Source organism: Fundulus heteroclitus, chromosome 9 (assembly GCF_011125445.2).
Source record: "Fundulus heteroclitus isolate FHET01 chromosome 9, MU-UCD_Fhet_4.1, whole genome shotgun sequence".
NCBI lineage: Eukaryota > Metazoa > Chordata > Actinopteri > Cyprinodontiformes > Fundulidae > Fundulus > Fundulus heteroclitus.
In genome coordinates, this window is record NC_046369.1 from 21320586 (window position 1) to 21464764 (window position 144179).

The 144179-nt window shown below is 39.9% G+C and overlaps 2 protein-coding genes across 2 annotated transcripts; both read left to right on the forward strand.

The window, feature by feature from the left end:
- Nucleotides 1-1821: 1821 nt before the first annotated feature.
- On the forward strand, nt 1822-81637 carry faf1 (Fas (TNFRSF6) associated factor 1). Its single transcript, XM_012877883.3, has 19 exons — nt 1822-2124; nt 4509-4577; nt 8903-8949; nt 12078-12343; nt 12685-12776; nt 13097-13188; nt 20801-20906; nt 30067-30153; nt 41605-41700; nt 41794-41917; nt 42018-42081; nt 42197-42278; nt 51868-52022; nt 58324-58460; nt 58556-58644; nt 63116-63196; nt 64833-64910; nt 69136-69351; nt 81053-81637. The coding sequence occupies exons 1-19, from the start codon at nt 2065-2067 to the stop codon at nt 81134-81136; spliced, it is 2025 nt and encodes a 674-aa protein (XP_012733337.2). The 5' UTR covers nt 1822-2064; the 3' UTR covers nt 81137-81637.
- A 20228-nt stretch (nt 81638-101865) lies between these two features.
- On the forward strand, nt 101866-104922 carry dmrta2 (DMRT-like family A2). The gene is made up of 2 exons (XM_012877790.3): nt 101866-102708; nt 103428-104922. Exons 1-2 carry the CDS (start codon nt 102249-102251, stop codon nt 104321-104323), a joined length of 1356 nt encoding a protein of 451 aa, XP_012733244.2. The 5' UTR covers nt 101866-102248; the 3' UTR covers nt 104324-104922.
- The last annotated feature ends 39257 nt before the right edge of the window (nt 104923-144179 follow it).

The window sequence follows — 144179 nt, forward strand, 5'->3', positions numbered from 1 at the left end:
TGATGATGTTACAAGCTCGGGAAACACATCGCTGTGATGAAAGGTCCTTAATGGAGGGAAGAGGAGCCCCAATGATCCCTTCTGCTGTCCTCACCACTCTTCTCACGTTCTTCCAGTCGGCGACACTGCAGCCTTCTCACCACACAGAGAGACTGCTGGTCAGAATGATTTCTATGAAAATAGAACTACTTGTTGTCTTATAGGATACAATTTTTAAAGCTCATACTGGAAAATAGAATAGAAATAGAACATCTTTTATTGTCCCACAGTGGAGAAATTCAACCCAGCCTGACAGAGGTATTTGGCTGATCATTGGAGAGATCTGCTTAAGTAAAAGTCCATTCAGCTGTACTGTCATTATTTCAGAGGTATTTCAAGATTGAACAAACAGAAGCGAATGAAGTTGCGCACTCTGATTTTACCTGTTCTTCACCTGGGGTGAAAAGGAAAAGAAGGGCACACTTTCCTTCCACGGAATCTAATAAAATGCTCAGTGTAAGAATAATATCAGACACAACCTTCTTGTTCTGCAGTAGTTCAGGCAGTGTGAACCAGTCCTACACACAGCAGCGAAGGAATAAGTTATACGCTGACACCTCTGCTCATGAGGGTGTACAGTCCTGTGTCTGCAATGGTGTATTAGGAAATCTACATGGGAATACTAAATGCATATTGTTTGGTCTCTGTGAATAAGTACTCAGCACTTTGCAGTGGGGGCATGATAATTTTATTTTTATTTTTTACCTTGGGGATCGTGTTCCAAAGGTAGCCCATGATTTTTGACATGTTTCTGTCAGGGACAGCATGAATATAGAGCATATTGATAAAAATGTTTTATTTTATATACATTTAAGAACCATGGATTTTTTTTGCACCTTTGGCTACATCACAAGTACAAACTTCAGTGTATTGCATTGGTGTTTTATATGATAGGCACAATGTAGCACATGCTAGTGGAAAGTACTATAGAAATTAGACAAAAAGGTTACAACACATTCATGAAGATATGGTTCACCACCTAGGACAACGTCATTAAACATTGATGCAATGCATTGGTTCATATAAAAGCAAGTTCATGACCTGAACCTAATTTAGAATAGGTGGCAAGACAAAATTGATGTTCACAGACGTTCCCCCACATTTCAATCGTGCACTACTTTGTGTTAGTGTCACACACGCAATCTCAATAAAATACATTGAAGTTTCTGGTTTATAAATCAACAAAAAGGTGAAAAAGTCCAAGGGGTATGAGCAGTTTCACACAGCACCGTTTGTCATCGCTAATGTCAATCTTGAAAGATAACGAACAACACTATTGATAACCCACCTTCACGATCATGTTTTTTTTGTGTGATGTGTCATCTGTGACTGAGCTGAAACATTGGGTTGACTCATCTAGATGAACGTTAAGAACCGGCCCTGATCTGAAAAGGGCTTCTTTGTCCTAGTAATGCCAGAGTTATAGATATTCAATTAAACTGTACCCACTTTGTTTTGTGATGGCTAAAAGCCAGCACATAGTATATGCTGAAGACCTGCAATTACGCCACAGTAGCAGGTAGTAGTGAATGAACAACCAGGATCATACCGTTGGTAACATTGGTACTTTGTATGCACACATACTTATTAAATATCAGAATCTACTACTTCTAAATCTACTGGTGTGTGAAAGCCGTTTAAGAAATGCTACAGAGTAAACAGCTGTTTGGGAAGCGAAAGAATCGTCTCTTTTATCTTCTGCCTCGAGCCAAATAATCCGAATCCCGGAAAAGAGCCGGAATTCCCTTCATGTCTTCTCTAGAACGTTTTACGACGCCGAGGACACTTTACGTTAGCGGTAAATGGCAATGGGCTAGCTGACAATAATGGTTTGAGGTAACCGGGCACTCTGAGCGTAACTTTACAAAACTTTGTCTGTTTTGAGGCTGTTAACTCCGCGTTCACTTTAATACCTAGAATTAGCTAACACTACCCACCCAGCCGCCCCTAAGCACCCGGTGGTATCCGCACTCAGCGTCCCTCTGTGAGCCAGTGCGGAGGTATTGCTTTTAGCCAGTCATTGCTATGGCCTCCGAGAGCGGCGACAGCAACATGGATCGAGAAATGATCCTGGCCGACTTTCAGGTGGGTCTCTTGTTCGTTTGTCTCTGACATTGTCTATAGTCGGCTGCCTTCCGTCGGCGGATGTCAAAGCGACTTATGCGGCTGGCAGCAGAAGCAGCAACTCTGCTCGTCATAAACAGCAAAGATCTCAGGAGGGTTAGCAACACAGAGCTAACTAACTGACAGCTCGGTAACGGACTCCGGACACTCTTAGTAACCGAAAGCTCGGTGTTTACATGGCTGTCCACCCAGAGCGCCGGTCCACGCGTGGGTTAGTACCAGGGTTCAGCACCAGTTTGACTGAGTGGTCATTAAAACCATCAAATTGTTTACATGTCGTCCCCCTGTTGTTGTTGTTGTTGTTGTTGTTGTTGTTATTTGATACTTGACGTTGAACTGTGACACATTCAGGGACTGCAGTTTGGATTTCGATCGTCGTGTTATTAATCGACTAGTTCTCTTCTCAGCAACCCTAATCTGTTATCTTCTGCCTACAGGTGCCAGACAAAGGACTGATCTCCTAATATCTTGTCTAACCTAACTATACTACTGTCATGTCTGTATATTTAATTTTTTTTGTATTTTTTTTGTGGGGTTCAACAATGAATTTTGCCACGTTTACAGCTATAGTGCTCACTTTTGGAGTCACGCTTCCTGATTGATTACCACCTCATACAAAAGTATGGAAAAACAAAAGTAAAACCACCGTTTATGTAGAGACGCTGACATAAATTGGCCCATAGACTGGAATCGGACAGTTTCCCCGCCATCAGCAGTTCAGATGCCTAAAAGTCCTACTTTCCTTTTTGATCCATTGATAAATGCACCTTAACTAAGATTTACACCAGGATTTTTTTTTTTTTGGCCTATAAACACCTCAGCCAGCACCAGGTAGTTTAATACACACAGAGTGAGTTTAATAAAAATAAGTCTGGGCTCAAAATCTGAATCAGCAGGTAAGAAATATAAATTAGTATCCATCAGAAAAAGCCTCATTATCTCTCAGTAATCCGTAGTTTTAAAGGGGAAGTCACACGCTTTTAGTTTGTGGGACATAAAATGCTTTCAAGCGCTGTCTACGCTGACTTTCTCTCAGCTTATAAATGCTGTTTATTAATGGGAACGATTAATCAATTCAGAATGCTTCAAATCACATTCAAAGCGAAGATGTTTATGATAAAACCTCATTATAAATAAATGACACAAAGATCTCAATAGTCACTCCACAGTACTGTTCATCTGAGTCTGCATTATTACAGGTTAATCTCAATGATTGTAAATATTATTGGAAAGTTCACTTATTTCAGTAGCTCAGTTCCCTAAGTGAAACGCATTATATTGATTAATTACACAAAGGGTGATGTTTTCAAGCGTTTCTGTTAATTATGATGATATCCGAAAAAGGTGACACTTAAGATCGGAATATTTACATCAGACCAGTAAAAAAATAATATTTTTTGTATAGTAGGCTTGTTCAAATTATGCAAGCATGTTAAAAATGACTACAATCTAACTTAAAGCTTAAAAAAAATGTGCTGAAGTGATTCCCTGTTGTCAGGAGCTGAAATTGGGAAGAGTTAAGTACACCCCAAAAACCTTAGATACCAGACAAATCTATAAACCCCAGAGTTTGAAAGCGGCATTTTAACATTTATTTCTTTTTTTTTTGTGCAATGTCTATAATGGGGAAAGGCTCACTTGGAGCAACTTGCTTCAAATCCAGTATACCCAGATGATCTGATGATATCAGGCTTTCAACAAGACTTTACGTTTTCATTATTTATTTTTTTGCTATTTCTTTTCTATGTTTCAAAGCGTCTCTAAAGGGTTTAAAGGGGACAGATGGTTATTTCCTGTGTTGAATATCGTAAAACCTAGTGTAATGTTTGTTATCACCACCTTTCTGATGATTTGCAAAACCAGTTCATAGAATAGAAACAGGTTTTATTACTGACAGCCTGATCGCTGTGTGTGACTGTGAATCAGAGAATGTCTTTGCTTCCTGAAAGGTCCTCGGAGAAAATGAAATCTGCTGTCGTAGGTAAAAACAGACGAACTTGTGAGGAATTTCTGCCGCAATCAATAAATCTAACCCCTCTCTGCATTTTTGCAAGTCTCTTAATATTATTTTATTAAATGTAAGCGTTTAGTCTGATCTGCAAGTCACAAGTATGAATGGGGGTCTGATTTAAAAAAAATACAAAAAAAAAAACTCCAACTGAAAACTGATTCAGCTGCTGGGAAGCTCAATGTGCTTTCCTGGAACTGAGAGATTTTTTACATCGCTGACAAGGTCATTAAAGGCTAGATCGGAGATATTTTCAGCTCTAGATTTGTCATGGTTCGTGCACCAGCAGTCGTGTCTAATACAACTTGTATTTTCTGTTTTTCTGTCCTCCTCACAGGCTTGCACAGGAATTGACAACATCGCGGAGGCAATCACTCTGTTAGAGCTCAATAACTGGGATCTGGTGGTAAGTTCATTATCTTCTGGCTCTGGTCTTTACTCCCTGACGTTTAGCCCTTGGGTTCGTCCAAAGCGTCAGAGCGCCGCTATCATCCAGCGGGCTCTAACCTTGCAGGAGTCGAGCCGCTTGTCTCCCACGCAACCTTCAGCCGACTTTGAAGGTTGCGGTGACTCAAAGTTGTAAGTCCTGAATTTTTCTGGAAGAGTTTTCTGGAAGATCGGGTCCAGTCGGGGTTTACATTAGAACTTGATGAGCCCCTTACTGTGCTGGAGTTTGGAAAGGGTCAGTCTATAATTAGATGCATGCTGGCAGGAGCTCAGCAGCAGCAGCAGCAGCAGCAGCCGCCACACAGACAGTGCTAATGGACTTTCTGCAGCCGTGGATCTGATGACTTGCAGTTCCTCTGCTGTGTTTTTTTTTTTGTAAAGCACCAAAACCAGCCTGTGGGCTAGGTGGGGGTCTGGAGTGTCAGAGGGAAACTAACCTGGACGGATGCATTCTTATTTTCCTTTAACAAACCAGAAAGCAGTAAATGAGGCCAGTTACATCATTTGTTTTTGTTTGTAGTCTTTTAGATCTGTGGTTGAACAAGTCCAAGGTTATCGAGGCACAATTTCCTCTTCACACGTACTTTTCTGCTACCCTCTAAGTTTGAGTCATTGTTAGGAAGAGTGAGAACTCCCTGGCATGCCTTGCTCTCTGTAACTCTGTCAGCTGCTGCAGCCTGATTAAGTCTCGTCTGCTTATCTCCTTTTGTCCCACGTCGCTGCAAACTTATATTCTCCAAAACCGACGCTGAGAAGTTACTCTCTACTCTTTCTTTTTTACAATACTGTTAAAAATCTGCAACAGCGGACATTGTGACATTTTAGCCCTCCTACATTTAAGTCTGAGTGATTCTTATTGTCGTGAACACGGTTAGTGCTGTCAGTATCAAATGCGCAGATGGCTGTAAAACGGATGCATGGGTATCTGCACGCTCTGTGGTATTAGAACCATGTGGAGTGAGGATGTGCTGACGTCCCGTGCCTGGCCTCCAGTCATGTGTCACGGAAACTGAGCTCAGTTAAGGCCCATTCATACCTCACGTAAACGACGGATACGGATAAGTGTGGAGTGTTTCATACGTTGTAACTGTCGATTTCGTCCGTATTTTGACACGAAAATCGGGAGCTCACGATTACGGACGAAACGGATCAATACGGAGCAATGATACCGGAAACGGTGGGGGCGCTATTGAGTTTGTAGTACAAAATGTCAACAAAAATCACGAAGAAGGTTATAATTCTTGGCTTTAAACAATGGCGGGATTCGAGGAACGACTTGCGGAGCTTATCCGCAACTACCCACACACATATGATGTGTCGTGTCCGGGGCACAGGGACAAACAAAAAGTTTACTTACGGAGCAAATACAACAAAATCACGTCTTGGACCGTCGCCATGTTTGACGAATTATTGCCACCCAGCACTGCCACCTAGAGGAAATATTGGTTATTGCGCACCTCAACGGGCGGAGGTATGAAGGAGTCAACGGACAGAACGTACGGACAGAAATACGGACGTGTAGGCCAAACATAGGGTATGAATGGGCCTTTACTCGTCCATGGTGCAAAATCATGTTTATCGTGGGTTATATTCAATTAATTTTCTGTCTTTATCAATTTACTTTGATGACAACAGGCCCTGGTTAAGCAAAACATAAGTTTAAAAGGCCTCTCATTTCTAAAATAGGATGGCTGTTTACTTGGACTGTATGATTAATAACCGCCGTTTGCGCCAAATAGTTTAAGGGCCTGCCACAAGATCTTGACCAGCGTTGTCGGGACAATTGAGCAGCCCGTGTTGTGAGTCTCTTCACATGCGTAGCTGTGGGTTTCCTGAATCAACGGGGTCTGTTTCAGAGTGATCGGTGACTGCATCAAGTTGTTTTTTCTGTTTAAAGACACACGACTACGGAGGTATGCCATCCTTTTGAACCCTGTTTATAAGATGGGAACCTAGCGATCCAAAGCAAAGGCTCTCCAAGCTCTGGGCTTTTGGACAGTAAGGCATTTTATTGGGAGATCTGGGAAATGGCAATTAAAATTAAAAAAAAAGCGTCTGCTGTAGAGCGCTCCGTAGTGATGGGTCTGCCACTGATCAGCTGTAGGGGCGTCCCAGAAAGTATGGGTCATGATTGGATCTGTGCAGCTCTGCGTAAAGTGGGGCTCAGTTTGATGCTCTACTGTGTGATATGTTTGTGTTTTACAGAGTTTGGATGACTATGAGTTTATAATATATACTTTAATTGTACTACTCAATCTCTGTGTAACACTAAATCTAACATTTAGTAATTAAAGGTATGTATTTGTCAAAGTCTCAGTGTTACATGTCCAAATTAAGTTTAATTATTTTGTTATCTGCACTTTGTAATTAACAATCTTTATAATAGGAAATTGTACTGTAAAGCAGTATTTATATTCTATGCCTCTTGTTAATAGTAATTATAGTTCACTGTCAGTAAACTCTTTTTTTTTTGTCTTTGGTCTTTTGCTCGCATTTTAAAACCTTACAAATGTCACAAATAGCGAGATATCCCAGTGTTTAAAGCCTGCACCAGTGAACACACGCGCATTTTCAAAATGGTGGGAAACGAGGGCCAAAACAAACAACACGGATCGATTTATGAGACCAGTATCTGCAACTGGCTGGGCGAGCTCAAAGTCTTCCTGTTGGGTCACCCTATAAACAATTGTTACAACAGACATTTGTTTGTCTAAATAGACTTAAAAAAAAGACACACAAAATGATTATTAAAAAGGCCCGTCACCTGAAAATAAAGACAGCAGACCAGGAGATTATCGATTCCCCCACTTCCCTCCAAATCTAGCCCCCCCCCCCCGCCCAGAGTGAGTGTTTGCTTCACCTTTGCTCACAGAGCAAGGCGGGTGCAACAAAGTGGAGGCATTCTACTTCCTTCCTACCTTGCATTCTACTTCCTTTCTTTGCTTGCATCCTAGCTCCTTTCTTTGCTTGCATCCTAGCTCTTTTCTTTGCTTGCATCCTAGCTCTTTTCTTGCTTGCATCCTAGCTCCTTTCTTTGCTTGCATCCTAGCTCCTTTCTTGCTTGCATCCTAGCTCCTTTCTTGCTTGCATCCTAGCTCCTTTCTTGCTTGCATCCTAGCTCCTTTCTTTGCTTGCATCCTAGCTCCCTTCTTTGCTTGCATCCTAGCTCCTTTCTTTGCTTGCATCCTAGCTCTTTTCTTGCTTGCATCCTAGCTCCTTTCTTGCTTGCATCCTACTTCCTTTCTTTGCTTGCATCCTAGCTCCTTTCTTGCTTGCATTCTACTTCCTTTCTTTGCTTGTCTCCTAGCTCCTTTCCTTACCTTCAGCTTTCTTTCTTTCTTTGTTTCTTTCTTTGTTTCTTTCTTTGTTTCTTCATTTTTTTCCTCATGTCTTTCTTTCTTTCTTTTTTCCTCCTTTCTTTCTTTCTTTCTTTCTTTCTTTCTTTCTTTCTTTCTTTCTTTCTTTCTTTCTTGATTCTCTTCTCCTTTGTCTCCTTTTTTCTTTCCACTTCTCCTCAGTCGAAGCTTCCTCATGTCCTACCTGTCTGCGTTCCTCATGTTCTTCCCTTTTTCCTTTCCTCTCCTCCTTGCCTGTGCCCTTTCTTTCATTCTTCTTTCCATTCTTCTTTTTTTACTACGTGTGGAAATACGCTCATTTTACACGGCAGACAGGAACCTTGTGTTGAACAATAAAGTGGAAGTGTTCATTTAAGCATTAAGTGATAACTCCATAGTTAATAAATGCAATACCATTTGTTGCCATGCCTGTTGCGTTCAAGCCACAGAGAGATTGCTGGATGTGATATATATTTATTTCTTTACCAGAAAATCCTAGCTAACATTGTTTTACCTGTTGTCTGGTGTAGAATAGTGACGGTTCGAGTCAATCAATTGTCTATTGAAACAAAAGTTCACCTGCAACGCTGGCAGAGGTTATATTTGTCTTTTCTGTGGCCCTCGTTCAGGTCAGCAGCCTCTTTCAATATTCCAGCTGCCACATTTTGACACAGTTGACATGTTTTAAATCATTCAGCTAGCAACTGTCACAGTCTCCTTTTTCATATGATTTCCCCCAGTGTCTGTAAAAACAAGCTGGTTTTAATAGTGGCTCCTGTTCCTCCTGTTTTAGTGATAAACTGCTCTGTTTTGAGATGACACAGACTGAAGTTTGTGTGTTACAGAGCAATAGTCTGTTTTACTTGCAGACACTTGTGATTTGTGCATTACATAAACACACTCATGTAGTTGTATCGTGTAGTAAAATGCACGTTTGCTTTTGTTACAGGCGGCCATCAATGGAGTGATACCACAGGAGAATGGGATCTTACAAGGGTAACGACTGCTTGCCTCTTATTTACTGTGAATCAGAGTCTATTCTTAAAGCTCATTGGTATAAATGATGGTAATGTTATTTGCTTCTTCGAGGTGATGAATGGAATCTATAAATTAGAACATTTTTAAGATTGTAATTTATATTAAAAAAGTTTTCATCTCAGATATTACATAGATTCATTCAATGCAGCATAATTCAAGAAATTAATGTCAATATTGATGAATATGGCTTACAGTGAAACCCGAAAATTCAGTTTTAGATTATTAGAAAAGTCCTAGGCTTGTCAAAGTAATCCAGAAATAATTAAAAGATGCTCATTTGCGTCAAAATCGATCCAAACCGATCCATTTATATTTTCCAAAATTGTTAATCCTGCCGGCAGTGCTGCAGTAACACAGAAATTTAGCCCCTCCCTGTAGCTTCACATGACCAAAACATTGAGCTGCTGTTGGACGTTGTAAACTCTGGCATGGCTAGAACATCCAGAAAAAAAAATTGCAACTCTACTTAGCGGAGAAGATGTCAGGCACGATCAGGTCACATGCTAGCTGCGCTAACGTGACGACATTGATGTTTGAAAGTAACTTAAAAATGTCAGTAAAGCTCCTTTCTCTACAACACTGTATTAAACTTCCCAGACGACATAAGCTATATGTTTAAACATTAGCTTCACGGAGACGGAGCGCAGGGTTCTCGCCAGCGCATTTCAGCGTAATGGACTGTTACACTGAAAGATGTCAAAGTTACACTGAAAGTAGACTGTTAATGAGCATAACAGTCAATATGACACGGATGTTTGAAACCATTAGAGAAAAAAACAGAAAAGCTCTTAAACGAGCATCGGAGCAGCTATAAACCTCTCGGACAACATCAAAGCTAGCGCTAGCTGTTATTAGCTTGACGAACATTCCCCTTTGAGATGTAATACGCAACGCCCCGTTCTGCTGCGGTACGAATCAACACAGGAAAACAATCAGCTGACGGCCCAGTCGGCTAATAAATAGCGAGGCAACGAAATAAACCAGTGCACACCCTCCATTACCTCTCTGTTTAATTGTTATGGCCTTGGAGGCTAATGTGGCCGATAATAACACATGAGTTATGGTGGAGCCAGACTGAAGCTAGAGCAGAAAAAAATCAGAAACCCGGAGCTTCGTACCCTGCTCCTGTTGTTGTTCGCTGAAGAAAATATTATTCAGAATTACCAGAAAGAACGACATGGTTGCTGCTGAATATGTTTGCATGGACCAGGTCCATGTTTATACTGTGATAAATCTGTTTTGTATGCGCCAAATCCATGTTTATTAGAAATGTACATATTTTAATTTAGAAAGATTCCTTATTTGTCCATCAGTAGTAACATTTATGTGTATCATCAGCTAATTGACAAATGGAAACACACAGTGACTCATCAAAGATAAGTAATTATAATGCAATAACATAATACACTGAATCAAAGGTAAACACATGATATTAACACTTATAAGCGTTATCGAAAAATGGTATCACATATATTATCAGTATCAAGTTTGAAAATTGAATAAAACCAATAAAAATGACTTTTAATCAAATAAATTGGAGCTGATCTGTGTTTTGTGATGGGCTGATGGCCGCAAAAGGATAAAAAGAAAAATAGCAAATCACAGCAGGTTCTTTTCTAAGCTTTCTCTGTTGCACTGAAATGATTTTCATGAGAATTAAAGGCAGACTGCCAACACCGAGACATTGAGGCAGTTGACCTAGATGGTAATTCCCCTGCTATGGTCTGTTATTATGATGATGGAGCAGAAAAACCACGAAAGACTGTAACTGCAAGGAAACCTTTCTGCCAAGAATGGAGGCGTAGACAGTTTCCCTGGCGAGTCTTTGTGCTCCTCCCTTTTTCCCCCCGCAGCCATCAGTGGCTACGTGTGAATGACTACCACTGATCTAAATCCTCCAAAGGTGGAGACGTTTCTATTCAACCGTTATTTTGTGTGGACACTTGTGTTCGTGCAGCACAGTGTGGTTTAGGTCCCCGGGCCATGAGAATATTGCAGCTCTCTCGGGGACGCAGGTTGCTTTGAATGGAGGCCGGTTGGCTGCGTGACCCGGGGCCAACGCATCTACTGAATGGATGCCGTTGTTAGGAGCAGGCTGGTGTCAGCCCAGTGAGTAACGATGACGTGAGCAGGGCCTGGTTGGGAGCTACGCCAGCACTAAAATCATTTCCAGTCCCATTCCTGGCCTCATTTCTAGGCAATAATATAATTAGAAAATAAATGTGCCTGTTAGTTGGAGCCCGGAAATAGTTTAAGATGTTTGACTACTCATAAATGTGGGTATAAGTAAATTTTTTGAGGGCATGGAAGCCTGCACCAGAAACGGACAAATTTCCTTGCACCGCTGCTAAAAATGCTTTTAAAAACTTATGAAATTAATCTTTCACTGTAGCTTTTTTAAAATCTAACATTTAGTTTGGAGAGAAAAAGACCCAAATCTCTTAAAAAAATGTTTTAATAAAGTTACCAGTGACAAAAATGTTGACATCGCCAACAATTCCTCTAGAATACATGTATGAAGCATTGTTTTAATTTAGTCTTAAGAAAGTTAATCAAAGTTATGTTTTTTTTATTTTATTTAGTAATCCATGACTGCCTGTTTGCCTTAGGTAAGAAATCTTAGGCGACAGATTCTTTTAGCCGCTGGCCACTAGGCTGGATGAGGAGCCATATTTATTTTGCCACCACACACAGTGAGCAGATGAGAGCGACATCTCTGAGTCAGCACATCCCCATTAAAAACCATTAGACGCTTTCTAAAGACTGTGATTTACGCAGGTATAAAGTGGAATTCTGCATTAATTGACCCGGAACATTGAGCCGATCTGCAGAATAATAGCACATAATGCGGATCGTGACTCTACTAATTGAAGGCAAAGTGTAGCTTGATAAATAGGTGTGTGAAAAGCAGAGCAGAGAGAAAACACAAGTTTTGCCTTTTAGTCAAAACTTGATTTGAAAATTATTTCCTTTTTTTTAAAAAAATTTTTTTCATCTATTAAAAGAACAAAAAACCCTGTTCCTTCAAATTATGATATCAAGTCTCTGATATCATAATTTCATTCAGCAACTGTTTCATCTCTCAGTGACTTCACCAGCGAGGCGAGCCAGGCCACCATGTACGGACCCCCCAGCCACGCAGAAGCAGCCGAGGCGGCAGCAAGAAGCGCCGGTCCACCCCCTTCCTCCTCATCTTCCTCCTCCTCTCCTCCGTCCTCCTCCACCTCGGCGTTCTGCCCCATCAGCCCTTCCACCCGACACATTGTAGAGCGCCAGCCGCGCATGATACATTTCAGAGTGGAGTACAGGCAAAGATCAGTGGAGCTCGTGCTCGAGGAGAGCAGCAAAGTTGGTGAGCGCCACGAACGTAACCGCTCCCTCATTATATGCTCACAGAAAAGATGGCGTCTGATTCAGAAGCACCAGTTAGGTGCTTCCTATTCCGGCCAATAGTGCTTTCTCTTTGTTTTTCTTTGAGGTCTGAGCTGGCATTAGATTATTTTAATGTATTTTTTACTCTAATCTTTTCGTCACTTTTGCTAAAAACTTCCAGACATAAGAAAAAAACATGTGCTTTGGGTGTTTTGGTAGAGGGTGTTAGCTTTCATTGCAACAAAATTAAAACTATGCAAGAACGTCCCAGTTTGCACGTCTCTGACCGTCCCTTTTAATGTGTAAAAAAATAATTCACAGGAGAAATTAAGGCAATCCTTCAGACAGAACTTGGCATTCCAGTATCCAAAATGCATCTGAAGGGATGGAAGAGTGGAGATGTGTCGGACAGTGTGAGTTCATGATCTCTCTTCTTTCTTCTTCTTTTTTTTTTTTTACTTATAATAAAAAAAAGACACAATGATGTGTAGAGTTTAAATAATAGGGCAAATGTAATCTAAATCTGCTCCTACTGTTGATCTTGTGCATACTTTGGATTTTAGTACCTGTTTTTTTGTTACACTTCTGTAACAAAAATCATAAATGTTGTTGAAAACTAACCTTAATAGTTCACTAATTTCCAGCGCTGTGTTCATAAACAGAAAGAAAGAGGGGTTGTAATGAGTCCGTCTCAGTTAACAGAAGCATTTTTGTCTAATTGTGTGCAATCAAGACGGTGCTGAGAAGTTTACACCTTCCAAAGAACAACAGCCTGTACGTCCTGACGCCAGACATCGCCCCTACTGCCAGCACCAGCAAAAACAGGTAACCGTTCTCCGCCACTCAAGATCAAGCGCTTTAAAAAGATAAATGCAGCCGCAGTACCCGCCTGCCAACACCAGGCGGAGACATCTGACAATTTATGAAACAGGATCCAGCCAACAAATATCAGTCATGGATTTATCAGGATACGTTTGACCCGGTGTTGCTCATTCATTTTCTCCCATCCGCCGTGACATTTTGAAAGGAGCGTCAGCTGCCACAGTCCTTGTTTGTTATGTAAATAATCATTTCATCCCCTCCTTGTGTATTGTTTTCCAGCGGAACATTGTTTCTTGTTGAATGTAGCCTTACATCTAGCGCTGCAGACGCTATATTGACACAAATCACTTGGTTTATGCTGCTTTCCAAAGCGCAGATGTGCGCAGTTTTGGGGAAAGGGCCCAGCGACAATGAGGGTTTGCAAAGAAAGCCCTGTCTGTGTTCGGCCGAGTCTTTTTCAGAGTCGCCCTTATGAAGTTTGGGAATGTGCCCCCAGTGTTTGCAGCTTTTCTGTCAAAGGGGTGAGTCCGATAGGGGTAAATACACAGCAATAATTTAATCCTAGTGTGGCAGCGAAAATACACTCTTTTTTTTAAATTAGAAATATAAATATATCTTTTTATTTCAGCGTTATATTATAGATTGATTGCGATATTTTTGAACTGACAATGGACAAGTAGAGATGGACTAAAAGTGACAGACCTGAATGGCTTGTTTTTAACAACAGTAAAATGATTACATAGTTTATGGCTATTTCTTGTCAGGCAAGTCCCTGTGCTGTGTCTCTGTCTGCAGTTCTGTACAAACCTCTTTGGGAAATTAGTTTTTCTTGTAAAAAAACAGAACAAAGCAAAAAAAAAAAAAAACTTCCCAAAGACCATTTTGCTGATGATAACAATAATTGTTATACTATGAAATAATGACAGCAATAACACAGTAATGATTAATAAAGAAAATAATTATCAATTCTGCAAATTAAAATAATATACTTTTGCAGTTTGTTAGATATTTTGAACCCAATATATTAGATTATCAAGATAAATGACTTATTTTGTTGTACCGTAAAATAATTTTCCTCAGTAACTACTTGGGTAAGCTGTCATCTGAAGCCGCCTTCTTTTTGGCACAGCGTGCAAAGCCTGAACGACAGTGTTCATAGTTTAACAGTGAATTAAACGAAATGTTCCTTAGTTCTCACCCAAACAAGCATCCACATGTCAGCAGAACCCTTGTGTAAGTCATTTGGCAGTTTGCCTCTCTGCTCGCTAGTTAGGCTAAGTGGTAGTTATATTGTGTTGGCAGCTAATGGCCCTCATCTCCCCGCTTTCCCTCCCCTGCGCTCTCCTCATCTTCTCACTCCCCCTTTAACTGCTGCGTCTTTTTAGCAGCGCCGTTGCCATTTCCCCCAAGTGTTAGCGATATCATTTTGGGTGACAGGAGCTCATTATTTTGCATCAGCTATTTTAGCTGCGGACAGTTGGAGCCGAAAGGCCCGGGTGGGCTCCCGTTGCGTATGTACATCTTATTGTGTGTGTGTGTGTGTGTGTCTATGTATGTGTCTGATGACCCTGCTGTCATACAGGGATAGGATAGGTGACAGATCACAGAAAATGAGGGGAGCAGCCCCCCTGGAGGGAGACCGAGCAAGCTGTTGGCTTGGAATAAAAATACGCTGTTCTCACACCATATATCCACAGTACGCTGACAATTGGTTAGCAGCGTCTGCAAATATGTTGCAGTAAATACAGGCCGTCGGCAAGCTTTCCAGGTAGACTGGGGCGCGTTATTTGCACAACATCGGCGCTCCTAATGTGTTAGAATAAACAACATTAGCTGGACTTTAGCGGTGCTTTATTCATTATACTATTACAGCCAAGGTTATTCGGCTCAGGTCAGTGCTAGGCATGGGTCAACTTATCTCAGAGTGATGACCTTGTGGAAAAATATTATATTTACACAAAAATGTGAAATGAAAATTTGTAACAGGAGTTTGTTTAAAACTGAGAAGCCACGATTGTACCTGCTGCTGCTAAAGTAACGTGACATACTGATTGTTGCAGTTATAACAATGCTATCTTTGAACATTTGGATTTGCATGCACAGATTTCATATGGAATAAACACAGCCTAAATAGTAATAGTTTAAGTCCTTATTGTACATTTTTGTTGCTCTACTCTTACGACAATGCTAGGAGTCTACCAGGCTTAGATGGCTGGTTATTTAGTCAGGCTGTCTGCTCAGGTAGCTAGCCTGCAGTGAGGAGCTCCTCAAATGTTTCCAACCCACAACCCAGAAATTGTTTTTGTGTGTGTGGAAGATTCTCTTAACAGCTGGATTTGTCTTTCTTGTAAGTGGCGGGAAAATAGCTACAGCAGCCTGCTGTCACCCAGCTGACTGGCAGGGCACAGCTCTGTTTTACCGCTTTTTAAATCTCTAACTATTTAAAACTCAGTATAAAACTAAAATACAGTGACTAAAATGTTCTCTAGTCTCTTGAAGTCCTGTAAAACAAGACAATTAAATGCATACCTTTCTGTTTTTTAATAAACAACTTTTTTGGAATTGAATCTGCTTCTTTAAAGCACCATCTTTAAAGCCCGAGCTGGTTTTGGACATAGATGCATTTAAACGCCATGGCAGCAGATTGTTTTCACTGAAATAACAATTAAAAACACTGACAACAACTCGTCCGGGTGCATAATTTGTCAAAGAGAAATATCTTTTTATCGCCCCAAAACATATTATTGTTAATGTTTATTAAAGCTATTTTTATATCTAGGATCATTTATATTTGATAATTTATGTAGGTGTTTTGCTACATTTAAACCATTTTAAAACACAAACAATAATAGAAATATTTAAAATAAGCACACACTCATCTAAATTATGGTTTTAGGGTTATTTGTAAAGTCTTGCCCAGTTCTCTGAAATGTCTCATTTTAGAAAGCTTTTTCAATATATGTGTCATTCTTTATGTTTTCACCCATGCATTTATTTGTAAATGTTCGTGTTGTGTTCAACTACAGTTCAACTGGTTACTGCGTGCATAGAAACTTGAAAACATCGCTTGTCCCTTTGAATATAAGCTGGAAACTTTACTGCAGAATGGCCTGTGGTAACGTTATAAAATATGTATCGAACAGGTCGACCTTATTGTATCTCAAACCAAAATGAAATCAGTTTCTTATTTTACCCCATGCACGAAACGAGTCTTATTTTACGCAACAAAACCGATCGTGTTGAAGCTCAGTTCTAGTATAAATTGTGCAATCAGATCGAGTGAGCGCGTTCACTTTTCCCTAGTAAAACGGTTTATTATCCAGAGTTTTACATCTGAAGTAGCAACGCAAGTAAAGTCGCTCAAATGTAGTTTTTGTGGATTAGATTCGCTTTAAAATTGTTGCTGAGTGACACCGAAAATGTCCATTGCGTGATATCTCTGGCGATCACTTTGCAGAGCCTGGCTCCCGCCGCACACACCGCAACCGAATCGAGCGATTATACAGAGCAGCACTGTCATTACGGTCGTCCTGAGCAAACTTTCCCTGCTCGTCTTGTTTGATTAGAAATAAATCTAGAGGGCTTTGGGAGATTTTCCTCTGAGCGCCAATCCTGCTCAGGTAGTTATTTAGTTAGCGATGTGATGTGCAGTTAGCAAGTGCGGTGTGAGCGCCGGGGGTCTGAGGACGGCCATGTCGATGACTCTCTGCGAATACAAGAGAGTGTTGAGGAGGAGCTAATCTCCTGCATTAATGATGAAGGCCCGATGAATATTTCAATGGAGCCTGTTTCCTTTCTTGTTTGTTCTTCGCTCCAGCTCCCAGCAGGCGTGTTTGCCAATGAAAGGTTATTTTAATTTGAACTCTAAGAGAAGTTTGAAATTGCGGAGGGACTCATTAGGTTTTATATGTTTGTGTGGGTTTTTGTTTTGTTTTTAAACTTGCCTCAGCGTCTTGTTCGTCCGGGGCTGTGTGTGAGCGATCTAGCTGCGAGAAACATAAAACTTTAGAGGGAGAGCTTTCCAAGCTTGATGGAGAGGAGCCAACAATTAGCACCTTATGTCGTTTTCGGACAAAATGACAGACGAACACAGAGCAGAGCCTGATCGGTCTCACATTTTTCTGCTTTGTTGTGGATGCAAAATGTGGCGGAGGTAAGAAGACGGCGTGTGTACTTCTTGATCCCCTCTTTGAAGGCGTGAGTGTGTTTTCAAGCCGTCTGAGAAGTAAAAGCACATGTTGCAATAATCGGCGAATTTCAGCAGAAATTGAGCGAGGCCACGTATAGTACAATCTCTGGGTGCACATTGTGTGCTAGTGTGTCTCAGGCACATGTCACATTGTGTGCATGGGTGTGCATCTCTGTGTCTGGCAGTAGCTCTTTAATAAGGGCTGGAGTCTGCTCTGTGCCAGAGGGACCCAGAGCTGAGACGACGGGCTTACCTCAGAATGAAACCAATCTGTTAGCCCGCTCTTCTCCCCCAGCACAACGCTGCGTTTTTGCTGTCCATAAAGTTAAATGACATTTTCCTCCCTCACCCTTATGCCCACGTCAAGTGCCTCCAGAGATGTTGCAGGCTGACCTAGATGTCACCGACTATGTGTGTTGAGTGAGAAAAAGACCTCTGTTGGCGGAGGCAAACACGGAGACATCAGCATTTCAACCCCAGACTGCTTCAGGGGGCTTGCTCGGAGCGTCGGTGGGGAAAAGGCGCCCCTTGAAAGGGATATTAGGCGTGAAATGACAGATGCGTCGAAAACATTCTTCTCGGCAGGTTTACGTTTTTGGTAAAAGTTTTAACCTGGGATAGAGATAATGGATGATTCTGATTCTCTGTAAAAACTAGTAGTAGAAGAGGATATAAGAAGACTATTCAAATATTTATTTCTGTTTCTGTCACGAGTCGGCGTCAGTTCCTTTTTGAGAGGAGATGTCACACTGGGTGTGTTACAGAGAACAGTTGTTCTAAAACAAGATTTTATTAATTTAAAACAAAGACGAAACACATTTAGCCTTTTATATTAGCGGTTAGCTCTACAAAAACTGATTCAAAGCTAACTTTGAATCTTCTCCCCTCTGGCGACTTCCACACTCTTACATGTGGGAGTCGTTACAGAGTGAAGTCAGTGCGACCTGGCAGCCCCTGCATATGGTTCGTTAGCTGATTGAAAAAAAGATTGTTGTTGGCTGGACACTGGTCAGGACCGATCAACATAACAATCGGTCGACTGTGGCAAACGGCCGACTTCTCAGTGCATCTCTGCTGGAAGCATGCTTGTTTGGTTCTGATATGATTTTATTTATTTATGCACCAGGCTTCTTTAAACAGATGGCCAATTACAAGGAAATGACTCATCCTGTATAAAAGTTTTTTTTTTTTTCATTTCCAGCAGAATGAATTTAATATTTGAAGTGACTATAATTTGTTGTATAGAACACTAAAATGGCAGATTTTTTTTAAAAGTAAATCTTGAACAGAACTCTACCCACAAACACAGCAAATGTTTTGTCAGCCTGCCACGAATGACTGATAAGATGTTCCTTCTTTGCTTGGAAGGACAGAGTAACACTTCCTCTCAGTTTACCCTCTATCTCTGCCTATTTAGGAGTTTAGCTGCCTGCCAGCAGCAGCTCGGGACCGTGTCCAAACATAATCATGATATTAGCTAGATCCTTATTTATGTGTCCCTACCCCTTCTATTTCTCCTCTTTCTCTCTCTCCGTCTCTCTTTTGCAAACACACATGCACACCCATCTTTCATCCTTCTGCTCAGCCCCATTACATATGCATCCATCCTTCCCACTTCCCACTTTTCCAATCTTCTCCAGTTAGCTACAACAAACATTACATTTACATATTGATTTCGTAGTTTTAGTCAATGTAAATATGCTGTCATTACAGTAAATTTGAGCTTCTGTTAACATAAGCTCGTCCAGATCTGCACAGATTAAGGGTGTGATTGCATAATTAATGTGTGCGCTACATATTAATTCCCTCATCCTCCTCTTTCTCTAAAGTCTTCCTCCTCTCCTTGGTTTCTGAGCCCTGATTAAGTGCCTGTTTCGGCCTTTAAGCCTCCCATTGCTATTCACCCTCACAGACCCAGCGTTTGCTCAAAACGCTACTTAACCTCGCAGCTTATTGTAAATGAAGCCTCCAAAAGTTGAATCCCCTCCATATTCCCTTTTTTTTGCTCGGTTTCTCACACATCGCTCTAAAATACTTTGGGTTTATGGTGTCAGTCCAGAAACAAAGCATCAGAACAGAGGTTACTTGAAAAACACTCTCTGCCGCTGGCATTCAGCAGTTCCTTCTTTTGGTGAATCAAGACCTTTTAATATGATCCTGTTGTGTTTTATTGATTGCTGACGGATCAACATTTGAAATGTTTGATGTGTTGCAGATTTTATTTAGAAGACTAGAAATAAAGTGGCTCTCTTTGAGTTTTGTGTTTGGGCTCCACGTTATGCTTCAGTGTGTCAGCCACAGATGTCAATGCGCTTTGTCAGGATTTTATGTGATAAACAGACACAAAGTAGAGCGTAAATGTCAGGTAGAAGCTGAAGGTTATGTGGTTTTCAAGATTTTCCAGAAAAACAGTTGACAAAAAGCTATAAAAAGTCCTGTTTGCAGTTTCCTCAAAAGCCATTTTGGTGACAAAAGCAACAAGGCACTCTTGCCAGATGAGACCAAAATCGAACTATTTGGGCTACAGAACTTGAACACATCATCCCGACTGCAGTATAAGGTGTTGACAGCATCATGCTGTTGTGATGCTTTGCTTCATTAGGGACAGGGTCGGCGTTGATTGGAAGATAAATGGGGCTAAATAAAGGACAATTCTGGATGTAAAGAAATGTGTTGGAGGCTGTAAAAGATTTGAGATTGTGCTGGAGGTTCAGTGGGGCTGAAAACAATAACTTGCCAAAGGAATCCAAATTAGAAATTGTAACTTTGTTGTGTTGACTACTTTGTGTTCGCCTATCACATGAAACCCCAGTGAAAAACGACGAGGTTTGAGGTCGCACAAGAAAATGCTCACGGGATCAAAACGCTCCTGCAAGGCTGTGTAAGCAGACCTGCTGGAGGTAATAATAAAAAATATTAATTGATCAATAATGCATATATTTCCACCGTTTGCATAAAGAACAATGAAGTAGAAGCCAGCACCCTGTAGTTGGTGCTCACCCTAACCGTGCCATTGAGAGGTGGTCAGTCTGTGCTGCTGCAGTTTGTTACATTCGATTCTGCCTCATCGTTGGGTTTATGGCTGTCCTGGGTTTGCTGGCAGTGATGCGGGTTGATGGGCTCCATGCTGCTACTGTGCAGGTGGTCATGTTGCGAGAGCCTGCTGTGCTGAACGGCGATCTGGCCAGGCTTGTTAAGACACAACCAGTAAAGTGGCCCACCGCCCCCTTGAGGAGGCACCCAGTCTGCTCGGGGGGGCCAGCAGGCCACTGTAACAAGTTTCAGCTTGCCCAATCTTTGTCTCAGAGATAATGTTTGTTTAACTTGTATCCGTCTTTCTCTCCCCTCACGTCATTATTCTGTGTTGCCTCCTTTTAGTTTTAATTTGCTTTACAGTTTTTTTTTTTCTTCTTCTTGTTTATTTAGTGCCCTTCAAGATTCGCTAAATCAGAACTTCCTGCTGGTCATTAGCCACCGCGAGGCTCAGAGGGACTACAGCCTCAATTTTCCCGGCTCCAAAACTATACAAGAGGTAAGACGCCGCCGACGTAGCATGCAGGCACCGGCCGTGAAACACACACGCAGACTCGCACAGAAGTTCTTTGTAACGCACCCGCAGGCTCAACCTGCATAATATTATTGCACCTGATTCTCATTTCCCCCATATCACGGCTTTCCTTCTATTTACCAAACATTGCTAGTCTATCTCTGCCATCGATTCATTATTCATCACAAATGATCACATTTCGGAGCACATAATTACTCTCCCAGCTGTGGTCTTGTACAACCCCCCCCCCCCCCTCTCTTCCTCCCCACTCCCTGTATGCACTGAGTCTTTTCCCCTTCTTCCTCCGTCTCTGCCGAGGGGAGAGGCGGTTTAAATGACTGAACATTGTTTGATCAAAGCATGCGGGAGCGCTCGAGAAGTCCGTTCATTTTCTTCATCTGAAACTAAACAGTAGATTTGGCTGCTCATGAAATATTAATGGCTACTCATCCAGGACCCCGTGTGACGGCAGAACACCCTCCCGATCCACCGGGTGTTCTATCTGCATAGAAAGTAGTTTAAAGGTTATGAAACATCGGACAATAAAGTGCGGATGAGTGTTTTGTGTGTCAGTCTTTGTGAGCTGAAACCGTCACTTGACTACACATACATACGTTACTGCTCTGGTCTCACCCCGCCTGCAAAGGGAGACCTGAGTAGATGTCGTTCATAATTAAACGACAAGAACTCTGGTGTCGCAAAGTAGAATCGGATGGACTCATCAGCAGCGCTAAATTAGGAAATTCATGTTTTTACGTAAAGACCCAACCTGCTGATGCAGATTTTAGAAAACAAACGTGATATTTCTTTAGCATCTTATATTAGCGAGTAGCTTATCATGCATCACTATAACGTCTGTCTCTGTGTGGACATCCTATAGATTGGAGATCCTCATCTTGAGATTTCTAAAAAAAAAAAATTGCCAATGTTTCCAAATCCTTCATGTTCTGTGATGGAGGTTGGGACAGACAAACCTTTGATGTTCTCTTTTCCACCCTTCCTGTTATCCGCTGAAGTCCTCCTCTCTCTGGCTGTCTCACAGCATGAATGCAAACTGGGGTCGTTATGTGAGATAGGTTTTGGTTTTGGACAAGATTGACTGCTCGACCGGCTCGCGACAAATATCAAGCAGTCTGCGAAAGTCTTGCAGCATGACCTTTTCTAGTTAAGAGACCTAATGTAGCTGGCTCGTTTTTCTCCCTCTTCTCTCCTGCTTTTTTGGGATGGGATAAGAAATACCTTTACTGTCCCACTTCTGGCGTGACAGTGGCAAATACACATAAAAATAGTGATTTTAGAGACTGATTTGACTGAGAGAATAAACATCTGTTACTTTACTGCCCACTCATTGAGATTATAACGCTGATGTGAGTCTGCTTCAGCACCAAAACACAGTCTGGTCTCTCCTGTCATACTGTGAGACAGGAGGTGTTAACAAGATTTCATTTTATTCAGCTCGGACAGTGTGATGTTTAAGCCCTGTAAGCAATTTCAAATCACATGGTGTTAGCCAGGCTTTAGAAATTACTTTCCTTTAAAGGGGACATGTCATGCAAAATCCACTTTATAGACCTTAGATACTTTTTGTTGTGTACTTTGAGTCTCTAGGAATGCAGAGAATTAGAATGCAGTCTGTCCAGGTGCCCCAAAGATATCTTTATATTCTGTTTGGGACATATTTTTCAAGCTATTCGTTTTTTTTTCTATTCTCTATCACGTTTGTTGAACAATTAAGTCACAGTATTTCCTGCGGAGATGCCAAACAAGGCTTACCAGTCACTCAAATCTGCCCTTTTTATCTCTCTGAGTGATTCTGTAGTCCAGGCTCAAGGATGCCGAAGCTGCAAGTGGATAATAGAAAATGTTTGATTGTTTTAACCCACACAATTCATTACGCTCCAAAATGAATTGGAACGGAATGTGGGGGTAAATTATCGAGAAATTCAGACCAAAGCATTGCAGTTCTGCTTTATATAGACCACAGCTGACTGACTTCAATTTGAAAAGGAAGACCTAAAAAGCACAATATGTCCCCTTTAATATATCTTCTTACATTTCTGCTGTTCCTCTGATTTTATTCTGAAACATCCTAAGTAGCGCTGAAAATAACTTACGTTCTGCCTTCATCAGCTACTACTTCCACACCGAAGAGTGTTGTTGTTGTGACGTGGCAATATTTAGCTTTTGTGGCAATTGCCACTCAGGACCAGTCAAGCTGAAAATGGACCGATTCCTGTCACCAGCTGTTTTCTTTGCACATATCTAGTTCGTATGCACTCCTTCTGCGCCTTTTTAAAAAAAATAATTAAATGTTCCTTGTGGTTTTCATGTTTTACACCTAAAATTATAGTTTAATCTCAAAGTAAAAGTTGTCCATTCATCTGTTGAGCTCTGTGCTGCCACTGTGGTTAATTCAAGGACCCGCCGTACAGTGGAAGAGCACATGATTAATAATCAGGCTTCTGGCAGAGCTTGTAATAGTGCTAATTGATTAAATTAGTTTGACTAGCTTCTTAACTGGAGGCCGCCTCCCTCCCTGGACGTCCTTCTCTCCTCTTTCGCACTCTACAATTTTCTCCTCATTTCATCATCTCCATTTTTCTTTTTTCTTTTTTTTTTGTACTTTCACTCTCCTCTCAGGCAGATGGTTTTGATGAGCACCCACTGTGAACCTTAAGTGTTTCTGCTGGGATTACAAACACAGGGGAGGGGCCCATGTGGTGTGGGAGTGGGAGCCGCGGCCACAGAAAAGAGACCGAGGACTGTTAGCTTGGTGGGGGGTGCCGTAAGAGGCAAGAGGGGATAGAGAAGGGACAATGTAGGCTTAAACAGGCCTCCATGTCGTGGTCTTTTCCTTACACATGTTTGTCTTTAGGCATCTGAAGGTCCCCCACTGAGAAAATGAGACCTAGAACTTTAACCTGCAGACATCAGATGTGTAGGCCATGTAGGCACGGTCTCAGAAAGAAGCCCCCTGCTTCCAAGAAGTGGGAAAAAATATTCACGCTATGTAGGATTCCAGCTCAACAAGGTCGAAGTAACTCTTTCTTATGATAAAGCTGAAGGCAAGTGAAAATCCTGACCAAAAAAAGATGAAAAAAATAGGTAAAGTAGTATCTTTTTGCTGACATAAAAAGACTGTAACATTTTCAGCTCGTCTGACTCCTTTCCTCCCCTCCGGCTTTCCAAAAGTGCCAAGTCCTTTGCTAGTTTCTTATTTTCTTAGCTTAAGTTTTACCGACTTGCCCTGTCTGTGTCTAGCGGCAAAGAAAGTATCCTATCTTCTCCTTTTGTTTTATTTTGGCCATACAGTCTTCCTTTATCCCTCCTTCTGCTATTTCGTCTTTCTTTACGTCTCTCTCAGTGGCCATCTTCAGCCTTTTTTTTTTCTTTTCCATCTCTTAAACCAAAGTTTGTGAAGGTTCTTGATTGGCATAACCAGACAAGAGTTTGGAAGGGGGGGGGGTGCTGTTACTGGCTAGCTCCAGAGCTAAGCTGCAGAGCAAATGTTTGCCAGAGGAGTACCGGGTAGAATAGGGATGGCTGCGGGGTCTCGATTTGTCCGTGATCAGACCAGTTGTACTGGGGATTCTACCCTCATCTAGTGCCCCCCCCCCCCCCCTCCTTCCACACACTCTCACACACACAGGGCCCCATCCCTTGCACTGCAGCTGGGAGACATAGGGGACCGAATGCAGACAGAGGCTGCGGGACTGAGAAAAGCAAGGCTGGAAGGAAAGCAAAAAAGAAAGAAAGGCATCTGGTGCTTAGATAGGTTGAAGAGAAAGAACAAGAGAGAAGGAGAGAAAGAGCTTGTGACTGTTTAATGGAAACCTTTCCTTCTCTTTGATTTGCTTCCAGCCAGGGATTATAGACAATTGGCATTTACAAGGATTGGATCGTTAATTTTGTCGTTGGGTGCATTGGCCAGCAGCTGAGTCTCCTTTATGTTGAAGAGAACTCAGACGTACATACAGCGCTGGGAAAAAAGAAAAAGAAAAAAAAAAAAGAGGCCGCCGTAATATATATCTGAGATCAGCACCTTGATGTTTATGACGGCCATTTCACTGCTATGCCTGTTGAATTACAGCAGAAATACGTGATAATCTGAGAAGACTGCATTGAGATGTGCTGCTGGAGAATTTGCCATGGCGAATGAAAACTTTAGTTGAAGCTCTGGGCGGTCTCTCCAAAGAATGACTTCTAAACCTTTCCTAATTAATAATTAGTGTTTATTTATTTATTAGTTTATTTATTTACAATTTATAAGTAATAGTAACTAAATTCTTTTCTTTTGCTGTCTGAAAATGCTATATTTAAATTGACAATTATTTTTAGTTAAAATGCTAATAATTTTTAGAATAATAAAACGGTTGATTTTTATTTTAACACCAATTGCGTTCAGTAGTTTTCTTCATTCGCAATAAGATTTAGTGGCACATTAAGTCTAACCATAAATCATTGTAAGCTGTGTTTTTTTGTTTTTTGTTTTTTTTTTTGTTGCATTTTACAGGTTGCTAATCAATGTACTCCTAAAACGGCTCCTTGCACTACTTAGGCTTTCAGTATTTTTGTAAAGGTTTAGCCTCTGTAAGCATAAGGGTAAACTTTTAACCAGCCTTTAATGGTTTTCCAGTCATGTATTGATTATAAAACAGTTTCCTCATATTATACAAATAATTTTTTTGTTCAAACTGTTTTTCCAAGACATTTCAGATCTAAGATTTATGTAACAGTTTGATTAGTTTGGCTTACTTCTGACATGTCTCTCTTGGTAGACAGGGGGCAGTATTAGACAGTATTGCTTCATTTATGGTGTTTGTAACAAAAACAAATCTGCAGTGGTATAACAAAAAAAGTGAATTTACCTGCAGTATCGGTCTGCTCTCTTTTTGTCCTAAATTCTTTTTTTTTAAATAACATTCTGTTGTCATATGGTTGCACCAAACTCCCATATTTGCACCATATTTTTTTTTGCACGTGTCGGGAGAGGACCGGGCATATCCTCGCTGTGTGGTTTCAGGTGGGCAGGCCGGGTGTTTAGCTGTGTTTTCTTTCATTGCCGGGATTAGATTGTCCTCTGCCAGGTGCCGTCCGCTGTCTGTCTGCGCTCCGCTCCGCCGCCACCTCTCACCTTCGCTCTCTCTGTGGTGGGCGTCAGTTTGTTGTTTCTCTGATGCTGCTTTAACCTCTGACTGCAGCCTCTTCATTACTAGTGTTTATGCCTCTCCTTTTCCTCCCTTACCCCCCCCCTCTATTCATCGGCCGGCCAGCCGGTCAGTCAAATCCCTGTAGTCTGGCTGGTCAAACATAGATATTACACTCTGTAATAACACTGGCCACCCGCTTTGACCCCGGCCTGCTATCTCGGCCACGGCGTCTCTTCATAAGGATGGACTCGGAGAGGTGTGGTGTGGGATTACAAGAGTGAAGCAAAGTGACAGTGCCAGTCATTTATCATTGTTCTTTTAGTTCGTCTCTCCTTGTTTGTGCTGTAAATTGCTTCGATCTGTCAGGTTCCGTACAAATATAATATATTTTCTCAAAGGGATTGATAACGCAGATAAAATATTTACTCATCTCCACAAAACGATATTCATACCCAGGTGTGATTACAAGGCAAGATTCTGTAAAAAGAACTGTTTGTCCCCAATATTAATACATTGTTTTGCAGATTCCTTGCTTTGTAGCTTCAATTTGCCTTTGTCTTTGTAGCATTCTTTAAATTTCTACCTCCATGAGCATCGGCCCTGAGTACATAAAGGACTCCTCTGTCCTCGGTGCACGTTACAAAGACAGGATTTGATCCATGCATGGAGGGATCTTTCCTCCACAAAAGGTAGTTTTTTCAGCGTCCGTGTCCTTGCCCCGCAGGGCCCGAATGTCAGGATCCTCCCGAACCAACGCACCAGAGTCCACCATCAGTCATCAGAGCTCAGGCGCTAACCTGGGGCTTTGATCTGCTTTGACTGGCGCACATTCCGGCTGGCGTGAGGGCTTTAAACCAACAACCCACTGGAGGGTGTAACGCGGCGCTTGGTTTGAGAGCCGCTGCTGGCTGCTAACTGTTTAAAACTAAGGAATGTTATTAAGTGATGCTGATACAGGGTCTGAACATGAATGGGAGAAGAGAAATACTGTTCATTTCAGAGTGTGTGGCTGTTGTTGCTGGGAATTAGCAGAGGCATCTGAGGAATGCTGACAACACTGGCTCCATGTTTTTTTTCCCCCTCTAGTTGTCTTTTTATCCTTCTCCGGTCTCAGCCACCTTCCTAATGTCCCATTTAACCTTTCAACAAGATATAGTTAGTAAAATTCGAGCCGTTTATTTATTTGTTTAAAAAAAACAAACAAATATAGCAATATTTTCCAGTAAAAACAATTAATTGAAACTTATTTTCTTTCTTTAAAATTGTTAAAATAGATAAATAGGCTATGAGACTCTACAGGTATGATAGCATTTAATAGTATTATCACAACTTAAAAGTGTTACAGAATATAATCAGAGATTTAAATCAAAAATAACATTAAGCTGTGGAAATGTATACTGCTATTAGGTAAAAGTAATTATAAAAAGTATTTATAAAGCAAATTTTCAACAGCTTGGTGCAACAGCTTGGAAAGATCAGTCGGATGTGGGGGACCACTAAAAGGTTTTGATTCAATGGCCTGCGATTATCTGAAATCAGAAATATACAAAGCAGCCTCTCCTTGTGAAGCTCTGAAGATTTAGACAAAACATTTGAAAGGAAACCTAGATCTAGTTGGCAGCCAGTGTTGCAGCTTCAATACAAGCGTTTTATGAGTTCCTCTGTTTGAGTGACTCAGCAGTCTCGCAGTAGCCCAGTCATGTAGAGACAAAAGCACAAATTATCTTCTCAAGTTCAATGGTTGATGCCACAAACCTTTTGATGTAAAAGGAAGTTTGAAAATTGTCCTATAATTTTGTTTTAATATTGGGTCCAAGTTGAGTATTTGGTTCCAGCATTGCATCTTTAAAAATGGTTAAGGACAAAGAAACAAGGACAAAAGTAGACTAGGAGTAAGTTGGAGGTGTCTCATTTGCAGAACTAGATGCATATTGCTTTGGGGAGATTTTCACAGTAATTTCTCTCAACAAAACATCTAAGAAATGTTTTGTCACCTGCTTTGAAGTGCACATTAATGGGCACAGCCACAGGAAACAAAATAACACGGATTTTGTTTTGTCAAACAAAACTTTAGCACTTGTCTTGTTCTTTTTTGATACGAGTCCAGAAAAATATTTAGATTTGTTCGTTTTACCATTTTATTTATGGAGGACTAGGGATGGATACCATTTTCATTTGTACCGATACCCGGTACATGGGAATCAATACCAGTACTGAACAGTACCTATTTTCGATACTTTTTGTGTTTTATGTAGTAATAAATGTTAGTTTATTAATAAAATCTCAAAATGTTTCTATTTTACAAATTTATTTCTCAAAATATAAACTTGTGTGGATCTAGAAATAAACCTTATTAAATAATTTAAATTTAATACACACCACAGAAAACTATTTTTTAACCAAAACAAGTTATCAGAGGCACACAGAGTGAACGAGGTGACTTAAGGGATTGAAGCAGTATGTGAATAAAATTCAGGGAATTGTTATGGTGCAACAGTTTCAGAGACGAAACAAAACTTCATTAAAAACATTTTATGTAAATTAGGGCGGGACACATTTGCAATTTTATGCATTTTTTGGCGGGATATTTGCAACAAGGGAACAGAGGCTCTCTTTGCTCTGACTGCGGGTGAGTTTCAGGACAAGGCAGCAGCTGTCTGTCTGTGAGACAGCGCTTGGAGAAGTGGGAAGAGGCTCACAGCAGCACTCGCCGGCCCAAGACAGTAACTGCAGAGTGATTAGTGCTTTCACAGGAAGTCACCAATAACAGAAGAAAGTCACTATATTTTTCACCTGTTGAATTTTTGAAACAAGGTTGCTGGATACGTCTGAAAATCTGCCAAATATAGAGAGAAATTTGCTCAATTGGCAGCAGTGACCAGGTGCTTCCTTAGATTAGAAGTATTCCCGCCGCTGGCCTTGTACTTCGTCTCACAAATATTACAGCGAGTGTAATCTGCAGCGCATTTTGAAGAGTGGAGACATACTGTCGAGTGCTTTCTGTCATCCATGCTTTGTTCACTGGACCAGCGGCTACTGACGTCATCACACTCTTGGTGCGTGCAATACTGTGTTTGTGTTCAGCGTGGAAAATCGCCCACTCTTCCACTCCCTCAGTGTCACAATGATGCGTTTAGGTACCAAAACATGGGACCATTTGATTTTACTTGAATCGATACAGACGGGATTCGTTTGGTACCTAAAGTACCGAATTCGGTACCCATCCCTAAGGAGGACATTAGATCTCTGAAGGTAGAGCCTTGGTACTTCAAGTTCAGTTTTCTTTCATTGTTGTTCAACTTAAAGACTCTTTGATGAGCAGCAGAAGAATGGTCATAAATCGCAGCAGCAGAGGAAGCAATTGTTAAAAATTGTAGCTGATATGATGGCATATAATACAAAAAATAGACGGCAGTCAATTCTATAGGTAGCAACTTCTTACTGATTTTGAGTCATAAATTAAAATATAGAATAAACACACCTCTATTCAGTAGTGCTCTATAAGTACTTGTACAGAATATTATCCTATGTTATTAGCCTAGTCATGCGCTCTAGGTCACATGACTCATTCTAGGTTATGGCCGTCTGAGCAGACCTACTGACGCAGGCCTACTCTGAATGAGAATCGTAAAATCTGAGAAAATCAAAATCATATAGTGTGTGTCCAAGCGTTAGTTTTTCCACACAATTTATATTTTGCCACAACCAGAAATATTTCCAAAGAGCTAAATTTGTCTGTCCTGTAAGTGAGAAGAAGGTGTAGCCAGCTGACCAGCAATCGACAGCAGTAGGTTGGGAAAACTGCCATCTGAGTAAATGGACTTAAATCTTAGCGTTTTTTTGACTTTTTATGACCTTGTTAAACCTCAATGATGAAGATCCTAGTGTCGAGTTATTTATGACTTTTTTTTAAATTAAGTTTCTCTAAAGGTGTCATTGACAGTAGGACTACTGCAGGTATATTGTACTTAATTGAAATGTTCTGTTTTTTCCAGGTCAAGAGGAACATTTCAGACTTGACCAACATCCCAGTCCGGCATCAACAGTGGGAGGGATGGCCTGCCTCAGCGTCCGATGATTCTGTAAGAGCCACGCATGCAGACGGTCATGAATCGCTAAGATTTAACAAAAACAATGTAGTAAAAACGTTTTTAATTAACAGCTTACAATGGAAGGTGACTGAGTTTCTCTGTGATCATTCAACAGATTTGTGTAAAGTGTTATCAAATGGAGAAAACGGATCAGAAGATTATAAATGGTTTTAACAGTAGCGAAGCAGCTTAACAGGTGGAAGCAGAAAGCCTCGTGGCATTGTGCTGGCTATGCTTTTGATGTTGCAGTGCTGTTTGCTTGATGCAAAGTGTGTGAAGAGTCTCTGACAATGTTGCAAGGCCTGTCTCGGAAACATAACCTGAACAAAAAGGGTAGGACACGCCAATCACCTTCTCATCTGCCTTCACTAACATTCTCAGGCATAGATTGCTGTAATGTTCACATGGTTATAATGTGCTTCAGGACAGGATACCAGGGATTCATGGCACTAACGCAAAGCTTGACCATCAAAATGTATAAAACGATCTTGAGGGTTTCAGTGACGACATTAAATGAGCAGTAATTTGCACTGACACTAGATTAAGTTAATGTACTGATTATTCCAGGCAAAACATTATCTAAGCGTTTATTTGGTATTTTGATTTTGATCCGTGAAAACATGGAGAAAAACGCTGCAAAATATTGTAGTAGACTTCAGGTGTTGATTGTGCAGAATGTTATAGCCTTTTGTCCTACTGCTCTTAATAGCAGAAGGAGGGCGTAACAACCTGACGCTTGGCAATTAAGTGACCAGGGTCTTTAATGATAAAGCCAGTCTGCAGTCAGCTGCCAGGAGAAATGGACAAATATGTTTTAAATGCAAGCTAATCACCCCATGCCTAGGGCATATGGTCATATTTCTCATTAAAAACAAGCAATTCCTTTGCAATATAAATATTCCATATCTGCTTACCTAATTTTCATTGGCTTGTAACACTGTGTTTCTAATTGAAATTTACAATCGAAGCTCAAATGACCATTTTGATGAGTGCGTAGTTCCGCGTTGCAGTCTCAAAGCTTGCGAGAGTGAGATGTTGAAGCTAATTAAGATGTCAAAGACCGTTCCCGTCCTGTGTCCCTTATCTGTGGACATTAAAGCTCACATCATTGAGTCCCGCTGACCTCTCCGTCCCACGGTTGCTCTTCCCAGCCATTCACTGTGCGCAGTGTCAAGCTGATCAGAGGTCAGACCCATACAGAACGCCGAGGAACCTCTGACCCCTTTTGTCTCAGCGCCTCTTTGACAGCATATGTGTTCCCATGCTAATTGTTTGGGATGGTTTATCATGCCACATTGAGACGCCGCTGGGCACACATTCTCGGGTTAACACCCCGGCTAACGTTTTCTCTTCAGATCTGCGCGGCCGGTGTTTGGTTTGGTGTATTGTTGTTGACTTTGCCTTCTTTTAAATCCATACTTTGACACATGTGTCCTATGCAGTAAAAACAGATCGTAATATGAGTCATGATCAATAGGAATGAGCCGTTTCATTGTATCCAGTGTTTTGATGAACAGAAGCTATTTATATCTGGTACCCATTGTTCTTATTTCAAACACTCAAGCTGAGAGAATAATACCGCACCTGACTTGTTGTTAAGCTTTTTAAGCATTAACAGTAAAAGCAAATACACTAGTTCCTTTATGGCACACACATGGGCTGAGAATAGAAGCATATTCGCCTTTGTTCTTTACAGAAAATTGTTTGCTTCTTTTTTCTTTGTCTGTCACAGCTAAGATAAGTCAATTGTAAAGTCATCAACCACCAAGCAATGCATTTTGCTACAATGGAGATTAACCAGCAAACAGTCTCAGGTTGCAACAGAAATGCAATTGTTAACGCTGGCCATAAAATGCATTGATCTTATGTATTTTCCACTGAATGAATTTAATGTGGCCCAGTCCTGTCTTATACAATTTGTAACTACTGCTTTTACACAAATAACGTAGAACATTTAAATACCACACCCATGTAATTAGGTTTAAAAACCTTAAATTAAGAATGTTTTATTTTTGTAACAACATCTTACACTAGGATTTTAGAAAAATCCAATATATAACCTGAGAATATTTCTTTTGGTGGTGAAAAATACTAGTTAATAAATAGTGTTTCTTTTGTTTTTTTTTTAAATCAGTGGTGCTCCACTAGGTGGCATCCCCTAGAAAGATAATAAGGTAGGTTTTTTTTTTCAAGTTATACTTAATTTAATCAGTCTAGAAACATTTAACATTTTTCTTTGGGTATTAGATGTTACATTTCTCATAACCTCTTTAAAAATGGCTAAGACAATAAGACATAGCATTTAAGTAGCAAAAATGTGTCGTTAGCTATAAGTCAGGAAGTGGCTGCAGGAAAATGGCTCTTGATCTAAAGTTGCCCCTTTCTAGAGTCAGTAAATAAAAGACTAAATCAAAAACCCTTTTAGAGAAAGGCGTTGAAAATGTTATTGGTATTTGATACTGCAAGGAAACCTTAATTTATTTATTTAAATTATATTAATCTTTGCCTGGTTGGCCAATAAATGTAGAGAAGGAGCCATGTTCCCGCTCCTTTACTTTTCATTCAAACTGTTAAGCCAGAGAAAATATGTTTTATGCATATAAAATAAAATGAAAGTTAAAAAGTCATACCTTTGCATTTTATTTTCATCAATTGTAAGTTGAGAATATAGACTTTCATCATTACCTCTACCCCTCCCCCCCCATCTAAAATAATTTACCAAGACATAAATACATCATATGTACAATTTCACTGATGTTTCTTTCCAAATCCATGTTAGTGTTTTTACTTAATACCTAAACTCCATTTCTTTCTTTCTTTGATCTAATTATTTTATTCCTAATTTGGAAATGAGGAATATTGTATTGTATAAGGTTTAAAAGGGTATCTTGTTGTAAGTGACCAATTGTTTTTATTTTTTGCTGTTTTTCTTTATCTGTGGACTTTAGCTCCTAGTTGTAGATTTATTGGCCAAAGACCATGAATAAATTTGAGCTTCCTGTGCCAACAAAGGCCTGGTCCCCAGCTAACATAACTCCAGTGTCTTTTTTTTCTTCTTTCTTGTTTGAGAAGATATTAAAAAAGCACAGAGAAGAGAGCGACAGAAGTGTAATAATGGCCTCTGCACTAGCCATAGCCCTCTTATTGAAACGTCTGAAGGTATTAACAGAGAAAGCCCTGGGCTTGGCTGGCCTAGCGGGTGGATGGAGAGCGGAGAGCCAATGTTAGTGTCTAGCTCATTAGCCCAGTCTCATCTCTTGGGCTTTGGGCCAATAAACACGGCGGCTACAGGCCCCAGATTACTTTTAGCTTCACACATTCTCCTGCTTAAAGTTGATTTGGTTGTTGCTTCACTCTAATTTATTCTCCAAGTAGGTAATGTTTCTCTGGTCGTCTGTGCTCTTACATTTGTGTGCTTTATCTATGTTTTTTTCTTTTCTTTTTTGCATTTGTTCTATTGCGAACATTATTAAATCCGGTGATGAATATTGAATGTCAGTGTGTCGCTACCCCATGTGGGGTCTCAGCAACAATATTTGGAAATAAAAGCTGACATATTTCAGCTGGATTAGAGGTGGAGTTATTATGGTTGTTTTGTGTTACTTTAACTCTATGGTAACTAAAACTATCAGTCCAATATCCACCATGTATGTTTGGGAGAGATTGGGATTAAAGTGTTATAGTTACTTTAACTGGCTATATATGCTAAGACGTCTTAAAGATATCACACTGGCTGTGTTTATTATCTTGTATAGTGTTCTAGGGAATTATTTGGTATTTGATTGTGCATTTTTATTTCATTCATGGTATCATTTTATTTTCTTTGCTTTGGGAAATACATTTATTAAGCCACTGGCAATGTAGCAGTAGAGTTGTTTGCCTTTTGAAGTTCATCCAGCTGATCAATAAGCTCCTAGTTACACTTTGTTCTGCTGGTCATTCATGGTTCCTGAGAAAGTTCTTTAGGTTGGTGTGATTTTAGTTTAACGAAGTCACATATTGTCTGAATGAAAGGGAAAAAAGCCTTGTGGAAACTCTCATCTTTCAGCGAGACTGGTAGTTATGTGTTGCATCATCCCGTCTGACACTGTCCACTAAATCTCTTTTCTTTGTTTATTGCGCTCGGAGTTATTCAGGGTCTGGTGAAGGATTGAAATTGGATCAGGATGCATAACGCTCAGTTGGCAGTGAACAAAAGATCGGTTTATAGAGTTTACTCCAGTTGTGTGGGGCGTTAGACTTGACTGCTGTGGCCGTGTTCAAGTGATGCTCATTTGGAGCAGATCTGCAGCCAGTTGTAGCTTTCATGTATCCTGCTGTTTTCGCAAGAGATTCACATTTTTTTAATGCCTACAAATTCATCCCAATGTATTTATTTTGAGATTTAATTATTATTTTTTTTTGCCATTAATATGCCTCTGACTTATAGCTCATTCAAAGCCTTTGAAGTTTAGCTGTCGACATGCTAAAATCTCCCTGTAACTGTTTGGTTTCCGTTCCAACATCGACTTCTTTCTGGATTCGCTAGAAAACAGTTCATAATGTTTTTTTCTGACAAGCCAAATAGAGGATCACTAGAAGACGAACGCTGTCGTTCTGCGAATGTTTACTTTAGCATTTGTTTTCATTTTCTTTGGGTTTACTGCATCACAACGGCCTTGATGGTAACTGGAAAAAGTTCCCACTCAGATGCAAGTATGTTGGACTTTGCAATAGTTAAAACTTGACGGAGTTCGTTTTACTCCAAGTAGATTAAAACAAATACTCTGGCATTATTTGCGAATACCACAATGTAGCTCTGCCTTCAAATTCCTCTTGATTCTTGGGGCTTTGGCAAAGCTCTGCCGAACAGTGCTGAGGATGACAGAGGTCTGTGCAACAGCTGATTTGAAAGGCCAATGGGAGACTAACGTCCTCGTCTGTTTGGGATGAATTGATCGAGCTTGGTCCGCTTCCAGCCGCGCCTCATCTCATTGGAGCTGCTTTGATTGGCACTGCCTCCTCCACACCTGTTGTGGTGACTGACAGCCAGTGGGATATCCTTATTGCATCTCCCCCTCTCCTCCCAGCCAGTAATTGCTGACATTTATGCAGTGTTTCATGGTGTTTGCTAATGTATTAATGCCGAGGAGCCTCTGAGGTGCCTTGCCTTGTAGGGCAGCGCCTCTCTCCGTTTCCCAGCTGGCATTAAAGGAATCCTTCTCTACCTGATAGGCGTCTGTGCAACCAAAGGTTTATTGAGGAGGGCCTGGTGGTTTCCAGAGCAACAGGGTTTAGCAGTAAAGCTCAGGCACTCCATCACCCGCCTCCCCTTTCCACCACCCCCCTCCTTCAGGTGACATTCAGAACTGAAGCCCGACTGAATTTCTTTTATCTTCTAATGTGGTTTTTGTATTACTCCTCAGTTGCTTGACTGTATCTTTACTAGAAGAGGTAGTTTTCTGAAACTCTGTCTGCTTTTACGCATCCCATAAATGCAAATGTATTTTTTCCATTTAATGCACTTAAGGCCTAACACAAAGTTTCCTAAAATGGGGACAAAATTATATTACTGCCCGTAAAGCTGTAATGAAATATTATCTTGTAATGGAACGATTGTAATTTTTTTAATATATATTTTACCAGATAAAGTTTTCATCCTCTTAAAACTTTATAGATCAACCTCTTCTTGGATTTTTATCTGAAAACTCTTAGGTCTGTTAACTTCTGAAGTCAGGACTCAGACCCAGAGGAAATGCCAGTTGCTTTGCACAGTAACCAAACTAACGACTATTTTAATTGGTGACGAGTAATGTGGTATTAGTGGTTAATTGGTACAATAAATTATTGTCCTGACAATTAGTTGTCGTTTTTTTTTCTGATGTTGACCAACCTCCAAAAACCTGATTGTCAGTTGTCGTTCCTGTCGCTCACAATGTCGGCCCAATGTGCAACGCTTTCAGCGTTTCACAGCCGAAACAACAATATTAGTGTGCTATTTATAATTTCAAAAAATAATATTCAGTTATGATCATATTCAGGTTTCACCACGTTTATCATCACAGTGGTGGTGTTGTAGTTAATTTATTTTTCCCCCCGATTCAAAAGTCATAAATTCTGACTTTCATGTGCAGAAGGGCTGCAGCACAATAGTCGCTGTTTCTCTGTCTTCTTTTTGCTTCTCAGTTCTCTGTCAGGGTCTTGGTACAAACATGTGAGAAAGGTATTTTTCTGCCTTGTTTTTCTTCTTTTCTTACTCTTTTGAAACCCATCTCGTCTGTCTGTTCTCCCTTTCCTCTATAACTCACATGCTGGTGTGAGGTGGTTTGGTTTGCTGCGATTGTGGTTGCCTTCGGTGCAGCTGTCAGTGGTAATTATCTCACACTCACAGCCAGACACCTAATCCAAACACTGCCTACTCTAGAAAATAAGAAAAAAAAAAAAAAAACAAAAAAAAAAAACTAAGAGAGGAATGGAGGGAGAGCGAGAGAGAAGAAGAAGATCAGGGAGGGGAAAAAAGGTTGAAGGGAAGAGGCATAGGAGAGGTGGGGGTAAGAGAGGGAGAAAATTCTTTCCCTGTATCAGCCCTTGAATGCTTAGAGCCTCAATGCAAGTGTTAATTAAAAGAATCCAAAAAAGAGGAGCCAGTTGCTTTTGTGGGGAGATGTGAGAGAGGGTCATTTAAGGGGGGGAGTGTTACCCTCATCATCCCCCCGACCTAATGCCCTGCGGCGCTTCAACCCCGTTTCCACATTTTATCACTGAGCCGCCAAGCAGCACTTATGTACTTCAACATTGGTGAAAGCCATCCGGTCAAAGCAAGAAAGAGGACTGAGAGGCACTCAACTCATTTTTTTTTTTTTTTCTTCCACCCCCATTTTCAGCTCCCCTCCTGGCATCAATGTCAGTTCCAAACCCTTCAGGCTGTCCTTTTGTGGGGAAGTGATCAACTTGATTTAAACACTTATTAGGTTGTTGGACAAGAGCCTCTCATTGTGAATAGCAGCGTAAGGGGTTTACAGGGATCTTTTCCGTACTTGCTGTCCGGATTCGCACATTTGATTGCCCCTCGACTAAAAGAAATAGACTTGGGGGCCAGTCGTTGTCTTCCTGAAGGCTCAGGCCTCGTATGGCTTTCATTGGCTCTGCACCTACGGCCATCTGTGCTAATTCAACTCTTAAGGCTTAGCACATATGAGGTCCTAATTGGCCGTGGCTTTTCTTCAACCCATTAAGACCCGATGCCACTTGTGAGAATACCTGTTCTCATATCAGCATTGTGTTTTAAATATGGGTTCATTGTACATAGTCTTTTCTGTTAGAAATCTGAGTCTGTTGCTTACCTACTTTGTTTACCCGTTAAAGAGATGGTGTGTTTTTTTTTTAGTTGAGAAGCAGAAGTTTTGTTGTCCCTTCCAGTATCTCCTTAAGAGCTATAATGTCATTATTCCAATAATACCGTTTGTAGCATTCTTACCACGAGTGGTATTCATTATTTAAACCAGTAGTTGATGACATCATGCTAAATGTTTTAGAGCCACTGTAAACAGGGTTAACATTTTTAACTCACTTTAGATTAGCGATACATACATGCATTAGCAACTAGTTTAGTTTGCATTAGTACGTAGTCTGTGTACTCCTTAAACAAAGTGGACCACAATTTGTCCCTTTGGAAACCAATATTCCAACGTAAGCTATCAACCACAAACCCGCACATTACGGATCAACTGGGATCCCCGGCTGCGAGAGCTTTCAGCCTGTGTTGCTGCGAAGGCTTACAACTTGCAGATTTCACCTATGGGGGACTTCTCCGATGGGAATAATAAACACTTGTAGCTTGCCGAATGAAATGGGCTGCCAAGATCAACCACCTACAGGTGGTTTGAAAGTTCAAAAAGGTCAAATAAAGAAACTTTGCTGTTCTCTGAGCAGCCTTCCTGTTACCTGCTGAAAGTCTTGTGCTCTTTCACACTGTTACAGCCTTTTTGGGCTTCTTCTGGCTTCATTTTCAACACCTCCCCGATACTGGAGGTGTCTTCAGCCTTCCTGTTATCTTCTGAAGAGTCTTACGCTCTCTCTAAATCTACACAAATCACAGCCATGGTTGACATGTTGTAGGAAATGGTGTTTCTTTAATCTTCTACCAGCATTTTTGTTCTTCCCCCGATCCATTTTTTAAACACCTTGCTGATACTTGAAATCACTAACTTCTACTCTTGACCTGGCAATACTTTTATAAGTTTACTTTCGATTTTCAGAAATTAATAAGCTGTTCATTAGAACCATTCTGTTTTTTCTTGTTCATCGGGGATACTTGGCTATCCTTAACTACGTTTGCTGTTGTTAGTCAACAGCAGATCAGAAACAAAACAATTTAATTAAATAACTCTTGTTCTTCACTAGTTATGTCCAACACGTGCATCTTTTACAAATTGTAGTCAGGTAGCCTTGGAAATAAAGCTTATGCAGCCATTGTCAGCATGTTTCTTCAGGGGTGATGTCATTCTTGGTTTGTGTTGTTTAAATATTGCAAATCAGTCTAGCCAATGTGCTTGAGACAACACAGGTGAGGACAGCTCATCAGGATATTATCCTTTCACAGATGCCATGGGTAATACTAGCTTTCTCCTTTATCCTCCTCTTTTTAAAGTGGACGAGGAAGAATCCGATACACATTGGTCAATATTAGAAGTGGTTTCAGTGTGTTCTCAGTCGATTTGCTTAAGACCTGAATAAAATAGTTGCTTGCTTCTCCCAGCTCATTGTGATAGAGTAAACTTTCTCAGTTTAGCTGAAAAAGTAATGTTTTAACAACTCAGATGGTGAGAAAATTGTTGGGTTGAATTTTTGTAAGATGACAAGACTCGTTGCATCTCAATTTTATGTCCCACATTATATTTTTTTATATATGTACTGTGAGATTTTGTATTTCTGTCATTTGACCTCAAAATGATGGAAAATTATTTAGTCAACGTGAAACACAAATTCTTGTTGCACCAGGCTGCTGGAACCATAAATGTGAGAACTGCTGCTGACTTGCGGTCCAACACTCAGGAGATCAACTAGTGCGGCTGACAGTACAGAAAGCAGGGAACTTTGGCACATATGTTTTATTTATCAGTGCAAGTCAAAGAGCAGAACATCTGGGTCCATGTTGCATTCAAGGTCTGTTGGCTACACTGATCTCTCCTATTGTAGAAGTTGGGGCCGGCATGGGCAGTCGCTCCGTTTCACAGAAAAGCTCTGTTCAGCCGGCTCAGTCCTTTTCAGATTCAATTGGCGTTGCATGTAATCGTCTCTTGATTCAACCATGTCCAGCTGCTCTTTGTGTGTCTTTGCACCTGACAATAGAGCAGATCACAGGACCTCTGCAGGGGACGCTCTGCCTCTGTGTCTCCCTTATCGCACTCAGCTTGGCTGCCCTGCGCTCCGCTGTTGTTTAGAAGTGCACTCTCCCAGAAAAGTCTTTGCATCTGGTCTTTCTGATGCACTCTTAACACATAGTCCAACACTGAACATGTTGTTACATTATTGTGCAGCATCACTACAATCATTGTCACATGGATAGACAAGGACCAGTCTTACCTTCGGATGTCACTGTTGATTTAAATCAAATATATCTTTCTAACCAGAGAATTTTGATATGAAGATACTTTCTTTGGTTTCGAATAACAGCAAAGTGTCTTTATTCTTTCCTCCTAAAGCCACCTTGGCTATATTGTTGTCGACCCTGGAGGCCAAACCCATCAGACACTAGCTGTAATGAGTCCCCGCTGAATGCCAACATTTTCAATGCTGGCTTTGGGTCTGGGAGCTAATTAGTCAGTTGCTCCTTTACTACAGACACAGAACCTCACTGGCGGCTGCAGGTGTACAGAAACCACAGCGTAGTCCCTCCTCATTAGGGCGACGAGCCTACTCTGGATATAATGTCGTTAAAAAAATGTCATATACACCAGGACTCTGCTGAATAGACCTGAATGTATACATTGTCTTGAGAAAATATTCCTACTGCTTGAGATTTTTTGAGATTTCCTTATGGTGAAACCACCCACTTCATGTATGCCTCTATGCATTCAGTGGGAATAATGTGATGGAGAAACAGAAAGTGAAGATGAAAAGAATAAAAAATGTCAAACATCTTTACATAAACAAAGCTGAAAGGTGTGGCGTGCATTTTGAAATTGGCACCATTTACTCTGACCTCCCTAAATAAAATCCACTGCAAACAGTTGTTTCAAAAGTCATCCATTTAGTAAGTAGCTGGTTTAATCTCAGTATGAATGCAGCTGTTATTTGAAGGCTTCAGAGAACATTGGTGAACAAAGACAATCATTCCTAGACTGCTCAGGGATAGACCAGGAAAGGGCATAAAACAGTTCAGTTATGTGAGGCGTTCTCCTAAATTGACAAGGCAGGCTTATTATATGAAGATGGGGGCAAATCTGGAAGAAACCTGCTAGACGCTGAAGACCACTTGAGTGGGGTGTAGATTCACCTTCCTGCGGGACACAGGCCCTAACCGTCCTGCCAGAGTTATACTGGAACGGTTCAGATGACTCTGGTAAAATTCATAGTCTGAATCTAATAGATAATTGTAGAAAGATTTGAAAATGGATGGTCAAAGATGCCAAGCAATGTTTAAGTCCATCCAATCTGAGGTTTTTATATCTGTCTGTCTGTCTGTCTGAAATGTGTTTTAATTATTCAAGTTAAACTTGTTAATTGAGCTGAGAAGTCATTAACTTTACTTAAAACTTTGCTTAAAGTGATTTTCCCTGAAGTTTCCACAAGTCCCTTTTTGAATAACTGTGCATGCATAAGGGCGTCTTACTTCGCTTTTCTGCACTTCAGGGGAATGGCGTGAAAAGAGTCCCACAAATCCACTCTGGTCTTATTTCTTTCTACTGAGGCCTGTCTCTTATTCTCATAAACATGAAAGCGGTTCGCTTCTTGCAACTCTCAGCCACGTTCAAAGTCTACAGTGAGAGCAGCGGAGCTACAATGGCTAACCGCTAAGCTAACTGGATACATAAACACTAGAAGTGCACGTGCGCAGCCATCAAGTGGAAACAAACAAGGAACAAGCATGGACACTAGCATTAGGTGAGCGTGTCAGAAGGATTGCCATGTCGGACAACCGATAAATAAGGCGATACCTCTAGAAGTTGAGGGACAGAGGGGGTGCGGCTGACAGCAGGAACAAAACGCTGACAAATCCGTGGCCTTTAGACCAAACGGCAGTGATTGGTTATAGTTTTTACAGGCCTGCAGCTCCGACAGAGGACAATTTTTTTAACCTCCTTTTTGTGAATATATAATGTATTAACTTCTTTCAGAATGGAAGGACCATTATACCCAGTATAACAAGTGTTTATGAACAGGATTACCAACTATAGCTTTAATAACATTTGCTCAGATTATTAAAATGAATGATCCTTTTTCCATATTCTCTACTTTTAGATGACATTAGCTCTCTCTGGGATCAGCTATCCATGCCACCACCTCAGTGTTTGTCGAAGGTCTTCACCAGCCAATGCCCAGGAACCCACAGAAGAGGTAGGTCAACAGAACTGCACCAATCCAGCCCTCACTCCTCTTGACCACCTTCCCACCAGTGCACGCATGCTTACTAATACTGAATGTTTGCAGTGCACAGATGTCCATATGATCAGCGACAGCGAGGGGGACGATTTTGAAGATGCATCAGAGTTTGGGGTGGACGATTCAGAGATGTTTGGCATGAGCTCAACAACCTGTCGGAAATCACCCATGAGTATGTAGAAAACCTCTGTATGACAAGCCATTATAAAGTTCTATTTTGAAAATGCGCGTTCCGTTCAGAGTGTGACACGTTAATTTTCTTCACCTTGCAGTGCCAGAAAACAGCGAGAACGAAGCGGATGCCTTACTTTACTTTACTGCCGAATTTTCTTCAAGGTGGGCATCTTTAGAAATGATTTTTCTTTTTAAGAAGAACCAAGACTTTTTTCAGGCAAACCGTTTAACACATTGCTACAGCAATTAACTATTTTGTTGCCGTGTGTGTGTCTAGATATGGAGAAACCCACCCAATGTTCTATGTCGGCTCTTTGGAGGCAGCGTCTCAGGAGGCCTTCTACGGCAAGGCCAGAGATGTAAGTAAACTGTTCTGTGCAGATCTTAGGATCGTTTTTAATTTAAAGTGATACAGTACTTGGTTAGATGAGACATTGACCGTGCTTCAGCACTGATATCATTCTTAACATAACACGGAGCAGGATGTTATTCATTTTATATCCATCAGGGAACGTACTGCATTACTCATGTTGTCTTTTGTTACTGAGATGGTGGGAACTTCAGACGTATTACTCATTGTGATAACGAGTGTCTGAGCATAGTCGACTGTCTTTTGCAGACCACAACCAAGCTGCAGTAAATTATTTCATAAATTTAAGCGATGTTGAAGGTGTTACTTTGTCTCCGGCTTATTTGATCGCCATTGTTTGTTTGACCACATCTGATCATCGCAGTATGTGGCTATTAAGGTTCATCTTGAATATGCTATCAATAACCCCTTCTTTGTGGGCAGAACGTTAATCTTTTTTATGCTAACAATGCAGAAACATGCCTGAAAAGCTGAAAGACAAAATCACTTGACGGGTTTATTAAAAACATGTAAAAGAAATTTGGTTTTATTATAATTTTCATCAAAATTCTTGCAGGTTAAAATGTTTCCTCAGGCTTCCTGCATAATCTGGAAAAATATGAATATAAAATCAGTATTGTCCTCTACTTTGTTCCTAATTTCATTTATTGTTCCTTCCTTCTAATTGTCCATGCTCTTGCTTTCTTCCTTTCATGCTTAATTACTATGCTTCGACTTAAAGTAAATGTAAAGGACTCGGGAGTCTGAAAAAGTGTAATGTTTAAAGGTAGACTGTGCAGAAACCCTGTTCCCTGTTGAAAAAGATCGCTGTTTATGGTGTAACACTTCATACTCTCTGTTTATATATTTCATAAAGATTAATATGCGTTAATGAGTTCAACACTGCTTTTTCAAATTCCAGTTATATAAAAGAAACTTGTTTTCCAATTTCTTTGACATACCTCGAGTATGAAAAATAAAGAAACAAGAACACAAGTTTGCTATATAACATGTAAAAATGGAAGAGAAATCGTTTCAGCTTTTGAAACTTAATTAACCACTAAAATGTACAAAAGATTAATATTTTCAGAGCCAAAATTACCTTAAAGTCTTCATTCTACATATATAATATAATATAGTTATATATTCTACATATATAACTCCAGTTATTGTTAAATTGGATTCTTCTTTCGTTAATTCGACTAAATTATGAGCATTAATTCATAATGAAAAAAAACATCCTGATTTTAGATTAAAACAAATACGTGAACACACAAGATAGAAAATCAACAACTGTGCAAATATTTGTTTAGCTTAAAGAGAAGCTGAACTATAACCAAGTCAAAAAACTAAGTGTTTAACAACCTAGGAGCAGCTGATGATTGAAACACACGTGGAACGAAATATAGCAGGAATAACTCCCCAGACATCTATTTCTCATCAGTCTCTCTAATGTTTGTCCAATAGTCCATATAATGTTGGATTGTGGACATTTGTTTATGCACACCTTTGTGGGCCTGGATCAGCAATTACTTTAGTTTCAAAATTATGTGTTGATTAAGATAAAGCTACACTTTCTTGTTTATAGTCCAGTGTTGTCTTCTATGTTTTCTGCTGTTCTTATTATTGTCTTGTCCCATTACTCTATCATTGAAACTTTAGTCCATAGAATTTTCCCCCCCCAACATTTAAGTCTGCAGTACTTAAACACAAATTAAACTGTATAAGACTCAGTGGCTGTAAGGTTTCCAGAATTTACCACTTTGATTTACTGTACAAATTAGGGCTGGACGATAACTCAATAACAATATATATTGATCAATAGACGTAAATCGATGATAGAAAAAAGGGTAAATAAAAAGTTCAATAGAATAAAAGATTTCCTTCCTTATGCATTTTAGCCATGTATATTAATATTACGGTCATTACATCCTTCCAACCAATCACAAACGCAGACCCAGGAACGCTCTGCCACCAAGCCCCGCCGCTTCAAACAGTTCAGAGAGCAAGTGTTTTTTTCTTTTTTGATAAAACGTTGGTTGAGTAAAGGGTTGAGTTTGAATTCAGTGTTTGTGTGTTCTGTATCTAAAAATAGGTCAATTAGCTACAGCATAAAATGGTCAGGTCTGCACTCAAAATATGTTTTAAATTTGTTGATAATTATCGATATCGATCAATGTGATTTCTATGTTATCGATATGCTTTTTTTTCCTATGTCGTCCAGCCCTAACACAAATTAGGTGTTTAAAATGCTGTGTTTTATGTTCTTCTAATGACAGACTCTGCATTATGACCAGACATCTCACTTTGGTCTTTTTATTTCTCTCAAAGTATGTGATTTCTTTAAAAGCAAATTTTAAAACTTAAACCAGACTGCCACAAAGTTTCAGTGGGAAAAATGCATTTTTCTGCGGTAAAATAAAGCTATGTGGCTTTTGTAGTCAGTTGGTGCATTGAAGAGCCTAACCTCAGGGTAAATCTGCTGAAAGATCCACCCTAGGGAAGATTAGCTACTGTCTTGAATGTTTTCAACTTCTTAATGATCTTTTCTCATGGGTTCTTTTCAAACTTTGCTTCCCTAGTCAGCCCAGACGCACCTTTGTTGCACTTTGGTGTCATGTGAAAGTAAAGAGGCTGAATGTGGGGCGCTTAAGCAGCTTCTGGCTTGTAATTGCTATCTTTATTTCTGAGCATGCTCTTAGTATTTCACACACTGCATGCAGAGAATGTCTTAATGTCTATATTGCAAATATGTCATTAAATATGATATTACATCTTATATTTAAATATGTTTAGGTCCTGGTAAGCTGATTTTATTTTAAGGTTTTATACTTTAACTATATCCTCAGAAGCCAAATCATTTGAAACAAAATATTTTTTAATGTAATCATTCTTTGAAATACATTTTTGTAGGAACTATTTATTCATATATATATATATATATATATATATATATATATATATATATATATATATATATATATATATATATATATATATAATGTTAAGAAATCAGGATTTATATGACAAGTCTTTGAAAAAATGTAGGAATGCAGAAGTTGTAATTTCAGGTATGTTTTTAAAAAAAGACAAACAAAAACACCCTCATAAAATTATGGTGGTGATTTATATAAACTTTTTTTTTTCTAGAAGAGACAAGGTTAGTGGATTAATGCCATATGGCACCATGCGTAATACAGATCTTAGAAATTAGACATTTTAATGTATATAACAAATAATACTCAATAGAAGCCGTATTATTAAACTTGTAAAAATGTAAAGCAGCATATTAAATGGCTGTATGCAACTGCTGGAATTTGTAATCATAATAGACTAACAAATGTTTTGATTTTCATAGTTTTACAGTGAATAGTGTCATATTTTAACACAGATTTAATTTTATCGCAAGTTGCATTAACTTTCTAACCTGAAAGTCAAGGCTCTGTCTTTGCCACCCACTTTTCCCGTCGTGTTTTCCAGGTTTTTTTTTTTTTTTTTTTTTTTTAGTTTTAAGGACGCCTGTATCAACTGACAGCTTGTGTGGATTACGGCCTTATTAGACAGAGAGGACACAGGAACATGTTTGGGGGGAGGGATGGTTCAGATCGTCAGGAGCACAAAGAGCGATAGTGGTAAAGACGACAGTGATGGCGCATTATGAGGAAAATTTGAAATAAGAGAATAAGGCCAAAATGTCAGCTGGAAATTAGTCAGAAGAGCAGGAATGCGAGTTTGTGGGATGAAGGATAGAAAGAAAGTGAAATTTAACACAGAAACTAAGAAGACATTTGGCATCCAGCCTTTTTTCTCCAGCTGATCCCTGTTTCTAAGCCAGCACAATATGGCTGATGTCTCTGGTGTTCGCTCGCTCCGTGCTATTGTGCTCTACACAGCGAAGGGGCAAGAAGTATTTATTTTCGCAGGATTTTGGGAGTTTCATGTAGCCTGCCAGGGTTTCTGTGGGTAAAATGGTTTATAGACTGTGGTGCAAAACAGTAGCAGGTCTGTGTTTGTCTTGTTTTGTCAGCATGGACAACAGGCCAAAACATGCTCACTTTAACGTTTTCATTACACTCTAGCATATGTCCCCAGATTGTACCATTCCCTCGTCCTTCGATTCAGCTACGTCATCGTTTGCTTCCATTTAGAAAGAGATCCAGGTTTTGTGTAATCGTGGTAGAAAAGGCCCACTTCATTAAGGGGATATTAGAAAAGGGCAGATCTGGCTGAAGAGAGACAACGTCTTGCTTTATAAACAAGGGAATCAGTCTCAGTCGCTCATAGCCTGGGAGAGGCTAATCACTAAGCAAAACACTACATTTGATGAAGTGTTTCTGAAGGTGTGTGTTGGGGCACTGTTGAGATAGACTCAATCCATCCTTAATGAAAATGCTTTGGGCTGCAGAGCTGAGCCGCGCTGAGCTGAACTCTCTCGGGGATTGATGGTTAGTCGGAGCGTAGAGAGTGATAGGCCACCCATCACCAACCGCGATCCTCGCTAAATCCCCATCAATGCAGTGGTTAATCACTCTAACCCCGCTCTCCTTCGCTCTTCACTCCTCTCTGCTGTCTGCCACACACAAAGACACATAAAAATTCATAGCCTCGAAGAAGAGGGGAGTTTGGGGATTTATCACTGCCAAGTATCCACTTCAGATCCCAGCGATGGCCTCGACGACTCGAGAGGAAGGACAGCAGCCAGCAGCGGAGCAGGCATATAGGAGTGAAGAAGTATAAAAGTGTAAAAACCAAACGGCACCAATAAGCTCACATAAACAGTCTAAAAAGAGGGAAAATTAAGTCCTTTTTGTAGCTGTAATAACTAGATGATCGGTGACTTCTATATTACATGAGGTGCAGTCTAGGGCTGCAGATGTTACAGAAACATACTAACATTTTATTTCTGTGGAATATTGTAATAATCCAATAATAAGTTGCGATTAACGCACACTTTCTGCTTTCCCTCAGAGGTGCCTATAAACATGATAAATGCTACTTGTATTGTCGGAAACATTTGAAAGAAGCTAATCCTTCTGCCATGTTTTTCACCCCATTAGTCCGTAGTGGTTTCATATCAAAAGACATCGGCAAAAATTTGATCCATTGGTAAAAATATAACATCTTAAAAAAAAAAAAAAGAATAGAAAAAACCTAAAGAAATATGGTTCATTGTGTCCCCCATTCATTGTGTCAAGAACTCAATGTAAAATACTATTGAGGCTTTTTATACTACTTCTTCGTAACATAACATTTACTCTGCCATAAATGGTGTATATGCTGGCATCACTGAGGTAAATGTGACTACCAGTGCAACTTTACCAGTGCCATTTATTGAGTTTTGTCATTGAGGGGTAATATAAAAAGTCTTAAGTTTAAAAAATAATGTTAAAGTGTTGAAGAATCATAAGCACTGCTCAAGCATAGCCAGGAAGAAAATATTAACACACTTCAGGTCTGCTGGTTGTGAGTTAAGACACGTGAAGGATTCAGCAATGGCTTTCCTTATTGTATTTGTTTTTTAATAGTAGGTTTCTTCGCACATAATTCAAAGACCTTTTTTTATTTAAACGTCATCCACAGAAAACAATTCCGTCATTAAATTAAAACTAGTCTGTATAAAAAAAGATCCCTCCTGAATCCCCTGTAAGTTCCTGACTCTGAATCACACAGGTGTAGAGGAAATATAGAGCCCAACACTTTGATGGCGATTTCACTGCATGTATTGTGATAAAAGAACAATATCAGCTGGTATTTTCTTTTTATTACTATCCGCTTTCTCTTCTGTGTTGAGCGCCCATGCAGCTGAGACTAAGTTGAATACCGTGTGGTATATAGAGGAAGTGGGCAGATATTAGTTTGGCTGCATTGTGGGATTTAGCCCCGCGAGTAACCTCACTTTTAATGCACAGTGTATGTTTCTTGTCATTTTGAAAAGGGCACTGTGTGGGCATGTATATGAAATAATGAAAGTTAGTGCTGTACACAAGAGATAATCTGGATGGGCTTCAGACCCAGTTTTCACTACATGGATCATCAGCAGAAAAGATGCTGCTGAGACAAAGCAACAATTTAAAGATGTTTCCCCCAAATTTAAACCAACTATTATGTTTTCTAATTATGTCTGGCAGGAATGGACTGAAAATATGTTCTCTGTAGCAATTGACAGTTTTTACCAAGTTCCTTTTTTATCATGTACATGCTGTATTTAGAAATGTTTGTAGTTGTTTGGAATCTCACTGTAAGTTTAAAGCTTTATCTTTTCTACAGATAAAACACAGAGACTGCTGTTTACAGGTAGCATTGCTAACCACACTGATCAAACAGGGATGTGAAACGAATATGCAGTGTTAAAAATTTTCACAAAAACGATCACAAAAACTATCGAAACAATTGTTTTTGATACCATTATATTTACATACTCACTTTGCAAGTATCTTCCAGTTCTGTGATCTCTGCCATCTAATGCTCATTTGCAATAGCCCTTCTTTTGGAGACACAATCCACATGCCTAATGTTGTCCTGTTGTGAAAAATCAGAGCAAGTAAAGATGGCAGAAAGAGCAGAGAAGAGCGACAGCAGCAGCAGCCCTGGCGGGTATAAGCCGATGAATGGTCGGTACCAACTGCCTAGTGGAGATCGAGCATGAAATGACTAAAATGAACATAGCAGCAGTGGTGTTCAGCCAAAAAAAAAAAAAAAGATAGAATCTGTTAATTTGTGTTGGATCACTAAATTTAAAGACATAGCCACAGATAAATGTGCAAAAGTTGCTTCTTAGTGTTGATTGCAACACTTTAGATGTGGAGGGATGTATGACTAACCCATACAGAAAGTCATTGATTGCTATAAAATATCTTGGCAAAATCTAAATAAAACTATAGGATCTTACAGTAGCTACAATTAAACATGAGCAAATTTGTGTATCCAACTAAGTTGGTGTAGTTATAATTTGTTATAATTACTAATTTTCTTAGAATTCTTTAGTATTAACTCTATTAATTTCTTTCATTAAATTTTTACATGATGGCCTCTAAAAATTAAAAATTATTTAGAGGTCTTCTTTCTGACAGACCTCGAACTCTGAGTGCATTATGCTGGTGAAGATTCTCAGTCATTTAGGTCATGGTCATTCCAAAAAAAAAGTAAAAAAACAAAACACCTGGACTAGTTGTTAACAACTGCCCATTACTAAGGAGGTGGACCTGTTTCTGTTGAATTTGCATGTTAATAGGCCTTTGTTGGGCAGTAGTATAAAACTTGATACTCCACATTACTCCAGACTTTTTGAATCGAGAAAGCTTCCTGGATAGGAAGCGAAACGTCTTCAAACTACGGAAAACTAGTCCAGTTGTTTTGTTTTTTACTTTTTTTTGGTCTGGGTTCATTACTGTCACCTAATGGGCTGGAGTTTGTTTATCAGCATTAAGCGTGTCAGAAATTAGGCTCCAGCCTTCAGCCTTATTTTTTCTTTAAAAATAACAATTACTCTTTTTTTAAATTATTGATCTACATCTCCCTAAAGAGGTTCACTAATGTCTGAATGGAGTAAAAATGTTGTTTAAATTGCTGAAACAGGCTTAAAAAGAGGCACTTTCAATGCAATATGTTTAACTTTTCAATTTTGCACATAGACCTAAACATGATCAACTTTCCGCTGTGTGAAATCTTTAGTCACTTGGTCTCACAAGCCAAGCTTAGACTGCGTTGAACAGGTGTGAGGAAGGGCTATGGGGTCACTATCTAGCTCAGGTTGGACCTAGTAATTTAGCTAAACTGAGGGATTTGCTCCTCCCTGCTAAGACAGGCAACACAAAAGCTCTCACTTTGAAAGTGGAGAGGGAACAGAGGGGTATGGACAGTTTAACTAAGATGAAGGAGTTCAGTTGGCCAAAATGCCTACTTTGATTAGTCTTTACACTTGGTCTAATTGAGCATGCATGTTTGTGAGTATAAATCCTTCTTTGCCTGTGGGTTTAAACTTAAATTCAGGTTGGGACACCAGTATTCGAGTGTGTATCAGGTTCTTTTTTTTTTTCTTCTTCTTCTTTCTCTTTTCTCCCCCCCCCTCTTGGATTGTAAAACTCTCACTATCCTCAGACCCATTCCTCCCTCTAGACTGAATTTGCTTGTCTTCTCAGCATGAGTGTTTAATCTTTTCAGACTGGTGAATCGGCCCAGTGAATGAGTCCCCAGGTCCTTCTCTCTAGGAGCCCTGGAGATTATTCTAAAGCACTAATCGTTGAGCAAACACAGCAGTGCTTTCCCATTCCCATTCTACACAGGCCACAGTATAGCACAACTTCTTCTTTCACTTTTCTTCACATCTTACGCCCTGTGTAGATTTCTTTGCTTTCTGGCGCACGTAGCCTAGATTACCGCTCCTGAGAAACAGGCCCCTTAACTCCCACCATCGCAGCCCTGCTTAAAATGAACCAAGCACAGATTGAGAGTTGTTGTTGTTGTTTGTTCTTTTATACGACTGAAAGTGACATGTAATTTAAAGAGCATTATTTCCAACATTGTCCCCTCAAACCCTTTACGTTTGTGGGTGTGTTTGTTTTTTAATTAGATTGTCAGAAGGGAAAATCTAGCGGGCTTATATGATGGTGTCAATATCCTCGGATTTGGAGCTTCGTCAATATTGTCTGGCCTTGCAGCTACTAACCTGAGCAGGCTGCTGGCATTTGGTATAAAATAAATAGAGTGATTTATCTGTTTTGTTTTTGCTATATCTGCCTCGCATCCAGGAGAAGTTTTATTTACACCCTTCTCCATTTGATTGCGTCTGCTATTTGCTGTTTGTCAGCTACGGCCTTGTTATGAGCTGCACAAGTCTCTTCACCTAATTGTCTTTAATGTCGCCTCAAGTTCCTTCACCCTCTGTTCAATGGGAAGACACCCATATGTGGTTAAAAAAAAAAAAAAGGTGGCACATAATAGATTTATGTAAATTAGACATGCTGCGATCAATCAACCAGAGATTATGAAGGGAGCTAATATTTTCTTTATCCAAACTAAGAAGTCCCACCAGTTTCTGTCCACATCTGGATAAACCATCAGCATCTACAGTGAAACACATTCTGCTCATATAAAAATGAGGGACGTATAATTTGTGCATAAATAGTGTTCATGTGTTCACTCCTTAATTTTCTTTTGGAATTGAACCTGCAACCTCTTTCAAAAAAACTGTGGCACATTTTTCTCTCATGATTTAGTCCTAACGCATAAAAAAAAAATAGATCCGAACTGGTCAAAATGGTTACCAGACCAATCAGTGCATCTCCAGACTAGAAAGAACGCACAATATGATGTAGTTGTTTCTTTAAGAAATATCCCATTTCTTGCATTTTATTGGTACTGATGTTTCTCTGTTTTTTTTTTGGGTTTTTTTTGTATTTACTACATTGTTGCCTCATTTTAAAAACTTTACTAATGTGGCCACCACACAATGTTTCTTCTAAAAATGTCTCCTCTTCCTAATTAGAAAATATGTCTCATATCTCTGTGGCAAATACCCTGAAGGCTTAAAGGATACACTCTGCTGATATTTTTTTGATTTTCTTGCCTTTAATTTGCAATCTTTGTTCCCTTTCTCACAGAGAAAGCTTTTGGCCATCTACCTCCACAATGATGACAGCGTCCTTAGCAACGTCTTTTGTTCCCAAATGATGTGTGCCGACTCTATTGTCTCCTACCTGAGCCAGAATTTCATCACATGGGCCTGGGATGTCACTAAAGAAGCTAACAAAGCCAGGTATAGCGTCAGGATCCTCTTTGTTTCCATGGTTACTGCTTTTCAACTCATTAGTTTTGATACCAAATCAGCATTTGTTTCTACTAAAAGGTGAAATTATTGGATTTTGCTTAATTCATTTTGTTTCTTGCATCAAAAAGGTTATAAAAAAGATCTGACTTAAAATAGGAATGGAAGTCAAAAGTTGCTAACATTTTAAGCTTATTTAAAAGAACGTACTTATTAAAAAATATGTATTATTTATTGTGTTCCTGCCATCTTGAAACTGCTAGAAAATTAGAGATTCCTTAAAACACAATTATGTATAAATAAAGTTTGCATTCTACTTCTTAGCATTTCACTTTTTATAACACAAGGAGCATCTCAGAAATATACAAGCATAAAAGCTTTGCACCTGTTGTGAGATATTATAGAAGCTCCTGTCAAACTGCACCATGGGACAGACCAGACTGCACAACTTGTTGCTGTAGCCCATTCAGATCAGTCATGTCCAGCAGACATATCAGCCGATCCATAAATGAACAACAAGCCGCAGTTGTTTTTGTGCTTTTTGTTAAAGTCTGTTGCTGGAAAACACGGAGAGGCGGAGAAGAAACTAGAAACGGCACAGAGACACTCATGTCTGGGCAAAAGAGAACAGGAATCAAACATTGGTTAACGCAGCAATCACCCTGCGAATAATTGACAGACCGCCGCTCTGACAGACATTCAGAAAATCCCAGACATTTCTTGACATTTATTACAGGTCGCCTTTGCAAGTTTTCTCAAAGTATTACTAAAATCTCATCTCATTCTCATGAACCTGATTACGGAGTTGTCTTGTGGGGTGGCTGCGTCGTCACACAACTATTAAATATGTTTTTTTTTTTAGCTAAAGGCTAGGATTTTTGAGAATTCTGAATCAATTAAATAATTAAATAATAATTACTTGTGATGGTGAATGTAAAAATGAAGTATTTTATGTACTATGAATACTTGAATCAGGCTTAGATCCCAGTCATCTTCAAAAAGACCTTTGTTTTTCAACTCTAAGGAAGCGTTAACTGTGCCAGAAAACTTTATGACCACCGCTCTGATTGGGCCTTTCATATTTTCATGTTACAGGGTGAGTTTGATTAATCGAGGATGTTTGTGGACCATTAATGGCTTCCTACTGTATGTTCATATTCAAATCTTTAGTCAATACTTAGCAAAACAAACTTAACTTGCAATAATTCTTAGAAAATATAGAGATAGTACTATCTCTATATTTTTGTAAAATTATCCTAGCATTTCCCCAAAACAAAAGCGCTTCCTGTGATTTTAATTTAAAGATAGCAAACATTTTCACTATTTTTCTTTGAACAGAAATGTTTATATTTAATTTATATTTCCGATGAGGTAGATGTTTCACTTTATTAAAAAAAAACACACACAACTGTTAAATGGTGGATAACAATCATTACATGTCTAACAATGATTACATGTAAAATAAAATGTTCTGGAAAAAGTATTACATATTTTGTGTTTTAAATCAAGCAGTTAATTGTTTCAAAAATTAAACCAGCCATATAGTTACAAAGTATAACCTACAGCAATGCGGTGTCCCCTAACATGTCTTTCATCTAGTTAGGGGACATACTGTACATATAAGTAAATGGAGATTTGAAAATATGAGTAATGAACATCTTATGAGTTTTTCATTATGACAGCGGTAAAGTTTAGTAGGGCAGTAACTGCCTTTAAGGCCGACCGCTGGTTATACTTTGTATGTTTTATTCATGTGTGATGTCCAGTGTGGAGAAATAATCAGTTGTCACACTGAAGATGGATGTGATAAAAAGGATATCTTTTCAGATCTTCTCTCTATGTGAAGATCTGCAAGCCATGAGAGCTACTAGCGTGTACAGGGACATGGTAGATTGCAGCCATCTTGTCTTTGAATCAGGTTTTCTTCTTGGACTGAATTGTAAATATTTAACTGTGTAACTGCTGATTGTACAGGGAGCTTTAGGGAATATCAAATAATGTTGATGAAACTTCAGGTGCCACTAAACTAGCAATGGAAATCATTTAACGTGTCTAAACCAGTTCACGCCCGCGTCTCTGTTTTTGCTCTCTCTTCAGCTTCATTCTATGTTTGAAGCTTGGAGGTTGCGTGCTAACAAAAGGCGTTGTGTTTGCACGCTGAGGCCCCTGATTGGGCATTTTTGACTAAGCTCTCTGAATAGAGGGTCAGTGTGAGATGAAGGACTCCCTTGGCATCCTAACGTCTCTATCACAGCATTTATCCTGAAAGTCTGAACCTCGCCGCCCTGTTTTGGTACTCTACTGGTGTCTAACCAGCTAGAACCATTTTTTTTTTTTTTTGTATTGGACAGTGAATTAAAAAAAATAAATCTTTCTTTATTTCTCTGCCCTTACATTCTCCCTCTCTCCCCTAAACTTGCTGAGTTAAGCCTGCCCTCTGGTAGTAGTCATTTAAGAAAGACTCGCACCCTGACCTTACCCCTCCATTATTTCTTTTAAGGACAGTCCCTCCTTCCTTCATTCCGCTCTCCTTTCTCTCCTATTGGCCTCCTTTGCTTTTTGCCCCAGCTGAGCCTTTTTATCGCACGTTAACAGAGGGGCAACATCTGGAGCTTTTCATCGCACACAGCTAGTCGCAGCTTTGCCGCTAACGCATGCATGCACATGTGCAGGCTAACCCGCTCACAAATGCACGGCTGGCCTGCATTCTCACGCTCCCTGGCTGATCCAGAGTGACTGGTGATTGGCATCGGTCACACGGGCTGTTAGGAAGGTATCTTAAGCGTGCGAGTAATAAACCTGCTGATACTGGAATGTGCTATTGTCACAGGCTTCTTGTTAAACGATTAATTATGCATAAAAGCAGGGCGGGTGATTGGATGCCAGAGTTTTAGCAAGAATTGTGGGAAAAGCAGTCGTGTAGTCGGTGTACTGTCGCACAGGACCTTGCAAATGCAGTAATGCCACTCGAGCTACTTCAGTTTTTTACTTTACAGCCACAAACCTTAATGCATTTTATTGGGATTTTCTATGATAGAACAATACAAAGTGGCCCATAATTGTGGAAACTTAAAAAAAAAAAAATGTTCCAACATTTTTTATTAACAAAAATCTGAAAATGAGATATGCATTTGTATTTAGTCCCCTTTGCTCTGTTGTGCCTAAATGCTCTTATTTGTCAGCAAATGGCTTCAAAAGCCACGTAGTCGATAGTAAAGACAGTCCATCTGAATGTTTTAGATGTCAGAATAAATACTGCTGTTCTATGAAGGCCTCCCACCTTTTTTTAAAGAACATTAGCAACCAAACAGCATCATGGAGACCAAGGAACACACCAGATAGGTCAGGGAGAAAGACGTGGAGAAATTTAAAGCAGCATTAGGTTATAAAACAATATCCCAACCTTTAAACATCTCATGAATATTGAAGGACAAGGTCAAGCAAGTGGAGCTTTAATTATAAGAGCAGAATAGAGGCCCACAGTAACTCAAGAGGAGCTGCAGAGATTCACTGCTCAGATCGTAGGAACTGTTCTCCGGACAACTATTACTTATACGCGTCACAAATCTGGCCTTCAAGGATCTCTGGCAAAAGGAAAGCCATTTTTAAAAAATAAGTCAAAAAGAAAACCTTTCTGCAGTTTGCAACAAGCCATTACGGGGACATGGCTAACGTGGAAGAAGGTGATATTAAAATGTACATTTTAATTTTTTTGGCTTATGTTTGGCAGAAAAGCCATCCCCTACTGTGAAACCTAGTGATGGCAGTACCATGCTGGGTGGAGGCGTTTGTTCAGCAGGAACAGAGAAGCTGGTCACCTGTTATGGGTTCCTGAACACATGAGATGGCGTCAGAGGTTCCCCTCCCAGGGAGACAACGTGCTTAAATTTAGAGCCGCAAATATAATAGGATGATTTAAACCACAGCGTGTCATAATGGCCCAGTCAATGCCCAGATCTCCATGTTATCCGAGTAAACTCAGCTTACTTAGCAGAAAAAGAATGGACCCAATTTCTGTCTGTAAATGGGCAAAACTAGTAAACACACACCACAAAAGACATGGATGTAAATGTAGCATTAAGAACCGCCTGATTGGTTGAATACGAATGCATTACATTTTACAGATTATTTAGATTTTTTTTAATAAAAACTATCTAATTCACAGTTATTTGCTACTTTGTGTTGGTCTATGACATGAAGTCCCAATGGGAAAAAAATAAAATCAATGGGTTTGTCTAAAATGTCTAAAAGTTCAAGGCTATGAATTATATTGCTAGGTTTTTCTTATATTGTAGTTTATAACAACAATTATACATGTATATTATTTAGAGGTGAATAATTTTTTTTCATTTGTGTGCCTTTTAAAATGTAACCCACATAGTCTTCTGACGGTCTCATTAATTCTGTGGTGCTGAAGTGTAAATTGAAGGCATTACCCGCTTACAGACCAATTTGCACACCTGTTCTGCATACTCGACTACCCTTCTTGACATACGCGGACCTGAAAACCAAACTGGTTTGGAGGGAGAACAAAATGTCACTTTCAAATCAAAACATGTCCATGTTAGCTCTGAAACAAAGTGTGTACGACACAGTGAGCTACCGGAGCATCCGGTTCCCAGACTGCTCCCATACAGGTGGCCGGCCGAAGCATTCCCCGCAGTGCTACTGTACTAACCTGATTCATCAGCTGCTCACTGGAGCAAACGCCAACTCCTACCTGCCAGCTCATATCTTAAAGCGTCAGTCAGGCGTGGAGAAATGAGAGGCGACAGCGCAGGGAAACATTAACTATTTTCGGTGTAGAGATCCGCATAGAGAAAATAAAATGGGACGGGAGACAAATTAGAAGCTGTCAATCACGCTGCCCATTGACTTAAACAAGTTTTTTTTTTTTTTTTGGACAAGTTTCATCAGGTGTTTTCTTCCACGTTTAGTTTTGTCCACCGATTTGTAAGGGGTCGTGGGTCTGGTGTGGACAAAGATGCATTCTTTGCGGTGTTAAGCTATGCCTGGATGATGGTTCTGAACTGCTCACCTCAGCTCCTGGAGCAACTCTGCTTCCCGTCGGCCTCAGCGTTGTGTCCGTACATGTTCTGTATCTGAGTTCAGAAGCGCTTTGAGTTTTAGATGCAGCTTGACACGCGGAGGAAACGTGGCCGATGTGGGCCGTTTTTCTTACTTGTGCAGTTTTTATGTTGCCGTTTTGTACGTTTTCATTCTGGGAGACTGACTTTCTTAGATCTTGTGTTGGAAACCAAAGCAGCTTCGCTTGTGCTTGTTTAGCGCTCTAAGATTGGGTTACCCTTCAAGATGTTGTCTGGCCATTGTCCTCTGGCCTTTCATTACAGGTTAGAGTTTCCCTGTGGGCTATTGTTATGGTACGGCTGGGTCGAGGGCCGAACAGGGACAAATGTCAGATCAAAATGATCCATAAGATTAGAGCGACCCATCTCTTTCATTGCGAGTCAAGGGTGACTCGGAGTTCATTCGGGGAAGTTCTGACTGAATTACAGTCCGAAGCATTTCTTTTTCCCCGGCCTTTTACTATTACATCCCGGTTTTTGGAGATTATTACTATCACACGGAGCTTTGGTCCTCTATTTCTCAGTTTGAAAGTTGTACACGCAGCTTCTATGGCTTTGACTCCATCTTTAATGAGTTACACCCTTCTCTCAGGCAGCTGCCTTTCTATCTATGCTCTCTCTCTGACCTGCCCTCCCTCCACCTATTCCATTACTTCTCCATTTTACCACTCAGTTATTAAAGTAGATCTTATTAAAAGGCAGGAGAAAAAGCTAATCTATATTTGCATTCAGTCTATAGCAATTCATTAATATTATGACATTTACAGGGAGCTTGGCAGGGCCCCGGCTGCCGGCTACCCTTTTCCCTCTCTGAAATGTTAATTTAAAAAGTTCTGTCTTTGTAATGGAATAAGAAATCCTCTCTTGCCCTATCAATTCGGGGCGCCTGGCGAGGAATACTAATTCATCCACGCTGCCAATTGAGATAGCATGTCACTCTGATGGAATAAGAAAATGCCGAATTGGTTTTAAAGTCCTTTAATGCCTTGAGTTGTGTGTGTTTTTCATTTCTCAGGCAGCCTGACAAGATTGAACCGTTTTCATTTGTTGTGGAAAATATGTGTGCATACTTGCTAATTGTATTTTTCCTTTTTTTTTTGCATTATTTCATGGTACAAATGCTGATGACATAATTACATTTCTAAAGAAATAAGATGGAGCGTTTTGAACAGAACATGACTGAGATCATCTTGTTTGTTTTCCAGACTTCTCACCATGTGTACGAGGCATTTTGGCAGCGTGGTAACGCAGACTATACGGACATATAAGACAGACCAGTTCCCCCTGCTCCTAATAGTTATGGGCAAACGCACATCCAACGAAGTTCTAAATGTTATTCAAGGTAAATGTTTTATTGTTATTGATAAAGAAATGTCTGCATCGACTGTCGAAATCATGCGCCGGAGAGTTTATATTCTGCCCTCATTTTCCCCTCAGGCAATACAACAGTGGATGAGTTGATGATGAGGTTAATGGGAGCGATGGAGATTTTCACAGCACAACAGCAAGAGGACATCAAAGATGAGGTATGACTGCAACCAGTAAATTTCATAGGAAAACCGTTGGCAAACAATGTTTTTTTTTTTTTAAGAAGTAATTCAGACTTATACTTTTTTTTGTAGGATTCATTACAGGAAGTTCTTTATAATGTGTCATTCTCTTATTTATTTTTCAATAATAAATTAAACTGCTTCTTCAGTTTAATTTTTAGTCTTTGGAAAAAAACTTCTGAGATCAGTTGTAATCGTTGGGTGTTTTTATTTCTAGGTCACTATATGAAGTTTACTATGCTTCCATTCCAGGAAGCTGTTTCAGTCTGTTTTGTTTTACTTTGAAAAAATATTAAAGTACACTGAGGAAAATCTTTTTTTTAAAAAAAAAAAAAAAAAAAAAAAAAGCTTTCTGCTGTTGTATTTTTGTCTTTTGCATTAAGAAAAATGGCATTTCAAGCACACCTGGTTGCTAACATGTAGGCTACCAGAGGGCGCAGCCATCCTAATCGTTTGATTGACTTTATTAAATTCAGACTCAATCCACCATCAAAGTAGGCGAGGCCACTTTGATGTAATAGTCACCTGCTTTTGTACGACCTTCAACCATTACGGTTAGCTGAGTATCGGTGCGTCAGCATATCTGTAGAAATAAGTGTTTGTCTTGATTGGATGTATATGAACAAGTTTGTCACCTGGAGGTACATAGCTGTAAGAGTGGTGAGAACAGTGACGATATGGCGATCCATAGAATATTTTTCCACAATAAAATCCACCCGAAGGGAGTAATGAATAATTTAGTGGAATTTGAATAAAATAAAGATTTACACCATTACATTACTGTATTTTATACAAACGTTACCTTTTATACATGTTACCTTCTGCCAGAATTGAATTAGCCACGTGAGACGTTGGGTTGTGGAAACGGTAAGTTGCAGTTTCGTTTGACTATTGAATTTCCAAGCTACGCAACTTTTTGTTAGGCTTTCAAACTCTTCAACTTTTTTAAGAACTGTATCTACAGATGACAGGCTGTCACTCTGGATTAGTTAACTGTTGCAGAGTCAGCCAACCAAACAGACTCCCTAACAATGCAGCTGTGAGAATCATAACATCTTTTTTGCATGAGTTATGTGTAGCTAATGAGTCTCTCTCACACACACCCTGAGGGTTAAACTTGTTCCTGTCACTTCCTGGGTACTGAGCAGCAGCATTTGTTTCTAATTTGTTAATATTTGAACAGTTTAGTGGCTCTTTTTGGATTTGTCACTGTTGGTGAAAGACAATCATTAGTAGCAGCTTTTTTAGGAAGGGGAATGTACTTGTAATGTTCTCTGTGCCCAGACTGGTTGGTTTTAGACTTTTATTATTATCATTGCCAAAGGGATAGCAGTTTATAGACACCAAGAGGATACTTTTCGTATTTTCTTAGACATGAGCATGTTTTTCTACAATATCCATCCCCTTTTTGAGTAAAATGCTCTGCAAGCAAAAAGTCTTCAAGTGTTAAATATTGTTCAAACACAAGCTGCTGCACAAGAGATGTGCACGGAGTAAACACTCCAAAACTGGCATAAAATGAAGACTTAGCATTTCACAGATTGGTTAAGAAGAAGATCTTAGCAGACATTTGGTGCTGGTGGCACTCGGTGGTATGTACACATTTTTGTTTCAACTGAAGCGCTATTGACATTTGACAATTCAGTCTTGTTCAGTCTGGCAGATTTTTTACATGCCCGCAATCTTTTTTGCTTTTAATATTTTTATTTTATTGTTTTTTTTTTTTGATTGTTGAATGGAATATGGAATTAATTGGAATTCCCCTTATTATAAATGTAAAGCAAATATATTTTGAGAAGGGTGCTTACTACCCACAAAGGGTCTTCATTGTGTGAGAAATAACTAAAATTAATATTTTAAGAGCAAAATAATGAACACATGGAGTCTTATTTAATATTTTCATGGACTGTATTGCTGCAATGTTTCTTCGAAATCAGAGCAAGAGTATCTGCATCCTTGCAAGAGAATGTACTGGTGAAGGTGCTGTTTGCTTTGCTTTTTTCTTGTTACGTTCTTTACCTTGTCTCAGCCCACATTTCCAGTGAATACTCAGACTTAGACTCACTCAGTCCAGGCATACCTCTTTGACACCACCTTTGTTGTCCGTCTGGAGCTGAAGCAGCTGCTCCTTGTCATTCTTGGGGTTGTCTGTGTTTTAGCTGAGTAGTTACCAACCAAGTGACTACTCAGTCCTGGTGTTGTGGTCTGCATGTGGTCATTTTTGCATGACCATCTTATAAAGTGTAAAACAGCCCCCATACAATATTGATGAGGACCTTTGTAATGCACAGATGTAACCATACCTTTGAGGTATTTTGCAGACATCCGGATTTTAACATTATGCTAGTGTGCAGGCCAAACAAGAGCCAACATCCAGACGCCTTGCTTTAATTCTGATCTCTTTAAGAGCAAGCCCACAGAAATTAAATCAACAAGTTAAATGTGACAAACAATATAAAATACAACATTGTCCAATGACTTTTCAACAAACAAAGCAAGCTAGTTTTCCTGCATTCAGTCTTTAACACAGCATGTATAAGCTCCACTTAGAAGTTGGCTATTTCAGGTAATTTAGAACAGCTGCCTTGTCGTGTTTTTAAGAAAACATTTAATGTGACGGGGAAAAAAATGGATAGAGGACCTTTTGTAGTGTATAAGTATTGAGGTTTCTTGATGACTTCCTTAGACATTTAAAGAGCCTTATTGTTTGCCTTCTCCGTTTTTGTGTATAGGCGTGAACAAATTTGTTGTAGCCACTGGTAAAGATGTGTAAAATAGTTTTCAAATAAAGTCATATGCATGTTTTACATACAATTTTTCATTGAGGTTAGGCTACAGCAATTATATTGAAGGAATGAATAGATTAATACTTTTAGTTTAAGCAATTTTACACATCTTAACCACTAAAGTCTTTCGGCGGTTGTCTCTTTGTTTTGAATATAAAAATGTAGGACCCAAAATGAAACCGTGAGGGACCCAACAATTGGTCTTCACTTATTCTTAATCATCATGATTTATTGTAATGTATTAGGAATGATTTTCTAGATACTTAGTCATGTGTCTGCTTTCCCTTTATCAGTCTTGTTATTTATATTATATTTATTTATTTATTATTTATATTAATATTTGTTGTCCATTACTGAAGAAGTAGATTAAACCAGTTTCATTACTGGTTAAGACAACAAATTGCTGATTTAAGTTGCGAAACAACAATGCATAAAAGGCCTAATGTTGTTTTCCATCAAATACAAAACATTTCTCCAGATCGGAGTATCATATGGAGACTTTAAATACTACGCAAACAATTGTATTCTTTTTTTTTTATTTACATTTTCTCCAGCATCCCAACTTTTTTTGGAAGCAGCTTAATCTCTGAGCTTCTTCTTCCCAAAATCGAGAAGGAAATTAAGAAGAGCCATTTAAATTTCTTATTTGTTTGCAGACATTGAATGTGTGACAGCTTGATTTTTTTTTTTCTTTTCTTTTTTTCCCCGTGAATACCAAGTGTATCATCAACACCAAAAGATGCTAACTGTCGTGCCAACTTGAACAGTAGCCACGATTTAATTGTGGAAAATCTGTTTCTTTGTTTTTTTTTCCTCCAAAGTTAAAGCTTTCTGAATCACAGTCTTTGTGGTGATACATGTGTGAGGAACATTTTTGCTTTATGCTGCTTCTCATTAGTCTGTTAAAAGTAAAGGAACATATTTAACCAGCGCTTAAGTGAGTATCATACATCGGACTCTATGACCTGTTTGCGTGACTTGGGGTCAGTCTATTGATGATAGGCACTTTTGAAGCTTTTGTCCCTCTCTGCCATTCTTTTACAGTTTCCTTTCAGTATTCCTCTATTATGTCAACCCCGAAGCACAAATGTATCTTTGCATTTTCCCGATTCAATGCGACAATAGACGCTGCCATTTTGCTTAGCCGCCTAGCTGCACAGTAGCCCTCTGGTCGTCACAATGAGCGTACTTTGCCATATCCGGGTCGGCACACAGCATGGGTCTTCAGAAAACAGAAAACTAATGGCTGTGCGGCGTTAACACAATGGGACACTCGTATTTAGACCGACTCTTTATGAAACACTTTGTAGCCGCAGCAGGTAGAAAGAGAAAGGCCTCCTGTCCCCTTCCCTCTGTACAAACAGGAAGAGAGGGGCAGAGTGAATGAAAGAGAAAGGGAGGGTGAAACTGAGAATGGGAAACATAAAAGAGGTTCGGGGTCTGGTAAATGACAGCCCAGTCACAATGAAATCCCTTCTACTGCTACTCTTTCATACCTGATGTTTGTACGTAACCACACTTGACATGCTGCATTTTCTTTTGCCCCGATTCTTCCTGGCTTCTATAAGCGGCACCTCAGCTTAGATGTTTTGTTCTCGCTGTGTCCTTTTATTATGTTGTTAGTTAAACAGGCCCAACTCTCTCTTTCTCCCTCCACCCAGGACGAGCGCGAGGCCAGGGAGACGGTGAAGAGAGAACAGGATGAAGCCTATCGCTTGTCCTTAGAGGCTGACAGAAAGAAGGTACGTCCAGAACAAAGAGTATTTGTCTTTGCCTCCATGCTGTAGCAGCTTGTTTTTCCCTTAAGAGTTAACATGTTTAAATCTCCAGTCTTTGAAGTTACTCTACATTGACTGTGTTTGATTTGTTGGATTTTCTTTCCCATCCAAAGCGCTCTTTGAGATTTTTGAGAGTCTGAATCAATGGCATGATAGCATTGCCTTGCAAAAAATATTTATACCCTTTATCACATTTTGTCTGGTTACAGCAACATTTTTTGATTTATTTTATTAGATTTTATGTAATTGGCCTACATAAAATAGTTTTAAAAACTTGGACAAATCGAAATCTTAAATTTGGTGTACATTTATATTCAGCCCCCTGCTATTCTAGCTTCAAGGCTTTTAGGGTTTTTGATACAGATATAAAACAGAAATCTCTACCTATTCTTAGTTGATTTGTTTTACATTTACTTGTGATAATATTTCACTAGTTCATGCATCAGAAACCATAAATTACTTTGTATTTCCTGTTTTTGTTCTTGTAACATAAAATAAATACTCCTGTTTTTTTATTTTCTTTGATACAGAAATTAAACATTGACGTGGACTAAACTATTGATTTTAATACTTTTTGCTTTGGTAAAATATTTAAATTATGAAATATTTGAGCTTTGCTTTTTTTGTAATGATTCATAAGTGATATCAAACATATTTAACACTTAAATTTAGACATTATGGTGCTTATTGTTCAGTTATTGTTTCATTAGGAAAGTAAATTGAGTAATTATTGGCAATAGCAGCACCTCCAATTCCTTTTATTTTTAAGTGTTCCCTGAGGAGTCTCGCATTTCAAGAGCTACAAGAGCATTTTAAGACATCTTTATAAGGTTAATGGCAACAACTATGGAGCACGGGCTGAAAAAGGAGTCTTCTAACAAGTTCAGCTCCAGTGTTGTTCAGCATGTAGCTCCATCTATCATGCCATCAACTCTGATTAGTGCTCCTTCCCCTACTTAACGAACTCATTGCCACCGCATGATGATGCAACTATTTTTCAGAACGATGTGCCGTGTTGATTTTCTGCAACAGAGCCTTTTGCTTGTTTGCCAAAAAGTTACATTTTTGTCTCCTCCAACCAAAGCGGCTTCAGCAAACAGTACTTCTTGCTTTTTCTTCAGGAAAGGCTTTCTTCTTCACACTCTTCTGTTTAAATTTACTAATATTGTCACTTCTGAAGTCAATTAGGGGCATCAGAATAAAGGGGACTGAAAACTGCATGCCACACTTTTCAGTTTTGCATTTGTTAAACATTTACAATCCATGTATCATTATCCTCCCATGGTACGATTTTGCTCAACTCTGTTTCTCTACAATATCAAATCTCAATAAAACCCCTTGAAATTGATGACTTTAAGAGGAAAAAATGTGTCAGGAATACTTTTGCAAAGCACTGCTTTATTTGAGGTGTAATTTGATTGTGTGTTCTGGATTAAGAACCTTGTGCATATCAAGAGACCAGCCGGTTTAAATCACTGATAAAACACGATTAATAATTAAACAAGGCAAAGTGACACAGTCTTGGAATCACATGGCAGTCAGCAGAGCAGCCATTGGGGTTTTGTTGACCCATTTAATTTTTTTCTTTTTTCTTTCCCAGAGGGAAGCCCAGGAAAGAGAAGAAGCTGAACAGGTTCGTCTGCAACAGATGAAGAAGGAGCAGGAGGAAGAGAAGGAGGTGAGAACAGCATACTGTCATCTTGCCATCTTATTTATTTAGGTTTCTGCGCGTTTGCTCTGATCAGTTAATTACATTGTGGTTTTGGAGAACCCTGCCGGTCAGTGATGCCTGCGTGGTGAGGTTTTACAGCCTGATATCAATTTCAAATGAACAAAATATACCAGTTATGTTCAGTCCATAAACACGGTCATTGTTCTGTATAACTGCTTTTTACGGGTAACACACACACACACACAACACCATATTCAAAAATAAAAGGACAAAAGACGGCAGCAGGTCGCAGAAACTGGTCGATGCACAAACATACGCACAACCTAAGCAAACACACACATTCACTTGAAAACAATTATTGTCTGTGAAATAGGGGCAAACACACACAGGTAGACACAATGCCTTGCATTCAGGAAAGTAATAATTGTCGGTAGTGATAGCACCAATGTTGTACAGTCCAGATTAATACAGTGTAGTCCTCAGTGATTGTTGTTTACTCAACAGCAGGAAGCCCCAAGCAGGCAGAGGTATTAGGTGACCTGGCTCGCTCAGATGATTTGTCACTTAAGTTAAACGGATGACAACAAAAGAGCTCCAGAGCCGGCCTTCTTAATTATTTCATTGTATTGTGCCAACAATACTCAGTGAAAACATTACACAATACCACACAACTGCCCCCCTGCTGTCTTTCATGTAGTTCATCTTAAATTAATTTTCTCCTCACGGAAGTTCTGTGGTATTTACTGGCACTCCTAAGCTAACAGACTGTTGATTTAGTAAATATGAGCACTGGCTTTTTTTTTTTTTTTTACTTTATCCTAACCAGAAGACACGTGATTATTTCTAATTATATTTTTGTACATTTATAATGGCTCTACTTAAGAACTTGATAGAGGAAATCCTTCTTAACCTACTGAGAAGTGTAACATGTATCCCTGATCACTTAAAAAGCAGCATTAAATGAAAATTTTAAAGACATAAAAACATTGTTTTACAATATAGATGCACTGATCAGTGTTTTGTGGCTAACCTCTTTCCGGTCTTGTAAACTAGCCAATACTGACGTTGGCCATTAATTAACCATCTTTCTTTTTGAACTATAATTAACCTCCGCCATGAAGACTATGTTTAATTGCCTTTCTGCTGTGAGCAGTCATTATTTCTATCAGGAGCAGAGACAACATCACACTGTGTGTGAGAGCAGTCACTGTAAAACAAGGTTTTACTATTAATTTGAAATAGGACACGTCTTTAAGGGTCGACACGGTTAGTTTTATTAACCGTAAACAACCGTCTCTGTATGTGCGCCCCAGAGATTGGGAGTCTGTGACTTAGACAGCTAAAAGGCTGTTAACGTTACCAAATTCAGCATATTCCACTACAGACAGAGGTTTAAAACTGAGAAAGACAAAATAGAGCATCTTTACTGTAACATGTTCAGGCTTATGTTTAGTAGTGGTTCCTTGAATTGACAATAGAAAATATGTCAAAAATTAAAAGTGGCTAACTTTAAGTAATTTCTCTCCAATTTCTGCCCCAAAGAGAAAATTTACAGTAACAGCTGAAGATGTTGAGTTTTATGTTTAGCAGCTCTTTATGTTTTCTTTTAGGTTTTATGGAGAAAAAAAAAAGTATTTACACCCGAGCAGACTAAAAACAAAGAAATGGAATCCTAAGTGTATAGAATAGATGAGTAAATGGATTGGGAGCAGATTTGATCTTTCTATTTTGATTAGATATCAAATGTATTTTATTCTTCAATCAAAGAAAACGTTGCTTATCTTTACCTGAACAATTAATAGTGGCTACTCTGTTTTATTTTTTTCTTAATCCCTATTGTTCTACAATACATCTACACTGTGCGGCCTAATGAGGAGCCCTCTATTCCTCCCTTTACTAATTAGCAATTACCTATTTTCTTAGTTTACAGTTTTCATTTGAGTCTTATGAGGCACCGACCTAGCACACCGTGTGGTGGAGGAAGTGCAGACACAACACAACAAAAAAAAAAAAACTCAAAAGTGCCACCAGAGAGAGGGCAATGCTAGAGGGAATGCCTTCCCTGTGATTTTGTGCCTTTGTGCAAAGAAAAGGGAGATGAAAGTAAGAGCCTCTGAATTGGGGGTGTGGTTGTATGTGAGCTGACATTATTATTTACCTCCTTCATGGGGTCTTAGCATACAGTTGTGTGGCTGTCAGGTGCTTCTCTTCCCCCTGCTTGTCATCTGTTTGCTCTCTGCGGTTAGCCGAGCGGAGCTGCTGACGCAGGTGAATAGGCTGAGAGATGCTCCTGATTATTTGTGCTGAGCTTCCAGGACCCGAGGCTTGACCAAACGCGTGTACCGCGGTTTCTTGTGGGACGCTATCTCACTTGTGTGGGTGGATATGCTCCTGTATGGTTTTCACTCAGTGCATTTGTATGTCCAAAATGCACACTTCTGTCTGTTATCTGTGCGTGTGTGTGTGTGTGAGTGGCTCTGTCCCCCGGGGGCCCCTTTAACTCAGTCAGCATCAGCTCGTATACCTGGGGGAGCTGATGGCGGTGCGGCACGCGCCCCACCCTGCCCACCCAACACCAGAAGCTGCTAATGAGCTACTGTTGTACACTCTTATGAAATATAATTGCATTATGGTGTGTAAATAAAGCCGGGGCGTGTTGTCACAGCATATGCTCCCCGGCTGGCCAAACAGGAACAACAAGCGGGCGGGCGGGAGAGGAGGAGGAGGAGGAGGAGGAGGAGGAGGTGAGGGGTTGAGGAGCAGAAAGAAGCGGGACGCTCAGGGGAGCAGCTGAAGCACGTTTTTCTTGAGCTCAGGAGGATTGATTAGCTTTGCTGTGAAAGATGACAGTTGATGTTTTGTCTTTGTGCGCGATGAGCCGCACATAGTTTATTGTAGAGCGTGTTGTCGCATTTACTGTCTCTAAAAAATATATATTGGCTGTATCAAACAAAGACACAAAACCATCGTCTATAGAGAGATACTCGGCAGAATCAGTCTCAGTTTAGCAGAGCGGGAAGTCAGAGAAGGAAGAAAGTCCGGACTCGGTGCTGTTTACCATACTTGTATGAAACTTGGCAACCTTCTGAGCTGCACAAGGCTTTAGGGATCGGGGTGAGACACCGGGCAGCTAATTTAATAATAATAGTCTTAGGACAACTGGGTTGTTTAATTAATGTTTAGCGACAGAGCATCAAACAGCCTTTGGCCTGTATTTTATGTTTCGCTGGTATAAAAGGCATTATGGTCTGAATTTTTTTTTTTTAAAGCATCCTGTCCCTGTATCTTAGGACGACACCAGGTCTGGTTGCCTTGAAGTGTCAGAAGCAGATTTGCTCTATAACAGATGTAAAATTAGACATTCTCCCAGCTTCACAGTTAGCTTTATTAAAGCAAAGGCCCTGCTGGCCTCAAAAATGGTACTTCACCTCACCGATTACCTTCAGGTGTGCATCTTAGCTGCTAAACATTACAAATAATTACATTCTGGCAGATTTTGAAACATAAATGCATCTTTTATTTCTGTTATCATGAGGCCAATAATTGAACAATAGCTTGGGCAGTAAACAATCCCAATGCACACCAAGGATTTGAGTTGCATTATTCTTAATGTATTGTATAATGTATAATCAATGGACTAATTATTTTCACAATAATTTATGTTTCTCCTGGTAGATGATAAACAGTACATAGGTGCTTATTTGTGATGTTTGAGGTTTAGTTTATGACATATCCCTTTTTTCTTTTTTTACTTTCTTGATTTTCTTTTATATATTTTTTTATATATTACGTGTCTTTTTGCATTGCTAAATGTACAACAGCCTAAATTTGACCAGCCAGGATTTACATGGTTCCTGGAAATCCCTCTCACGCTTGAACATTGTTCAATGAGTAATTAAAAGGTAAATAAAAGGCAATGCTGAATGCTGCAAAGGTTGTGGTCAGTTTGTGATGATTAGCTAAACAAATATGAGCGGACTAAATTACACGTCAAAGTGATAAAAATCTGTGTAAACTTTGCTCAAACTGTTGAAATAACATATTCTCACAACAGATGTGGTAAGCCTGGTAAAAGGGGAAGCTGTAGCTTCCCTGAAGGGAGCTGGATCTAAGCAGCACCTGGATGAATCTAACCAGCACCTGTATGCAAACTTGGTCTGCTTTCTGTGTCTCTATAAGTCCTCAAATGACTATTATAATAAAAACACTGGATTTCTATATTTTTTTTCAGGCAATTCGTTTGTCGTTGGAGCAGGCTTTACCGCCTGAGCCCGGTGAGGAGTCGGGAGAACAAATCAGCAAACTGAGAATCCGCACGCCGAGTGGCGAGTTTCTGGAGAGGCGTTTCCTGGGCAGCTGCAAGCTCCAGGTCCTCTTTGACTTTGTGGCCTCCAAAGGATTCCCCTTTGAAGAATTTAAGATCCTCACCACCTTCCCTCGTAGAAATGTGAGTGTTCAAGCATATTCTCTTACCAGCATAAAATAAATGTGTGCAAACTGAAACTCTTACTGAAAATGTACATGAACAAGCTACAGGGGAAAGAAAAATCTAATTTGCAGGTAATTTGGCACTATTTACTAGATCGACATGTTACGGTGGCTCAGTTCTTCTGCAGGTTGAATAAGTGTTTTGGCTCATCCTAAAGCTGCAGAGAGGATTTTGGATCTGCCCTATGGCTAACTGATGGAGTGGCATGCTAAAACTTGACATCGTAAATGCTCTTAGTCAACAGAAAAAACCCGAATGAGTCGTTAATCTCGATAGTTAACCCTTTTCATAAAGATGGAAGCGCTTAACTCCTCATTTTTCTAGTCTGCTACACAGCAGGATTTGACATATACTGAGTTATAACTATCCTCTCAGTTAGAAATATCCTCAGATGTAATTGGCTCTCTCAATTGGACATGAGGTAAACCGCAGGCAAAGGCTATGCACGGGATTATGGGAAAGATAATCTGTTATAGTTTTTTTTTTTTTTTTTGATGATTCTATTTTCTTTTTTTTCCCCTTTTCTCTTTCTCCCTCCATCTTAGTCCTGCTGTTTTACGTTCTGCTGCACCAGTGCTTTTGTTTACCCATGTCCGGGTTATTAAAACGTTTAACCTGTCCCTGCATCCTCCTGTGTGCATGTATTATTCGGTGAATATTAATTATTATCGGCCCGTCGTCCCTGCAGTACAATTTGAGGACGTTAGGATACAGTTGTCAGCACTAACAGCGGTATTCTCCTTGGCTCTTCTGTTGATTCCTGGCAGCAATCAGCTAGCTACAACCCAGTCATTAGAGGGCTTGGTCGCCACGCTCTCTGGTAGCGAGCTAATGAGCGCCGTTTTAACTACCAGTTTAATTAGCCATGCTGCTAGATTTCCATTAATCAGGACAGGAGTGCATGTGGCAGGGGTGGCAGGGGTTTGCAAAGAGGTGTGTGTGCGTAGGCTTGCCCAGGCAGAGCGCCGTCGCTGTCTGCCGAGACCGTCGGGGCACGAACACCTAACACACACTTTAACGCGTCGCTCACACTCCCCGTTTTCGTCGCCATCGCACAATTCAACACATGCACAAATATTTTCAAGCAAACACATGCCCCGCTCACAACTTTGTCACTTAAAGGATTCACAGTTGTCTCTTTATAATCAAGAGTAAACATGTGTTTGAGACAGAGATAAAGATGTGCCTGAGTCGCAGATGAAATTCCAGCAAAAACAGGATGGCAGGATTAGAGGAGAGCGGGGGGGGGGGAGAGGAGCCTGAGGAGGATGGTGATTGCCGAGCTGGTGAGGGAAGAGAACAGAGAGGACAAACGCTTGAACAAAGAAAAGATTTAATCAGAGAAACAGTCTGAAAGACAAAAGGATAGAGAAGACAAGTGGCGGCGATATTAAAAAGTAGAAAATGGGAGATAATTCCAGGGAACCGAAAGGCGAGCAGCCGAGTGTTAGTGCCAGTATGAGGCTGCGAACACAGGCCCCCGTCTAATCCGGCAGCTCTGTGTTGTAATTAAATGAGAGCGAGCATAGAAAGCTCCCATCCCGTCCAGACGCTCTCACTGTTGCTCTGCCAGGCTCAGAGGATAGAGGATAGAGCACTATTGCATTTGTAAGACTGCACAACTGTTGAAACCTCTTAGTTTTCAGTCTGGAGTGTCACTCTTTGTGTTGTTGTCTGTGCTCTCCTCACTGTTTTTGTCATTTCAGCTCATTTAGCTTTGCAGAAACCAACTTTAGGAAATTAGTTGGAGCGGGATTATGGTGTTATTCACCAGGGTGGAGGAAAAAAAAAAAGCTAAATGTACCTTTACTTTTGCATATACCTGGTTACAGATCCTAATTACATTTATTTCACCTTCACCTTTAATGACTTGTATGTTTAGATATGTCTGATTCAGGCTTCTGCTACCCTCCTCTTCAATAAGTGTCTATTAGTGTCCAAATTTTGGACTCAGTGTCTTCCTCAACATTTGGTATCAGAGGCTTATCTCTTCAGCAGTACAGCAGGCCTTACACTGGCATCATTTGTACCAGGCTTAGCAGTGCTCAGGGAACTAACCCTTCCTCCGTTTCTATGACTGTCAGCGCGTTTGACGAAGAGGTGGGGAGGGGGGCTCTCTGAGTTTCAGTTTTTAGCTTTTCATTCAAGATTTTCCCCTTCGTTTCTTTGATACTTCGCAAAGAGGGGGATAAAAAAAAGGTCTTCTTCCTTCAGCATGTGGCAAAGATGTTTAGGCTGCCATTAAAACGATTGGCAATAGGCGCTTCCTGTGCAGCCGCTCACACAAACCCAAACAATGTCAAACACATGTATTGGTTTTCCCAACGCGATACTGTAATGCATGTCACCTTTTCGTAATACCTCGTCCAGCGTGGGATTCCCACGGAAAACCTGAGATGCAGGAAAAATAAACGGCGACAAAGAAAGAAGCTGTCCTCTGTGCTGAAATGGTTTTTACATCTGTTACATTACTGCGTTTTGTTTTTCTTGTTATCTGAAAGAGTCCTGGGACATCTTGTGGGAGGTTAGGCAGCTGTTTCCTTTTTAATAGTTTTGTTTTAATTGCTTCTTTGGGTTTTTCTAACAGTCTTTCCATCTAATCGTAACAACAGTTTCATAACATGAGTCAGTGTTTCTTATTCTAAAAAGGTAGATAGTGTGTGCGGCTGAAGTTCTACTCTTAAAATCCCTTTTCACTCAACGCTTTGTTTTGTTTATTGTTACTTTGCTGAAAGATTTTTGGCAGTTTAGTATGTTATTTCTATTATCAGATTCATCTGTGATAGGAGGAAGTTTATTCTGGATTTATAGCCAGTAGACAGAGTTTTGTTACGGTTTAGTGATGCACCCATCAGACAGCCAGAAATCGGACAATTTTTCTCCTTTTATTACTTCTAAACGGTGATTGGCAGTGCTGAAAATCTGATTTATGTTTTTCGCCATTAAAGGCATCAAATCTAAGAATTCACACCGTTTTTTGTTCTGTAAATGCTGTAATAGCTATTTTTCTATCAAACTGTGATTAGAATTTTGAGCGAACTTGTAAAATGTTGCCATGTTTTCATCTACTGGTTTGGAGCGAATTAACCAAGCTACGCAAAGCGTAATTTCGTCAGAAGTTAACGTTACCCATTGTTGTACTTAACAGGAAGTAGAGGTTGCAATCTAGCATGGACCACACATCTGAGAAAAATGGAGAGAGGGTGTTAGGAATGTGTTGTTGTCAGGCAACTTGTAATTGTTCTATCATGTCAACTACTACTGGCGATGTAGTTGCAGTCCAGAGACGTAGAGAAAGAAATGCAATTCTATGTGCATTATGGAAATATCCAGAAAGACGGCAACAGCAGAAACAGCTGATCAGTTATTTAAGGCAAATGTTCGCAGTGTCAGAACTTATTTGGTAAATGTGGTTCGTTATCTTTTTTTGCGTGTTAACTCTTTTTTTTTTTGTCTGAAAAGCCAAAAGCCACCTCAAGTAAAAACATTTTTGCAAATCAGGTCTTGAGTGATTCTTATACGTCTCGTTTAGGTTATTCATGTTAATTAGCACAGTCTAGTACATCATAAGCACAATTATTGCTCTAAAAATAAACCTTATTCTTCAAATAGGCAGATTGGCACGCTTCATGCATGCTCAGTATGAGCATGCATGAAGCGATATTGGAGAGGAAAACTCCCCTTTTAACAGGAAGACAAAATCCAGCAGAACCAGGCTCATCGTGAACGGTCATCAGCCACAACTGACTGGGGGTTAGAGAAGACAGAACAGAGACACAAAAAGAACAAAGAAGCACTGATCCAGGAAAACTTTCTATGTTAGAGAGGGTAATGGCACAAGATCTGCCCCCCTGGATGGCGCCGCAGCTAAATGCCAGGTCAGATGTACCTACCATAAGGAAGGGTAAAAAAAACAAAAGTTAAGTTTAAATAACAACAAATAATGCAAAATTGGAGAACAGTAGGAGAACTCAGCAGAGTTCTACTGCAGCCAAAGCCTATAGCAGCATAACTACAGAGAAATAGGAAAGATATGATCTCTCTTTTTAGATTTCATCAGAACTCTTCCTCATCAGAGATCTTCATCAGAACTTTTGCTGCAGTGTTTTGGATCAGCTGGAGGCTTCAAACTGCATTTTCTGGACTTCCTGTTAGTAAAGAATTACAATAGTCCAGCCGTGAAGTAACAAATGCATGGACTAGTTTTTTAAGCATCACTCCTGGACAGAATATTTCTAATTTTGGCGAAATTTTGGAGGTGAAAAATGTAATCCCTGGAAACCTGTTTAAAATGAGATTTAAATGACATAAATATACCTTAAAAATGGCTGTAGTTGTAAACACAAATCACGCATTTGCATGAGATAATGTTTTTTTTTTTACTTGATAATGTTATTTTTTTTTACATAAACATTGGAAAAAAATATGTTATTCAGTGCATATTAAAATACCGTTAATTTTGCGTAAAGACTATTAGGCACACAACTAAGTTTTGGTCTTTCTAGGGTTTATTCTTTTTTCTGCATCCTCTTTAACCTAAAATGTAGCTGCCAAGAAACACTTTTTCATGGCTTTAAGTTGATTATTAAAGCACATGCTGCCTTCTCCTCACTCCTCTTTCTTTCTCTTCTCCTTTTTCCATTTTTTTTTTTTTTTAAATCTTCAGTCCCCCTTGCCCCCCCTAACCCCCCCCTAACCCCCCCCCCCCCCCCCCCCCCTCAAGTCCAGGCTTTTCCCTCCGTCCTTTGTAGTGCCGTACTCTTTTCTGTTCTGCTCTGTTCACGCCCCAGCACTACATGCTGTCAACGCTCCTGGCAGCAGATAATGATCTCCCACTGCTTTTGTAATTGGCCAAATAAACACTTGACAACACTAGTTTAAAACAGGCAAGTTATTTGGTTTTAATTAACATAGCAGGGCCTGTAATGGCTTCATTAAAAATGCGTTATTTCAGCTGCACGTCTGATTGTGCTGGAAACGGACATCTTGAGGGCCCCGTGTTTATTTTCCCTTTCTTCTCTTTCACAGCGGAGCGTTGCTCGGTGTCGCCTCCTCTCTTATCGGCCTGCTTTATTCATTTCATTCCAGTGACGTACAATACTGCTGTTTAAATTAAACCTTGCATTAATTGCAAATTATGCCGTTTTAACACCCTGTTCCTTGATGACTAATACACAGATTTTTATATATATATATATATATATATATATATATATATATATATATATATATATATATATATATATATATATATATATATATATATATATATATATATTAGTAAGAGATATGAGTGAGAAAATTGCCGAAAAGCCCCCATCTGTTTTATTGTCGGGATCCAGTTTTTAAGTGAGGCTTTGTAATGCAAGGTATCACATTTATGTCGCTTATTATCTCTTTAAAATTTTACTCAAGTAAAAAGATGTTAATTTTAGCTCTTATTCTGTTGATTTATGGGATTTTTCTCCCAGTCGATAATTAGCTCCAGATGTTATTCTTCTAAATGTTAGATGAAAAGCTCAGGAAGCAAATGTCATATTTTTAGCCACCCCCTAATTCCCCTTATTGGTTTCACTGTCTGATTTCAAAATCATATTGACTCGAGGTTAGATGTTATCTCTGTGCTGTTTTGTATGTATGTATGCATGTGCGTATTTATGAATGCATGCATGGCTGTATAGGCAGGAGAAGAGAGGATATGGCTTAGGCGAGCAGAAGAAAAACAACAGCTTTGTTTGTTGACAGATGCCTCCATGCTTATGGTCTGTTAATTGGATAACAATGTAAACAATCACCGATGGCGCTGTCTCCTGTGTCAGTGTGGCATGTTGTTTCCCTACTTCTCTTTTTCAGAGTCAGATGCTGCTCTCTCTCCCTGGTGCACTCGCAAGCACAAACCCTACCACCCCGATTTTTGCTCTCAAAAGCACTCGCGCACACACACACCTGCTCCACCACAAAGCCTCATTTACTCCTACCTGATGCTGTGGTGTCATAACAGCCTGTCGGGTTCATTAGCATGGCAGCCATTTGTGACGCGCCGCTCCTGAGGTGGGAAAAGGAACGCAGCGGTCCTGTTCGTCACCCCCACCCACCCCAACCCGTTTTCGGGATGGAATAAGTTTGTAGCGTGGCTCGTGCACCCCCCACCGCTACTCTGGGAAGCACTTGACTAGGTGATGGGTACACGGGCGATGTGCTCCCGAGCACCCTGCGGAGGAGTCAAGAGTCTAAATGACACATTGGAATGAGGGCGAGGAGATGAAAACGCAATCCGAGCTTCCACACGGAGTGACATTTTCAAACACCTGTGGGAGATGGAGTTTATCTCCCGCTGATATATCCTCATCACCTTCCCCTATTTCACTTGCCCTCTTTTTCTCTTTTCTCACCCTTTTACAGCCTCTACTGGGGGGGGCAGGTTTTAGGAAAGACAAGCACAAATGATGGAATTAACAGTGGATAAAGCGATAATAATAAGATATATTCCTTCTCGTTGCTAACTAAACTCCTAATATTTAGACTAAATTTAGCTAAACCTCTACTCAAAATGTCGTTTAAGTGAAGGCATTGGCTCTTTGTTGGGATCAAGATGTATGGCAAGTTTTTAAAAGTTATGGTCTCAAAACCACTAAATATTTTGTCATCTTTATTACTGTTTGAAGTCTTTAAATTAATGCAGTGCCTGACGCTGCGCTTTGCCAGTCAGCTGGCTGAAAGACAGCTTTCCCCTTACATACAGTATAGATAAATCTGTCAGTTTTAAAATGAAGATAAAATACAATATCAGCATTTTAAACTTTTTATTTGATAAAGAACCAGTATAAGGGTATACAGGGTGTCTAAATGTTCTTTTAGTATTAAAAAGTCTTAGTTTTATCACCTTAATGTTAGGTACTAAAAACTCTTAGGTATGGCCACATTTTCCCATTGTAGGCCTTCATTGCTGCTTCCTTTGACTTTTGGGGCTTTCATTGGTTCCATATCCTGTAGTTCTGGCTGAGGAATTTTGGCATTATTAGGCTTCGATAAAACAACAAAGCCCTTGATGTAGGGCAATAAAAAAAAACCTGTTGGCAGGAATTTAAAGCCAAACATTCAGCCTCACATTGAACTGCTGAACAAATTTCTCCTCCCAAATCAAGCCGTTTATGGTGACATTTGGCCAATAAAGTCTAAACATTCTTATTGGTTATTTGCAGCCAGCTCGCTTCTCATAAAAAAAGTATACATTTAACAAGTGTTTGCTTGAATTCAGGTATTTCAGTGGTAGACTAAAATCCATCAATGCTAGCTGTAGTAAAGCATGTTTTATCCTATGCTCAATCTGGTTATCTATAGGTGGAAAAACACCAACTTCAGTAGTTGAAAGTTAGATTTGGCTAACTTATATTCTTATATTCATTCTTATATTCAGCTTATATTCAACTTAAGTAAGTTGAATATAAGCTATTTGGTATATTATTAATTCCACCTATTTTCTGTAATTTACAATACTGCTTACAAATCATAATGATGTTAAAAAGGTCTTAAGAAGTCTAGTTATTACAGAAACCCTGGTTTAATACTCTGTGCTGTACACACTTAAAAACTATGACTAATTTTAGCAGGTGTTTATACCGTATTTCGGTTAAATCTACTTTACAAAATCTAAACGGCAGTTAATAAATGCTATACACTTATGCCCAAAATGATTCATACCCCATGCCTGTTTGGGTTTAAAGTAATCTTTTTAATAACAGCAACATGTTTCTTCTGAGTGTTGGTAATATTACTGTTTTCACGCAGTACCGGCAGAGTCCTGACTTAAATCTGATAGAGAATCTGTTTAGAGAGCAAAAGATTAGGGTGATGGTTGAGAGGCCTTACAGATAAATCATCACCGGTGAAAACAGCAAAGATCTGGCCAGCAAATATAAGAAGGGTTTGATTGCTATCATGCCTCTAAATACTTTACCTCTGATTATTTAAGAAGGAAATACATACATTTTATGTCACTTTATTATTAAATAAATTCAGGGAAATACATATTGTATTCTCTTAATTCCTACTGATTTGTTGCTTGATATCTTTTGACTGATGCTGGTCTCTTTATCCATCAGAAACAAACTTGTTGCTTTAATGAAAATAATGTTAAATCCTAATCTGCCATAACTATGAGTAATTTTGGGCCTAGCTGTTGAAACTATAATTTTAACTGTAATCAATACAATGCCACACACTGCTGGCTGGAAAAAAAGATGCTTCCCACTTCCCTGATTTACAGTAAAGGCAAATTTGTCTATTTGAAATATTTTCATTCAAGAAAAACCATCAAAACCTCAGATTGTTAGGCTTGTCTCTTGACAAATAGCAAAAAACAAAGGGAGAATATTTTTCACGGTTTGCGCTTGGAAACTGCTCATATTTAGCAGGTGAAAATATATTTTTGGATTATAATTAGAACAGTAACATTCAATTTGATGTTTGAGTAATTTTGTCTTCTTTAGCTTTAAGTAAAAGCACTTGGATCATACTATTTCTGTCTGTTTTTAAAGTTTTAACACTGAAAGATATCTTTACTGAAGGGTATAATACACTAAGAACCTCATACCACCTCATGCGTTTTTATATAAATTCATTAACCCAGAAATTCCCCCTGATTCTTACCGTGACACAAACTCTAATAATAATAAATGAGCCTATAGACGGTGAGCAGAAGTAGAGTTGTGGCTCAGTTCATGGCCACAGCTCATATTTCTCTCCCAACCAATGTCTGCGTGAAGACCGTGACTTTTCTTGTTGGGGTTGTGACCTTTAAGGCGCTCGGCTTGCCCTCTGACCTTTCTACAGCAGGTACAGGGAGCCGGCTAATTATCCCGCTGCGAGGTTAGGAAAGGATTCCTAATCAGACGGGGCTGATGCAGCAGTGATCAGATAAGCCCCGGACACATCTCGGTGTCACACCACCTCGCCGTTCAGCCCAGGTGTGAGGTTGGCCCAATGCAACACGAAACCTCCAGTGATTAGCTCACATAAGCTAAGAGGCCCACAGGGGTGGTGGATGTCAGGGAGAGTCGGATTGTCCTGTTTTGTAAAACACAGCTCAGACCTCCTTTATGTGAGCTAACTTGATCAGAGGCGTTGTGGGTGGCACGGCGTTATTCCTCTCCTTTTTAGACAATTGCTTTTATGGCGAGTTTTCAGCGCCGTTAATTGTTTCTCTCCTGTACACCATCAGAGATGCTTTTTTTTGAAAACCTTTTTCCACTGCTTGCATTAGTCCTTAATAACCATTTAAAAACACATTGGTTAATTCACTCTTTCACACTCACCTCTCCTGTCCTGTAGCCTTCGTCCGTTTGTTCTGGATCGGAGCTCTTTTAAGAAAACAAACCAAACCATTCTCTCAGGGTAACAAGACTCTTACTGCTCACATTTCTGCTTAAACCTTTTTTTTTTTTTTTTTTTTTTTTTTTTTTGCAAACATTATGTTAGAATAATACACACAGCTCACAGTTACACACACATACACACACTAAACTACAGCTACACGGTTCTCTGGTATGAATCACTGGGGGTATCTGACCAGACAGTCACAGAGGGATTTAATGGCAGTGAATTAGCTCAGGCCCTGCTGACTTAATATGGTCAAATCAGAGGCGGTGGTGTGAATGATTTAGCTACGGTGGGAAAGAGAGTTTTACATGCCCTGCAACATTTAGTTATGTTACAACTGGTAATTTCAATGTAGTTTATTGGGATTTATTGGATAAACCAACAGTTTATTGCATGACTATGAAGACAAAGAGAAATAGTTTTCACCCCCCCCCCCTAAAAAAAAAAGAAAACCTATGTAAAAATGTTTCTGTGCTCTACTACTCAGTCCTACTAAGTCAATGTTTCATAAAACCACCTTTGACTCCATTTACTAGTCTTGTGGTTTATGCCTCTACCAGTTTTACACATCTAGTATCATTTTTTTACCGATACTTTCTAAATGAGCTCAAGATGAGTCAGATTTGACGGATTGCCTCTGTGCACAGCACTTTTAACATCTTTAAGTGGATTCTCAGTTGGATTTAGGTCTGGACTTTGACTAGACCATTCTAGCACAAGAGCATGCTTTGATCTATTCCATCCCATTGTAGTTCTGCCTGCATGTTTAGTGTTAACCTGCTGGAAGGTGAACCTCCACCCCAGTCTAAAAGTCTTTGGCAACAGTTTTCTTTTCCCCCAGTCTTCCTCTCCGTTTAGGTCCATCCCTTCTCTTATCAACTTTGAACAGTTTCTCTGTCCATGCTGAAGAAAAGCATTCCCACAACATGATGCTGCCACCGCTATGTTACATGATGGAGATGCTGTGTTTAGGCTGATGTGTAGTGTTTCTTGCCACAAAAAAAAAGCATGTTGATGTTGTAGCATGTAGGACAAAAAGTTTAATTTTGGTCTTATTCAGACCAGAGCTCCTTCCTCTACATGTTTGCTGTGTTGCCTCCATGGCTTATGATGAATTTTAAATGGGACCTCTTGCAGTTTTCTTTAAGCAATAATTAGCCCTGAGCAGCGAATGCACTGCAAATTTGAATGTTTATTTTCTTCCATCAAATAAAGTGGCTTTTCAGAGGCCTAAACATATATATGAAACTCACAAAATTTGCATAGGTGTCAGTTATGCGTGAAATTTAAGTAATTCAAGTGTTTTCAAATCGTTAAAAAAAAAAAAAAATAGGAAAACTCCCTCCTAATTTACCTTACTTCATTTTAGAGATACAAAATTTGGTACACTTATAGAACTTCCCAAGACCTACACCAAACTCCCTTGCACCCATGCTCTACAACAAAGAGAAGGTCGGCCATCTTGGATTTCATGTTCGATCTTGATCCTGTTTCTGCCGTTTCTAAGCTCTGCATTTGATCATACCCTTCTTAGAGGTTCTGACCAATCGGCTTGAAATTTGATAAGCTTGCTCGTGGGGTATCTAACGCTATCTAAATCCTGACTTTTGGAGCATGTGTAAGTTGCACGGCCAGACTTAAAAAGTTTGACTTCTTGCCATGAAAATCAAATTTATTATAACTCCTACGAATAAAAGGCAGACAATAAACCTTCTGTGATTGATCCACATCTGGTCCCTAGCAAAACTCAATAATCAAATATTTTGCACAGACCGCGTGAGCAGTGCCAAGTTACAAAGATTTCGGAGGTGCACAACTTTGCGTCGCGACAGCGCGTGGGGCCCGCAAAAGGGGGCGAGGACAGCGTGATTGGGTCACCGTTGGCACACGCAGCCTTGCGTCCTGTTCAATGCATCGAGTGTAAACCAAGCTTTACGCTCTGCTGGTCCACTTCCCAGGACAGGCTGGTTGGGAGTTGTTTTGTAGAGTTTTGAAAATAAAGACATTGGAACTAATATCTTGCACAGATGATTACTGTTATACCAAAAAATATAGTATCTAATATTATCTTTATCCTGCTTTTTGTCTTTTTTTCCTTAGTTGTAAATGCAGTATATATTTTTTCATACTTTCATTTAAACTTGCAACATAACTCAACAATTGTTTTTCATTGTGTGAAATGACGTTTGTTATTATGACCGATGTTGAAATTAACCACTGGCTTGTGTCAGGGTTTTAATCTAAGACTGTCCAATGTCCTCCCCACCGTGTTTCTCCTCAGATCACCCAGTTGGATCCAGGGTCAACTCTGCTGGAGGCCAAGTTGTTTCCTCAGGAGACGCTCTTCCTGGAGGCTAAAGAATAGGAACTGACCCTCTGAAAGCTGGGAACCCACTCACTGACTGATGAACCGGCTGGATGCACACTAGTCACAGAGCGTGCCCCCCCCCCCCCCCCCCCCCCTCTTCACAATCTGGGCCGACCATACAAACACACATATGCTACCATCTCTGACGAGCATACACTGGCATGCACACCCAATTACACACACGCACACATACGCACACACATGCACGCACATACACGTGTTCAAATAAGCTTTTCTGCCCAAGGCCTGTTTTGTGGTACATGAAGGTCTGGTGTTGCACAGAGAAGAAAGGACAATATCACAAGCACACAGCCAAATTTTCACCTTTCCAAATCTCTGTCCATTTTCCTCAACTGTTCACACACTTGACAACTTCACATCTCCAAACTGCTGTGTCATGGTTCTCTCTCACAACACAAAGAACAATAATGGTGTTGAGAGCCTGAGTAGACAAATCTTTGTCAAGGAAAAAGAGAATAAATAAAAATTAAGGACTTCTTCCCGTTTCCTCATTTGACACACCGAGGCCACTTTTTTTAGGACATGGTTTTTGTGTTTGAAATAAAAAGGAAATGTTAAAATTGTAATAAAATGAATATCACAACTAGATGTTGGTTGGGGCGGCCCGTCCTGGGTTATATTTACCCCGTTCACCTTTCCTAACCCTGCGTTTTGGCCGCTGCGGGGACGGGACATGATGTCAGTCTCTGATTCCTCTGGTTTGAGCGCGCACTGCTCCGCACACCAGATTGATCCATTTTTTTTTTTTCATCCTTAGTTTTTATTTTTCTGACCTTTTTTTTTTTTTTTAGTTTGATGCTGTATTAGTTCTAGTTTGGTATACATTATATAAAATATATGAATACAAACTCCTGTTTGTCCTGCCCAGCAATCTGTCGAACCTTCTCAGTCACACACACACACACACACACACACACACACACACCCTTTTATTTATTTACACTGTATAATTTTATTTAAAAAAGACATCCATATGTTTATCCTAATAGTTTCTGAGTATGAATGAGGAATCTGTCCATCAGAGGGTTACATACACCTGTCATTGGTTTGAATGAATGTCATGTTAATTTAGGCTTTTAGTTATTTCGCCAAACCATTCTGTTTTCAAGAGAGAAACAACTTTAATTATTCTTTTAAGACAATAATTGGGTTGAATTTATTGTGGATTTTCTCTAATGCACATGACTTTTAGATCCAGTTTCAGATATTTACGTGCCCTGACATTTTGAAGCCATCAACAATCTGCTGACCTGTTTCTGGCTGGATGTTAGATTACTCTTATTGGCTAGAAGTAGAGTTCATTTAAATTGTCAAGTTTGTCCAGGTTTCAACCATCGAGCTGTAATGGGTGGTGAAGTAGAGGAATACAGAGGTTGCCTTAATTAGTCCATGCACACTGGGCATTGCACCAGCAACACTAGCTGTGAGAAAGCCCCAGAGCACTGCCAGTTTGTGCACCGTTCTCATGTTTGAATGGCTCACCTTATCGCTGCAAACATATGTCTCATGTTGTGGCTAAATAGCTCGATCTTTGTCTCGTCTGACCATAAAACCGTCCTCTAGAAGGCAATTCCCTTGTTGTTAATGCGGGGAGCGGCAGGTTTGAAAAAGCAGGTCCTTTCTTGCTCTGTTAGACTGATGATCCACCATATTCCAGATTGAAAGGGAAATATTTTTGGTCAGGTGCTGGAAACAAGTCAATGATTACTAACGCACATGAAAGCAGGTTTTTGAAATGGATAGAGCAGGCTAACGCTGAGCTTCTGGAAAGCCCAGACCTTAATCCCAAAGTTGTGAACTTTGCTTAAAAGGCAGCAGTATAAAACAAAAAGCCAGATTTATGCCAGAATCTTGAAGAAGGTTTACAAATGGTGCAGTCGAGCTGCAAAGTACACATGGGGCATTTAAACGGATACTGTGGTACATGTATATATTTGAGCATGAATGTATACTTTTGATGTGTGGATTAGAAAAAATTAAGAAATTCAAACTTGTTCAAGCGGTTAATTTTTTTTTTTTACTAATTAAATTATATAGTAATTCCACCCTGTAAAAACGTTCATAAATACAATTTAAAAAAACAACAAATCTGTGACATTCAGGAACTGGAGGACTTCATCTGAACATCGACTGGAACTTTGGCAAGGCACCAGGAACCTACCAACTTCTAAAAGATGACCCTTTTCCCTGGGTATTTGTGCTGGTAACACAACCACAGGACAAAACATAATATTTCACACATCTAGTAGCACTGTTTCCAGAATTGTTGGTTAATTTACAATCTAGATTTTTTTTTTTAACTAAAGAAAGCAAAAACTAAGGTGGGATTTTAATTAATCGTTAAATTCAAGGAAATTCTGCTGCAGAGAGCCATCAAGTCCATTATTTCAGGTAATATTTGATTTTTATTTATTCATTTATTTATTTATTAATTTTCCTGCTTTACACCAGAGTTTAAACGTGCAGTGTCTCATCTCCCCTTGCCACGGCCAGACCTTTCACTTACCTCTCCTAACAAATGTTTTAATATCCCTCCCTCTCACACCACCTGCTAATGTCAGCCACACAGTTTGATGCCTCCAGCGAGCAGAGATCACCGAGGCTTAGCCCTCCATCTGCAGCAGCGCTCCTCTTTCAGCTGAAGGCAAAGTTTGAAAAAGTGTGGCCCAAACTTCCTCAAGGAAAATGGAGCTCATTCACTGATTAAACCCTCCTACCTGGAATCTACTGAAACATCATAAAGAGGAGCAGCAATTTCCGCTTTGCAGATTATAAAGCAAGTTTCTTCTTTTATTTATATATATATATATATATATATATATATATATATATATATATATATATATATATATATATATAAATAAATAAAAAGCAGGAGAGATGGATGACATTTAACTTTTGTTCTAATCCTAACACAATCTGAGGATATTAAGATGAAATATGTAAAAATAACACTCCACTGGTGATCTTTTTTCTAAGCTGTTGATTCGAGAAGGTTTTCAACTAGTATTTCCACTGTAATAAACATTTTGGCACTCTCAGTAACGTTTCCGAACGAAAAAGGCGCCTAGCATTGAAGACAGGCAAGCTTATAAGCCCCTTTTAGTAAATCCTGCCATTGCTATTTGTTAAAACTTTTCATGAATGTTCTTAAAATGTTCATTATAATAAGCTGCAAATCAGAACAATCAACAATTTTTACTGAATTTGGCATGAAGTGTATTTGGTGGTACTGCAAGTCAATGTGCCACATTGGCAAGTCGTACCTCCATTTGACACCCATTCACTTTCATTTCATACTTATAAACAAGCCATTTTGTTTCTATTTATTTACCCTTCTTCTGTTTATCATTTTAGTTCAATATTCTGTCTAAAGACATAAATATCTTGGAAATTGAATGTACAATATCTTTCTAAAGCTCTTATTTGACACCCTGTTCAATCGATTGTTTCTGCTCTCATGTTTTGGCACACTGGTAATCAAAAATATGACTAATTATATCCCCTGATTAAACCGAAAAGGTTTAATCAGGGGATATAGCAACCTGATTAAGCAACCTCCTAGTGGTAGATATTTATTGTAGTCCCATAACTGCATTTTTTTCAAAGTTGACTGCATAGATTGTAAAAAAAAAAAAAAAAAAAAAATTTATAAATTGGACTTGTCAAGCAAAATCCACTTTTTTAGCCCCTAAATACATTATGTTTCCTTGGAGTCACTAAGAGTGCAGAAAAGTTGAACGTAGTTTCTCCAGGCGCTGCGTAGATATCTATATATTTTTTTGGGTCATATTTTTCAAGCTGTTCAGTTTTTTCTGTTTTCTATTACCTTTTTTGAACAAATACATCACAGTATTTGCTGCGGAGCTGCTAAATAAGGTCATGGCATTCCAACTTCCTGATCTCACGCATTCCCGCATTTTTTTTTTGTCGAAGCGATTTAGCAGTCCAAACTGAAGGATGCCGAAGCTACAGATGGATAAGTGTTCGGTTGTTTATTACACCGTCCCCCAGCATACTACAAATGGCTGAACTCTCTATTACCATGGAGGGGCGTGGATATAAAGTGCCTCCTGTTGATTTAAAGCAACAGCACCAAAACGAGTTGTTCTCGGACCAACCTCGTAATGGGTAAAATGGGGAATTCAGACTAAAACATTGCAGTTCCACTTTAAATAGACCACAACTGAATCATTTCAATGTGAAAAGGAAAAAATTAAAGGCATTTAAGTTATCTGTTGTCTAAACAAATATGAAACATTCCCAAGAACATCCCATGACAGATGGCTTCTTTTTCTTGCCTAAAAAAGTCTGGTATAAGACGACCAAAATGGCAAATGTACATAATGGAGAAGGCGTGAAGTGACCAGAAACTGTTTAGTCTTCTCCCCAGGGCTTTTGCAATTCTGATGCTGTCCAGTTTATTCTAAATAAGATCAGTAGCTTTAGGCAAAAAATACCAGGTTGTTACCTCAAAAATCATCCAAGAAGTATATTTTTGTTATGTTTTTTTATTGCAATATAATGTGCACATCAATGTTCTCATTTTTATTTTATGCATTAGTGGACATAATGTCAGTCTACCTTCTTATATGAGATCTGATGATTTTACCTCACTCCAAGTCGCTGTCATGTTGCTCTGTCTACCTTCTTCCAGAGTTACTTCACATATTTTGTAGGCTTCTTCAGTTATTAGTTCGTTAGTCAGTTTCTCTGTGGCTGTGTCGCTTCTCACGCAAAGAATGAGTCGACCTAATGCGCTCAGTCAGCCTCACTTCCACAGGTTCAGTCAGACTACATGTTGCCTTTAGGACAAACCCGTGCACTGGAACGTAAATCCTGCTAATACTCAGGAAAAAAATGTTTAGGCACCTCTCGTAAAATCCCCAGTTAAACAATTAAAATCTGATTTGCTTTCCATAAGCCACAAAAGGTAATTTTATAATTTGTAATCTTATACTTAGAGAAAACCGATTACAGCGAAACATTCCTAATTTATAACTTGAACGAATAAAGGATCAAGATTAGTGCATTAGCGGTCTGTCTTTTTTATTTTATTTTTTATTTTGTGTTGGTTCTTGGAAGCTGCAATCATCTCTGTGTGGAGGCTTAGGTGCGTTTGTCATTACTTTTATGTTTAGAAGCCATAACTTCTGTAAGCTTCAACATTTTGTGGTGTTTATTTTTTGAAGATGATATAATTATCTAAATGGTGAGTTAGTATCAGGAGAAAATTTGAGAAAAATTTTCAAACCGCATTTCAACATCATTTTATCACAGGCCAAATTTCTTTACTGACTTAGGCACATAACGGTGCCTTATATCGATTGTTTTCCTGAAATCATTAGAATTTTAATTTTTACTGGATTTACAGCCGGTAAACAACACAATACAAGCAGCATACAAAATATCTCCTGTAGCTTGGAGAAAAGAAACTTTTTAAGAGATTTACTTATGCTATTTTTTTCCCCAGAGTGTGTAATCAGTATCTTAACAGCAATAGAAAGGCGTCAATGGTCTCAGACTGAAGAAGGATGCTGTTAGATAGGAAAATCTAAATTATTCTCAGGACACTGTCAAAGCAAACTTTTAACAATTCGATGCTTAGGATCTAAAAAAAACTATACATCAGTTCAAGTAAACTGCAATGCTGTGGATTTCTACAACACAATTCTTTTGCATCATACAGTGATCATCAGACATCACCAGGCAGGTCAAAGGGTATGTCTGTTAATTACAGTGACTATCACTGGTGGCATTGAGCCGCAGTCCTGAGCCTGCCACCCGATGATCCTTCGCCTTTCTATGCATTTAACACTATAATTCATTTTGATCAGCACCTAAACCAGCCTGCCATGGATTCTTTGGACATGTTGACTATTTTTGTCACATGAAAGCTGCAGCGTTCACAAGCAGTGTACAGTACACCACTGATTGCTGCAGCTGCTTCTCTATAATAACTTCATGTAATCATGTGCTATCGGTGTATGTGCATTTTTGTGAGTGTGACTCTACTGTGGAGCACTTTGAATAGTTCTAATGACTAGAAAAGCACTCATACAATTTACCCGGAGATGCTTGAAACCTTTGGCATCACTTACTGCCCAATTGATTCGGCTAATAATTGTCTAACCACTTCGGGGGCCCTCATAGAGCGTTGAAATGTTATTCCCAGACGGTCAGTTGATCCTTTAACGTGTAATGTACCCTGTTATGAGGCAGCAGAACATGGAGATCGCTGCATTGATCCCAGTTCAAAGACATTATTCAGATCAGGAGACCCACGCCGTTCACAGACATGACGGGGCTTGATGTTCCACAAAATGATCTTAATTTCTTCCCATTTAGAGACACATCACACTTGTTTTACCTAATGCCAGCATGGATGCCATGATAGGAAGTACAGCTTCAAACAGGCAGGATCCAGTTAATGCAGTTTTGCAACTTGTTAAACATAGAAAGCGTTACTTTGTCAGTCTTCTGGGTAATCAAATGGTGCAAAGGGATACTAAATAAAATCCTCCATTTTAACTTTAGAAACTAATAATTTTTATTTAGATTTTAGTTGTTTTTCCCATAAACCATGTTTTTTTTTATGTATTCCCCTTTTTATTCCTACAAGTTGGCTTGTATCTCTGCTGCTTTGGGTAAGACGCCGACAACTCACAACAAGGAAAACCCTTCTTTGAAGCAAAATGTCATCAATGAACTATCCTTTTAATTTGCCTACAGGAAAGATTTATTCTGATGATGTCAAAGAAGACCTTGAAAGTTAGCAAGAGCGCAGCTACTTTACTTTAATAAATGTTTAGCTTTTGCAAAGCTCTGAGGAAAAAAAAGTGATATATCTTTAAATGACATTTGAGCGATTTAGGGTGCACACAGATGTGTAGGTTTTCTGCAGCGCCATGCGATGGCTGCACAGGCACGTGCGGCTCGAGGCGAAGGCGAGGTCAGAACAGGGTGAGGAGCTCAGTGAGCGTGAAGCTGAAGGTGGTTATAAAAGAGGAAGACAGGTGCATCTCTGCTCTTCTGTCAGGGCGAGTAGTCCTCAGGGTTCAGCACACATAGTGCAGCTCCTCTCAACTGTGAGATTACAGTTTCTATCGTGCAGCTTTCTCAATGAAATGTGCACAAGCATGTTCCCCGTTTGGCCGTGAATGATGATGGTGATGCAGTCGGATATGCCCATAAGACATAATGATTTTCCTCTCTTGTACCTGACCAAACTTGTCATAAGTTATTTCTTTTCTGCTGTCCAAAGTCATCGGGTTTATGGCTGGTTTATGTTGACATTTATATAACATTTCTCTTTAGACTCCTGCGAAACAAAGTTTTGATTCTGATAAACATAAAAATATTCAATTATAGGCTTCAGATACAGATAATTTCCGTCTGTTTAGCTGTTGTATTTTGCTTATCGCAATGGGAAGGGAGGAAACCCTACTGCAGAATGACAACTCGCTGAAGGGGTCATACAGTGACTTGCAAAGATATTCATAAACCTTGTACTTTGTCACATTGTTTCATGACTTCCCAAGATATTCTCAGGCCAGAAGAAACACACAGCAACTTGCAAAAATGTTCATAACCCTCAAGCCTTTGCACGTAACAACCAGGAACTTTGTTTTTATTGGGATTTCATATGATAAACTAACACAAAACATCACATAATCATGAAAAGAAACTATGAAAATGCACGAGCCTCACATTTTATTACAGATAAAAGCCGAAAAGTTAAATGAGCTTGTATTCAGCCCTCTTTGGTCTGATACTCCTAACCAAAATAAAAAGCAGACACTTATTATTTTTTTTTAGAATTAATTCAATTAGTAAATAGTCCACTTGTCTATAATCTACTCCAGCTGTTTTTGGCTTTAGAGGAGAGCATTAGTGATCAAATTGCATCACAGAGAGACAGACAGGGGAGAAACATGCGGAGAAGTTTAAAGCAAGATTAGTTTATAAAAGATTATCCCAGGCTGTGAAGATCTCACAGAGCTCTGATCATTACATCATCCAAAAATGGAAACAATATGGACCAAGAACAAATCTGCATAGACAAGGTCATCCACCTAAACCACCCCCCTGAGCAAGTGACAGCCCCAGTCAGCACTCTGGAGGAGCTCCAGAGATCCACATCTCAGTTGGGGGGAATGTATTGACTGGACAACTATGTGAGTTTTGGTGTTTAGGGGAAAGTGGCAACAAGAGACCAGAAGGAATTCCCAACTGTAGTTTGCCAAAAGGTCCCAGGGGACACAGGAAACAATGAGGAAGGACCTTTGGTCAAATGGATAGCTAACACTCTAAACATAGCATCTCTGCTGTAAAACTTGGAAGGAAATATACAGAGAAATATTGGGAAGTAACTGGTTGGAGGCTTCAAAAGGCTTGAGAGTGAGGTGAAGATTCCTCCTCCAGCAGGACAACAACATTAAACCCAGAGCTACAATGGAAATGTTTTTATCAAACCATATTTATGTGTTAGAACAGTACAACCAAGGTCCAGACCGAAATCCAGATGAGGATCTTTTCGATTTATATCTAGCTGAATATTTGGAACTAGATTGGAAAACGGATGTTTACAAATGCTCTTGATCAAATTTGAATCAGATGGAGCTGAATTTACAAAGACAAATGGGCAAAATTGTGCTGCTCTAGAGCTGCAAAGTTGGTTAGATTTCACCCAAAAGAGCTGTAGGTTTAACAGAGGCAAAAACTACAAGGTATTGACTCGATGAGCTGAATATAAGAGTAGGCCACACTATGCAGATTTTTCTTTGTGTATAAGTGTGAAGACCAAATGTAATTTTCAATCCAATTTACAATTTTGCACTGCTTGTGTTGATTCTGCAACATAAAATCCCAATAAAATAGATTTAAGTTTGTGATTTTAACAAAAGTAAAACTTGAAGGGTATTTAATAAAGGCGCTGGGATCTCCATGATTGAGCTGGGATGGCTGGGGAGGGACGTATCTGAGCTTCCGTCCCAGACGTGTTGCCTTTGTGACCAAAAACTGTTTTTTATGCAAATCTAAAGTAATATTTAAGTGAAATATGTTTGACTTTTACTTTTTCAGTATCAATTATTCAATTATCTTATTTTTCATGTAATAGATTGCACAAATGGTTAGACTTTGACCGTATGTTACTGACCTTTGCATTTCAGAGGATTTGCGTATTTTGAAAAGCAAAAAAAATGTATTTTTTTTATTTCAAAAGTGTTGTCTTGCTTTGGATGGATGTCTTAATCTGAGCCTGTCTAAAATGAACAACACGGAAGAGGGTCAGGAGAAAGCGTGACAATGAGCTCACTCTGCCGGCTTCCCCAGCCAGGGATTCAATGATGGCAACATCAGGTTGCTGTCTTGCCTCTGTGACGACAAAAGAGGAAAGCGTCGAAGATGTTTAACCAGCCCCGCCGGGGTCAAGAATGCAACCCACTGGCGACGAAACAAAATTCCTGAGTGATCTTTTGAAGTGAGACCCTCTGAAATCTCAGCGGCCGGCCAATCCTTAAAACCGCCGGATCCTTGCCTGTATCCCAGACCGGCCTAACCTGGTGGGTCACCCCCAAGTTTACTTTCTCAGAGAAGCGGGCTCTGCTCAAAGAAACAGAATCTATGCAGCTTAAACTGTTGTGCAGACACAAAAGGAGGGTCATCTCTGCCCCTCCGTCTCCTTCTCTTCGCGGCTCTGTTTGTCAGCAACACAATGGACATGAAGAGACTTTGATTTTTATTCTGAAAGGAAAAAAAAACACAGAGGACATTTTATTCAGCCATGTCACAAATCTGATTAGGTTTGGCTTTTAAATGGCTCTAAATTCTTTAAAATCTTGAATATGTGAGACTGGGTCTTGTTTTCACATTTGAAGCGAGCGGTTTTTGTGTTCAAAGCTGAATTAATATAATTCAGTACATAAAAAGAGAAAATATAGCATCCTAATTAAATTAAATACCACACAGAAAAGGCAATGATTGCAGAAAGTAGTTTATTTTCTCTGTTGGTTCTTAGATTAGTGCCACTTTAAGGTATTACATTAACATAATGTGCTATTAGCTTCAAATACTGCTCCAGATTTAATAAAAGAACAGTGCAAATCCATGGTGCTTCAGGTCAAAGGCTTCAGTCAAAATTCATTGTCACCATTTATCACATTTATTTGGTAAGTAGTAAGATAATAATGTCTATTAATTTATGCACAAATAGTGAAACTTTCTGGTTTGTTTGTTTTAGCTTTAATTATCTTAATAACTGGTTGAAGCGACATTGTGAACTTTCTTGAAGTTTGGTTGTGGTTTTGGCTTTTGGTGGGAAAACTCTGCAACTTCCAGTTAAATGAACCCAACAATTATTTCCATTATTAGAAATAAAAAGGATTGTAAAAGGACCAATAATTATTTCCATTGTTGGAAATTATTTTTCCATTATTGGAAATAATTATGGAGATATCTTTGGAGATTTAAAGCCTGCATTTCTCACTTTAAGATCACTGTCTTTGTGTGCTGCAGTTGAGAATTCATGCTGAGGACAATCTGGCAACCAGTGAGTTATAATAGAAGAAAATGTTACTTTGTTTTAAATTCAGAAAATTCAGCAAATGTAATGTGATGCAGAAATGCATTAAAAATGTAGTAGCGTGGGTGAATTCATTGTTGTTTGCTCTGATTACGAATGCACCAGATGTTCGCTCTTCAGGTCAAGTCCAGATTTAGTTATATGGCCTCTTTTAAAGCACAGAGCCACTCCGTAAGCTTTCCATGCAAACAAAGTAAGAAAAGGGTTCAAACTGCAAATGCAAGACATAATTTGCTCCTTATGATAATAAAATTGCAAAAAATACACATATGCAAGATACACATACATACATTTAAGGTTTAGTTTTTTTTTAATCATGTTCATTTTTACTATCATGTTTCTTCTGACGGAAGGTAATGACATTTTGGCCAGAGTCCCCACATGAGAGAGCTACAGATTAGGGTGATGGCAGGGAGGGCTACCAGCCTCAAGGACTTGGAGCTCATCTCCAAAGAATAATCATACAAATATCAGTGCCAACGTGCAAAATCTGGTCGACACTTAAAAGACAGTCTTCAATGCGGTAAGTACAAAAAATGAATTTTTTTGTTGATAATAGAGCTGGAAACTAATTATTTTAGACATGTAATTTTTAAATTAAGACATAAATTAAGAGCAAAACTACTACTCCTTTTATACTGTTTGTTTTTTTTTCCAGAAAGAGAGAGAGAGAGATACCCCTCTCATTTCTTTAAAGAGACCAAAAATTATTTTTTATATAAATTTGCCAGGTGTATAAATAATTTGTTTATACATACCTTATATAAAAGAGCACAATTATGATAATACCACATAGTATACAGATTCTGAGTTTAAGGATATTTTGACTTCTTGTTTCTTTCATTGTACCATAAACACAAGCTGGAAAAGGGACTAGGTATAACTAAATTACCACTGGCTGGGATCTTGCTAGTAAAAAAACCCAACAAAAAACATTGTTTATATATCGTAAAAACGATATATAACCAGTGCAAAGATCTGAGAACTGGAGTCAAACATTTACATTTCTTGGGACGTTGTGCCAAAAAATTTAACTTTGAATATTTAACTATTTTTAGTGTCATTATGACACTTTTAAAATGTATAATTACGCTGTGATTTCATCATTTGCTATTGCATTGAAGGTAACTGAGATAAGCTTTGATTCTGGGGCTTAGTGGCAAACATGGGATTTTCTATTATGTCTTTCAGCTCTTTGTCTGACATACATGAGTTGATTTCACCGGCATGCTGAGTAGGAGAGAGCGTGCATCATTAAAGTAATTGGAAGATAGGAAAATGTAAAATCTTTCATTTCTGAAGGACGTGCAAAGGGAAGCATTGAGAAAGTTTGTGAAGTTTTCCCCCACTGGGAGCTCTGTGGGATGAAACATGCAGAGACTGAGCATCCAAAATCTAACCTTTAGAAAAAAAGCCTAAATGTTACTGTATGCAAAGGACCAAATAAAAAATCTTCATGTTTGAAATTTTAATCTTAATCCAATCTAAAACACAAGATTACACAATTGATATATTTAAAGTAGTTTTTCTTGTTATAATTTAATAATAACTAGATGTAAGAAAAGGTTCCCTGATCAGCCAATAAAACTGATGTTACCCATTCGTACATTTAATATGATTTGGTTACACTTTATCAATATTCGTGAGTACACGTGGTGTAAATTTAACATCCTGTAGACATTTAAATGACTTACATCCAGACAATTTCTAAAACGTCCAATTAGTTAGTTATATTTCAATTAATAATGCAAGTTAGATCAATAATTTGAGATTTGTCAGAAAATGTTCACCTTTTTAAATGAGTTCTAGCATGGCGGCGTCTCGACTGATGGCTGCAGCTGAGATGTGCAGCTCATCGGCAACAGTTCAGGTCCAGCTTGCTAAACAATGGTGGGTTGCTGGTTGTTTACCTGAAACCATCCCACAGCATGATGCTGCCACCACCAGGGACAGCTTGCTGATGGTAATGTGCAAAGTTATTTTCTCATAAATTTAGTTTTGCAGTCTTTTTACGTAAGAACGTTCACTGTAGCCATCTACTCTAAAATCGTACTTTAAACTAGAATTAGAAATCGACACATGACACATTTTAAATGGGAATTCAACCTCCCCATTACTTCCATGTTTTGGCATGCAAATACTCAACAGTCATGTTTTAAATTCACAATATCTTTTTTAATGCACAGTAGGCTGTCACACCCATCTCTTTATTATTTCCTTCATGTTTTCCATCCAAACAGCCAGACTTCCTGGTAATATTTTACAGTTTTGCAACATTTAGTGGAAACTTCAACACATTTCAGATTTTCAGCAGGGACTTTCAGTGTTTAACTGTTTCTAACTTCATAGCCCGACCCAAACTACACATAATGAAGGTGGGAATAATGGTCGACTGGGCAAACATCTTCATTTAGACCCAACCAAAACATTTGCTACCAGAATAAAGCACCTGGAGCCTGAGATTTACTAACTAATAATTCAAATTTGAATGCCTAATATTTAAAACCTCACATAATGGTGTTTAGCCTAATTAACTGGTGTTCAGGAACTGGCGGAGCATTGAAGTCTCCTCTCAGCTGCTATTAATGCGCTCACGGAGAGCATAATTAATAATTAAGAGTTTAATAATGGCGTCTAATTTATTGCTGCGTCGCCTTCAATCTCTCAGGGCCGCATCCCTTTATGCTCCGTTTATTTCTAGCCGTGTCCAGGTCCCTTTTCCTTCAGCACACCGCGGAGGCCCTGGAATAAAAAAAAAAAAAAAAAGGTGGTATTCGGATTATCAACCGCATGGGAGAAAGCAATAAATGGGCCGATGGGGTCCTGAATGGGTGCAGCGGCGTGAAGGGGAGTAATTACAGCTTCATATTAATTGTGTTTTTTTTTTCTCCCCCGCTTCTCTCCGGACACACACACACACACACACACACACACACACACACACACACACACACACACACACACACACACACACACACACACACACACACACTGGTGGTGACATATAGGAAACCCCTGTCTTTGTGCTGAACACTTCAAGTTTCAAAAACAAGGCCAATTGAAGCGGCGCAGCTCAAAGCCGGCGCCATTGTCGGCGAACACATTGAGTTTTGATTGGGAACAATGGTGTTTCTCAAATTTCGAGCAAAGAGAAAGCCATACTCCATCTGTGATCTCAATGAGCGCCTATTCATGGGCTTCCTTCTTTTCTGCGCCATTCGGCGGTGGAGAAAAGGAGGCAGATGTGGAGGGATAGAGCAGGGAGAGCGCATTTTAATTGGCTGCAGTGTGTAACTCTCTCTCTCTCTCTCTCTCTCTCTCTCTCTCTCTCTCTCTCTCTCTCTCTCTCTCTCTCTCTCTCTCTCTCTCTCACTCTCTAAAACACACACACACACACACACACACACACACACACACACACACACACACACACACATCAGAGTTATATGCTGGTGTAGTAGTGGGTGCAGAATGGGGAGCGAGGGAGACCAATAATCTCGCCGTGTTGATGAATACTTGTAGCCCATTCATTAAACAAAGATAATCCCTGCCAACCTACCTCGGGGGCAGATAAACGTATTTTGTGTTTGTGAGTGTGAGCAGTGTGTGTGTGTGTGTGAATGTGTGTGTGTGTGTGTGTGTGTGTGTGTGTGAATGTGTGTGTGTGTGTGTGTGTGTGTGAATGTGTGTGTGTGTGTGTGAAGTGGGGGCTGCCTGAGTCCTAGCCAACAGCTTTGGCAGAGAGAGAGAGAGAGAGAGAGAGAGAGAGAGAGAGAGAGAGAGAAAGAGAGAGAGAGAGACCCTTCAAATCTTTGAAATATTCATACGCCACTCTGGGGTTATCCCCCATGTATAAATAAGTGTTATTCTAGCGGCTGAAGAGATGCTTGAGGGACCTCTGTCTGCCTCTTCAGATTAAGTGGCCCCTCGTCTCATCTCAGCCTTGCATACACGACCCTACAGCGTACATCGGCGTATGTGATCAATGCAGACCTTCCTTTAATGCAATGAGGAACAGGAGTTAAAATAAATGTTGTTGTGCAATTTTACGATTTTATTTATCATAAAATATCGTAAAAAAGGATTGTGTTGATTGATTGATTGAAATTACATCAACAAGACTGATAGACCTATAGATGGCTTAGCCCCAAAGCCTGTTGGAGGCTATGTGCATGGCGATGCATGCACACACGTCACCCTTGATAAGTAGGATTTAATTATTGCTTTATCTATTGTAATCTATTGCATTTCCTGTTAAGCCCCTGGCAGAATTGCAGCTGAAAATAATTTTCATTTGATCAAGAAGTCTGTTTCTGATAGGAAATGAGACAGGTATGTCTCTACCAAGACAATGTAAAAGGAGTATCAAATGGAATTTTTTTTTTTTTAATTTTAATAAAAATATGAAGTGAAAATTATTTGTATTCTTTTATATAGTCAGGTAAAAACTCTGTGTTGACATTATACCAATCAAAACCTTCTTCTAATTGCTGACCAACATGCTTCCTCTGGAGTTTTGATGATTTATCTTTGGTGGAGAGCTCCAGATCACTGAGGTTGGAAGGCCTCCTCACCATCACCCTAATCTTGAGCTCCGTCCACAGCCCATTCAATTCAGGACTCTTTTGTGGGCTAAACCAAAACCTCGAGTCAACAGAAACATGTTGATAAAAAAAAAAAAAAACTTGTTAAAAGATTATTCGTGACTTAAAATTTTGGGCTTGACTCATAGTTTCTCACTTACTTTATGTATATTTCTACCCACACACTGCCATTATTTGTTAAAGAGAGATGAAGCAAAAATAGAAGAACCAAATAAACTATATGCATCCTACCAAGCGGAGCAGATGCTGCTTTTAAATGCCTTAATTAACAGATCATGGTGTCAGAGTTTCTGCAAACTGTTGCATCGGCCCAGTCAAAAGTCCAGACCTGCTCAGACATTAAAATCTGCAAGATTCCACAGACTGAAGCAATACTGGGGAAGAAAGTGGACCAGAATCCCTCCTGATGTGACAGATTGATGAACTAAAATATAAATGAATACAGTAGATTGAAAATTGACCATTGAGGAAATTTGCTGTTGAATTTGGATCCCAGCTGTTGGAACATGTGCTTAATTTCTCACACCCAGGTTTTTTGACTCCTTCTTTCTTTAACTAACAGCATTGGATTTGTTTGTTTTTTATTGTGTCCCATTACTAAAAGCTCTTGGAGAGTTTACTTTCTTTTTCTGACAAATGTACATTTTCATTAAAACATACCATGCAAATATAACCCAAGGCAGTTCTCAAGGTAGTCTGGGATACATTTAGGCAGCAAAACAATACAAGGCAATCTGACTCTAATCTACAAGCAGTAAATACATAGGAAGCTCCCCAAACCCTGTGGAACCAGGAAAAGGACCAGAATTACACTGTTAATGTAATCATACACTGCAAAAATAGACCTAAAAATAAGAATTTCTTTCTTGAAATTAATGTATTTGCCCTTGATTTGAGCAGGTAAATAGGACTATTTGCCAATGGAATAAGATTTTTGCACTTAAAATAGGAACAATTCATCTCCATCATTTTATTTCAAGTGCAATATGTCTAATTATCTTATTTTAGGGGTAAAAATACTCGTTCCATTGGCAAATAATCGTATTTACCTGCTCAAATCGAGGGCAAATACATTAATTTCAAGAAAATTTTACTTATTTTCAGTTCTCTTTTTGCAGTGTAAACTCTGGGATTATCCAGATCCAAATACTAATTGAATTGAATATCAATTGAAGCCTGTATGCATCAAATAAAAGCACAAAATCACCCCTGTTTGCTTTTAACTAATGTCAGGCTGCAAATAATACCAGCATAGTTTTCAGATAGTTAGTCGGATGAAGAGCATATTGATTGATTCATTGATTACTTTTGAATCACTGAAGCTTCTTAAAAATCTGTGCTCTTAAATTTATCGTTGGAGAAACCCCTTATGGATGTAAGACTGTCTCCTGGGTTGGGGCATTAGCCCCCTTGATGCAGCCAGTCCACTTTTCTCATAGCTTGGGTTGAAATGTTTCAGTCGCATCTCTATGAGTTTGGATGCGTAATTAACCTTTTTGTGATTCTTAATAGGCACGTTTTTTTGTTAGGATGAACGGTGAAGGCATTTTGAAGCCAGATTTCACCTCATGGTTGGTTATTATAAAGATGACAACCAATTCTATCAACATATGTTTTTGCAGTGTGAGGTTGCATTTAGCTGTTGTAAGGGGAAAGCTGTGGTTGTAAGCCCGCTGAAGCTGCTTTATTTGAAGGAATGCATTTATCCTGATCCATTTCCCCGGCGCAGGGGAGCTGGTGTGAAGCGGCAGGTTAACAGCCTCTTGTCTCTGAGCCCGGGGCCTACACTCGGTGTGCCCGTCAAGCGTGTAAATGCTTGAGTGAGCCCCCTCCTCTTCCTCCTCCTCCTCCTCCTCCTCCTCCTCCTGCCTGCTCCCCTCCTCCTTATCCGCTTTCTTTTCTCGGCAGGCCCTTGTCTAACTGCTACTCTAACCTCTGCCTCCCCGGGACAGAGACGGCTGCAGCGGCGGGGCGACACGGGAGGGGATCCGGGCCCCGCCGGGCCACAGGCGGGGCAGCGGCGCTGGGAGAGGCCGCTAAAGAAGGAGGAAAAAGGCTCCGCCGGGGTGCGGGGGGCAGCGGAAACATGCTGCTACATATGTTGGGTCAAGCATGGCCTTTGTTGTGATCCCGAAGGGTGTTAAAACTCCACTCATCTGTGTAGCCTTCCTGAAAGAAATGAAAGCATGGCATGGGTTTTTGGATGCATATGGGCCTAATGAAGTGGGTAAAAGAATGTTGGATTTTCTAAATGCTCACAGTCACTTTTAATTGCATGGGGGGCATTTTTAATTGGACCAGGACGAATAGGGGGAGCTTAATCCTCATCATAATGCATATTTCTCGGAGATGAAATTTCCGTTGCCGGACCAACAGCCTCTGTCCAAACCCCGGCTAAATTCATATTCATGCACCAACCCTCATTATTTAAACTTAAACCCTTCATTTGTGTGGGACAGGGGCTTTGAGTTGTTTCAGTGGAGTAAGCTGAGGGTTAAGGGCCTTCGCTTCATCTTTTTGAAAATGATTTTTTTTTTCATAGAGGGGCTCACAAATGTAAATCTTTTTCTACAAACAGCATTTTTTTCATAGCAAAACAACAGCTTTCTAGTCCTAAGAGTTTTATTATACAGTTATTAAAATTCGGAGCATGACAACCACTTGTGATTTTTGATCTGGGCTCACTGCCCAGGGCGGCATCGTCTTGGGAGAGCCCCTGTCAAGGTTTCCATTGCTTATTTGCACGTCCCGTTGCATCGGAACAGGCTTCCTCCAGTGAAAAGAGTCGGGACTGCATTTAATCATCCAGAGCTCTAAATCTAAAACGCTATAACAGCTTGAACTGGGTTGTTCTACGCTGCAGAAAGATTCATTAGAGGACAGATCTGTGAAACGTTAGTTTTTTTCTTGACAGTGCTTTTCAGCACAGGAAACAATAAATAAATGGATAGATGGGTAAAATGTGTGTGGAAAGTACCATTGATTAAAACAACCATTGTATTATAACCATTATATTGTGTGAATTTATGCAAAACCTATATTTTGCTCACAATTGTCAGTTCGTCTCAACACGTTTAAAGTTACATAAAATTGAACCCTCATGTAACAAAAATGGCTTATTATTTGCTTTGTGTCTAGAAAGGATGTAATAATAGGGTATAATTTAATTAAGCCGTCAAATAACAGTATTTTTCTGTTCAAATGAAATTTCTCAAATTTTTTTTTTTTGTGAAATTATCTTTCAATATATCAAAGTAGTTTAATTTTAGCTTCATTGGCAGGCATAAAAATAATGTCTGATGCCAGAAACAATAACACAGCATGTGTCAGGGATGTCCTATATCATGGTTGGATATTTTAACCACTACCTGAAAAAAGATTGGAAAATAGGGACGGCGTAGGGGTAGGAAATGGGATTAATCCCAAATCCGAGTTGTGAACACCTTCAGAAGTAGTGGCACACTTTCATTGGCATTCATATTCTGGATTCATCCGCGTAAAAAAAAAAAAGAAGAAAAAAAAAACACAATGGGGATGACACTCTTTTTCTTTCTCTTTTGTCTCAATCTAACACTTAGACCAAGTCGCTTTTTAAAAAAAAAAACGAGTTTCTATTCCTTGAATTGGACATCCATCATCTTTCCAATGCGCGCCGGGCCTTCTCTGCTACTTCCATCCAAAGGAGATCAACGCCCATGCAGATAATTACTTTGAATGTCAAAAAGATGTAGTTTTAATATCGTCTCTATTAGCCCGTTGGCAAGGTAATTAAGGTGCAGATGACAGCGGCGAGGGAAACAGATGGCATTTGCTTACAGTGATTCAGAAAGTAAACAATGAGCCTGGGAGGGGAGAGAGGCAGGGCTGCTGCAGAGCGCTCTCACTGCTGCAGCGCGCCCAGCAGCCATTTATCTCGGCTCCAAGGCGTTGATCACCAAGGCTGTTGTTGTCATCCTCAGAGGCATTGACAATTGTTGATTAGAGAAAACACCTAGAAGTTTATTTTTAATTTAGACCCCAGCAGCAGCAGGAGTTGTACGGCTCCGCGAGCGAGCAGGTGAAGGAGCAGGTGTTGCCCTTTGGCGGCTCTGCGCGCCGCGGACTTCTTAAGTCTGCGCGAGCATCGGGGCATTATCACTTGTTAGTTAATAATGGAGGTCTAATCAGAGGCCGGAGCTCCCAGAGCAGAGCCAGGATTTTATGGACGGTGACGGAAAAACACAGTAAACTGTTCTGTTTTCCAAACTTATCATAACAATAATAATAATAATAATAATAATAATAATAATAATAATAATAATAATAATAATAATAATAATAATAATAATAATAATAATAATACATAGTATTAGACTTCATTCCTAATTATGATAAAGTTAAGTGAAATAAACATTAAAATAAATATTACAAAAAAACAATAAAAATGTACAAATGTTATAAACATAATTTGTCGCAACTTAAAAGAAATTCAAAACGAACTTTTGTGTCGTTTAAAAGGTCAATCATTTTTGACTGAACCTACTGAACAAACGCCTTTTTTCCCCCTTCCTTTTTTTAATTTACTGCAGACGGTGCAAGTGTTAATTTTTTTTGTCCCGGCATTCAGCAAACAAGCGCGAAATTAACTGATGCTTAATTGACGCGTTATTATTTTAAAACCTTTTCCTCTACATTTTTAAATTGTTAAAACGCATTTGCTGAAGATTAAAACAAAGGGAAAAATAATGAAAACGCAATGAGACACAACACACTTGTCCAGTTTGCTTTTTTATTTTATTTCAAAATGACATAAAAACAGTAGAATTGTACATATTTCTATTTAGCTAAAAATTTCACATATGGCATTACATTATTACAGTTGAAATAAATCCGTAAAAACATTTTATATGTTTTTTTCTGCACCTTTCTCATTCGAGGAAGCTAAAGCTTGCGTCAGCCGAACGAACCCTGGAACAACCATGCAACATATAGTCTCTGCATGCAGTCAATAACTAGGAGCAAATTATTGGTTTCCCCCCTGCGATAGTAAATCTTACCTTTTTCTAAAACCAACAAAATAACTTATACTTACCTTAGTGCTGAGGTTTAAAGACGCGCTTCGGTTTACATTTGAACTCTTAAATAATATCTTATTGTGTGGACGCAATAATGTCGCCGAAGCAAAAATGCTTTCAAGGGATGTACCAAATGTTATTTAAAGGGATTCTAAACTCCCTTTATTATAGTGCTTAAATGTTCTTGCTTTGGACTCTTGCGGTGTCATGAGGCTGCATAAAGTGGCAACAAACGTATTGTTTAAAATCTGTTTAAAAAAAAATCATTTTTTTGGGGAGATATACACTGGATCGATTTGAGCTTTCCGGGAACTCCCTTCAGATTCTTAACACTTCATATTTGGGGAAAAAAGAACTCAGGTGGACACAGTTGAAGAAAAAAAAAAAAGAGAGAGAGACAAACCAATCAGATCGCTCCTTCTCCCTTTGGCCAATGACAGACGCCACATTGTTGTCAAATTTGTCTAATGAAAACGTAGGAGCAACAATAGAGAGAGGGGAGAGAGGGATCTGTATCCACTGACGATCTCAGGAGGAAGTTAGTGTCTCAGGCTGCGGCTCCTGGACACTTTTTAACTTCTGGTCGAGGAGGACTGATCTCTTTTCTCGGCTCCTTCTCGTTGCGGATTTAAACGCGTCTGTATCTCCCAATTTTCTTCCGGACAGCTTCTACCAGAGTTATTTGTTTTAAGTCTGCTTGTAGAAATCGCCGACTTCTCTGGTTGCGCAGAAATGTTGCAGCAGATGTGATCAACTCAGGGCCAGTTTTAACTAAGACAGATCGCTCGTCCTACTGTGCGTCGCTCGCTTACTTGGGTTTCTATTGCGTCACTGAAGAAGACGGCATGGATCTGAGACCGGAGCTCCCCACGGTGTCCTCCGCCTCCCAGGTCCACCCGGGGGCGGCAGCGGCGGCCGCGGCGGCCTCCATCCCGGTGTCCATGGCCAGCAACCTGCTGCGCGGCCCTCCGCTGCTGCTGCGCGCCGCGGACAAGTACCCGCGCACGCCCAAGTGCGCCCGCTGCAGGAACCACGGCGTGGTCTCCGCGCTGAAGGGCCACAAGCGCTACTGCCGCTGGAAGGACTGCATGTGCGCCAAGTGCACGCTGATAGCGGAGAGGCAGCGGGTGATGGCTGCGCAGGTGGCGCTGCGGCGGCAGCAGGCGCAGGAGGAGAACGAAGCCCGGGAGCTGCAGCTGCTCTACGGGACCGCGGAGGGCCTGGCCCTGGCCGCCGCGAACGGCATCATCCCCCCGCGTCCCAACTACGAGGTGTTCGGCTCTGTCAACAGCGAGAGCAACTCAGGTGAGCAGAGGGAAAAGTCTTTACTTGGGGCAGGTGGGTTTAGCTGAGAGCAGGACTTCACTGAAAGTTATTAGACCCAGAAAAGTAACGGTGGCTTGTCTTTAGGCGCCAAGAAGCTCCTTATTATACATTCATTGTTGGATGTTTTTGATGTTGAAAATTAGATTAGTACCAAATCTTCCGTTCATTGTCGGTCCTGTAAACAGGCAGTCATATAGCTACGAATCAATCGCGTCTCTGTTTTGTGTTTATTGATGATCTAAAACTTTTCTGTGGCCTTTGGGACAGGCGGCTTTTACGCAATATATGTTCCGTGATCAACCCACATAGATGAGAATCATAACCACAGGGTAGATTAGAGGAAATTAGTTTTAAATATGAAAGCCTGTGCCAAAGTCCTCTTGGCGCAGACAATGAGTGATGGTCCTTTCGTAGGAAACTGAAAAATGCAAAGGTACGAAATGGCAACCGTACTCTTGAGGGTTCCGGGTCAAATGACTGAGTGCTAACCTCTTCACCAATTCACCATGAGGTCTTCTTTGAAACCATCCAGCAAGCCATTAACAAACATTTTCGGTACCAGTTTATAAGATAAGATAAGATAAGATAAGATAAGATAAGATAGGCTTTTATTGATCTCACATTTATCCTAAACTTACTAAAGGCAACAATCCTATTTTAGCCTCCACTAATCTGAACCCTGATGTTCGTGTCTGCAGAGTCTAGCATCCAGAAGTATGAGCTGTTTCCAAAGACCCAGCTCTCCGGGTCAACCACCCCTCAGAAGTCCGCGGGGAAAGCAGCGTCCACCGAGAGCGACTCGGCTCCAGGCATGTCCTCCCCAGACGGCCGGCACGGAGGAGGCTCGGGGTCGGAGAACGGGGACAGCGAGTCTTTCGTCAACTCGCCGGTGTCCAAGCCTTTAAAGGACGGCGAGGAAACTCCCGGCTCGCTCAGCTCCCTCGGCTCGGACTCCGGTTCCGAGACGGACAAAGACGAGCAGGAGCCCTCCCCGTCCTCCGCGGCCTCCCGGCAAATGAACGCCATCGACATCCTGACCCGGGTGTTCCCCAGCCACAAGCGCAGCGTCTTGGAGCTCGTCCTGCAGGGCTGCGGCAAAGACGTGGTGCAGGCCATCGAGCAGATCCTCAACAACAGCGGCGCGCAGGGCGCCAACAAGTCCGGGCCCGAGGAGACGTGGACGGCGGAGAGGATGCTGCAAAGCGCGCAGCAGCAGCAGGCGCCCGGCGCGTCTGCAGCCGCGGCCACCCCGACGAGGCCGATGCTGCCCGGAGCCATGACGCTGAGCAACCGCTCCGCCTTTTCTCCGCTGCAGCCCAACGCGCCGCACTTCGGAGCAGACCCCGGCACCTACCCGCTGGGCACGCACCTGGGACTGAACCCGCTGCGCCTGGCCTACTCTGCGCACAGCCGGGGACTGGCTTTCATGACGCCCTACTCCACCACGGGGCTCATGCCCACCCTGGGCTTCAGACCCCCCATGGACTACGCTTTCAGCGACCTGATAAGGGACAGGACAATGCTGCACAAGGAGCAAGGCTACGCCAGCGGCCTGTACGGGCCTTTAGTCAACAACACGCCGGACAAGCAGTGAGACCGCTGGACTGAAAAAACACACACTTCATTGTACAGTAGCAGATCTGTGATGTGTCCCGGCTCCGCTCTGTGTATATTAGATTTATCAAACTTGTAGACAGTTGTTCTAAAAGGGGGGAGAAACTAAACTAAATTAAGTGTAACTTTAAAAATGTATTTTAAATCTTAGACTGCAAACATTTGGACGCTTTCCACCCATTTATCAACCGCATAAAATCCAAGTTCCAAGTAAAATCGAGCTGGGAGAAACTCAGACCTCCAACAGCGGGGCTTATAATTAGATAGATATTTATCATTGGGTTTCAGTTTTTATAGCCCTTTTTATTTTACAGACAGCTGGCCCAACTAAAAATTGGACCAAATGGTGCAAACCAGGTAATGTGTACAGACATTTTTTTCTTCCTTTTTTTGGTATGACTTCAACAGTCTCACTTTTTGCCTGTATTATATATAAATATATATAAATAACCTATCGCATTTGGCAAAATTAAATGCTGTTTGACTTCTCATCTATGCGTTAGCCTGACCCTCTTCAAATGTTAAAAGATGTGTTGTCACATAAATATGCTGAAAATAAAATGTTATTTTAAAAATGTGTGTAACTTGACTATTACTATTGTTTTAAAGTACACAGTTGTCCAATTGGGTAATGCGTTCGCCTACCATAAAAACAATTAAATGTAATCTGTGTTCTCAGAGAAGAAATTGAGATGCTTTTTTTTTTTTTCAATCACCACCGTGATACGAAACAAATAATGCGAAATCTTCACTAAATGCGGTCTGCTTTTCCTGAAATATTAAGTAATGTGTTTGGCATAAATTTAGAAAAACCTTTTGAAGCAGAGCAAAACTAAACAGGTTTAAACAAATACTTCCCCAATAATTTGATGTGTCAGAATTTCCTCTGAATCATTTTAGAAACAGTCTCTGGCATGAGTCAAACAGGTTTCCACATTTTTGCACTAAAAGCGGCACCTGATTTTACCGTCATTCAAATAACCAATATAATGAGCTAGAAATAATACTGCTACTTGATAACAACAACAACAACAACAACAACAACAACAACAACAACAACAACAACAGCAATAATAATTATAATTAATTATAATTGTTGTTGTTGGAATAATTAACAGCTTTCTCTGATTGAAATCGGAGTTTTTCCATTACGTTTTATGTTTCATTGCTCTATCTCATAAGTAATTATTATAACAATAATTATGGACTTAATAGCTACAACATACACAAATAAAATAAAGATAAGATAAATAAAAAAGAACAAACATCAAAATAAAAAAAAGGTAGAGTTTATTTAGGGCTCATCGAAAATTAAACAAAGGGATAAATACAAGAGATTCCGGAGAGTTTAGATTTTTTTTACTCCTGAATTGTGGTTTATCATTTAACATAACCATAACATAAAAACATATTTACTTCTTTATTTAGCGTACATAAAAAAATTAAACCAGAATAGGCATGAATTGATTTGGCTTCACATGACGCGGTTGTACATAGAAATCGTTGAATGGTGCCACCTGTCAGCAGCACTTTCTTCACCCGCTCAGGTAAACTGGACCGCCAGGGCAGAGGAGTCCGTTTCCAAAGTGCAGGGGCGCCCCCTGCCGGTTAATGCCCTTCAAAACATTTCCAAGCACATGGGTTGAAAGTGCGTCTTCAAGCGTCACCACTCTGATTCTTCACTTACTCAAAAACGTTCACCAAAAAGTTTTTCTCAGCTATTTCCTGTTGAAGAATTTCTGGAAAAAAAGGTGTTTGTGTGAAACAATATATACATAAGCCTCAAAAGTCAAAGGGGACATGTTTGTAATAATAATAATAATAATAATAATAATAATAATATTATTATTATTATTATTATTATTATTATTATTATTATTATTATTAAACAATATTTCGTCAGCTGTTAAAGTGAAGCTCCTGTGTCTTACGCTGAGTTAAAAATAAGCAATCATAATAAAAAAGTAGATCTTAGATGAAGGCAGATAGCATTCCACAATGCTATCTTTTTTAAATTGGGAAACCCAACATGACTTAAACCCAATGTCTGCCACACACAGGGAAGATGAGAAGACTGTTGAAGCATCTTGAACATCTCACCCAACACATGAACAGTTCATGTGTTGGGTGAGATGTTCAAGATGCTTCAACCGTCTACTCATCTTCCCTGTGTGTGGCAGACATTACCACTAGGTGGGAGTCTCATCAAAGGAATAGCATCACTCAAATCTGCAAATCCAAGCATGCACAGGGCCTCCCAGAAGCTTTCATTTGACCTTAAAAAATGTCACATTACAAACACACATTTTACTTCATTTATTTGCATTTTATGATACTGATCAACACACAGTTGAAGTACACAAAAAATGTTTGTCCTTTTGAACATTTTTACAAATAAAAACTTGAAAAAGCGTCACTTGCATGTGTATCTAGTCTCTTCACTCTGATGGCCTTGATTACATCTTTGACAGCCAGTTAGTTGCCTTAAGAGGCCAGACAATTAGCAAAGTGATTCCACCTATGGTTCTGCAAAGGCTGACAGGCTCGTTCATCTGTCTTGGGTAAAGGAAGCATTAAGTGGACAAGAAGCTCCTGGTAACTTTGCTGCAGAGATCCACAGCTTTGGTGAGACAGTCAGGCAGACAAGACAGCTTTTGGTCATCCACAGAAATCCGGCCTTTATGGAAGGGTGGCAAAAACAATGCTCTGTTCAAAAGAATCTGCACTATCTATTTATCTATAAAGGTATATCTATATATAGCTTACATTTTCTGTTGGCCACAAGCTGTAGGTGACCATGACACAACACATGTGGAAGAAGGTGCTCTGGTCATATGATACTGAACTTCTTGACCTACAGTATATGTAAAATCTTGTGAGTGAGTGGAGGACAACCAACACTTTGAGAAAGCAACACGCAGGGCATTTCTGGAAGAAAAGCTGATAGAGGTCCCAGATGACATGAGACAGTGTCAGAGGCTCATCTTCCAGCAGGATAATGACCCTAAACCTGGAGGCAGATCAACATAGGAATGGTCCAGGTCAGAGAGCTAATTCATGTGCAGTGGCGGTTCTTGAAACAGATGTTATGGATCATTACCAAGGTTGGCCCAGCTTTGGTTTGCCCCAATCAAGGGTTCTGTTGCTTATTTGCACATCCCATCTCTGAGGAGTGGACATCCCCTGATGTTTTGCACAGTGTAGGCATAGTAAAAGCATAACTGCACCCCAGCATCCAGCTGTGGATGCTTTATGTTTTGGTACTTGTGATTTGGTGCTTCAATAAAACGCTGTTTTTTTAAATTTTTTATTTATTTTTTTAGGAACAAGGACTGGGTTTGATTATTTCTATCTTAGACTGGTCTTCTCTGAACTGGATTAGTTTACACTACGCACAGATTCTTGAAATTACAATGTCACATGTATGAACCCTTTATTCTAATTTTTGAAAACACACACACACACATCCTTGTTCAAGATAGAAAGTGAGGACCGTGCCTTGCCTTGAGCCCTTGTATGGCCTAACCCTAACCTAAATCTAATTGACTCCTTAGTGCTAAACCTACGGAGCCCCTAAAGGGACATGGAGGAAAAAAAAACTATTGCGAGATCTCGCAAAACAATTGTGAGATCTCGCAATAATTATTGCGAGATCTCGCAAAAGGTTTTCCTACGTCAGCGAACCGGAAGTAAAACAAATGACCTGATCCACACTCATTACTGGTTAGTCACCACATAGTTGTTTGCCAACCGCCATTAAATAGAAAAAGAAGTTGTAAACAGACACAAAACAATGGAGGCGCAAACACGTCATCCATGGGAGAAGTTTATTGATTTCTATTTTAGTACTGGCCTGACATATAAAGACATTAAATCCGTACTTGGCTACAGACATGGACTTGACATTAGTGAGAGACATTTTAAAAGATTAAAAGAAAAAGTTTTCCTACTTCAGTGAACCGGACGTAAAACAGACACACAACAGCGGAGGTGCAAAGTAAAAAGGATAAAACCATAGACATAATATAGGAGTAGACCCCGCACTGACTGTCGCGGCGTAGGAATTACGGCCGCCATCTTGGGGCAGTCAACCTGCTACCCTAACCTGCTGATTCAAGCTGAACACACTAATGATACCTCAGCACTGGGCGGCGTATTTTTGTTTAAATCGACAGACTATTGACATCAGGGCTCGAGGGCTAACCTTTCACAAGTAAGATTAAAAGATATCGTTTAAATTATAATGTTATTTTTCTAAGACAGAGAGATACAGGTCTACACGTCCAAGTTTTTGTGACTTAGTCTCTCCAAACTTGCATCTACTCCGTGAAGGCATCAGACCTTATTATTCTATATATATATATGACGTAGGAAAACCTTTTGCGAGATCTCGCAATAGTTTTTTTTCCCTCCATGTCCCTTTAGGGGCTCCGTATAAACCTAACCATGGGCACAAAAAAAAGTTAGGACCTATTTTTCAGTCCTCACATTAAAGTCCTAATTGTACTAGTATGTGAGGATTTTAATTAGAAAAACATTGTCTCGCTTACACACACACACACACACACACACACACACACACACACACACACACACACACACACACACACACACACACACACACACACACACACACACACACACACAAGCATATATGTGTGAGAATGGCACCTTCTAGACCCAAATCCCATTGAGAACCTGTGGCAGCCAGACTTTTAAAATTGCTGTTCACAAACATTCTTCATCCATCTGACTGAACCTGAGGCAGTTTACAAAGTAAAAGTGGCAAAACCTTTAGTCTCTAGATGTGAAACACACAAACTAAAAAGATGTGCTTCTACAACGTTTTAAAAACTCCACGCTGTTTTCATATTTCTGTCGGACAAACAAAACAAAACAACTTCCACTTCACAAAATGCATTACTATATGTTGGTCTATCTTTTAACACATTTAAGTTCATGGTTGCAACCTTACAAAATGTTAAAAGTTAACGAATGTGAATGCTTTTGAAAAGGCCTGTAGATGACAGGAGAACTTTTTAGCAGGACTCTCACTTAAACGTGCAAAAATAAACTCACAGCATAATACTGTATTTTGTCAAGTGTCGCTAACTAATAGAAATAAAAGGACCACGGATTTGGTCACAGTATCACTCCACTCATCCCTCCCAAAGTCCTATAGCACCCTCTGCTGGTCATCTATGTGTAAAGGACTGAGTTAAAACTGTCCTTGTTGCAGCATAGCTGCAAAGCAGAGGAAATATTTCTTGTACGTTTGCAATGTCTCACTATTGCATGCATAAACATGTATTTGTTATCAACTCTGTTGCATATAGTCCTTTTACTAGAGGTGGTGATGTGCAGATTTCAATGTAAACGCAAATCCATCTACAACCATTCCAGTTAGCTTAAATATGGAAAGGAAGAGCCAGCAGCACTAGCTTGTAGATTATTTTTTTTGGTGTGTGCAATCATATTTTCTGTGCTCCTTTCTCTGTGTTTACTAATGAATAATTAGTCAAAAGCAGATAAATAGCCGCAGGCTTCCAGAGTGGCGCAGAAAGACATGGGGGAATCCATTTATGTTATTACTCTATACATAAAAACCCATTTTCATTTTCAGAAATGCTGTTTGGCTTACTGCGACAATAACAAAAAGATAACAGCAAAACAAACCAGTACCAAGACAATGGCAATTGTGAACATTGTGTGCAGAATTTAGTGCCTCCAATCCTACAGCTCAGTAAACTTGTAGCATAACAGATAAAATAAGAATTAAAGTTTTGTTTTGCTACAGCAAAACACACTAAAAGGTTTTACAGCTTGGCTCAATCACCAACAATGTTGCATCAACGAGCTGCCAGTGATGAAAATAACTAAAAGCCTCGCCTGCAGCTGCACAAATACCAACTGTTCTGCATAATAATAAAACAGCAGATAGATTATCTTTAGCCCACCAGTTCACATTCGTTTTACTTTCTAAAAAATAAAGCCAAACATTCAGGAAAACCATCAAAGTATTATTCAGGATGCACATTCTGCTTTCCAAAGGAGCCCAAGCATATCTAAACTATTGGTGTAGTATAGACTTAAAAACAGGACAGATACACTTGAAATTATTTTTTGCCAACATCCATCCATCCGTCCGTCCATCCATCCATCCATCCATCCATCCATCCATCCATCCATCCATCCATCCATCCATCCATCCATCCATCCATCCATCCATCCATCCATCCATCCATCCATCCATCCATCCATCCATCCATCCATCCATCCATCCATTGTGGTCTGAAAAGGGGGCAGGAACAGGTTTTGTTTCTTAAAACATATAATTAAAATGACTCAGGAAAAAGAGTCCGTGTTTGGTCCAGCTTCTCAGAGAGACGGTTTATTTGCGTATGTCATTCATACACAATTTACACAACCCTTTAGAATGTTCTTGGTCTCTCAAGAAGGAAATACAAACAGGGATTTATATTATGGTTTCTTTACAGTTGTTTACATGATAAATCATTCTTGACACCATGAAACATTCTGACAAGGCAAGGCAAGTTTAATTGTATGTAAGACAATTTAAAGGGCTGTATATGAACAAAACATAAGAAAAGAAAACATTACAAAAGAAAACCCATCGCAATGGACTAGTAATGGTCAAGATATAAGCATATAAGAAAAGGTGGAATACAAACTTCAACATTAACCTTCAAAGGCAACTCTAAACAAATAGGGTTTTGACCTTGATTTAAACAAACGAATGGTTTCACTACTTTTAAAAGCTCCTTGACAAGGCAAGGCAAGGCAAGTTTATTTATATAGCACTTTTCAGTAACAAGACGATTCAAAGTGCTCTACATGAACAGAAAGATATTACAGACATAGGAAAAACAAAGGAATAAGCTAAGTAAATCCTTGACTAGACTTCTGTCATACATTCACAAACATACAGAAATACTTAATTGTTTCTATTGATAATAAGAAATAAGCCAAGTATATTCTTGGGGATTTCTGATCTAAAGTAATTTTAACTAGAATAACTTCACAGTCCATCTGGTTTTCTTGTACTCCTCGTCATCTACCTGCATTGAACTTATGGAAGGCTCCGGTTCAAGCATTGCTGCTTGACCACAAGAAATGGTATCAATAATATTAGCTGTATACATTATTTAAGTTAATTTAAATCAAAATAATACCCTTTTACAGTTAATGAGGACAATTTTAATCAAATTAATACCCTTTCTTGTGACCGAGCAGCGGTACTTGAACCAGAGCCTTCCATATGTTCACTGCAGGTAGATGATGAGTACCGGAAAAATTGAAGGCCCATGAAGGAGCCTACAATTTAGCCCCGCCCCCGACGGCTAAACAGTGTCAGCTTGTAGTGAGTAGCTAAAGGAACTCTGCAGTGATACTGAAAACATCTCTCATTGAAAACAAAAGCTGCAGCATAAAATGAGAATATCATCATAAGTTTTTACTTTCTAAAAATTTTTGACTTTTCAATGTTTCAATTTTCAATGTTTGATTTTACAATGCCAAATCTTTTTTTTCAATATCATCGCAAGTTGTCGCTGATTTAGCTCCATATAAGCACCCAACATGTTTTTGGAGGTTAGAAAACGCAACTGATTGATTGCATGATTGCATATTCAAACACACCACACGGCTCAGATTTATATGCAAAAGAAAAATACTTTCTCATCTAATAGCATTAACATTAAAATATATTAATACATTAAAAAACATGAGGTTAAGCATAGAACTTTGTGGAACTCCACAGCCAACACTGCCATGTCAGCCAGACCCAGTGTTTACAATAAAAAAACTGGTATCACTTAGAAATCTAAAACTCCATTAAAAATTTATTTTTAGTTATCTGTTATAAAATGACCCCTCGTGACCCCAATAGGGATGAGCGTGTTAGAAAATGGATGAATGAATTTCATAAAATGTTGTTGTCAATCATTGAATCATTAATGAAAAATGCAAATAGATATTACATTTTTTAAAGCCCAAGGATTCATCAGAAATATTACTGTGTGTTGCTACCCACTTTCATTAAATAGTTTAGAATATTTTTTTATCTTTGTTTATAGCTTCCTTTAAAAAAGTACTGCTTGATTATAGGTAAAGATGGAGAACATACGTGTGGATCCCAGGGGTTGTGTATGACTTTAAACATCCAGATGTGCTGACACAGCAGGAACACACTAAATCTCTTCATGTGCAGAAACACAGTCAATACTGCTGGAACACATAAGGTGTGATAAAATCATGTGTGTATGGACTGGGTAATTTATGATCTTTGTTTGCATGCTGTATGTGCACAATGTATTTTTTTTTCTTTTTGCATTGAGTATGTACAGCATGCCCGACTAGATTCTTGAGGAGGTGGGGTGTGTTTCAGTTCCCCTTGAGGCCATTGCATTAACCTGGATTCATTACCCAGATAATTATCCACATTAGGTGTTCAAGTAATTTCCCACCTAGTGACAACTGCCACGTGACCAGCGGGATAAGAACATACCCTACAGAGTCCTACAAAAAGTGGCATTAAAAAACAAATGAATGAGTATTTTGAGATGTGAAATTAGGTAAATGCAAGCAAACACATACACTATGCAGAAAAAGCTGTGGTGCATGTGACTATGCACAGAAAAAAAGGCACAGAAAGATGTTTACATTGTTAGAGGTGCATACTAGTTTTTACTAATTGTACACTGACACTTACAGAGGAGGGGGGAGTGAATGGACAGTGGTGAAAAAAGCAGTGGAGGTTTGCAGTATAGTATAAAATCCACAGAAAGAGACAACAAAACCTTTATTGTAGTTAATAAAATTGTCTTTCTAAACAAATAACTAAAATCACTTGTGAAAATTTTCAAACTCTTTGAATCTTTAAAATTCTCTTAAAGGGACAGTGTGTAACTAATTAGCCTTTTAATTAGCAAAAATCAAGTATTGCTTTTATAAATACATTCTGGCAAAGTCTAATAACATTGCATCAAAAATGGAAGCATTCTCATAACTTACGCTGTCGGTGGAGGAGGAGTAGAAAACAAGCAAAGACAACCGTAGATCCTTCTGTTTGCCGTTTTCTGTTGAAATGGAGGACCACCCATACTCTTTGCACAACGAGAGGGAAGAGAAAGTAACCAAGAAAAAAAAAGTATAATTGGGAAAAAATGTGTCTATATCGGCACAGCTATTATTACCATGTGGAGACAATTCATGTGGGAGAACGGACTCAAAACAGGTGTGAAGGTTGCAGCTTTCTGCTGGACAACAGGTCAGTTAATTGAATATAACAGTGAAGTTTATTTTGGCTTTATGTTAGAAACAGGGCAGTGTAGTCCAGAAACTATCCTGTCCTCCTGGCACAGATGGCTAGTTTGTTCATCTTGTCTGCCTCTCCTTCTCAGGGAGTGTGTGTGTGTATGTGTGTGTGCGGAGGGATATTTCAACTGGCCGGTTCACGGTATCCATGGCGCAGCAGTGCGAGAAGGCCTCTTTACTTGTGTTTGTAGTTGCTTATTTTAGAGCCCAGACAAGTGACTGACTGCATGTTCAGAAATAAGGCCAAAAAACCGGGAATCACGAAATTTACAAACAAACAAGCGGACTTGGCTACAGTGCCAAAAACCATTTCACATGACAACTGTAGCTATCAGCTATTTGCAGTATCTTGGTACCAAATACATTGAGGACATGTTTACATTGTGACATTTATGACACTCCGCGGCTTCTGTAGTAATTATTATACGCTTAACAGTGAGGTTGTTTGTAATTCATTTAGCGCACCACTAGATGGTACACCAGTGGGGTTTTAGGTTACATCTGAAAATTTGCAATAGACCAAAACTATAACAGAGAAAAGAAAACTTAAGTCTACATGGCTTTAATTTATTTATTTTGGTAAACAAATTAAATTCTTTAGCAGGGTGTGTAATTTAATCTGGCAAGCCAGATTGATAATGTGTATCACTCTATGTCCTGCACATTATCAATCTGGGACTGCTCAATTGGAATCCGTTCAGGGAAAGGAGGGACATTCAGCAGAAATCAGAGAGTAAACCAAAGGTTGGTTTATCCAATTGCCATATCAAATCAAAATGTAAGCAGCAGGCTTCGTGAGAAACTACAACAAATTTACGCAGATCAAATCACTTCTTGCTTATTTTGGTTCAGCTCTGGGCTCGGCAGCTCTTGTTTTCGTCACAACTGGTATGTCCTGTCTTAAACCAAAATACTGCAACAAGATTGGCCCGAACTGTATTTTGATGCCACAGAATAAAATCTAGTGCAACCAACTGCATTCAGAAGGTCATAAAAGAGGATATCCTTGTGTGTAATTTCAGTATAAATTAAGCTGTTCTGATTAAATAAGATGCCTCAGACCGTTTGGGTTTGGGTCATGCACTCTGCAGCTTTGGCCTTAACAAAGGAGATAGTTATCGTTGAAAAAAGCCTTGAAAAGTCCCATTCATAGTTTACCGCAGGCCATTCAGGTAAACAACAAACGTGGAAGAAGACAATCAGGCCCGGTGTGAGCAAAAGTGAGCTTTTTGGGATGTGTCCAAAACACGTTTGATGGAAATCTAACACTTCTCATCACAACAAGCAAACCATGCCCACAGTGAAACATGGTGGCAGCAGTGTCATACCAAGGGGATGTTTTACGCTGGGGAAAATCCTGGAAGAAAACCTGTTGGAGAATTAAAAAACATGACAAACCTGCCAGCAGAACTCATACAGTTAGGGCTATCATAGCATACGCATATTATTGTTTTGAATGACCCAGTCTAAGTCAAGACCTAAATCCAATGCAGAATCTGTTGGTAAGACTTGAATATGCTCTTCAATGTAACATTAGCAAGAGTTAGAAAGGACCACGTGGTGTGAATACTTTTGCAAGGCACCATAGTATCTGTAGATGAGAAAAACATAAAACACTGGCACTTCTGTGCGTACCAGAGATTATATGTATGATTGATGTATGCTTGATGTGTTGTATTCACTAGTTTACATATTCCATGCTGTATTAATGGCTTAAAAATCATGCACATTGAAACTAAGTTAAAAAAGCTAACATTTCAAAGTATTTAAGCTGCTGGTCTTATCCTGTGGTTTTCGAGAGTGAGAATTTTCATCCACACACTTATACCTCCCCCTGTCTACACCCCCATAATGTACATGTAGAGCACCATATGTGATATGCTAATAAATTCTGAACACACATTGAAATGTTGCTAGCTTCTCCCTGAGCTCCCATTCCTCGCTGTTCCTCATCGTTGCTTTCTGCTGAAACTTACAATTTACAATGTGCAGTTAATGAGTTGTTGAAGGCTAAGAATGAATCCCATTCTAGCCGTAATTGTGTAAGGTTTCCCGAGGGGGGCAAGTCTGTGTGGATGTGTGCATACAAGGGAAATTTCTGCATGTGTAATTCAGCATATATGTGTGTGTGTGGGTGTGAGCCTGCACTTGTGTGGCTGTGGGAGTGTGTCCTTTTGTGTGAAAACACAAATGTGTTTAATCTCTATTTGATGACTCTCACCAAGAGCAGGCAGGCAGAAGAGTAAAGACAGAGGCAGTAATAATAAGGAAGGAAGGAAGAAAGGAAGGAAAGAAGGAAGGAAGGAAGGAAGTGTAAATGAATCAAAGAAAGAAATAAAATTAATAAAAAAGACTGTTAGTATTGATGATGAAGGTGTTGTGGACATGAGCCCATCAGGAGTGGAGCCAGAGAAGAGAACCATTTTTTATGTGGTCCTACTTCTTTCAACCAAGTGTTAGAGAAACTGCAACAACTGTATATATAGACATTCGGTGGAAACTAGATATTTACATTAAATGTTAAAAAAAAGACAGACAACCACTTTTACCTCTCACTGACTAAATTAAATCAGACTAAATCTTTCCTGTTTTAGGTTGGTTCAGATTACAAAAATGATTTGTATTTGCAAAATGTCAGAATCAAGATTCAAGAATCTTTTATTGTCACCATGTCTTATCATGGTGAAATTACCTTTGAGGCAGACACCGGCTTAGGATACACACAAATCACATGACACACATACACAACAGGCTTAGTATTTACAGTTTTTTTTTTTTTTTTTTTTTTTTTTTACAAATTAAGAGTCGGAGAGTTCCTTTGCGAGTGACATGCGCCATGTTACATGGATACGTCCCTTCTTCATGAATCTCAAGCAATGAAGTAATGAGGTCATTTTTGTGCAGTTATCTTGAGGCTTCATTTACAGAAATGAATTATGATGGATAATATCTTACTGATTTTCTTTATTACTTTCCACAACGTCAGATGTTTCCTTACACGGAGGTAACTAACAACTTGAGGAAGATGATGATGGTGTCATGGCTTTTTAAGTTTCTGATAGATTAATTTACATCATGGGAATTTAATCGAGGCATCTGCTGATGTATTTATAGTCATCTCATCACAGGTGAGGCCAATTATGGGTTGTCAGAGAACTTTTGTGGATGGCAATCTGGGGAGTTGATGGAGAATTTCTTTATCCGCTTCTTTTCCTCCATAGAAAGCCTCATAAAGATTATTATTTTGTAAATAGAAGACTCAATGTTCTTTCAATGTGCCATTCTCTACTGTGCTGTCATCGTTGTTGTTGTCTAAATCCTCTGTTTGCATTTCTATGTTTGGGTGACATTTGCGACCACACACTTAAGCTGCCAGAGGCGTGACTTCGATCGACACTTATTATGAATAAATCTGACTGGATGTAAAATGGGCCAAAAAGCACTGGTTGGCTGTAGCAAATGTTTAAGTAACCAATTAGAAGCCAGCAGGAAGTCACATGGAAGACAAAAAGGTTTTAAGAAGACACAAACATTCATCTGGCCAGTGTCCCTCTGCGCTAAAAGACATGAATTACACAAAAATAACGTCAAATCAACCCAAAAGTGAAGGGGAATGCTGGAAAATGTAAATCAGACGCACTTTTTTTTATGAGAACAGGTATGATAAATTGCTTTTATTTTTATGATTTGTTTATAAATCTATGTAACCCCCCCCCCCCCCCAATTTTGATGGGGTCAGTGCCCGAGTGCCACCTATTGACAAGCCACCAGTGGAAGGTGGTGAACAGGAAGGATGCTGGCACAGGTATCTGCAGGAGGCCCCGGTATTGCAAACCAGCCTGTCAGAGACAAAGCCTTGAGTCGTCACATACGGTGGGGGGGACAGAGAGGTGATCCTGAATAGGTGGATGTCCAGTACTGACAGCTCTGGCTTGTCCCTCAGAAGTCCTGGCCAGATTTAGCACTGGAGAAATAAAAAAACATGATCCTCACAGTGCATCCAGCCTTCTTCAGGTGGGTCAGAGCGCAGCAGTGCAGAGTGTAGCAGGTAAAGATGGCATCTTCTACTTCGATGCCAGTTCAGTGGGCAAACTGCAGCGTATCCAAAAAAGACCTCACCAGGAGTAAAAGAGGGTAGAGGACCAGCTCCTCAAGGGTCTTCATCAGAAGCGAGGTCAGCGCTACAGGCCTGGAGCTGCTGAGCTCCTTTGGCTCTTTGGTCTTCAGCATTGGTACGACGCAGGAGATCTTCCATAGCTGTGGTAACATCCCAGGAGCACACCGAGCCGAAGGTCTGTAGTTTAAACAAGGCAGACATCCTTCAAAATTAACATTTTAGTCATGTGCACCTGATGTGATACACTTGAGTGTAATTTCAATTATTTTAAATAGGAATAAACATTGGAGTGTCCTAATTTAGTCCACACCAGCCATAATTTTTTTGTATTTAAAATGTCAAATATCTTTATTTAATACACTTGCATCTCTCAGTATTATTAAAAATAGATATTACGCAACCATTTGTCCAAGCTGTTAGGGCAACACAGAGACTTTCATAGGGTGGCCATTGTTTCACGTATGTGAATATTGAATAGACTGTGGATTGTACTTACAATACTTGATAAAGTAGTAAATAATAAATTGTGGTAAGTAAATCAAGTGTAATTTATAGGATCCGTGTCGTCATCTTTAGACGTATATTAACAGTGATGTGAAAAGAAACAATGATGTTTAAGATGGCCTTTACTGGTCTGGAGTGGAGAAAAACTTCAGGAGGACAAACAAGAAGAAATACATCCCCCTTCCAGACACACCGACGTGAAATCAGAGAGTAAGAGTGATAAATTATGTTGTTGTGGTCTGTGGATCTTTGTAAATTGAACTATGAGGGGAAAGGGAGGATGGCAGGAGAAGTGAGAAGAAGGCAGATGGAGAGGAGGAGATAAAGAGGAGCGAAAGAGGTAAACTGGGTCAGACAGGAGAGAAGGGAAGACAGGAAGAGAGGGCAATACCCTAGGAGCTTTATTGATGCCCCCCTCCCCCTTTTGGCTCCCCCTCCCACTGTCTGACCAGCAATTACATCTCTCCAAATTATGATCTATACCAGCGGAGTGAACCTGACCACGGATGGAGATAGATGGAGATAGATTGAACTCTATCTCCTTCTCCCCCCCCCCCCCTTTTAAAACCCATCTCTCTGACGGTCTCCTCTCTTTCTCTCCCAATGGTGACAGATGGCGTGGGGCCCCTGGCCTTGGCCCCAGCAGATTGATTATTGATCAGGGGGACAGAGATGGATAGAGGAGAAGGAGAAGACACCAAGGAGTGCCGGGGCGAGGGCTGTGGAGCTGCTGCAGAAGTGGGAAAGTGGGAGGATTTTCAAGGAATTTATGTTTGAAGAGAGGGAGTTAAAGTATGGCAGGTTGGAGAGAGAGGAAGAGGAGCGAGGAGCAGAGTGAGGATGCATAGCAAACATTTTCTCTCTCCTTCAGAGGGAGCTATTGACTAAGCTCCAGATTTATGGCAAATGTTTTTTTTTTAAATTCTATGCAGGATTTCTTGTTATACCTGATTTTTTTGTCACTGAAAGTCACACACTAACTCTAAATAGATGTTCATCTATAGGTGCATTCACAAGCCATCTCCGCAAGGATGAAGTAAAAAAAAAAACAAAAACATGCAGTTTGAATTCTGAACAGTTTCCGCTTTCATTTTGCAGATAAAGTTATCTAAGCTTTCATTTTCTTTTAGATAAACAGAAAACAGCTCAAAGTCACACTCAGAATATCTTCTTTTATTTATCATCCATAAATGCACATTGGTTAGATATGAGCAGCTGCCCTTGTGTTTGCGGTATGAGTGTTTGCGAGCTGCTGATGTGTCGGAAAGGTAAAAGTGTCTGTAAAGGTGTCTTTCCCTTTGCCAGGCAGATGGCTATCAGCGAGGTTTCCACGAGTGAGTGGTGCTTTACAGTGGAGCCACGAGGTTAAGCTGCAATCTTCACTGTCTCTCTTTCCCCCTCTTCTTTTTCTGCTCAGTTCCTGTACCTTTCATCTTCTCAGTGTGCATCCATGTGTGTGCACTCATTTACTCCCTTTGCACTCCTATGTGCGAGCGGCATTGTGTGTGATAAAGGAACAGAAGGAGCCTGTTGGCTGCTGAGCGGGAGTTTGCTAGAGGCAGATACTGGAGGAAATAAATGGCACGCAGGCCGCAGCCCAGCGCACAGTTTACACTGGGCACCATCGCTGATGGCTAAACCTGACTGTGTGTCCTCCAACGCTCATTAATTAACATAAAACGACCAAAATCCATTCCCAGAAATGATCAAAGTGCCTGCAAAGTCAGGAGATGTTTAAAACATAAAAATACCATCTATCTAGTTATTTTGGCCGTTAATGAACAGAAATTAATTATTTCTTCAGCATGTGATCCAGCCTGCAGGGAGTCAGAGAAGTGACCTGGGAAGAGGCGGCTTCGTGAGCATCGCTTTCAGTGGCAAGACAGGATGAAGAAAGGATGGTGGTCTCGTGGATTAGTTTGTCTTTTGGGGCTTTATCTGAAACCGCTAAAGCCTGAGGAAAAATGTTAAATTAAGATCTGCGCTTTTCTGTTTTCCCAGATTATAAGTGTGTTAAACATTAAATTGCCAAACCGCTCATCTGCCGTCTCTTACACATGACAATGAGTGACATGCCATTGTTAATTTTATAGGCTTTAATATTATGTCAGCCCATCCTCTACAGTTGTAACAGCTTCAGTTTGTCTGGACAGGGTTTTCACAAACTTTATGAGCGTGTTTAGGGAATTTTGGAGTTGAGCCAGAAGACCTTGCTCAGAGCCTCCACTCGAATTCATCCCAAAACCGTTCTGTTGAGTCGAGGTCAGGACAGAGTGTCAACCAGCCAAGCTCTTCCACATCTAATTTGCGCCCTGGTATGCGGCCATGTTCGAACAGCAAGGCAGCATCCTCGAACTGTTCCCACAAAGCCAGGAGCTTGAAAATTGTCGAAAATGTATTGGTACGCTCGGGCATTAAGCGTTCCTGTCACTGGAACTAAGGGGCAGAGCCCAACTGCTGAAAAACAACCCTGCTCCATAATCCCCTCTGCAAGAAACTATAATCTTGACACAATGTAGTCAGGCAAGAGCCATTCTGGCAACTGCCAAACCCAGACTCATCAATTGGATTGCCAGACAGAGAAGCAAAATACATCACTGCAGAGTACATGTCTCCACCACTCTAGAGTCCAGTGGTGGAGTGCTTTAAACGACAGCATTGTTGCTCTGATGCGTGCACGCATCAGGCATCGCTTTTCATCAGGATGCTTTGTGTTAAGCGGCGGTGCAGAGGTTGTCTGAAATGTTGCAGCAGTGAATGGAAGCAGGTGAAAGTCGACATTTTTTAATGTACGTTTAGCGTGTGTATCTTTTACTCATGAGAGTCCCACAGCAACGCAGAAATTAAACTGTCTAAACGGTATATCAAGGACACTGCCTGCCAAGCAAATTCTAGACAAAATCTAGACATGTTGTCACACAACACGTTTTTATGATGCAGCATCTCAAACCAACATGTTGTTTTCCCTTAAAAAGTAATTTAAGCTAATGCCACACGTGAGGTTGGAGAGGAAGTTAATATAATGATACACAATCTATTGCTCCTTTGACACATTGAAATAAAGCAAGTAGCTATTAAAACCCCATAATTGTGGGGTAACAACAGGCATGAGGAACATGAGCTTTTGGGAAGATTTTTGTCTTGGGGCCCAAAATTACTGCCAGCACACCTGATGAGGATTGTTTGGAGGACCAGTTTTTAAATATATTTTATTACATCAATCTGGGGACAGCAGAAATGTTGTACTGGCAAAAACACAAAAAGAGAAGAACTACAGTAAAAGCAAGACTAAATAAGCACGATTTAAGAAACATTATGCTCACAAATACCACCTGTGATCGCCTTACTGGTCTGGCTGCAGACCCACGCTTAAACTATCCTTCATTGTTGTGCCTTGGATTATTCCTTCCCTTCAAACCAGTATTCTAGTTGTTTGATAATCATGGGGCAAAAAAAAACAAAAAACAAATGGAGAGGCTGAATAAGAAATCTGCCCTCTTTACCCGTTTCCTTGCAGAAATCTCTCACCTCCCCCCCCATTCTTTGTAAATGGTGTTAGGAGAGAGTAAGAGAGCTCACTCTATTTACTGTGTTGCCAATAAGCAGCCAACTTCTGCAGTTTGAAATGACAAACCATAACCTATTAGCAATACTGCCTGTCTGTTTTAAAGACGCACTGCTCCAAAGGTGCTTTTTTTTTTCACAAAAGCACATTTATGTCTTTAATTTTCATTTATACTTTCGATATTTGTCTTTTCAATCTGGGGGAATTTACAAATTTGCTGTAAATAAAACAGCTGGAGCCCCATAACTTATCACAAAGTCCGTGGACTGGATACACAGACTGTACTTTCACCTTCAAAAGCATAAGCAGTACCCAATGGTCTAGAGATAAGTAATGAATAGATTGAAATTAATAGGGACATAACCATAAGGTAAGTAATTACTGCGATTGATTGATTTACACATATTCACCTCCTAATAACATTTAATGCAGTTGTTCTCTTATTTATGTCCTTCCAGTCTGTTGCCTGTTATTTTCTAACTACCTTCCAATAGTAATGATGATAAGCAGTTTATTTGTTGTTTATTAATAGTTTAATTTAATAATCGTTACCAGCAGGATGAAATTAAATTTAGAGTTACATGGGGGGGTCATTAGCAGTCAAATACCTTTTTTTTATTTGTACTTCTCTCTTTCATACCCCACATGTATTCTTACTGTACATTTTGCATTGTGTTCCTCATGGAAAATGTTGCCTCAAGCATCTGAGGAGACAGATATTTCTCCAAATGATTAAATCATGCTACCATGATTTATTTAGAACAGATGGACGTGTAAATAAAAAGTCTTTGCTTGCACGTTTTGCTTTCACAAAAGCTAACACAGGTTATTTGCTTTTACAGCTTGTTACTGTTTTGCCCTCGAGGGGCCAAAAAGCTGTTGCGGCTAATTTGAATGCATTGAAATGACAAGACAAAACTATTACCGGGCTTACAACATTAATTTGTATTGCCTTAAATTTCCCCTTTGGCACTTAAAGCAAAACTAAAGTGTCATATTAATACAACTGTAACAAATAAGTGTTTCGCTGGCTGTGCGAGCAGGGTGAGTTTACTATTGCTAAAACTGCACATCTCCAGTCATGTCATATTTATCACATAGTTTTAAGACTTATCCACAGCCCATGAACCCCAGCCTTGTAGACGAGTTCTCGACAAATTACCCAGAGTGTGTAATACATCCTGACGTTTAGCAAGTTAGTGTTTACAGCATTAAAAGGCTGCTTTCAGCCGCATTACACATGCACATCTCATGAAGCGGATGTGTGGCAGTGGGGTTAATGAATTTTCTCTTTGCTGTGGTGCAGAGGAGAATTATCTAGAGAAGCAGGAGGTGGCTGTCTCTCTGTCTGAATGTCAACAAACAGCGGTGGATTCCTGCACCAATGACAAGAAGCTGTTAAACCTCTGTCTAACCACCATTTGGTAAAAAATTTAACGATCCCCTCCTTGAAAATATTCCCGTGTGGTTGAATATTCATACTTTGTGATACATGAACTCTGCCTCTCAGCAACTGACTGCGGGAGGCATGCAACCCTGCAAGGATTAATTGGTAAAAAGAAAATGGATGAATGGATGGCTTGAGACGGTGAATCTTCGTTTCTTATACCCGTCCTACTTGGTTGCAGTCGTGCAATAAAACTCTGCTATACAAACACTGGATGCTTGGCATGGAGCCTTCTGTGCTTCAGTGGTAATATTGGGATACTCTGCCTTGAGTATAATCCATAATGTAAAGAGATCTGACATCACAATGATACTTTTAAGGCCACTGCCATTTGTAATGGATCTTCTTCTGCCATGGAAAAATCGATTAACCATGTTTTTGTGAAAAAGGAACAATTTCTTCCCTACGTTGAGGATTTTTTGCAGCTGTGAAATAATGTTTGAGCTTCATTAAAATCTGAAAATGACAGGGGGAGAGTAAGGGTCCTGCTAATGTTGGATGTTATAATCAATGTAGAAAACTCCTATTAGTAGCCGACATGGCCACAATTCCAGTTTGGGTTTAAATACAGCCACAGTGTGGGCCAACTTGAATGCAGTTGCCTGTCTTCATTAAACTGAGTGAACTCGTTGAGAAGGCTGAAAAGGCCACACAGGCAAGCAGCGTCAGTAGCACAGATCTGTGTGGAGGCTGGTGGTGTTTCTCTCTCTCCTGCACAGTGCAGCCGGCAGGATGCAGCCACAGGTGTTGTAATCCAGGAGGAGCATAAAAAGGAGCAGGAGTCATGAGGAATGGGTCAGAGCGTTTGCTCACTCAGAGTGGTAACCTTACCAGACCTGGCGCCTGCTACCCTTGTCTTTGTAAGATCTTGTTTCCCCAGACTCATTCATGCGTTTCCTTTCTAGACCCTGAGGCCTTTCACTAGCCAAATCCATAAAATAGCCACCGGTTTGTTCTGTTCACCAACCAGTCTGCTCTCGGTATTTAACTCCATTTTCCATTTACAGTCAGCAACCAGAGCCCTCCCAGTTTCTCTGGTTCCCACCATACACCTTCTCCAGTAAAACTTTTTAAAATCATATGTGTTGTCCCATTCAGCGACTGTATGGAAAAACCAAACATGACAAGCAGGTCTTACAATTTGCTCTTCGGTACTGGAATGTGTTGCCTTTGGTGATTTTTTATTTTTTTTGGAAATACATTTTTGGAGCATTTCTCCAGTCACTGATCTAACAGGCCATCCGATGCTTTCTGGCCATGAAAAACATGGATTTAAAGAAAAGAATCCACATTATTTACTAACTGAAATTAACACGTGTCTTCAGTTGTCTTTGTATGCCAACAGGAACTAGGGTTGGCAATCCTCCTTCTATTTGTGGGAGAGAGGTCTGTGGCATCCTTCAGTCAGCTGTAAGATCCTGGGAGGACTGGTGAGGTGCTCCCAGTAATCCCGACCGCCACAGCTGATCAAGACCTGCAAAGACAAACAGCAAGAACAGAGCAAAGAGAACAGGTCCTGCCAAAAACTGCCTGTCACACCCCCTCCATGAAAACGGGGTTCTATATCCAGAAAGTTTAGGTAACACTACTCAAAATGAAAAAAAAAATCATTAATGATTCCAACACAATATGAAACATCCATCCATCCATTTTCCAAAACCGCTTAATCCCTCATGGGGTCGCGGGGGTTGCTGGTGCCTATCTCCAGCGTTCACTGGGCGAGAGGCGGGGTACACTCTGGACAGGTCGCCAGTCCGTCGCAGCAATATGAAACAATTTTCTCTTTATACTTTAACGTTCTCAAACTGCATTGAAAATACACAAGTTTAAAGACTGACCTGATGTAAAGTCACCTACTTCCACCCCCCACCTTGTCCCTAAACTTCCCCCCTTCTGCAACCTCATACCTATAGGAAGAAATTTAGGAAGGAAAGTAAAACATAGGATGAACAAGATGCCTATACAGTGACAGTTAACTGTGCAGAGCTCCAGACAAAGTTTCTACTACCACATATGAAAGCCTTATCATACCAAATATCAAGCAATTAGGACTGTAGAAACAATAATAACATCTAATCAACCTCTGGTTTGGACAATGTAGAGAGCAGAGAAAAGTCAATTATGGTCCGTACGGACCTCAACAGGTACCACATCAGAACCCAAATACACACTAAGAGGTTTTCAGGCCCATATTTTTGTCTGTGGCTCTTTCTCTATGGTGGATTAGTTTAACTGACAGCTGTATAGTGTCTTTGAGAAATTTAACCTTGGGACTTCAACAACTGGGGCATTACATAAAGACTTAACTTTCTTAAAAGCAGACTGCTGACCAAACCAATGTTAGTTTTGTTACGGATTATGAGATAACAGAGGCTGTGGACAGTTACCAGGGAAACAAACGTGTGGCAAGCATGAACAAATGGACAGTTATCTTCCCTGAAGCCAAGCTCTCAGCCTAATGGTAACGTGGATCCCAGAACACAACATGGGGTAATCGACCAATCCTGAGCAGGTTTTGCTCATCCATATAAGCTGACGTAGCTGAGAGTTGGACACTCTCTGGCGTCCGGAAATCTACCCGTCTCACATTGTTGAGTATGAGTGTCCAGTACTGAGCTGTAAACATCCCTCTGCCTTTTAGATTAAATATGTTAAAATATAGTTTCAAGAGTCTTTTTATTACTACCGAAGTCTACAATAGAAATAGTGTCCCAGGACCTTGGTCATTAGTCTGAAATTTTGCTGCAGCATTTCACAAACCAAAGCACATTACCTTGCGTGAGTACAAACCACTTGGTGTTATGAAAGGTGAAATTTCTAATGCAGAGAAAGAGACCTTGCCAATAGTCCTTTAACAAGTCAAATGTGTTAACAAACTTAGCAAGGCCAACTTTGTCAACACAGTCCTCCATCCCATCCATTCACCATCAGTTGACCCAACAGTACCTGCATATTGCCAAGTGTCTCTGAGTTTTTCAACTGACCTTGGAACACCTGAGAATTGGGAGAGGGCAGGCCATCTTTTAACTCAGCTCCCACCAGTTGAGGGACAAATATTACCCTCCCAACTAAACATGCAGGTGACGTATTTTCTGAAAAAGACATGTTAGAGGGAGCGGTTAGCTGGTTATAGCAATGTTTTAAAAAGCCAATATTTCAAAGCTCAGTTGATGTTCTTTTTATAAGAGGTTCACAGGAACGTTTAAGGACTAATAAACCTTTTCTCAAAAGGTGAGCCAACAATGGGCAACAATGCTAAAACCTGGTCTCTAACCCTACTTTAACACCTGTCAAACCATGTTTTAATTTTTTCCTTCACAGAAATGTGGTTTTGTTTGGCCAGCTCTCACGTTATACGGTCAATGCCATTTTTAGGAGATTCTACCAGCACCAGTGGAGCAGATCATTTTGACTGAACCCAGTTCCATCTTGTGACCCAAGCTTTCTTCAACTGAGTGCAAAAACAACGCAATAATCCTGGGGTCCGTTGTTCGTACGTTGCTTAAAACATCTGAGATCAAATGACACATCCAAGATGATTTCATCCGGCTAACCATGATCCGGCTAATTGGGTTCTTCGAACACACCTGTTGTTTACGATTAGTATGGCTGGATTGAGTTATCTGAGACAACTGCGCGTTCATGCGTTTGTTTAAAAGGGGAAATGTATCGATAGTAGAAACATTGATCAGCAGCGCTGCTATTGGCTGTTCAGCAAAGAACGCCCACAGTTTTTCTCCCAAGCAGAACAAGAGCTTGGAAGGTTATGCCGAATTTGAGTCATTAATTAAAACACCTCAAAATCTGTTAAAGCCAGAAGAGAGGGCTGGCAAAAAGCAGCAGACAAATTAATGCGTAAATACTGTCCATGGTAGATGTTTCTATCACTTTCTACAGTATGAATTTTTGCATTTTAATAATTTGATATTAACTTTGTTCTTTTATATCAGAGCCTCCACGGGACCCACTAGAACATGGGGACAAGTAAAAGTCAAATACAAGAATATTCTACAAAATGGTAGCCTTGTTATGTCAAGAGATCCAAATTTCAGTGTCATTCCTTAGAGACGGAGGTAAAGGGCATGTGCAAACTGGGAATTTTAACAAAAAAAATCTTTATCCATAAAAAATGAAAATTTTCCTTTTCCAAGTCATCCACAGTTTACAGGGTAAAACTGTATTGCTCCGTGGCTAGATAATCCATCCATAGTTTTTTCTAATACAATATACGGCTCGACAGGAAGCAAGCCTTTCAAAGTAAACTAAACTTCACAATAAAATGGCCCGAGCAAATCTTCTTACTGAATAGGATAAAAATAAAAAGCAAACCATCATACAAATAACTTAAATATTTTAGATTTATGGCTCCAACACCACTTTTTCCTCTTTAAAAGCCACTGTTAAATGATGTGTTTGTCTGTTTATAACAGCCACCAAGAAAATCTCTCTACAATTACATTGTCGCGCTGCGCTAAAGGATCCTGTATATTGCGCAATACGCAATTAATTTGAAAAGTTCTGCAAATTGTTCTTGCACCTTCCGCAACAGGTTGCAGTCGTAAAAATGGACATGGCTACGACAGACTTGCCTATCTCCTCCGCTTATACAGCCGTGATCTAATCTTGTTTACATGAAATAAGCCTGCTCTGGAGCAGGCTTAAGCTGGCGCACATGTTGCTATGACAACAAGTGCAGGATGTCTTTCGAAGAACCAAACGATCCAAGATCATGCCAAATCGTTAACAATGAAATCCTGCTAACTGAGTTAGCGATGTACGAAGAACGGACCCCTGTTCAGAAACACATTTTGTTATACCGGGTAAAATCATCCTATCCTTAAAGTATTCAATACATTATGTATTCAGGAATGAGACCCCCCCCCAAAAAAAAAAATAATAAAAAAAACAAAACAAACACCTATCACCTTATCTATTGGTTGTCCAACATGCCAATCATCCTGACGTAGAAAGAAATAAGACCGGAGTGGATGTGAGAATTTTTTTTTCACGCTATCCCAAGAGGAGCGGAAGAGCAGGTAAGACGGTCTTGCTCATGGGCAGTCATTCAGAAAAGGACTTAGGGAAACTTTGGGAAAAAAATCGCCAACTCTACCTTTAGGAATCTGATGGAGCTCTTCTAAAGCACTCTGACTTTCTGGATGAGTAGAACCAGACTGAACAGGACTCACTGACAGAACCAACTTGACCAGAAGCTGTAGACTGAATCATGATTGAAAGCTACGAATATGTCTCCAGCGTAAGTAGAGTGAAAAACAGAATCCCACAGGAATCCTCGCAACAAAGTGGTGCACACAAACATTAACAGGTGAACTAGTGAGGGCAGATTGCTGGCTGGATCCAGGGAAAACACAGGGACAGACAAAGGGTTTCCTGTGGAGCTAACAACACATGCACGCAGGTAACAAGATGAGACCTTCTGGCAGGGAGAGTGGTTGAGTGAGGCAGGTATAAATAGGGAGAGTGACAGGTGGGCAGAATTGGCTCTAATTAGTGGCAGCAGGTAGGGTCAATCTGGTGCTGAATGGTAACTAGGATATAACTGGGCTGATTGGCTGGTGACTGGTGGCTGGGAGGTGACTGAGCTAATAGGATAATGACTAGAGGAATGTAACAATAAACAGTCCAGAAAAGACCAAAAATCAACACAAAACCCTGACAATTGAATAGAGTCAGTTGAAGTGGTTTGGGCATTTGATCAGCATGCCCCCTGGGTGCCTCCCTTTGGGGGTTTTCTGGGCACATCCCACTTGAAAAAGACTTTGGCAAAGACCCAGAACTCCCTGGAGGGACTGGCCGAGTGGTTAGAGCAGTGCGCTTGCATTCAGAGAAGGATGCAAGTACCCGGTTCAATCCCCGTTGCCAGCACTCTGGGTCCCTGAGCAAGACCCTTAACCCCCAATTGCTCCCCGGGCGCCGCACATGGCAGCCCACTGCTCCCCTAGGGGATGGGTTAAAAGCAGAGAACAAATTTCATTGTTTGGTACTTGTGACAGTGCAATTAATATAGAGTTGAATTCTATTCTATTCTTCTATTCTATATATATCCTGTCATGCCTGGGAACGCCATGGGGTCCCCCAGAATGAGTTGGAGGATTTCGCTGGGGAGAGAAGTCTGGGTTTCTCTCCTTGACCTGATGCCCCATAACCAGAACTTGGAAATGTGGAAGACAAAGGATGGCTGTTGTAACGAGGCCATCACAATATGCAATCAGCCTGTTGACAGAAAATAACATACCTTTACGGCACAAAACAAGCATTTCTGTCTCCTTATCGTCAACCAGTAATGACTCATTCGCCCTCTGATTAACGCTGCCTCATTGTCTGTTGCTTTTTCAACCTGTCCTTTATGGCGCTGCCCCCAAAAAAAGCTTGCTAAAAAAAAAGTTCTTTGGAAATCGTCTTAGCAACAAGCAGGATCAATTCTTCATCAACACTAAAAGGGTTCTTAGCTTTAGCAATGCAGTAAAAACCGATTCTTTCAGAGACACTCGTTGAGCTGTTCGCCTTTAATACAAGCTCCTTTTTATTCACCTTTCTTCTTGTTTTGTTTGAAAAACTACAAAGGCTGGTGCTTAAACGCAGCATATTTGGTGTCTAAGTTGCAAAGTAGTTCTAAAGTATTTATTGCTTTATAAGATAGTGAGTTGGCACGTATTTCCCAGAGGGAAATGTGGGAAATGTTAATCACCTGCTGTAACGAAGCTGTCATTTAAACAGGAATTGTGCTATTTTCTTTGAAATGTAGCTTTCTCTTTTTTGTCCATCTTGGATTTGTTCCCCCTGCCATCACATTATCATATTACTTTTCTGCTCGCTCAATAGAGCTATTTTTTGTTTTTAGCATTTTTTGTGTCGGGGCATGATACCAAACAGATCCTTGACCCGATCTCATGGGCACCTCTGGACTGAAGACTGAAGACATTTTTAACATTGGGTTATGAGAATCAATCATCCTTTTACATTTTAATCTCTCTTGAATGCCACAAGTAAAAAAAGAAAGGAAAATAAACACTGTAACCCTTGTTCATTGCCTGTTTGTTTGCCTGTTTGCCTTCATTATGTGTACTCTGAACCAGAGTGGCCAAAAAGAAATTTCAACACAATAACACGCTGTGGCAATAAAGAATCTTTGAATCTTTGAAGAGAAAACACAGAAATCACATTTAATGCTCAGTTACTTATCTTTTTTTGTGTTGGCTCAGTGGAGAGCATGGGCTGTCATAGTTCAAATGGTTGGTTTTAATTCCCACATTAAATAGGAGCTCTTATATTATGAGTGTTTTATAAATGAAAATTATTGGTCTGTCGTTTAATAAGCTCCTTGGTGCTTCACTCGTGTCTGAAATTACCAAGAGTAGTTTATATGAACAAATGCTAAAGTGAGGCAGTAAACACACAGACGTAACTGTGTGCATTTCTGGTTGTTTAATGTCTCTACAGGAATGTGTCTTTCATCTTCTTCACACATCATCAGACTAGGTGTCTTCAGGGACTGTGGTAAAGGACGGGTAATTCAACAGAACCGGATTACAGATTTTGATCAGGAGTGTATTTTCAGTTACAGATAAATACTTAATGTATTGAATTATAAAAAAGTGGATTTAATTAGTGACATTGTTTATTTTGTAGAAGTTGGACATTTTTGCCAACTTACAATCTTCTTTTACATTTTGAAAATGTCTAAGATAATTAAGGACAGTGTACATAGACTCGACAAGTAATATAAACAAAAAAAAAATTTTACAAATATATATATATATATATATATTTTTAAATAATTTGATTCGTAAAAAACAACCTAAAACAACTTTATTAAATAAACAGTTGAGCAGAAGGACAGTGGTGCCTATTCATGGAGTCTCAAAAGACAAAAGTTCCCTTACAGCATGTTTGATGTGTGCTGATGAACTGTCTTGTTGTTGGCTACCTGATGCTCTGAGAAAGACAAATTACACACACACACACACACACACACACACACACACACACACACACACACACACACACACACACACACACACACACACACACACACACACACACACACACGCAAACAGCAGGAAAACAGGCTGTTTCTGAGAAGCCAGTTCTATGTCCGGACAGAAATTCATTAATACATTCTGGACGAGTGCAGACTATTTATGTAAAACCCACAACATCCATTTTTGGAAGAAAAAAAAAAGAAGCTCATCGTTCAACATATTCGACAATAAAGATGATCCCTTCTATAAAAGGTATTTTGTTTTGGCATACCAAGGACTCTGGTTAATGTTCCTGAATGGACCATCATTTATAACTGTCAGCAGTAAACGGTAAACATGGCTGGATGTACACAGGATGTCTACAGCATTTAAACCAGAACAAAACAGCTCTGATTGATGCTGATGCAGCTCCTCTTCCCCATGATTCACCTACAGAGACGACAGGTAACGCTCACATTGCTCCGTGCATAACGTGCTTACCGTGGCTTGCTTTTGGTAAACAATAATTAAACTGTAAACTCAAATCTTTCTTTAGCTTTTAGAGTTACATTTTACCCCACAATCCTCTTTGAGAACGTGACTGATAAAAGGGAATTGGTCAAATCTATGCATGCAATGCGGGCCTTACTGAACAGGTGACATAACTCTGGTATCTTTACATTTCCATGCTACATCTCTTCTCTTTCGGGTTGGTTTATTTTTTCCCCTGCTACTTCCAATAAAGAGGTGAAATAAATAAACGGAGGTGTAGGTGTCCCTTTGCATAAACATTTAGGAGGAGCTTGATGTTGTCTGTTAGGCTGATGAAGGGCGGGAAAGGAAACCCTGTTGTGAAGAGAACAGAAGAAAGGGAGTAAAAATAAATTGTGAATAATGTTTATTGCTGGACTCTTAATGCCTCACTGTTTAATACCGACCTAAATCCCTCAACTTCTCGTAAAAACTTCAACAATTTCGCAGCCGAGTAATCTTCCGATTTAATAACCTTAAGCTTCCCTAGCTCCATAAATCTGACGTTCTTACGCCTTTCCTCCCCAACCTCATCCTCCCCTCCTCAACCTCCCTCCGTCCTCCCTCATTCCGAGCCTCTGTGCATTTTATCTCCATAATAGCACAAAGCGAAGCGAGCTGCCTCGAAGGAAGCGATAAGGGAAATTCCTGCCCGTATTTTAATAGCTTCGCTCAGCTATCTCTTCCTACCAACTCCTCAGGAGCTGCCAGCGAGCACACTCACCTTGGACGCAGCACCCAGAGGAGAATCCTACAGAAAGGCATGGCTGCTGAACGCTCTCTCTCTCTCTCTCTCTCTCTCTCTCTCTCTCTCTCTCTCTCTGTTACAAAAAAAATGTTTGTAGCATTTCTGTACTTGGCTATGGGTTAAAGTATGCCCGGATGTTTGGATGTCTATCTGTGTCAAAAAATACATTTGAACCTGTGCCTACTGTGTATAGAATAATGGGTCTGAATAGGCAATTAGAGTAAATCTAATTAAGCAGAAAGAAAATTCAAGAATCTGCATGAGCTGAAGAAATCAGTCACAGAGAACAACAACAACTGAATAACATGGATTTACTAAAAGCCTACAAGAGTTAAACTTATTAAAAAAAAACACCTTTTATTGGAGTTAACCTCTTCTTCTTTTTCTTCTGCTTACCCAGGATCAGGTCGGGCGGTTAGCAGCCTAAGTAGGGAGGCCCAGACTTTCCTCTCCTCAGCCACTTGGGCCTGCTCCTCCGGGGGAATCCCAAGGCGTTCCCAGACCAGCCGAGACACATCGTCCCCTCAGCGTGTCCTGGGTCTCCCTCTGGGTCTCCTACTGGTGGGACGTGCCCGGAACACCTCACCAGTGAGGCGTCCAGGAGGCATCCTAACTAAATGCCCAAGCCACCTCAACAGGCTCCTCTCAACATAGAGAAGCAGCGGCTCCCCTCTGGATGACTGAGCTTCTCACCCTATCTCGAAGAAAAAGCCCAGACACACTACGGAGAAAACTCATTTCGGCCGCTTGTATCTGGGATCTCGTTCTTTCAGTCACAACCCAAAGTTCATGACCATAGATGAAGGTGGGAACATAGATCGACTGGTAAATTGAGAGTTTTGCCTTTTGACCCAGCTCTGTCTTCACCACAACAGAATGGTACAGCGTCCGCTTCACTGCAGATGCAGCACCAATCCCCCTGTTGATCTCTTGCTGCATTTTTCCCTCATTTGTGAACAAGCCAAGACTCTTAAACTCCTCCACTTGGGGCAGAACATCTTCCCCAACCCGGAGAAAGCACTCTACCCATTTCTGGAGCCAGGCCTGGAGTTGGGGCATGCTGGCCAGCGCCAGTCTGAAGAGGAAACCTGGGTGTCTCTTCCCATGGTCTCACCACCTGTGAGAGGGGCCAAAGGGGTCAGGTGCACTGTATGATGGATGGTGGTCTGGGCGGGGACCTTGGCGGTCTGAGCCTCAGCTGCAGAAGCTGGCTCTCTGGACCTGGAGTTAAACTCTCCAGAAAAAAAAGACGATTAACTTATATCTCTATTAGCTGTCAAATAAATACAATTGTTTTGAGACATTTGTCAAAAAAAAAAAACAACAACAACATAAACAGCAAAAAGAACTGTCATCAAATATTTTTTTGAAATTTTTGTGTGCAAATCGTATGTACTCTATCTTTATCAAGATACAATGTTATATTGATTTGTTTAAATGACGATATGATATTTGCAGATAATACAAAAAGTCTGTTATGATTTCCAATCGATGCAATCGATATGATGCAATATCATCTGCTCATCTAACACTATAAATTACATTGATATTAACTCACAAAAAAACACGCATATAATTTGACCATTTTATTTCTAAGTAGGCATTTATCATCAAAAGCACCATTCTTCTAATTTTTAAAACAACAAAAATAATATATCACCAGCTCACAGGCACATGCCTTGTGAATTTCAAAATAATTTTAAAAATGAAAATATGGATTGATATTTACCTTTTACATTGATGTAATTGGATCTTTAATCAGTTAATTGATATATTGATGTGGATTATTATATTGTTACAACCCTAGTATATGTGTAAAACAAAATGTGTGGCATTTCCCCCCCAACCTGTGACTCGTCGTTGCACATTTATGGCTGTTTGGAAGTTTGGAAAGAGTAAATGTGTCACCCCCCCCCCCCCCCCTCCCCGCCCCCCTTCCCACACACACACACACACACACACGCACAATGTGCAGAATCAGTGATTATTATGATAAAACATCAGAATCATTCTGAAAACAAATTTAGAGAACAATGAAGTGGACAAATTGATTTTTGTTTATCATTGTTAGTATTTTAGTAAAGCAATGCCTGACTTGCCTTCGCTGGCTGCACGTAGCTGGGTTTTAAATGTTGTAACACCATCATTAAATGGGGCTGCTCTAATCACATGCTCCACACCACCAGCCAAACACAAAGAGCGATGTGGGTGCAGCTTGTAAAATATTCTCCACTGCATTCACTTGTGCTCAGGGATCTGATACTTACTCATATAAACTCTAGTTCAGATTGTAATTCAAACATGTGATTAAACTTGGGGTTTCTTTGGAGCTTTATTTAATCTATAATGAATTTATTGAAATTTGCGCTACTTAAAAAAACATTCCCTCATCCAAACAAGGGGATCAGGATGAACAAAAGTTTTAAAAGTCCTGGATGGAATAACTGTTGGGATAGGTTTTAATGAAGGATTTAATGTACCTTCAACTACCTTTTCATCTCACTGAAGCTTCATTCCAAAGCTACAACTAGAATAACTTATTTTGTTTCATTGTTTCACTGGATCGAGCTTCATCAGTAAAAATTCAATGCTTAATTTTTTTCTATTCATACATTCCTCAAAGCTACAACTTAAGGTCTCTGATCTGACCTTTGTAAACCACAGCTAAAATGGGAGAAGTGTTTCTATTCAGGATACATTTTCACTGGAACGAGCTTCCATCACCAACAATTCTAAGAAAGCTACAGCTTGAGGTCTCTGATCTGATCTATCTGACACTACAGCTAAAACAAAAAGCAGCATAGGAAGGGAAGAAAGCACAGTAGAGATGGTATGTGTGTGCCTGTGTGTTTTAGTGTAATCATGTGTGTGTGTGTGTATGTGTGTCTGTCTGTGAACTGGCCCAGATAGCACTTGCAGCCATAGTCTTCGATAGTGATGTAACGTTATCAGGCAGTCCAGTAGCACTCTATTCAAGGTCACAGATGTCACAGAGTGTCTTGTTTACATAGCATGCAGGAGAAATTTGCAGATGGCAGGGAAGCTAGTTTGGATAGCAGCATTTGTCTTGGGCAGGCAGACTCTTGTTTTTCTGTTTGCTTTAAAGTCTCACTGGCACATCCCAACGGCAATTTCAAAACAGCCATAATTGAGGTCATTCTGCCAGAATCCAGCTTTCTCCAAGATTGTTCCCATCCTACCAGCAAGTTCAAAAACCGCAGCTGGCCTGCAGTTCTGCTTACACAGCATTTCAGTCTGAGTGCTGGTAGCACTCACATGTCCCTCACATAGTTCAGGCAGCCTTTACATGGACCGAAATAGCTGCAGACGTTTTCAGAATTTCTTGATACTCCATGAAACCTCCAGAAAGCAGAAATCCTGTTATCATGAATTCACCATGAGTCCAGCTGCATGTGTCCCATTGGGCATTAGGGCTCTCCTGCGCCCAGTCTTCCCGTTGAGAGAATTTGATCAATTGCATTGAGAGTCCAGCTGACCTGATCCATAATTTATAATTTGGAAGATATGTAAAAAGAGGCTCCAAAAAATATTGATAGAAGCAGGCAGGGAAACTGGGGATGGAGACGCAAAAGGAGAGGAAGAGAAGAGGGAAAAGAAAAGTGTCCGCCTTCATCGAGAAGCAGGAAGTCTCATCTCTCTCCAGCAGAGTGCGACAGGTGGACGGCAGCACAGGTGTTTCAAGAGGAGTGCTTAAAGCTTGGATTGGTGATTTTTCCGGAAGTTTCCCCAAGTCTCTTTTTGAATAACTGCGCATGTGCAAAACTATCTTACCTCGCTCTTCTCCTCTTCAGGGGGATTTCGTGAAAACATCTCCCAAATCCACTTTGGTCTTATTTCTTTCTACTGAGTCCTTCCTCTTCTTCTCATAAAAATGAGTATGTAATGTCTATGGGTGAGAGCAGGAACAAAACTCTGACAAATCCATGCCCTTCGAACAGCAAATATTGGTTAGAGTTTTCACAGGCCTGCAGCTCCCACAGAGAATGATTTTTGTAACCTCCTTTTAGTGAAACATAATGTATTAACTACCTTCATGGTGGACGGACAATTTTACCCAGTTTAACAAAAAGTGTTTCTGAACAGGATTACCAACTATAGCTTTAAGCTATAGACAGAATCCGCCAGAGCATTAGCTCTCCCGAGCGGCACCTGACCGACCTGCATGTACTATTGCCTCCTGGTGACCTTGCCTGTTTTCTAATCCCCATGTCCTCTGTTCTAGAGCCTGTTTGGAGTCTGCCTCGTACTGTCCTTGTCTCTTGTTCACAGCGGGTTTCCGGTGTCGCCCAGCTTCTAGTTTCCGAGCCGACCTGGTATCTGCTGCTGCTACGTCTCCTGTCCAGCTGACACCAGTTTGTCTTCCTGTGTTTATCACCACCAAGTTGCTCGTCAGCTACCCGCAACGCCCAGCCGGACACAGCCGCTGCTTCTTTCACTCTCCTCCGGTAACCAGCCTGCTATCTATCCGTAAGTCAGCCTCTGTTTCTCTTACCACCTCCTAACCTTTTGCCGATGCTCACTCCCTGTTCCTTAGGGTTCATTCCATGACCAGAATCCTCCCAGTCACCCAGTCCCGCTGCCAGTTATCCTTCAACTACTCACTACTTTCAATAAAATATCTTATACTTACTGTCATCTCCATGTTTGCTGTTGTAGGATCTAAAATGGATAATGTAAACAACTAAATCACAAACTAAATTTAGTGGTCCGAGGAGGATTTTCAAGACCTTTCTTAATCTGCAGCTTATGCCGCGGTTTGCAGAGAAGTCAGGACAAAAAAACAGAAGCCCTTTCTTTCTAAGAAAACAGCCAGGCCTGTCAAATCTTCTAAATATTTGTGGGAGAATGTGTTATAGTCTGGTGAATCTTAACTTGAATTTTAATAGCCGCAATTCAAAAAGGTATCTCTGACACAAAATTAAAAGGGAACATTACCAAACATGTCTTGTTGTCTCTATGTTATATTTATTCTATGTACATTCTGAACCAGTGTCTCATGAAAATTTCATTATGGTAATGCATAACAACAATAGTGATCCTTGAATCTTTTGAATCACATTTTCACATTTAGGTGTATGCCAGAACCTGTTCAGTGTGAGTTTCTGGTGTTGTTGCTTATAGCTTATAGTTAGAGTGGCTCATGTTACCCTGAGCTATCTCTATAGTTGTGCTGTGATAGGCCTAGGCTACTGGAGGACATCAGGGTCTAATTTTCTCACTCTACTGATTTCTACTGTTCTTCAGTCTACTGTTCTCCAGTTTTGCATTGTATTACATTGAAATGACTGTCGTCATTTCAGCTTTTAACTTTTTTGTTCTCTCTCTTTTTCTTCATAGTAGGTACACCTGGTCTGGCGTTCTGTTAACTGTGACATCATCCAGAGAAGACAGCTCACCCGCTACTACCATTTAATGTAGAACAGATTACTGGATCAATGTGTGCTTCTGTGCTTTTTTGTCTCTCTTGTTGTGTCTCTACTCTGTCTTCTGTAACCCCAGTCGGTCGAGGCAGATGACCGTTCATACTGAGCCCGGTTCTGCCGGAGGTTTTCCTTCCCATTAATGGGGAGTTTTTCTTCCCACTGTCGCTTCATGCTTGCTCAGTATGAGGGATTGCTGCAAAGCTATGGACAATGCAGACGACTCTCCCTGTGGCTCTACGGTTCCCCAGGAGTGAATGCTGCTTGTCGGGACTTTGATGCAATCAACTGGTTTCCTTATATAGGACATTTTTGACCAATCTGTATAATCTGACCCAATCTGTATAATATGATTGAACTTGATTTTGTAAAGTGCCTTGAGATGACATGTTTCATGATTTGGCGCTATATAAATAAAATTGAATTGAATTGAATTGAATTGAATTGAATTGTTGAAGCTGATTGGATCCCTGCTGATCTTTGTAACCAGTCACACACAGCCTGGTTAGTGGCTGGTAAACCAGGAGGACTGTCCTCAGATAGGCCAAAATCTGTTTTTGCTAAGCTTTGGTAGCACTCGTATTTTTGATTTGCATTATCCTCACATAATATAAATAAGAAAAAGTAATAATTTTCCTCTACAAAATGTTTAAGACAACAAATCAGCAGTAGCTGTCAGAGAAAAGGTTGCCTCTGTAGCATCTTTTGGTATTAGTTGTTCAGATTTCAAATGTGTGCTGCAGATTGGACTGATAATTCGTAGAGTAAAAGGTTTGACCCACCAATATCCTTGTTTATGCCAGGGTTCATGGCATTCTTATTTGATAAGCATTTTTGCTCAGCTTGGACATTGCTGCATGTAGGGAGGTGAGCAGTCTTCAACGTGGGCTGTGCAGAGTTCCTGGACAATCTGGAGGAGTCTCTAGTGCATGCCGTAGCAGGAAAACAACCCCCCTCCAACAGTGATAATTTTCTTTGAGAGCTCTGCCAAGCCAGACAGGAGCAATCCAGGCTCAGAGACAGAAAAGGCACAGTTACTTCATTTCTGTGCTCTTAAGAGACAGGCCCGGATGAAGGTAAAGAGTATTCCCCCCCCCAACAGATTGTGCCACTAATGGCGTTGATACCTTCAGGGGCCACTTAGCCTAAAAACAGCTCCTGTTCAGGAGTCCAGGAACTTAAATCAGTTTAATCTCCTGCACTGAGAAATTAATGAAATCATCAGAGACAAATTGTGTTTTCCATTTTAGGAGCCCCGGCTGATGTTATTATCCAGAGTGGCTCGCAGTAGACGGGAGGAGAGTGACCTGCTGAAGGAGACCTCGAAATTAATGCAAACAGCTGAGGTCAGTGGTATTATAAAAAGTGACATCATGTGTATGTATAATTATATATATTATATTTATTATTATATATCTAAGAAAATGCTATTTTAGTTTAAACACCATAAATTATTTATTTTAAATAATTTATGGTATTTAACACCTTTCTGACAGATTGTGACTGAAGTATTGTGATTTCTGCAGCTTTATTTGCTGTAGATGACATAAACTCTTTTTTATCTCCACTAATTAACACTTCAAAAAGGAGGTTTTAAATCCTATTGCATTGTTTTGACGTGTGCCTGCCAAAAAGGCGATCAACACACAAAAGCCCACATGTTCTAGTGACTTTTAATCCATCTGAGTCAATAGACATCAAGGTGTTCCTGAATGTTAGGTTCCCCAGTGTAGAAAAATTCCCCCAAACAGCTGGCAAATCTTTAGGAAGGGGAAACAAAAAAGAAGGAAAAAAAGTTGATGAGGCTCACTGCAGGAAGTGTCGGCTGTTAGACTCTGATAGGCTGCTTGCCAGTGAGTGACAGAGTGAGGCGCTCACACACTACGGTCACACCGAGCCCCAGCCTGGGAGGATGCTCTGGGACGCTGTTTGTGTGTTTGCCAGTCCGTTTTGTATAGGACTGCTAAAGGAATACATTTTGGATTTTACAGCAGATGTTGGCATATGTTTTGATTGCTAGAGCAGATTTTTTAAGCTTGTCTGGTACGTCTGAAGTTTCTCTGTGTGTATTGGTTGCGAAACATACACAAACTTGTTTTTGTGTTTTAATGACACGACAGCCTGTTTTAAATAAGCACATTTTATTTTTAGAAATGCGCTGATCAAGCTTTTACTGGCCAAAAAAGATTTCCAGTTTCATTTGAGGTCTGACTTGCAGATTAAGATTTTATTTCAAAGTTGCTTCCATGACTTCCAGTCAACTTTACCATCAACTTGATCAGAAAATCTCATTGACACAAATTTTTTCAACGCCAACCGTCTACTCATCTTGTCCGCTCCTCCATGATTGGAGACATCTGCATGGGGACATTTGTTATTTGTCCAACAGAACACCAATTTAAATAAACCAAAAGTTAAAAAAAGGGAGTCAGATCATAGGCAGAAGATAAAAACTGTTTTTTTTTTTTTTCAGAAAAGAAACACACACTGAGGAGATCTGCTGTTTTTGTCTAAGTCTGTCATTGACAGCACCTTATAAAAGTATTCACACCCCTGAAACCTTTTCAAATGATGTAACATTACAACTGTGAATATATAAATATCAAACAGTTTCTACTTACATTGCTAAAGATATCAAATCAACCACCTACAGACTACATTTCAATTAATTACATTTATATAATAGACTTGCAAAGCGATAGGCTGACCAATAAGCTTTTAAGGAGCAAGGGTTGTTGCATGGTTGGACTAGAGCTCTAAGTTCTGAGTTGTACCATTTTTATGTAAGATTATAAATCAATGATAGTATACATCAGTTCCCAAAGGTTCCCAGAAAACGCATCTAAAGAAACGGGCATAATGATCATGAAAAACATTAAATCAACAGTAAAAAGTATGCAAAACACAAGTGACTGTCATTGTTTAAAAAAAGTTTATAAGACTTGTATTTTCAAACTAAAAACATTCTAAAAATACAACTAAACGAATACAGAAAGTGATTGATTGATACAGTATATTGTATATTAATCCCGTATCACTAAAAACCGTCTGAGTCAGAAGTTTAACTGTTTCTTGAAATTTGTGTTTTTACAAGAAGTGTTTTTTAATATCTATAGGTGAATGTATGTATGATATAAATATCACACCATAAAATGAACGGGATAGTTGATAGTTGACCGACATTTGTGCCTGTTTAAAATTGGGTGATTGAAAATAAATGCATAGTTTTACTGCCCAGGTAAGAAGCTGCAGTTTGATTGGACCATGACAGGCCAAGTTATTACTGTTTTACTGCAAGTGTCCTTAGAAGCAGAAAAATACTACGACTATACTTCTGACATATGAGATCATGGTATGATAAAGACACTGCCATGAAGTGTGACGTTGTAACAGAAGCAAACTGCAGACAGGAACTCAGAAGCGGCATTATGAACTTAAGGATTTAATAGTAAATGTAAAAGACAAACTTACAGCAGACATGAGAATAACAGCAGAAAAGCACAGACAGTGACCTGGGCTCAGTAATGGACCATAAAGCAGTACAATAAAAGAATCCAGCAAAGGACAATGGGAACCAGTGAACATATCTACTGAGGGACAAGGGGGGAATGGCCTTGAATGCTGGTGAGTCAGTCAGGAGATGAAACAATTGGAAAAGAAAGAGCCCAGAGAGACTGAGAATCTATCAAACCAAGGCGAAACTCTGACAGTGATCTAACAGAAAATAGTCTAGAATACACATGGAACACAATAAAAGAAATAAGTAAGAAACTAAACGTAAAGTAATGAACAAACAAAGCAACACCTACAGAAGATAAACAACAGAAACAATGACGAAAACGGAAAGCTAACAACCAAGGATCACAATGTTATGCCATAAGCTGGTTGAATATGCTTATTATTATTATTAATTATAATTTGGTATTATAATTTAAATAATAAATCATTCAACTCAAATTTCCGCTATAACAAATATAGTTCAAATGGTGGTGATGTTAGCTATAAGCTTGTAAGTATTTATGTCACTAATGCATTAGTTAACTTGCTGTTATGAACTCATTTATGCTGGAATAAATGATCAGGTCGGACTGTTAACCGACCAGGTTTATCCAGCAGGCTGTGAGAACCCCAATGTAACTGCAATTAGAGTTTAAATCCTTATTCCTTATCACCATCCAATGATATTGTCTCTGTATTAATGTCAGATGTTAACTCCAAAGGAGGTTAGCTCTGATTTCTGAATAACCATGTAACTGTGAATTGGACTGAACACAAAACAATGTCTATTCCGCAGTGGTTGGTTTTATTGAACCAAAAGCAATTCCCTGTTACAGTAATTCTCTGATTCAAACAACTTTGGAATTCTTACTCATTACTAAACTAAAACATGCAAAAATATATATGTAGAAATAAGAACAAACAAAAATAAACAATGGATTAAAATGAGCGGTTAGCAGATCTTAACTTAACTCAAAGTTGTCTAACACCGCCCTCGAAACACCGGCATTTCACGTATCAGCATTGATAGACAGAACAGCTTCGGGAATCTCACTGGACGCTTTGATGTCTTACACAAAGCTAGTTCAGCTAAGCTACCTACAGTTCAGATATACGTCACCCTCCCAAGATGGCTGCTACGATGACGTATGAGGGGAGGTCCTAATGACGTAACCACGCTTACGCTGATGGGGTAATGCCTCGCTTCGAGGGGCGCAGCTAACTGGGAGTTTAAAGCAAAGCCCGCGACTTGCTCGGACAAAAGAAATTAAACTGATAAGAAGCGAAAAGAGAGAGAGGGGGAAGCAGGGAAAAAGATGAAAAGAAATAAGGCGGTAACCCACGGCGGGGTTATTGATGAATCACAAATCAAACAGCAAAATCAATTGTAGAATGCATGCACATACAAAGAAAATGTTCAGCAAAATAATTCCAACTTCGTCGTGGAATAAAAGCATTAACCAACACCTACAAAGTTCTACGCCTGCCCAGGCACTTCTAAACACCCTGTTGGTGAAACAGAAATAAAAGGGGAAAACCCCGTTACTTTGAGGGCTGGTCCGGAGCGCTCCGAGTAATGTGGCTTTCTGGACGCGCCTCGACGAGCGCAGTTGTCCACAGGCTGCAGCGGCACGGGGAAAAAGCTCCTTCGTTTCTTCCTCCGGGTTCGGTCGCTTTGTTGGCCAGACAAAGCGGGGTCCTCTTCGATCACTGGGAGATGCGGCGTCTCTCAGTCTTTTGATCAGAGGGAATTTAAAAGTACTTATTTAAGTCGACCTCCTGTTATAAACAAGCAGGGAATAACCGTTGCGTCGAAAAATCTCGGTCCAGCGAGCAATCGAACACGTGGCAGGGAATCACCCCAACGGAATCAGCTGTGTCTTCTCGGGTTGGCCAACAGCCAGGGAAGAAGGAAGATTTTCGTGTGTGATCGGCTTTTATAGCCATCACCATAGCAACCTTATCTTGATCGGCGGCCATTTTGCCGTGTTGCGTGATGGGAGTTGGTGGCCATTTTGACCACATTGCATCATGGGTAACGCAGTCCGTTACGTCCCGATTTGATGCCCGCTTTTTGTCACGTATGAACTGGCACAACAACAACAAACACATTTTATTTTAGAATAAAGAGCGATGCTACAAAATTAAACTGAACCAACTCAAAGGTGAAGAAAGGCAGCGTGAGAATTTTAGTTCAAGTCGCATCTTAGCAAAAAAAGGCCTGAGTTCAAATCCTAAACCAGATCTCTGTGGCTGGAGATTGCATGTTCTCCTTGTGCATGCTGGGAATCTCTCCAGTTACTCTGTCTTCCTCCCAAAGTCCAAATATATGTGTAGGTTGGTTGGTCTCTAAATTACCACTTAATGGGCTTTTTGTGCCTGTAAGGCTCCTTACTCTGTGTGTATCAAACCACAAGATGCTCGTTGATGCATCTGGAAATAAATAAACAAACAAATATTAACAAAACAGAAGGACCTGGGAATGGATTAAATTATGTTGTCGCTATTTATTAGTTCCTAAAAATACCCCCCCCCCCCCCCCCCCACACACACACACTTTCTCTCTCTCTCTGATTTGGCAGCATCCTTTGGCAGTTTTGGGGTAAGTGACTCAGCTCTTATTTAATAGTCATTTCCAGTCATTTGTTGATTTAGCCAACTTGATTT

Coding starts and splice junctions, on each gene's coding strand:
- faf1 (XM_012877883.3), top strand. CDS start 2,065: ATGGCCTCCGAGAGCGGCGACAGCAACATGGATCGAGAAATGATCCTG. Junction 4,578..8,902: donor TCAATAACTGGGATCTGGTG/GTAAGTTCATTA, acceptor CTTTTGTTACAG/GCGGCCATCAATGGAGTGAT. Junction 69,352..81,052: donor CCACCTTCCCTCGTAGAAAT/GTGAGTGTTCAA, acceptor GTTTCTCCTCAG/ATCACCCAGTTGGATCCAGG.
- dmrta2 (XM_012877790.3), top strand. CDS start 102,249: ATGGATCTGAGACCGGAGCTCCCCACGGTGTCCTCCGCCTCCCAGGTC. Junction 102,709..103,427: donor CAACAGCGAGAGCAACTCAG/GTGAGCAGAGGG, acceptor TCGTGTCTGCAG/AGTCTAGCATCCAGAAGTAT.